Source organism: Urocitellus parryii, chromosome 9, assembly GCF_045843805.1.
Source record: "Urocitellus parryii isolate mUroPar1 chromosome 9, mUroPar1.hap1, whole genome shotgun sequence".
Lineage (NCBI taxonomy): Eukaryota > Metazoa > Chordata > Mammalia > Rodentia > Sciuridae > Urocitellus > Urocitellus parryii.
In genome coordinates, this window is record NC_135539.1 from 113,930,063 (window position 1) to 114,070,504 (window position 140,442).

The 140,442-nt window shown below is 51.3% G+C and overlaps 3 protein-coding genes across 3 annotated transcripts; all 3 read left to right on the plus strand.

Moving 5' to 3' along the window:
- The first annotated feature begins 3,658 nt into the window (after positions 1 to 3,658).
- On the plus strand, positions 3,659 to 103,578 carry Plekha6 (pleckstrin homology domain containing A6). The gene is made up of 27 exons (XM_077802416.1): positions 3,659 to 3,736; positions 57,144 to 57,224; positions 57,837 to 57,951; positions 63,434 to 63,538; positions 63,928 to 64,000; positions 66,676 to 66,776; positions 70,405 to 70,547; positions 72,032 to 72,514; positions 73,653 to 74,172; positions 74,572 to 74,658; positions 75,699 to 75,752; positions 79,175 to 79,255; positions 80,275 to 80,343; positions 81,544 to 81,624; positions 81,896 to 82,045; positions 82,839 to 82,934; positions 84,410 to 84,521; positions 85,079 to 85,218; positions 86,121 to 86,270; positions 87,572 to 87,701; positions 87,884 to 87,990; positions 91,870 to 92,046; positions 92,702 to 92,869; positions 92,937 to 93,070; positions 93,551 to 93,696; positions 98,801 to 98,924; positions 99,894 to 103,578. Exons 3-26 carry the CDS (start codon positions 57,850 to 57,852, stop codon positions 98,914 to 98,916), a joined length of 3,525 nt encoding a protein of 1,174 aa, XP_077658542.1. The 5' UTR covers positions 3,659 to 3,736; positions 57,144 to 57,224; positions 57,837 to 57,849; the 3' UTR covers positions 98,917 to 98,924; positions 99,894 to 103,578.
- A 5,352-nt stretch (positions 103,579 to 108,930) lies between these two features.
- Positions 108,931 to 119,746, plus strand: Golt1a (golgi transport 1A). The gene is made up of 5 exons (XM_026397217.2): positions 108,931 to 109,021; positions 117,000 to 117,091; positions 118,028 to 118,206; positions 118,867 to 118,930; positions 119,477 to 119,746. The coding sequence occupies exons 1-5, from the start codon at positions 108,997 to 108,999 to the stop codon at positions 119,513 to 119,515; spliced, it is 399 nt and encodes a 132-aa protein (XP_026253002.2). The 5' UTR covers positions 108,931 to 108,996; the 3' UTR covers positions 119,516 to 119,746.
- A 4,048-nt stretch (positions 119,747 to 123,794) lies between these two features.
- On the plus strand, positions 123,795 to 126,197 carry Kiss1 (KiSS-1 metastasis suppressor). Its single transcript, XM_026397121.2, has 2 exons — positions 123,795 to 123,897; positions 125,866 to 126,197. The coding sequence occupies exons 1-2, from the start codon at positions 123,795 to 123,797 to the stop codon at positions 126,195 to 126,197; spliced, it is 435 nt and encodes a 144-aa protein (XP_026252906.2).
- The last annotated feature ends 14,245 nt before the right edge of the window (positions 126,198 to 140,442 follow it).

Sequence of the window (140,442 nt, forward strand, 5' to 3'; positions counted from 1 at the left end):
CTGCCAGCTCTGGAGCTGGGGCCTGTGTGGTGTCCCGTAATGTCTTCTTGCTTTAACCGAGTCAAAGAGCAGAGAAGGAGACAGCTGCCGACTGCAACTTCAAGATGCCTCTGAGAGATGGGATTTGCCTTCGCATTCTAGCCCGGAAATACAGCCTCCTTCCTCCTTCCCTGCCCTGCCTCCCAGAGGGGCCTCCTCCAGAACCTGTCTGCACTGGGGAAGGAAGGGAGGAGCTTGGGCCGGTGGGCCCAGCGGGGTCTGTAGGGTGAGTGGAGCTGTCCGCAGTGCTGGGCTCAGACCAGGCTAAACGTCCGCTTGCCTGATGCCCATGCGTCCTGCTTCCCTAGCCTGACTTGGAATGGGGGCATCGGTGTCATGGAGGATGTCACTGGTGGTGAGCGCTTGGAAGGCCAAGGGGGAGGGACCCTCCCGCGGCAAGTGCCTTTGCCCATTTCCTAGAGGGCGGACCTCATCAGGACCAAGTCCTTGGGAAAGGTGGATGGGGAGAGAGGAGACGGCAGTCAGGCTGAGCAAGTTCTGGGGCCTTGCACAGCACAGAGACGACAGTTAATAGTGAGGTACTGTGTATTTCAAAACTGAGGACGAGAAGAGGGAATTTTAGTTTTTTGTTACTGGGGATTCAACCCAGAGGGGTTTTATCCCTAAGCCCTAAACCCAGCCCTTTTTATTTTGAGACAAGGTCTTGCTAAGTTGCTTAAGGCCTTGCTAAATTGCTGAGACTGACCTTGAACTCTCAATCCTCCTACTTCAGCCCCCTGAGCTGCTGGGATTATAGCCTGCCCACTTTCTCCCAAGGGCACTTTGTTTTTTTTTTTTTTTGTACTTCAAACTGGTACGGGCTCCATGGCTCCATGGCTCTCGCCTAGCACAAGAATAGTGGATTTAAAAGTTCTTGCTACAAAAAAATGTTAAGAATGAGAGGTGGTGGGTATGGTGATTAGCCTGATTTGCTCATTTTTCAGCACATACATGTATCAAAACATCACCTTGTACCCCATACATATATAATAAATAAATACATAATACATACATACATAAAACTGACAATTAGCATTTTGACAGTTTTATTTATTTATTTTTGGTACTGGGGATTGAACTCAGGGACCCTAAACTACTGAGCGACATCCCCAGCTCTACTTTGTATTTTAGTTGGAGACAGGGTCTCACTGAGTTGGCTTAAGTCCTCACTAAATTGCAGACACTGGCTTTGAACTCGCCATCCTTCTGCCTCAGCCTCCTGAGCTGCTGGGATTACAGACATGAGCCACCGTCCCTGGCTAGTGTTCCTCAGTTTTAAAAAACACTAAGCAAGTTTCAAATGGTCGGCCCAGGACCTGCCTCAATAGAGGTCTCATGGGGTGCTCAAGTGTATTCTGTAGGTAATTAGAAAATTTGGAGGGTCAGGATTCTCTCTTAGCATAAAGATTTAAGATTTAGCTGAGCAGGATGCAAAGAGGGCTTTGCTTCCACCTCGTTTTCTTGCCTCCCACCTGCCCCTCTGAGAATGGAGGGTTAGCTGTGCTGTCTGTCTAGTTCTCTTGCCCAGAACCATATTAGCTTCAGGATGTTGCTCAGTGGTTGAGTGTCCCTGAGTTCAATCCCCAGTAGCAGAACTTTTTTTATTCGGTACTGGGGATTGAACCCAGGGGTACTTAAACACTGAGTCCCATCCTCAGCCCTCTTTGTATTTTATTTAGAGACAGGTCTTGCTGAGGCTGGCTTCCTGCCTCAGCCTCCCCAGCTGCTGGGATTACAGGTGTGCACCACCACGCCTGGCTCAGTAGAACTTTCTTAGGCAGCTGAGCTGACATGTGACTAGTTCAGGCTGCAAGTTTACTCCACCCCATCCCAGATCCACTACCTAGGAGGCTCTTGAGGTGGGATTCTCCTCCTTGCCACCCTGCTACTGTATTGCTTTGGGTCTTTGTATTCGAGACATGGCCCATGATTGGATCTCTTCAGAACTGTCAACCTCAGAGGGATGTGCTGTTTAAAATGGGCTTTTTAAGAAGGCTTGTGAATGATCAGGAGGAAAATGATTGGACATTCCTAGATTTGTTTTGTTTTTTCTTCCTGCAGTGCCTGGAATCCCACCCAGGGTCTGGTGCATGCTAGGCAAGTGTTCCACCACGGAGCTACATTCCCAGCGCAATATTTCTTAGTTTTAAGGGAGTTTATTGCCCTCGAAACCCTGAGGCTCCAAACATGCCCAGTCCCAGGTGGATTGCCAACTCTGTGTAGCCCCTGTGATGAGGCTGTCCCCAGAGCAGCTGGAGAGCAGGGACATAGGAGGCCCCTCCAGAGGGCAAGCCAGGGCTCAGGTCTACCCCATCCTCTGCAGGCTGAGCCAGGTTCCCGGTGAGAAGTGACTTGGTTTCCCATTGTGACTTTGACTCTTCCTTAAGGATGTGTAACTTCAAATAACTCACTGTCCCCTCTGAGCCCCAACAATTCCTCTCTGCTGAGAAACAGGGATGATAACGTAGGCCTGCCTCCTCGGAGGGTTGTGTGAAGTTGCAGCGAAAAATAGTGTGTCTAAAAAGTGGGAGAGGTTCCTGTGAATATGGCTGTTGTTCTTAGGAGAGGCCGAGACTCCTGGAGTCCTGGATTTGAGCTCTGATTCTTAAGGGAAGTTCCTGCAGCCCTTGCTTCCCCCCTGGGGAGTGGAGGAGGAGCTGCTGGGTGTGAGCTTTGCTCCTCCTGGCCACCTGCTGGGGCCAAGCCCTGGGGGGTTAGAGACTCTGCAATCAGCCCACACAAATAGAAACCCCAGGCCAGACCTTCCCCTTCCCCCTCCTTATTCTCTTCACGTGGCCAGTTTTCAGTCACCTCCCCACAGAGCTGGGAGGCCCTGGCTGTCCTGGGTGCGGTGCCCAAGGCCTGGGGGCCTGGGTGTTCTCTGGCTGGGCCTGCCGTTCGCCTTCACCTTATTCAGTGGGGACATTACTGAGCCTGAAGGAAACCTCCCTAGGCCGGGCAGGAGCACTCATTTATGATAATGATACCCCGGGTTTACACAGCGTCCCTGCTGCTCAGAGCACAGAGTGCTTGTCCTGTGGTGTGCGCTCCCAGGATTTGGGAGGTGCGGGCTGAGGGAGAGGGTCACATGGCTTTGAGATGGAGGCTGTGTCCATGGACTCAGTTCCTGTTCCAGTGCCTCCCCTGAGGTCATGGAGCCAGCAAGTGGCAGAGCCCAGGTTTGAGTTTCAGAGTCAGAACTGCCCCTGGAACTAGTCGAGAGGTCCTTGGACTTGCTGGCCCACTTCCTCAGTGCCTGAGGAGTGGGGACCAAGCCTGCTCGCCCGGGCTTCATTGGAGGTGGATTCAGATGGAACACAGGGCCTTGTGGTTCCTCAGGATCACTGGGGAGGTGGGAGGGAGACGTGGCTCAGGGGCAGCTGTGCCCTGGTCATCTTGTGACTTGCCCAGCATGGGCATGAATATGGAACAGACACCTTGTTTGAATGCTCAGTTAACCCTCTGTCCCCTACAGCACCATGTCCCACAAGGGCGGGCTCCTGGCTGCTGCTTTGATTGGCCACTTGGTCTGGGGTGGAGCCTCTGCTGGTGTGGGAGAGGCTCCGCCCCTTAGGAAGCAGGTGGATTGGTACACTAGTCTCTCTTCCTGGACAGAACAGGCTGCTAAGAGGTAGGAGAGGGGCTGCTGGGAGCACGAGGTGTCTGCGCCCTGGCTCCTGCACACTCTTCTGGGCTGGTAAGGACAAGCTCCCTCAGAGCAAGCTGGGCTGGGAATGGAGGCGTGGGGCATGGGGACAGGGTGGCCAGTCCCCAACCTGACTGTGGACTCAGTTCATGTTCCAGGTGCCTCTCTAACCCTCCCCTGCATCTTTCTCCCCTCCCTCTTTTCTGTTGCTTTTATTCTCTCTTTCTCTCTCTCCCTCTCTTGTTTCTATATTTTTAGTGGTAGACAGGTACGAGACTTTTATTTTATTGATATGAGTTGCTGAGGATCGAGCCTAGTGTCCCACAGGTGCTAGGCAGGCACTCTGCCACTGAGCCACAACCCCAGCCCCTCTCATTTATCTTTTCTCCACCTTTTACTCAGCAAATTTGAGCTCCGGGATGTTCCAGGTAAGGTACTCTGTCCTGTGTCCTCCTTTCCAAAGGACCCCTCCAGATACCCCACACCCTTCCTTTTTAGTTTTCCGTCACCCTCCCTCTCAGTTCTCTGCCCCAAAAGGCTCTTCCCTCCTTGAGGGTAAGCTCTGTGATCAGCAGCTCCAGGAAGTGCTAAGGGTGGGAGAGCCCAGGCAGGGCCAGCTGTTTGCGCAAGGTGGGGTTGGCTCAGTCTGGCTGCCTGGGCCGGGCTGGAGCATGGACTTGGGCGCTTGGCTCTCGTGTTGTCCCACACCTTCTGTCTCCCCCTCCCCCATTTCCTACTTCTGGCCCCTGATGGAGACAGAGAGGGCACAAAGCCTATGATCCAACTTCTGCAAAAGCCACTGTGCTGGGATGCTAATTCTTTTCCAGACCCGAGGGATGGAGCACTGGACTCCATCCGGGGTGAGGGCTGCTCTCGGAGCCAGGGTGGTCCAGGGGAGTAGCAGTGTCGGATTACCTCTGAAGACAATGTGACTTCAACACAGTCTAGGACCTGGGAGGGTCTTTTCTTTCATGTGGCACCACTGACCTCTGTCAAATGTCCAAGTGGATGGAGTTGTGGCAGCCAAGTGTGACTTGTAGCAGTGACTCTGCTGTAAAGGGAAAAGCAGCCTTATCAAGAGTGGGAGTCCTGGGGGGCCAGAGCCACTGGCCTGGGTGGCTCTGAGGCGTTTATTGACCTCTGACCACACTGAAGAGCTCAGAGGGTCTGATTGATATTTTTTAAAAGTTTATCATAGAAAATTTCAAGCATATACGAGACTAGAGAGAATAAGGTCACAACCCTCATATGCCCAAGGCTCCATCATTTTGAAGAGGTCTTGTGGCCAACCTTATTTTAGGAATATTTTCTGTTCTTTCTACCCTCTGATTGTTTTAAATGAAATCCTAGAGAGCTTATCATTTCATCTTGAAAGATAAGGTCTCACGAGAAAAATACCAAAATGTCCTTGTCACACCATAACAAAGTTGACAGTCCCTCTATATAGAATCCAACTTTCTGTTAAGTGTTTCTGTTTCCTTAATGATCATGTAAATTTCCTCCTCATTTTCTTTTTAATTTGGATTCAGGTAAGGCCCAGGCATTGTGATTAGCTGTTGTCGCTCCTTGGTCCTTCCTAATCTATGGGTGGTTTCTCTCTTTCTTTTGCAACGTGTTGCTAAAGAAATAGGGTCACTTGTCCCATAGTTTTCAGATTCTGGGTCTGTCTGACCGCTCCCTCATCGTGCCGTTTAGCGTGTTCTGCAGTCCCCGTGTCTCCTGCACATGTCTTTAGATTTAAGGCTTGATCAAATTTAGGTCCCTTTAATTTATCTACTGGGGGAGTAGGGCAAGGATCTCGGGTGACAACCATCCGGAGACAGCTGGTATCTGGTTTTCATTCTTGTTATGGTGTTAGCTGCCTCGATGATCACGGCCCAGATCCATTAATTCATTACAGGCTAATTGCCTATTAATTACTCTCTCTAATTAGACGTTGCTTCTTTGATCTCATGGTAAGTGCTCTCGCTGTGAGAAGAGGCCTCCTTCTCTGGGAGGTGTCACTGTGGAGGCCAAGACCACATGGCACCCGGGTGGCCCATTCCCACCCACTCTGGCCTCTCTGGGTGGCAGAGGCTTCATAAGTGCCAGTTTGGGAGTCCTAAGGGAGTGCTTTGCTTTGCCATTTAGCCATATTTCAAATCTTGGTGCCGATGGAGGGAGCCAGAGCCTGAGACACTCTAAACAACTTTTGCAATTAGCTCTGCAATACAGTTCAGCCATACTTGATCAGATTAGTGCTCTGATACAAAGCTTCCCCGTATCCCCACCTCCTGGCCCTTTCCTCCTGGTAATAACTCTCTATATGTGCGTGATAGTTCCAGGTGACAGATCAGACACACACGAGAAACAGCCTAGTAGAGAGGCCGAGGGTGGAGCTTTGAGGTCAGCTTGCTCGGGGATGGATTATCTTCTACCACTTTCTGGTTGTTAGGCCTTCAACAAGTTGGGTACCTTCTCTTTGCCTCAGTTTCTCTATCTACTTTATATAGGGTTATTATGAATATGAAATGAGATTATGTAAATAAAGAGCTCGGCACAGCGCCTGGAATGTGTCTTAGGTCCTTGACACACATTAGCTATTTTGAATGATCCACTCCTAGTAACCCAGTGTCCAGCTGCAAGAGTCTACAGGTGTGTACGTCAAGGACAGGGTAATGACCGACAGTCGAAAGTTGCCTATGTGTGACAGCCGGAGGGCCACATGTTACTTGTTCCAATATCCACCAATAAGGAGGTCATTGAATATCAGTGACCCTGGCCAGGGCCATTAGAACATAGCCAGGGCCCCCACCCTAATTTTGAGGATGATGAACTTGTGCTAGAGAAGTCAGGGAACTTGCTCTCGGAACACAGTGAATCCAAGGATGTGCCTAAAATGGAAAAGGAAACCCAGGCACCTGACTCTCCTAGGAATGAGAGCAAGCAGGGAGGGAGCCAAGAGGACCCAGGCTTTGGCTTCCACCTGCTCTTGTATTTTTCCCTTTTGGAGGCCTGGGCTGTCTCCTGTCCTTGAGGAGGGCCCCCTGAGGCCTTGGGACTAGAGAGCCAGGTGGATGTGGCTCCTCCCAGGGAGCTTGTGGTCCCCTGGGCCCTGGCTCAGCTGCTTGCCCATCTGCTCATGCAGAGCAGAGATGGAGATCTGCAGTGAGACAATTAACACAGCAGCCTGGACATGGAAGGAAGCCTACCTATGAGGTGCCAATCAACCACGAGCTCCCTGCACTCTCTACATGGGCTAGAGACTCCAGGCCAAGAAGGGGCCCTGGGGGGTGGTTGGGCAACCAGGAAGCAGGAGCGCTGCTTTCTGGGCATCTCAGGAGGAAAAGCGTTTGCACTGAACAAAACACTGTATTTCGGTTTCACTGGGCTCTCGCCTGGTACATCCTTGAGCTGCTTCTTTTGCTGCAAGCTCGGCCTTGTGACTCAAGCATGTGAGCAGAGAGAGGGTGGCAGGGTTTCCATCCCAGGCGGAGGAGGGCGGAGGGAGAGACAGGGAGCTGCAGGAACCTAAGTAGCTGCTTTGTCCAAATTCATGCTGCAGAGGCTGCTGTGTGAAGCTGGCTGCTGTCCGCACCATTGCCTGCCCGAGCACAGAGCGCCAGGAGTTGAGCGATGAGCAGATTTGTGGCCCATTCGATCATATGACAAGGAGGGAGCCAGAACAGGGGGTGTCGAGGGGCATGGACACTGAGTGAGGACAGAGTGAACTTGTCTAAGCACTGTACCTAGCTCAGCATGGGCACCCAGAGGACCTTATGACAGGTGTATCGAATGAATGAATGAATGAATGAATGAATGAATGAATGAACGAAAAAATCAGTCAAGGTCACTGGGATCACAGGCATGCACCACCACATCTGGCTACATTTCTCCTTTAACCCTTTTAATTCTCTAGCTTGACCCTGAAGGTTTGGGCTGCAAAAGTTGTTTGTGAGAAATGTGTTCAAAGTTGAATTAAACCTCACTACTGCACGGAGCGCTGCCTTATGAATTCGGTGAGGCTTTGGCTCCTCTTCTTTCCTTTTGGTCTCCACATTTCTATGGCAGTGGGTGGTTGGGGACAGAGTGTGGCAGCCACGCACAGAACCACGAGAACGTGAGTTGGGAGCCCTGTGGGTTTCAGCACTCTGGGCTCGCCTGCCCCTCTTTGGGTTCTGAGTCTGGGTCTCCGTCTTCTCTTTCTTTCCCCGTGCTCTGCACATCATGGACACTGGTAGAACCTTCCATGAGAGAGAAGTCGCTCGGTTGGCCATGGCGGCTTAAGAGGCAAAGCTTTCTTCATTCACCTGATCTTTCAGGCCTCCTTTCAACTCCCGGGTCCTAGAATGGGTGGGACCTCCTCTAAGGGACAGAGGAGGTGAGAACCCACATTCATGCCCTCTTGTTTGCACAAACTCAAGGGCACAGTTGGAGCTGGGCTCTGTTTCAGCTGGCAGAAGTGGGCATGGAACTGGAACTGCCCTCGGCCTCGGAGAAAGTCGGCCACAGCAGGACTGGACACGTTGAGTGCTCAGAGCCCTCCTCACAAAGAAGCTTAGGAGAAAATTAAGTGGACTCCAGCCAGGGGGAGCCTGGCTCTCTGTGCTGGGCTCCTCAGGGAGGGTGCTGGGCAGGGCAGGGGCAGGTTCACGGTGGGCAGAGGGTCTGTCTGTGTGGTCACTGCAGCTCGGCTCTGCTTGGTGTTGATTGGCAGCCTAGAGATAGCTGGTACTGCTTTCCCCCAAGCCTGTCCGTCAAGTCCTGCTCAGCCAGGCCACTGAGAGCCTTGCAGGACCCGATGACCATGGGGACAGCCAGGGCAGAGTCTTGCTCCCCAGCTTCCTTCTGGGTTCTCTCTTGTCACTCCTCACAATCCCCAAAAAGGAACTCAATAGTTTCAGAAAACATTTGTCCTATAGTTGGAAGGCCACCCCATCCGTCCCCACCGGGAAGGGACTTGTGCATGGTGCTGCGTGTGCCCAGGGCTCACAGGGACGGGCAGCTGGGTGCTCGGCCTCCCAGTCCTGGGACCTGAGCTCCCGATAGCTCTGAGCATGAGGATGTCACGTGGTGCCCATTGATTCTTTTTCAAACTCGAGACTGATTTTTGTGTGAGTTCCTTGGTAGGGTGACTCATTTGTCCCACTGAGCCCAGGACTTTCTCGTTTTTTTTTTGGCACTAAATGTCATGCTTTCTTTCTTTTCTGGTACCGGCTACTGAACTCAGGGACACCCTGCCACTGAGCCCCATCCCCAGCCCTGTTTGGTATTTTATTTAGAGACAGGGTTTCCCTGAGTGGCTTAGGGCCTCACTTTTGCTGAGGCTGGCCTTGAACTTGCTTTGAACTCGTGACAGGGCCCAAAAGTAGCCAGAGATCCTCCTGTCTCAGCCTCCCGAGCTGCTGGGATTACAGGTGTGCGCCACCACGCTTGGCTGAAGGTCATACTTTCTGGGATCCCCTCAAGTCCCAGGAAAATGGAGGCCACCCTAGACTCTGCAGTCTCTTTTACCCTAAAAGAGTCCTAATGCTAAAGGATGAAGACACACATTGTAATACAGTATCTTTCTCGTCAATGGAGAAACTGAAGTCTGTGGAAAGTTAACCCACTGTTGGCCGCGGGAAACACCAGTATTGGAATCGACCTCCAATCAGCACTTGGAGACACAGACTCTCAGCTTTTGGGGTTTCTGGGGTAGTGTCCCCACTCCGGATGGTCTCTTCTAAACCTTCCCTTCCCAGTGAAGGTTTTGCCAGAAAAACTCAGGCTCAGAGAAGGTTCCCCAGTTCTTTCTGTGTGGCTCCTTACACTGGCTGTCTCAGCATCAGACCCCCCCAGGGCCAGGCCTGAGTGAATTTCCACCGCTCAGCCCCGCCCTTCCTATCCCACCCCATAAAGGGGCCATTCAGGAGGCCCTTGCTTCATCCTATTTACAAATCTCTTCAGTGTGTCCTTGTCCCTGTGACCAACACTCTTCTACCCTCCTCTGTCCTGTCTCCTCCTTTGGCTTTTAAGAGACTCACCATTTCCTTCCACCTCCTGCCCTTCAGGATCTGCAGCCCTAGGGCTGGGGGTGAGGCTCAGGGTCCAGCCCTGCTCTCCTGCCTGCGGGAGCGAGGCCCTGGGTTCCAGAAAGTCCACGGCCCTGACCCTTCCTGGGCCTGCCTGGCCACCACAGGCAGAGAGAGGGACTGTGCCTGGGGGGGACTGGCCCAGGGGTGGCACGGGGCTCTGGACCGTGGACCCTGAAGGACGTGGAAGTCTGTGCAACTGAAATGCGTCCCCAGGGGCTGGATCTTGATTCCACTCGTGCAGCTGGAGGTGACTCACGCAGCCTGGGGCCCACTCAGTGCTTGGAATTAAAATCCAGCCATGTCCCCAACTGCAGCGTCCTGTGGACTGTCCTTGGCTGCTGCCATCGGAGCGCCGCTCTGGAGGCAGGCTGCCCAGCGTCCCCCGGCGTCTTGCCCCTTGGTCTCCAGAGTGTCTAGCCCTGTTTTGTCCCAGTTTCGTCACTCAGAGGCCAAGATGACAGCTGTCCTGTTGTTAGGGTGAAGCGTCCTCAACCAGTCGCCGTCATTTCTGGGCAGCGTCCACCCTCGGCCATTGGTCCCTCTGATGAGTCCTTCGTCCTTTGACAAACACGGGCCCGGCCTGTTAGGTGCTAGGGATGCCCGAGAGCCGCGTGGGAGCCTTCTGGATGCCAGGCACTCGGCGCCCCTGCCTTCTGTGTTCACGTCAGCTGGCTTCCTCCTCAGGGTCGTCTTGGCAGAGATGGCGGGTGACAAGCGGGACGTCACGTGGGTCCTGTCTGTCTCCCTGTGGTCCTAATGTGCATGGCAAGGGGCACCAGCCACTGGCTTTGGGAGTCAGGGGACCTGAATCCTCTGGCTACAAGGCGGGTGCCCTTACACAGGTGGCTTCATTTTCCTGGGCCTCAGTGTTCCCATCCTCCAAATGGGATCACCTCCCGCCACCTGGCTTTCTAGGGGGCGATCAGGTAAAAGAGAGAACCATGCCAAAGCGCCTCGCCACAGTAAGCTTCAGGTAAACGTCAGGGCTGGGGGGAGCCAAGAAGACAGGGTTCCCAGGGGAATGCCCAGGTCTAAGGGCAGAGCTGGGCCTCCCCCAGGCCAGCTCTGAAGGTCCTTCACATGAGCACAAACTCCTTGAGGGCCTGAGCGTCCAGTGGCTAACACTGTGCTTGGTGCATAGTAGATGCCCAGAAAATGCCTGGCACCTAGGCGTGTGCCCTTAGTAAACTTTTTTTCAGTGAAGGAAAGGGTCCTAAGTGGCTCCATCCAAAACAAATGCAAGGAGAAGATTAAGCCCCAGGCAAATGCGAAGCAAAGTCAAGGTTGGGGTTGGGTGTGGCCCATGAGGGAGGGCTTCCGGGAGGAGGTGACTTGGATTTGGTGTGGGAAGAACTTGAGTCCCTGAAGCAATAGTCCACGGGCCAGAAGAGCATGTACAAAGACCCTGGGGTCTGCTGGCTTGTTTGGGGTGAAAGTAGGAAAGAAGAAAGTAAGGTCGGGGTTCACATGGCAGTAGCCACAGTTGGGTTTGAGGGCGAACGGTGCTCGAGGGGGGACACGGAAGACCTGTTGAGGAGTGTGGCTGTGGTGGCAGGGGAGGAGGCCTGGAGACTCCCGTGAAGGGAAGAAGCCCCGTAGTGGGTGGCTCTGCCCTGGAGTGACCGGCTGCAGTCACTTGCCTCTGTCAGGCACTAATGGCATTTGAAGTCACAAAAGCTGGATGGTGGCTGTGCGATGTGTCATCCTCCTGGCCCCCCAAGGCAGGGTGGGGAGCTGTCCTCGCTCAATGGAGTGCCGGGAACTCTCTTGGAGTGAGACAGGAAGGGACTGGAGAACTTCCAGAAGGATCCTGGGCAGCTGGGACTGAGGCCGTGCAAGTTAGAGCCTTGAAGTCCACAGATCATCAAATTATTCCCTCCTTTTAAGTAAGAAGTCCGGGCAATCGTGACTGGTAGTGCATTTAAACTGGACAACGCAACGGTAAGGGTGTCTAGACAGACCTGAAGTCCTGTGTAAGGTCCACCACGGGCTGTGTGACTTTGAGCAAGTTTCCTAACCTCTGTGGGCAGTCCCTTTTAAAAAAATCTATGAAATCAGAGTAACGAAGGCTTTTGCCAAGAAGTTAGTTTGAGGACTAACTAAAGTACTGAGAACAGTGCCCACCTAGCATACGGTAAAGTGCCCAGTGAGTGGGTGGTTTATGTTTTTAGTTCTTCTTCCCTATACTCTTTAGCTTTCTGCTAAAGGAGAGGGGACAGATCATGCCCTGCATAGCCCCCCAGGGCACCTGCTTTTCCTGAATGCTCTGGGTTGGGTCTGCTGGAGCCTGTGTGCCTGCGAGTCTGCCCTTTCTCCTCTGCACAAAAGAGGGCGAAAGCGAGTAGACACACTAAGCGCTTTGCAGAGTCCGGGAGGGAAGGTGGGGGTGGATGCAGCAGTGGCTGCCGGTGGTCTATCCCTGAGGGTGGGGTGGGGCCGTGCAGTTCAGATGGGGTGGGGGGGGGCCTTGGCTGGCAGAGGCCCAGGTGCCCGGGGCAGCCTGGGAGCTGTAACCAGATCAGCAGGGGTTGGAGGCAGAAAACTCATTGGAGGCTGGAAGGTGGACCAGCCTTGGAGAGCTTGACAGCCTTCCCCAGGAGTTTCGGTTTAACCCTTGGAAGGTTATGGCAGTTTGCTTCCCTCCTTTCCTTGCCCCCTTCCTTGTGGTCGCGTGCAGAGTTACCTGAGGACCAGAGAGGCTCCTGGCCTGCCTAAGGGCACACAGCACATTAGCTGTTGGGTCAGAGTGAGCGTTCAGAGCCCTTGGCTCCCAGGGAGTGGTGCCTGGAGAGCAGACTGTCTGTCAGTGTTGCCTGTCTCTGCTGTCCTCGGGGGCAGTCATGGCCTCTGGCTGACACCACCCCACATTCCGTCTTGCAGCAGCCCTGTCTGTTTAGAGTCCAGCGAGATTGAGCCTCCTCCTCCCCCTCACCAGTTCTTTGGCACCAGGGAGAAGCCACGAGATCCCCTGGAATAGGTTCCTTCTTCATTTCCAGGTGTGCCTGGATGCTTGGCATGTGCCAGATTTGGCTTGAGGACTTGTTTTTCATAAGAGATCAGCAGGACTTGCAGGAGGTAGTGGCATTTTTGTGGATTTTAGGAGTAGCAGGCCCCTTCATCTCCCATCCCCACATCTAACTCCCAGAGAGTACCCAGGGCCAGCCTGGCAGGCCCTGTGTGAGGTAGGTCACCACTGACCCACGTGGAGCCATGACTCAAGGGCCCTGGGGCTGGGTGTGGTGGCATGTGCTGTAATCCCAGCAACTCAGGAGGCTGAGGCTGGAGGATTGCAATTTTGAGGCCAGCCTCAGCAACTTAACAAGACCTTCAGCAACTTAGACCCTGTCTCAAAAAGAAAAATAAAAAGGACTGGGGATGTAGCCTAGGTTAGGCATCCTGGATTCAGCCCCCTTTACTGCAAAAAGACCTGGTATGTGTCATGGGCCGCGTGGGGAGAGGCGAGGGTCTGATACTGTCCAGAAAAGAGGAGCGGGGCCTCACGGGGTTCAGAACCACAGGCCAATGGAAAGGCTCCCGTGGCCTGATGCTTCTGGATGCTTCCCTGAGCCCTGCTGGGGCTGAGCAGCTGGAGCCCCTTCCTATAGCTGGTCCTCCCTCTGGCCTCCCTGTGTCCTCAGGGAGGCTGAGCTCATGTTGTGGTGGCTCCAGGTGCAGGAGTGTGGCTCCTGCTGGCACCAGCTCCTCACCCTAGAAGTGCCCCCCAAAGCTCCCCCACCCAGGTTGAAGTCGAGTGGAGGGGGCTCCTGGCCCACCGTTTTCTTAAGTTTGTTTCCATCATCCACAATGGAGTGGGATGGAGCCTCCACTGAATGGGTAGCTTGTGGGGTGGGGCAGAGGGGCAGAGGGGCGAGGCAGGACCCCCAGTGGGGAGGCAGCTGTTGTTTTGGTTTGGTTTTGGTTCTGGGGATGGAAGCTGGGGCACTCCACCACTGAGATACAGCCTCAGCCCTTTTTAATTGATAAGGGTCTCGCTAAGTTGCTGAGGCCGACTTTGAACCTGCAGTCCTCCTGCCTCAGCCTCCAGAGCTGCTGGGATTACAGGTGTGCACCACGGCGCCTGGATGGCAGCTCCCTCTTTGTTGCCTGAGGTGGGAGACCGAAGCCAGGAGGATGGGACTTGCCTGTGGCGGGCTGTCTGGCCCCTTGGTGGCTGGAAGGGGCTCTGTCACAGGGCTGGAGGAGGGCAGCCTGTGTCCACTCATCCTAGTTAGGTGGGCAGGAGGCCTTCGGTTTGAGGTTCGCTTTGTCTTCCCGGGGCCTGAGCACCCACCTCCTCCCTCCGCCTCCCTCCTCCTCCCTTCCTCCTCCTCTGCCTTCCACGCCTTTCCTCCCCAGACATTCACTGGGAACACTTACCCGCCAGATGCCAGGGAAGCAAAGATGACTAAGCCATGTCCTGTGGGCACTTGGAGAGCCTCGGGTGACAGTAGGTAAGCAAACGTTTGCAATACAGGTGACAGACTTGCTCCCAACTCCAGAGGAGCCTGGTCTTACTGGGACCCCGCTGCCACGCCTACATCAGTGGGTGACAACAGGAGCAGGGTCCCTTGACTTCCCCTGATCTCAGTTTCCCCATCTGTTTAAAAACAAATGCGTGAGTCTTGCTACAGAATGACTCATGTCCACAGCCGTCCTGGGTTTGCCCAGCAAGAGGGGGCGTTGGCAGCTCCGGGTTGAGAGCAGGTAAATGAGGACCCTGGGATTGGGGGGAAATGGCCCAGGAAGGCGATGGGATGGAATGCCTGCTCCTCCTCTTGTTCCCAGCGCTCTGATGGAGGGCGAACGGAGCGCCTGGTAGTGGGGGGACTTTGCAGGGATGTCAAGGCAGGCAGGAAGGAAGCCACAGCAGACTGGGGGGGGGGGTCAGGGACTCCCCAGGAGCCAGGAGAGGCCCCGAGTTCCACGCTCCTGGCCTCTTCTTGGAGCCCACACTCAGAGTGGCCTCTGGCAAGGTCTGGGCCTCCCGGGCTGTAAAACAGGAGATTCTCGCGCTGCGTGACATCTCTGGACCATGAAGAAGAAAAACGGACACGATCAGCAAGGCCCTGGGTCTTCTATAATGAAGGGTGTGGGAGAGACGCGTGCCCTCTGGTCCTGTGTATGCTGCTCAAATGAATAGAGCTCTTAACTCGCGCTGTGGGCATGAGCGACGATGACCAAGTTCATTATCTCCAGCCACTGAGCCCGGCTCTCCAGACTGTACCATGGGACCCTGGAGGTGTGTTTCCCAAATTGGAGCAATTAGAAGGTCACATTCCTTGCTTTTGAGGCGAGGGCATAAGTAGCTGTCCCCCTCACTGACAAGGCCACCCCCTTTGGGGTTCAGAGGAAAGGTGGCAGCAAGCGAAACAGAGACGGACGGAGCAGTGCCATGATGGCAAGTTCAAATCTTGGCCCTGCTGCTCCTTAGCTGTGCAGTAACTAACCTCTCTGTGTTACGGTTCCCTCCCTTGTGAAAAAGGGATGATACCTACCCCACTGGCTGGGTAGGAAGGAAGTGAGTGGATTTGAGAAGGGCTCAGCTGTGCTCCCGGGCTCCACCCACTTCATCCAGACGCTGTTCCTCGAATCACCTCCGCCGCGTTTTCTAAAGCCTGGTGGACAGACAGCTGTGAAGCCTTCTGAGTATTGGAAATTGACTGGATACATATGGAGACTTCTTAGCTTCTCCCACGCAATAGCTTTCCATTTTTCTCTCCACTCTATAGATATTGCCTTGTAAGTACTGATATGTGTACCTGAGTGTGCACAGATCCAAACATGCACTCTGTGTGTACAAACATCGGAAACCACACTTTTATATGGCACTCGAATCAAGAACTTTCCCAAATGCTCCGCGTCTACTAACTGATAGGATCCTCATGACCAGATTGAACCCAGGGGAACTCTACCACTGAGCTACATCCCTAGCCCTTTTTATTTTGAAACAGGGTCTCCCTAACTTGCTGAGGCTGGCCTTGAATTTGGCATCCTCCTGCCTCAGCCTCCTGAGTAGCTGGAATTACAGGCATGCACCACTACAGCTGGCTGTCCCTGCTTTAAAGGTGAAGAAACCGAGGCAAAGAGAGTACAAGTGGCTGGGTCACGGTTCTAATGTACTGTGTGGGCATTTTAGAAGCATCACAAAATAGCCAGGCACAGTGCTGCACACTTGTAATTCCAGCTACTACTGTAAGTTTGAGGCCAGCAACTTAATGGGCAACTTAGCAAGACCCTGTCTCAATCAGGTTTAGAAAACGGAAAAAAAAATCACAAAATAATATTTATTCTTATCGAGCACAGTATACACTGGTATTTTCTTTTTGGTATTGGAGATTGAACCCAGGGGTAACTACTGAGTTACATCCCTAGCCCGCCCTTCCTTCCTTCCTTCCTTCCTTCCTTCCTTCCTTCCTTCCTTCCTTCCTTCCTTCCTTCCTTCCTTCCTTCCTTCCTTCCTTTCTTTCGAGACAGGCTTTCTCTAATTTGCTTAGAGCCTTGGTAAGTTGCTGAGGCTGGTTTGAACTCACAATCCTCCTTCCTCAGCCTCCTGAGTTGCTGGGGTTACAGGTGTGCGTCACAGTGCCCAGCTAGGATTTTCTGTTCTGTTCATTAAACTAAAAAATACGCCAGTTATGATCTGCTAAACGGATTTCCCAGCCCACGGATAAGTCAAAAACCACAGCTTGAAAGGCACTGTCCTGCAGAGGCCACTCAGAAGGTGAGAGGGGAGAGTTGGGAGAGCCCCCAAGGAGACAGAAATGATGAGTTTCAGCGTGACCTGTTTTCGGCAGCAAGCAGAGATCTAGCCAAGAGGTTGTGGGGCTCAGAGGTGGGTGGGAAGGAGCCTGGTGGCCCCTGAGTAGAGGATTCTGAGGAGATGACCAGCTCCTTTGCGCTGCCTGAGGAGGTGAAGGCTGCAGGGCTCTTTCCCAAGAAGCCTGGCTGAGAGGGGGACATTGCGGGCCCTCATTTTACTCATCCCATTGGGGTCCCCTGCCTGGAGCTGAGGACCCGGGCAACAAGTTCCTGGGGCTTCTTAATGGTCAGATGGGTGTTCCAACACAGCACCCTAAGTTTTGCTTTTAGATTTTAACTTTTTTTTTTTTTTTTTAATCTGAAAAGGTCTTAAGGAAGGGAGGCAGCCGTGTTCAAGGATGTGGACACGGCTTGGGGGAGAGGGCGGCACAGGTCTTGTGGTTTCTGGTTCATGGCTGTGTCTGCTGCAGATCCCGTGGCTGACGATGACATTCCAGGAGGTGCTTAGGAGAGGGGACAAAGACGCTTGCCCTGTCTGGGTCATCACTTGGTGCCTCTGTGCTCACGCCCCGGGTGAGCCCTGGTGAGACATAGTAGAGGTTCCCTCCTGGGACACCTGGGTGAAGGAATGAGGGATGCATGGCCACTTCTGTCCACCCCGTGGTGCTGTCCTTCTGTAAGTCTGATGGCCATATTGACTTCCCTGGTGTCTGTATTGACTTCTCCAGTGGGAAATGCGTTTAAATCCCAGTCAACCCGATAAAGGTGAAACCAAGGATTGGGAGGCTAGAAAAGATGGACACCCAAGGAAGCTGTGACCCACCAGGAGGGGTCTGCATCCCTGTGGAATGAGTTAGCCACGTTGCTGCCCCTTCTAGAATGAGGAGGAAGGAAAGGATCGGCTCAGGAGGTTCCGCCAACTCTAGGTCATGGGAGGGAGCCCTGCACTGGCATCTGAAACCAGGGGCTGCCGGGGAGGTTGGGTACCCCAAGACGGACCCACAGGCATCCCTGTTCTGAGTGACCTGCAGCTGCCTTTCACGCAGCTGTCTCCCTGCGGCCAGCTTGGGTTTCCCGTGGGTCCGGGGAGAGCTCCCACACCCACCCGCTGCATCCTGTGTCAGGAAAGCCAGCTCTTCCCCATGCAGGGCCTCGCCCCCTCTCCCAGTCCTGTTGTTTCTTTTCCTAGTTTAAAAAGTTAGGAAAATATTTTTCAGAGCTGCATTTGCTCCTGAAGGATCGCAGCATCCTAACCCCCCCCCGCCCCGCCCCAGGGAGTGAGCCTTCCAAGATCACTTTATCTACTGATCCATGAGAAAATATTTACCGAGCAGGAGCCACTCTGTGCCGTGCGCCAGGGGTAGTGTGGATTGTGGGCCTCCATCAGGGGGCCCCTAGTACTCCTCCAGCCGCATTTCATCCTGAGGAGTAAAGGAGACCATAAATAGGAGCTTTTTCAACAGTGCACACAGTAAATGCACAAAAAGTGTGACTTTGTCGTTGTGGGTATTACTCTCCTTCCTTCCCTGGGGCCTCTTTGGGGGAAATAAGATGTTCAGTTCAGCTGGATCAGAAAACTCACCCAGAACAGTGGAGTATGGCATTTTGAAAGATGTGGGGGAGAGTCGTGGGTCTCAGATGCCAAGCCCGGAAGTAGGTGCTTATGTGGCAGGCCAGGGGGAGGAGCAAGGGGCAACGTGATGAAAGACCACTCCCTCCAGAAGAGAAATCTGCTTTATTTATTTATTTTTTTTAGGGGGGTGCTGGGGATTGAACTCTCAGGGGCACTTGACCACTGAGCCACACCCCCAGCCCTTGTTTGTATTTTATTTAGAGACAGGCTCTCACTGAGTTGCTTAGGACCTTGCTGTTGCTGAGGCTGGCCTTGAACTCGAGATCCTCCTGCTTTAGCCTCCTGAGCCGCTGGGATTACAGGCGGGTGTGCCATTATGCTTGGCTACTTTCTTTTCAAAGCTCAAGGGCAGTGTCCTAAACTTGCTGTGTCACCCATTTCACTTGCCTCTTGGTGTCTAGCCTAACTCTTTCCTGCAGTTCCCAGTCCCAGTTTGTCTCAATGGAGTTGGGAAGTAGTAGCGGGTATGGCCTGGTGATGATCAAGAGAAGTCATTGTCCCACTTCTGCTAGAAAGAACCCACACATCGTGGTGGAACAAGAGTGAGTGACAGGGGGCTGGGGATGTGGCTCAAGCGGTAGCGCGCTCGCCTGGCATGCGTGCGGCCCGGGTTCGATCCTCAGCACCACATACCAACAAAGATGTTGTGTCCACCAAAAACTAAAAAAAATAATAATAAATATTAAAAAAATTCTCTCTCTAAAAAAAAAAAAGAGTGACAGGTTCTGGGCCAAGCTGGCAGAGCTCCGGGGCTCCTGAGTTCTGTGCTGAGACCTCTAGGGGGTGGGTTGGGGTGATGGGAGCCCCTGTGGAATGCGAAGTCCTGGACTTGTCCCTGAGGCGCTGCTCCACCCACCCCCCACCCACCCCCGTTCTGGCACTTGTGCTGTCTCTTTGAAAAGTTGGCGGGCATCAGGACAGCCAGCCATCTCAGCCTCCCCTGCTCCACTGTGAGGCCGAGATGAAATGGGGGAAGCCCCCGAGATAGGACTGGGGGGGGGGGAAGACCAGGAAAGGGGCGCAGAGCAGGGGTGCAGAGGTTTTCCTGTGTCTCGCCGCAGTCTGCTCCGATGACTCTGGAGAGTGGGATCTCCCTGGAGCTACAGCGGTAGCAGCTGTCTTTTCCCTTCCAGTCTGCTGGGTTCGACTGTCCCAGGCTAGGGGGAGTGGTGACCAGGTAGAGAGCATCTTGTCCTCTCAGGGGCCTCCTCTGTGGTTTCCCTGGACCCTTCCTTCACTTGTCTCTCGCAGGAGGGTTGGTTGGAATTCCAGAGACCTTGGTCTCTAATAAAACAGAAAGCTTCCCTTGAGCAGGGAATCTCCCCCACCCCCGGCTCCCATGGCAAGTGGAACATTCCATTTAAAGGGTGAAGCTTGAACAGGTGAGCTCCGGTGCAGACAGAGGGCTGGGCCACACAGGTGGGGAGAGTGCCACCTCCCCCTCTCTCGTCTTGCCAGTATGCTTGAGGGCACCTCAATTCCAGTGCCCTGGCCTCCTCCAAATGCCAGGGTGGTGAGATAGGGCTCTGAGACACCTAAGGCGGCCAGGTAAGAGGACATCCTCTCAGAAGACTGTTCTTCTGAGAGTCTAGGGACCTTCCCTTGCTCACCCACCAGGGCTGCTGTGTCCCGTAATTCCGGGGGCACCATTTACAATGTGCTCTACGGGAATAGCACCCTCTGGGGTTGTAGAAGCCGGAAAGTCTGAGCTACCAGATGAGTAGGAGGGCAGAATGGTACACTTCTCTGTGTTCTAGACAAACAAAAGGGACCTTTCCAGGAAGCTTGGGGGAGGGAGTTGCCTGTAAGAGGATCCCCTGGGTGGACGCTCAGTGGGGTGGCTTGAACAGGTTTCTGCATTTGCTGCCAATTGCTTAATTAGACACCTACATGGTATTCTGTGCTAATGACCACACGTCTCCCAGGGAGATGACAGATAAAAGGGTAGATAGCTTCAGAGTGCCAGACGGAGGTCTCCAGGACAGGCCACTGGAGCACGAGGGGCATGGAGGTGAAGCATGGTGTGATTTCCTCGGGCCATGCAGACTGTGGACCATGAAGGAGGGTGAGAGGGTCATTCACCCCAGTGACCCAGAAGAGAAGCAGTGGGCCCAGGTCCTATTTCTGTCTCCAGCATTTAACTTGCTTTGTGAGCTCCAAACCCCTGGCTGTGGTTTGTCCTTTAGAGAAATGGGGACGTCATCTCCTGTGCCCAGGGATTCACTGAGCCAGGAGCCGGGCAATGCGTGTGCTTCTGGATATGGGCAGGCCCGGATGGAAGGAACCAGGAGTTTGTCCAGCTCCCTGCAAGTGAGGTTGGAAGGAGAGGGAGGCGGCGAGCTCGGGTAGTTGTGTGGAATGTGTCCCTGACATTCAGAACCCCAGGGCTGGGGCTGGGGTTCAGCCATGGCGCACTTGCCTGGCATGTGTGAGGCACTGGCTTCGATTCTCAGCACCACATATAAATAAATAAAATAAAGGTCCATCAAAAACTAAAAAAAATATTTTTTAAAAAATTCAGAACTCCAGCAGATGACAGTCAGGAGCCATTCTGAGTTTTGAAGAATAGACTGAAGGCCCTGCTGCAAATGTCCCAGAGTCCCCAGAGGCACATGGATGCCGGGCATACTCTGCTGTTGGCAGGGGAACTTGAGTTGGTGATTCTTTGTGCCAACGCCCAGCACTTTCTAGCCCATCATCCTCAGCTTTGGGCTCTTGGGATGTGGGGCAAAGTGTCCCCCATCATGCCTCCCTGGGCTTCTCCTGGCTTCTCCCAGCCAAATATTTACCCAAAGCAGGGCTGCCCAGAAAGGGTGCCAGAACCCAGGTAAATCTTGTGTTTGTGCTTCATGGGCCACAGCCCCACTGTGAGGCCCAGAGCAGGCTCTGCAAAGGCAGGCTGTGGGAAGACTCAGGGCGAGCACCACGCAGGAGCGAGGGAGAGGCCACGCTGCCCCTGGGTGTCTCTGGGACGCTGGCATCCTGACTTTGGATGGTTTCTGGTCTTACTCCTCCATCCCAGGAAGGTGTGAATGGCTCAGGAGGGTGGAATCTGGTGAGGCCCTGTAGGGCTGCTATCTGCTGTCTCTCTCTCCCCTGTGTTTCTGGCAGAATAGTATTTCTGCCCATGCCAGGGACAAGATAAGGTCGGTGGAAATGATCAACTGTCATAGAAGCACTGGATTGTGGCAAAAAAAGACTGAGTTTTTGAAGTTGGCTTTGAATTTTGGCTTTGCCACTTAGTATCATGGGATTTAGGACAAGTTAGCAAACTCCTTTGATTTGGAGTTTCTTGTGCTGTAAGTGGAACTCTTGCTGGGTGTGGGGGTGCATTACCTGTCATTCCAGAGACTCAGGAGGCTGAGGCAGGAGGATCGTAAGTTTGAAGCCAGCTTCATCACCTTAGAGACCCTGTTTCAAAAGGGCTTGGGGATGTGGTTCAGTGATAAAGTGCCCCTGAGTTCAATTAAAAAAAAGAAAAGGGCTGGGGTTGTGGCTCAGCAGTAGAGTGCTCGCCTAGCACATGCGAGGCCCTGGGTTCAATCCTCAGCACCATATAAAAATAAAGGTACTGTATCCAACTACAACTAAAAAATAAATATTAAAAAAAAAAAAAGAAAAGAAAGTGGGCCTCTTTCCACCTACCTAGAGTTTCTGTGAGATTTAAATAAGACCATATGCATAAAGGACCAGATGGTACCATCTTAAGGCCTATTTTAAGAAGTGAGAGTGGGGAATGGACTGGGACCAGAGGAAGCACTTTGGCTTTTTAGGGGTTCAGTTTAGATCTCAGGATGCATTTTAGAGATCCGTGCAGCCATGGAGGATCATGGAGTTTCCTCCCATAAAGAAATAAAATGATTCCCTTTACAGAGTGTAACCTGAGTGCTCTCATGTTGGGAAGCTGGAAAAGGAACTATATTCAGTTTCATTCAATAAACATTTTTGAGCAAAGGTATTTTCAGTTCTTCCCAAGAGTCAATGATTTTGTGTCTTTAAAAACCCTTTGAACATCTTGGAAAGAAGAAATATTTGAAAACTCTATTATATTTGGCAATTTTCAGTTATGCACTCAGGAAGTCTCATCTGTTTGGTTCCAAAAGTAGAAACAATGGGTGGAAGCAGAAAAGCTTTCCAACAATGGCAAGGGTCCCTTCCAAAACGTGAGCCTGCTGTCCCCACAGCAGTCCAAGGAGCACGTGGACGATCGTCTTTATCTTCCATAGTTTCCATGGAGGGTTTCCAGCACTGGATGGAGGAGCAGGCTGCTTACTGCTGGGGTCCCTCCCAAATGTATGAGCCTCTGTTTGGGGATCAACAAACCCCCAGCTGATACAGGAGGGGGAGATTCCCTACTCTGCAGGTTAAAGCACCAGGGATGGGAATTAGGGGGAAATTCCCCTGGGGTTTCCTGATTTCCCTTTCCAAACAGGCTCCTTTTCTTGGGATCCAATTCCCACCAGCATCTTTTTTTTTTTTTTTTTTTTTTTTTTTTTAGGTACTGGGGATCAAACTCAGGGTTGCTTAATCACTAAACCATATCCCCAGCACACACACCCCCCATGCTTTTTTTTTTTTTTTCTTTTTTGAGACAGGGACTCGCTAAATTGCTGAGGCTGGCCTCGAACTTGTGACCCTCCTTCCTCAGCCTCGGAGCTGCTGGATTACAGGTGTGCGCCACTGTACCCGGCTCCACTCTGATACCTTTCTTCTCCCTAAATGTGCTTTACTTCCACCTCTTCCAAAGGCTTTGAGCTTTTGTGCACTCTCAATCTGCTGCATGGTGCAGAACCAGCTTCTCTTCCAGGTGGATCTTTTCCTGTATTCCTGACCAGCTCCAGGAGGCTGGGAGGGTAGAATTGCTCAGGGTATACTGCATTCCTGCTAGGCACACATGTGGGAGCCAGCCAAGAGGGAAAGCAGGGAGTTGCCACAAAAAGCCCAGTCCTTGTAGAGCTCCAACCTGTTCCTTGGAATTTAGCTTTACTTACACAGCTGAGGGTGTGAGGCTGGGTGTCAACAACCACTGAGTGGCAAGGACAGCAGGAGTAGAGCGGGTGGTGGTAGATGCCCAGGAGTGGGCTAATGCATCTTGGTGAACTGGGCCAGTGGACTATGGATCTGATTCCTGTTGACGTGAGAGGCTGTAAAGGGAGAGAGTGAGAGCTAGCCTAGCAGATATGAACCCATCTGACTTAATATTAGCACTGATGGAAATAAGACCACTGAGGTGGGGAAGCCACTGATAATTGTGGTGTTTTTCTTTATTTATTTTGGTTTGATTTTGGCACTAGGGATTGAACCCAGTGCCAAAATTTTATTTTGTATTTTATTTAGAGACAGGTCTTGCTGAGTTGCTTGGAGCCTCACTAACTTTCTGAGGCTGGCTTTGAACTCATGATCCTCCTGCCTCAGCCTCCTGAGCTGCTGGGATTACAGGTGTGCACCACCTGCCCTCCTACTAATAATTGTTTTAACCTGCATAGGTTATATTATTCAAATGGTACAGAAAAGTCCTCTGCAAAGGTCTCCTTCCTGCCCATCTCTGATCTACCCCAACCCTCTACTTGGAGATGGTGGATGTCACCGGTGTCCACTGTGTCCTTCCTCTGAGATGCTTTAAGCCAAGGGTCAGCCAACTATGACCCATAGCCCAAATTGGGCCCACCACCTAATTTTGTATAATCCATGCACTAAGAATGGTGTTTACATTTTAAACAGTTGGAAAAAAATCAAAAGAAGATGGTTTCGTGTACGTGAAAATTAATATGACATTTGACTTTGGCTTTCATAGGTGGCGTTTTGGTGACAGTCACGCTTGTGCATTTATACTCAATGTCTCTGGCTGTTTTTGTTTTACAAAGGCAGAATTGAGTAGTTGCAAGAGTCTGTGGCCCATGAAGCTGGAAATGTATCATCTCATCCTTTACCTAGGTTTGTTGACTCTAGAAATAAAACAAATAAAATACAGGTAGTTATAAATTATTTTTGACATAAATGGTAGCATATTTAATGAATTCTACCTTCATTCACTTTGCCTTGGAGCCAGTACCATACCAACACTGTAATAAAATAAAATCTTTTTTTATTTTTATTTTTTTTTCTGGTACTGGGGATTGAACCCAGGGGTACTCTACTTCAGTCCTTTTGATTTATTTTGAGTTAGGGTCTCACTAAGTTGCCCAGACTTGCAATCCTCTGGCCTCAGTCTCCCCAATAGCTATGCACCACCGCCCCTGACTTAGAGTCAATTTGATTTTAGACATGCTGGGTTTAAGGCAAAGACTAGTTACCTTGTTAGATCCCTGGAAATAAATGCTCAGTAGGTGGATGGGTTCATGGTCTGGAGGCTTGGAGCCTAGGGGTGGAGATCTGAGGAACAATTGTGGGGAGGTCTTCAGTGTGGATATGCCTGTGACACTGCAGATCAAAGATGTCCCTGGACAGAAATGAAGTACTGTTCATAGTAAACTGTGAAGGTTAATAGGTTGACAGAAAGACAGTGAATGAGGGGCATTAAACTCACCCTGAAGGAACAGTAAATACTAAAGGCAATTGATAGTTCTCTTCTTGATTCAGAAATAAGCCAATAAGAGGAAGTGTTGAATTGTGAGCAGAGGAGAGCCATGGATATTTGTAGAGTGCCTACTGTGTGTCTCCTGCCGTACACATGGTCCTCACCACTATTTTTTTTCTTTTGTACCAGGGATTGAGCCCAGGGGTACTTAACCACTAAGCCACATCCCAGCCCGCCCCCCCCCCTGCTTTTTAAAAAATATTTTTTAGTTGGACACAATAGTTTTATTTAATTTATTTTTGTGTGTTGGTGAGGATCGAACCCAGGGCTTTGCATTCTATGGCTGAGCCACAACCCCAGCCCTCCCCAGCCATTTTTGTTTTTTATTTTGAGACAGGGTCTTGCCAAGTTGCTGAGGGCCTCACCAAGTTGTTGAGGCTGACTTTAAACTTGTGATCCTCCTGCCTCAGCCTCCGGAGTTGCCGGGATTACAGGCACTCACCACTGTGCCCAGCACACGATCCCTTATTTAACTGTTACTCTCTGAGGTTGTATCATTAACTCATTTTACAAATGAGGAGATTGAGGCTCAGGGAGGTTTTTCTCACATCAGTGAGTGATTCAAGTGAGTATCTATTTGCAATAAGGCCTCTTCTTTCCCTTGTATCAACTAAAGTACCACCTTGGGCTGGGAGCCCTCCTGGGCTTTGCCAACCCATTTCTGGTCCCAGCTCTCTCATATGCAAAAGAGACATTTGTCACCGTGCCGGCTGCAGTCTTTTCCTGTTCTCACCTAGCCTGGATCTATTATGGGTGAAAACATAAGGGAAAGAGATGGTCCTCTAAGAGTGAAATGCAGAAAACTAGAAGAGGAGAGGAAGGTAAGTTTAGCCCTTTGTATGTATCAGACCCAGCTCTCTGGCAGATCCTTAGAGGAGAATATTTTTATTTTTTTTTAAAGAGAGAGTTTTAATGTTTATTTTTTAGTTGTCGGCAGACATAACATCTTTGTTGGTATGTGGTGCTGAGGATCGAACCGGGGCCACACGCATGCCAGGCGAGCACGCTACTGCTTGAGCCACATCCCCAGCCCCATTAGAGGAGAATATTATTCCTTGATCTGGAGGAAGATTCTGCAATCTCTGTGCCTAGGCTGGGAACTTGCCTATCACCCTCATTCCACAGTCCCGAGCTCTGCTTAATTAAGTACCTGCACTTGAACTGCAGGAGGCGTTGGGGCTGGAGAGCAGTGGACAGTGCTGGGCAGGTCTCTGGGTGCCTGCACTGTGGCTCGCTTTCCGAGGAGCTGCAGCTAGGGGGCTGTCTGATGTTACCGAGGAACGGCGGGGTGGGAGCCAGGGGAAGGCGAGGGCGTGAGCCATCGGGTTCCAGGAGCCGGGGGTGTGAGTGTGTTTATGTAGGACCCGGCCAACCTGCAGTTTCAGATTTCAGAGCCAGCTTGCCGGGGAGACTTGCCCTCGGTTTTCAGTCAGTGCTGGAGCAGGGAGAGAGCCCACACCAGAGTCTTGCTGGGGAGCTGGGGAAATTCTCCCTCCTGGGGCTCTCTCCCTGTCTCCTCCCTTCTCACGCACAAGGGCTGCATCGGCCACCCTGGGCAGTGTTCTTGCAACCAGGAGTTTTGCTTCTTTGCTTCCTGGTCAGCGTCTGCCATCTCCTAGTTGGGTTCCGACTTTCAGCATGAAAGGTAAAATCAGGGTTCCTGGGAATCTCGGCTGGAAAGAACTGGGGCTACCCAAACCTGTGGGGAGGACCAGGGAGAAAGATGCATGTGCTGGACACAGAGGAGTATGTCCTAGCAAGGGATGAGACAGAGAAAGAGGGAGACTCTGTGTGTGTGTGTGTGTGTGTGTGTGTGTGTGTGTGTGTTGCATGCGTGTGCAGGTCTGGGGCATGCCCTTTCGTAGTTGGGATGCAAATCACCTTTTCCTCTTTCCTTTCATTCCTCTTTCTCTCCTTACAAATAAGAATATCCCAAAAATGGCCATCTTCCTGGGGTTTCCAACAAGAAGTTAGTGAACATTTTTAATTTTTGGAATAGAAGGTGAATATTTCCTCACTTGGCGTCAGGGGTTGCAGAGAGAATTTAGAGATGATGTTCACACTGGAGATGCATAACCTAGAGTCAGCCCTGGGTTTTTATTTATTTATTTATTTAAGTACCTGGGATTGAACTCAGGGGTGATCGACCACTGAGCCACATCCCCAGCCCTATTTTGTACTTTATTTAGAGACAGGGTCTCACTGAGTTGCTTAGTGCCCCACTGTTGCTGAGGCTGGCTTTGAACTTGTAATCCTCCTGCCTCAGCCTCCCAAGCTGCTGGGATCACAGGTGTGCACCACCATGCTAACTGTGACTGGTGTGATTCCAGCCTGGGCTCCATGTGCAGTTAGACTAAACCAGCCTAAGAATTCTGAGCTCCCAGACCAACGCCAGGAGCACTTTCTTCTGCCTCAGAATGGGACAGGAAGGAGGCCAATGCCTTGGATGGGTGGGGCTGGCATTCAGCCTGAAAACAAATTTGGGTGGGGAGGTGATTGGTGGGTGGTGGGTGAGGCTGGCTGAATGCGGCTCTGTCTTCTCTGTTCATTTCCTGTGTTATCAGTTGCAAGGAGCAGAGATCAGAGAACTACCTTATACAGGGGGTTGGTGGGCGGGCAGCCTGGCCTAGCTGCCAAGACCCATTTGAGCAGTGGCTGGCCCTGGGGCAGCACATGCTGTGGGGCTGGATCCAGCAAGAGAGGTGGGTGGGCCAGGATGAATGGGACTCAGCAAGAGGCTGGAGGTGGATTTTGTAAAGCAGATTGGGGTGGGGAGATATGCTTTGGTAGAGGAGAGAGCTGGAGGCAGAAACCTAGGGTGGTTATAAAGGAAATAAGAAGTGGGGGCTGGGGAGCCCTAAACTCTGATGCATTCCAGACTTGCAGCCCATCCAGAGATCTCAACTCTGCAGAGAGATAATCTGGGATAGGTGAGAAAACCAGGGTTCGCCTACTCACTTCTGAATCTAATGAGATGATGTGAACTGGGCACCATGCAGTAAAAACATATTTTGAACACATGAAATCAGACGGTGCAGTTGAATTTGGGAGGCAATCACATTGCTGTTTGTTAGACAATATAATTAATAGTTTGTACAGTTATTTTTGAAACTTTGGGTATTTAAGAAAATTTTTAGATTTATATCGTTAGCTACTTCCAGATAGAATCTGCAGCATTATTGTATGTTTGGTAGATGGTGCTGTGCGTGATTTTGAACAACAGATAGTCATAACCATCTTTTGTTTGATTGCATTGTTTCTTTTTTGCTCAAAAGCAGAGCGGTTTTGTATTTCCACTGTCAGTCAAGTACAAATCAGCAGGTGCCCCTGCGAAGTCCCAGGGAGCATTTGGAGCTGCTTCTGCCCCCTAGGATCGCCCAGACTAGCTGCAGTCCTGTAAGGAAGTCAGAGAGAAGTTTGTCCCTACAGTTCAGATAAGGAAACAGAAATCAAAAGCTGCTGCTGGGATTAGAGGTTGGATCTTAATTCTAACTCTTGCCAGAGAGTCAGTCAGCAGAAGGGCAAGGGTTAGAATTAAGATCCAATCCTAACCCAGTGTGCCACACTGTGTACCTGGAGTAGTTCCCCCTGCCCCATGACAGAGTCCTTCTTATATGTATGTCCCTGTACCTGTTCATCCACCATACTTTCCACAGCAGGGTAATGAGAAGGAAGCCATAATCTGTGAAAGGCAGAATGGAAAAACTGCTCCCTGGGATGGATTCTGTCTTCTCTGGGCTGTGAATTGTGCAATTAAATAACATCAGTGGTTTCATGCTTATGTTATATTGCTGGTTTGATGGTCTGTGCCACTCACCATAAATTGACTTTATTTCTTGGATTTTTCCCCCCCAGTGCTGGGGATAGAACCCAGGGCCTCATGTGTACTAGGCAGGCCTTTACCCCTGAGTTACATCCCTAGTCCTCCAATAATTCTTGGCTTGAGGCAAATTGCCTTCTTCTCTTTGAATTATGCATGCCTTCCTGCACAGGCCAAGGGGACGGTAAAATTCAGGGGCTCTCAGAAACTTGGGAGGTCCATTAGGGAGGAAGATGCTTGCCAAACACGAACACTTGATTTATACAATAATCAACATGCGTTCGTGCTTTATAATTGGCAGAGTGTCTTCACATAAGCAAAGATAGCATGCCTGTCCCCTCTCTTCCACGCATGTCCAATTGGGAAGGTCTAAGTCTCCAAGGATTAGGAGTTTTCTTTTAGTTCTTAGGCTCGAGCCAAAACTGACATAGAGTTCGTCTAGCCCACTGATTCCCAAATTATGGTCCATGGCAGAGTTTACCCCAGTCTGAGGCATTGTGAGAAAAGCAGAGGAAATGTACTCGATTTCTTTATTTATTTATTTTTCCAGAAAGCAAGATGTATTCAGTTAAAATGTGTTTCTGTGTGGATAGGAGATGAGCTAAAATATTTTGAGGTTACAGCGTTCTGATTCTTTTCATGAACCGATGGTGAGAATAGATGGTAGCTGGGCTTTTAAAATGTCCTTATTTGGCAAAATAAAAAGTTGGCAACCTTCTATTGGTTCCTTAAATTTCACTTTTTTTTTTTTTTGAAATTTTACTGGTCCATGAAATCCAAAAATTTTTGCCTCCAGGATCTTCTCCAAACAGACTCCCCGATAAGGCCTCTTTGGAGCAGATTCCTGAAAATTTGAAATCTGATCTTGCTACCACCACTCTTTCTCTGTGGGTCCTTTGAACATGATGAGTCTTGGCTCCTACATTCTGAATCTGTAAGAAGCTCCTATCTCTGGCACAAGGCCACCAGCAAAGGGATGTGCCCTGGCTTCCTCTTCCCCTGTGTTCTGAATGACAGGCAGCAGACCTTCCTTTCTCCGAGGGGCTGTGGACTGGGCCTTGCCAGTTCCTATTCCCACACTCATCTTCTAGAATTGTTGGAAGTCATCTTCCTTGTATCCTTGGAAAAGATAGAAGGGGATGTGTGGGCTGTGTTTTGGGAACAGCACAAGATATATTTCACATTTATTTGGGTCCTTTGTGTCTAGTGTCAATCATTCAGAAACAAGGTGGTCAAGAGACAAGGCCATTGAAAAAAAAATCTCAGTGTCAGGTTTTGAAGTTGTGGGTCTACTTGAGCTCTTGAGTCTAGACTGGAGCTTTTCCAACTCTGTACTCTTGGAGGCATTGGAGTGTCTGAGTGGTCTACCTTTGAGGAGTCAGGCCTGGAATTGTAACAGACACGAGGGATTCCCCAGGCAGATCCCCAGCTGCCAGGACCTGAGACACGGACTTGGTGTGCACATGTGTGCAGACTTGTATGCGTGAAAGCTCTCAGAGAAAAACTAGTTTCAAACCACCTTGGAAACTGAACTAGAGGCTCTTTTTTTTTTTTTTTTTTTTTTTTTTTTTTGAGGTTTATCCCAAGACCCTTTTTTAGAAAACACAGGAACTTCTTTGTGGGAGAGAATTTTCTAATTTTCCCACCCCATTTTTTTCATGTTCTGAAACATGAAAGCAGTCGATTTCCTAAATTAGGAAGGCTGTTAAATTTGGGGGATGGGGCGGGGCAGAGAGAAGTAGGATAAGCTAGTAAGGGGAACATCAGGTTCTAATCTGGGAGAACAAGCCAAGGTGCCTGAGATTTCTCCCTGCCACAAGGTTTCTGGTTGGTGCTGGGTCAACCCAGGGGCCTGGCGCTTAGAACCGTAGCACAGACAACCTCTGACAGATGATGGATGCCACAGACCTGTGCGTATGAACGGAGGGGGACCCAAATGAAAAAGGATCCAGGAAGTGCATGTTGAAGTTCTCTGCACTTTCCAGGCATGCTGGAATCCTACCACTATTGGGGGGTGTGGTGGTGGGGGGTGGGGGTGGTGGTGATGGGTGGCGGGGGGCGGGGGGCGCTGCAAGGTTTGAGGCAGGAAGAGAGCAAGGTAGAAGCTGGTTTTGGCAACTTAGGGAGACCCTGTCTCAAAATTTTAAAAAGACTGGATGTAGCTCAGTGGTAGAGCACTCACCTAATGTGTGCCAGCCCCTGGGTTCAATCTCAATTACTGAAAGAAAAAAAAAAAAAAAGCATCTTTTCTGAGATGCTCAAGCCAGGAGGGTAGAAGGTATTAACCGTCCAGCATGGCTTCTTCTGAATGCAAAGGTCAAGGACATGACATGGACCTTTTATTTGGTTTGGTTTGTTTAGGTACTGGTGATTGAACCTGGGGCCACTTAGCCACTGAGCCATATCTCCAGCCATTTTGTGTGTTTTTTTTTTTTTTGAGACAGGGTCTTTTTAAGTTACTGCGGCTGGCTTTGAACTCAGGATCGTCCTGCCTCAGCCTCCCGAGCTGCTGGGATTACAGGTGTGTGCCACCACGCCTGGCATGACTGGGACCTTTAAAGACATCCTGGGTTTATCATGGGTAGGCCATAGAAATCCATATCGCCACTCCTGGGCCACCTTTGTCTCTAACTTGCTTTGCGGTCTTGGGCAACTCCGTCCATATCTTCTGGCCTCAGATGCTTCGTCTGTGAGATGAGGGAATTGAATTGAATTGCCACCAGTCTGACGTTTAACTCTGCCTGCTTCAGTGCTCCACTTGACAGTGGGGACTCTCCAAGAATATCAGGTAGACTTGGCCATTCCGAGAGAAGAGCGTCCCCTACCTCAGCCAGCACTGCAAGTCTCCCGCAGTTCGATTGCTTAAGGTGGCACCTGGCTGGGTATCTGGCAGATCCAGGGTCAGAACTGAGAAGCCCACTTAGGTGACGGTGCCTCAGAGAAGGTTGAGTCATTCAGTGACCCACTAGTTCCTACCACGTCTGGCTAGAGCCGAGAGATCTGAGGAATGGAATTGCCCAAGGTTGTTCACGTTATTGACCAGAACTGGTTTCTCATTTTAAAAGCCTCCCGGGGCCATGAGATGGCATCAGGAGAAACATGCCCAACCTGTTCCACTGTATGTTGCATGTGTCTGTCCCCCCCCACCTTCGGAGTCCCATCTTCATCGTCACCCTCACACTCGGAAGCTTTTCCTTCCTTTCGTCCAGGTGCCTGCAAACCCAGATCCCCCTTCTCATGGGGTGTCCTTGGCTGGGTCACGTATGCCCCTAGGGGGCCTCTAGGGAATAGGTGACTCGGATGAGCTGTGGGGTGGTAGGGCAGAGAGGGCTGGAAGCCCAGTGAGGTGGGGAGTCGGGAGGCATGTTTGGAATCCCGAGGCATGTCTGTACCTGAAGTCCAACCAAATAATAACAACACACTGCCTCCACCAGTCTGCTCGGCGTAGAAGAGCAGCAGGGTTTTATGGGCCGGTCTTTGGATCATCTCCCCTGCCCCATACCAACTTGCGTTCCAGGGAGCCAGCTCCGGGCTGCAGGAACCCAGAGATCCTCTCCAGGTTGGAGGTGAGGCAAGGGGCTTTGAGTGGCTGTCATGAGTGTCAGGATCTTTAGCTTAAATCACTCTGGCGACTGTCCTGAAATCCCTGTCTTTGGGGACTAAGCCGTGGTTATAGAGCCCTACACTTCATTATTGGAATCTTGCAGGGCCTGTGGAGCTTAGCTCAGTACATGGTACATACTGTGTATTACATAAAGCCTCCAGCAGGCACTGAGCAGCTCCACCATCAGACATTTTAATAATGCTGCAGCGAGACTTATCTAAAGAGTCACGTAAGTGGGATACATAAAGAGTCTCATACCAGGTCGGGTCATGTTCTGCTGCGAGATAGGTTCAAGTCTGGTTGGGTTTTGCTACCAGTTGAGTTAGGAAAAACAAAACAAAACAAAACAAAAAACACTTTGTTTTTAGCTGTCTGTGGATTTTGGAATGCTATGAAAGCACTGTGGTTCCGTGTTGCCTCCTATAATCTTAAAAGGTTGAAATTATCTTCCCATTTTACAGATGAGGAAGCTGGGGCTCAGGGGATCAGGGACTTGCCTAATGCCCTTCAGCTGGCAAGTGGCCAAGCTGTGATTCCAGGTGTGTCTGTCTATAGACTTTTTCCTCAGGGTAGGGATCTTGCCCCCTTTGGAAGGAGCGAAGAAACATCCAGGGTGGGGCCGGGGAGCTCCACATCTGGCGTCTTCTCTGGTGGGAGGCACTTTCTGCACATTTGGAAGGGATCGTTTATTGACTCATTCTTATTTATACATTGACTGCTGGGACCTCAGTAGGCTAAAAAGCTCCAAAGAGAGGAAGCTAAAGTTCAGTCAACTTTGTGGCTTTACAAGAAGAATCCAGCTGGCTTTGTGGGGGCTGAGAGAGCCAAGAACAAATGGGGTCAAGTTGGGTTGAGTGAGGGAACCATCATCCACAGTGGAGAGGGCCCCTGTGCAGAGCTAATGGAATGCTCCGTGCTTCCTGCCTCCCCACCAGCTCCTGGCTGCACAAGTCTCATTCAGAGTACAGAGCATCTGGAGAGAGGGCCCAAGTGCTAGGACCATAATCCCCAGATAAGGATGAGAGTGATGTGCAGCTTGGGATAGGGAGAATTCAATTAGGGGTTCCACTGGTCTTCATTAGTGATGTGAAAAGACGTCAGAGGAAGTGCTAATTCAATCTGCCGAACATAACACTTCATTGGAAAGATGGACATGGGCCTGCTGCGTGGGCAATGGTCTAGATGACCTCCTTCTCCCACCTTCTGGATGCTGTCGGATAGCCACTGCCATCTCTGGCTCATGCCTAGGTCAGGTCAGATTTGGACCCTCCCTGGGCAGGCACACGAGTCCACGTGCTTCTCTGCAGAGAGGAGCCTGTTGTCAGTGAACTCTAAGCAGCAGAAGTGCCAGCTGGTCTGGAGGAGAGTGGCCTGTGCTGTGTCCTTCATTAGGAAGATACCCACTAGGAGGGATGGTAGCTTAGTTGCCATAGGAACAAGGAACATCTGCTCCAGCCAATTAGAGAACAGATGGGGGGTTGGGGCGGAAATCTTCTTAAAGGGACCATGGGTGCCAGGGACATAGACTTTCTTAAAGAACACTTGAGAGGCAGACTGGACACATTGGCCTGTGAGAATTGTGGGGTTCTAAAACAGCAGAGGACCCAGGTACTTTAGAAAGTACTGGAAAGAATGTACGACTTTCTTCTCAGTGATGGCTGTCCATCGTTGGGAATATGCTTCAAAGCTGGGTCCACTTGCTAGCCACCAGCTCGGCCTTCCCTGAGTCCTTCAGCCGGCAGCAGTCAATGACTTACTACACACACCTGGGGATCTTGGGCCAGCTCCCTCTCACTCGTGCACACCTGGAGCTTCTCATTGCTGTGGTAGTGAGCTTGCCTGCTCTCTCTCAACCCTTGCCCCCGCCCTGTCCTCCCAGATGGCTTGACCCATAGGGAAACCAAGGCCTCCCAGGACTCCTAGTCCTGTCCCTTCCTCCTCCCATTTGCCTCGTTTCCCCCTCATATCAACCGTGGATGGCAAGTTGAGGTGAGATGCTGGGTCCTCTAGAAGTCACCTGATCCCTTCCCTGGTATTAGTGGAGAGTCTTCTGGGTCCAAGTTAAGAAACCACTCAAAACAGCTCAAGTCCCAGTGGAGATTTAATATGAGGGTACTGGCGTGTTTCTCAGAGCTCAAGGTCGGAGACATGGCTGGACCACAGGAACGAATTGGAACCAAGAAGCTGTATGCCAAGGCGTGACCTTGGTTCCTCTTCGTGGGCTGGCTCCCTCCTTTTGCGGGTTGCAGAGAGGACTTTCAGCTTCCTGGTCGGCCCACAGGGTGGGAGAGATGGGAGGCTGTTTCCCTTGTGTCCAGGTTGACCAGTGGGGTCACCTGGAAAAGAACTGATCTCTCTTCTCTCTCAATCCTGGTTCTCATCTTGGGGGAGAGATTTTGGCTGAGCTGAGATCACAGGGTGTACCGGATAACCAAGAGAATGGCACAAGTGGTAACCAAGACAGTCCCGAGTTTTGGGAATGTGGCTATTTCCATGGTAACTGTGGATGTTGGGGTGGGGGCAGTTTCTAGAAAGGGGCATACATGAGTTTGGCTTGGAGAGTTTACACCCCTGGCCTCTCATGCTCAGCTCTTTTGCTGTCTGATGATGACCACCGACAAGGTCTAGTAGATAGCATGGCAGTGTGACTGTAGGAGCCAAGATATGGTTATGTCACTGCCATTCCCCATGGGCAGAGCCTGGACCAGTGGCCGTTCCACCTGTTACCCTATCCACTGGTAAAATGCTATTGTTTTATTTAAGTCCTTTGTAGCAGATTCAGACACCAGGGAGTCAACGTCCAATCACTTCACATTTGGAAAGCTCATCACCGATTCTAAATTCAGTCCTTCATAATGTAATTGAATCCATCTATGGTCTCTCATTCCATCTTGGGCTTAGAGGAGGATTGAGGCCCCCATCTTTTAGATGGACCAAATTAATGAAGATAGAATTATTTCTGTATGACGGGAGGCTGAGGCAGGAGCATCTCACTAAGCCTTGATACTTAGTGAGACTCTCAGCCACTTAGGCTGGGGATGTAGCTCAGTGGCAAAGCGGCCCTGGGTTAAATTAACTACCCCCCCCAAAAAAAGATATTATTTCTGCACGAGAAGACAAGAGTTTAGGTGTAGGGGATATGGAATTTGGCACCTTTCTGGATGGCCGCTACCTTTCATCCAAAGAAACCTCAGAGAAGAGAAAAGACAAGCCTCTGACTGCATACAGAAATGGCAGAGAGCGCTCTTCTAGATTTCTCTTTCCCATGCTCCACAAACCCAATCAAGTTTGGACCACAAGAAAGGTGTGGAGGTTCAGGGAGGTCAGGGGGCTGGGGAGATACGAGGTATAGGAAGAAGAAGACAGGGCCAAGGTGCCATCGTCCCTCCCTTACCTACACTAATGGAGCTTGGGGGGGGGCTGGGTAACCCAGATAGGCAAAGAGCCCCAAGTCCTTTTTGATCTTTGACAATGAACAGCTCACAATTAGCAATGTAGAGGGGGATGGATTTCACTTCCTATGTTTCTGGTGTCCCACAGCTTGGGAGACTGAGATGATGATGGCCATTAACTGTCACGGCATTGTTTCTGTGTGTACGAAGTCATTGAATTCTCACAACAAATCCCAAGAGGTACAAGGTTACAGCTAAGAAACTGAGGCCTAGAGAGTTTGAGTAAGTTGTCCAAAGCCCCAGTGCTCCCAAGGAGCTGAGCAGGATGCAAATTTAGGATGCAGATTCTTCCTCCTCTCCCTTCTGATGAGGAAGTCAAACAGTTCTATCCCAGGTGATGGAGCTTCTCCAGGGGAGGGCTCTTGTCCTCTGTAGCTGTGCTGAGCTCAAATGGCCGTAGTAGAATTTCTTGACCGAAAGAGGAAAGTTAGAGGTGGACGAGGATTAATCTTTATTCTGAGATTTTTGTCTTTCTTTTTTTTTTAATTTTTTTTTTTTAGTTATAGATGGACACCATACCTTTATTTTATTTATTTTTATGTGTTGCGAGGGATCACACCCAGTGCCTCATGCAGACTAGGCAAGCGCTCTGTCACTGAGCCACAACCCCCGTCCCTGAGATTTTTTCAACAAGAGAAAAACAATTCACATTTAGATGAAGCGTGTTTTCTGCTACCAGAAGTTTAAATGGCACATCACAGACAACTGTTGTTAGAGCCAGGAGATTTTTTTTTTTTTTTAGGAAGAAGGATGCATTAGTCAGTCGGTGACTTCCTCCATCGGAATCTATCTATATCTCTACCCTGCCGATTCTTTTCATTTCTCTCTCAGTGGAGCTGGTGGCTGGGAGGGAGGGATGTGGAGGTGTCTCTGTGGGTGGTGAGAACCATATGCCTACCCGACCCCACCTTCCTGGGTCACATAGGAGAAGCTCCCATGATGCTCTGCTTCTCTTGCTTCCTGGCCTCTTCCATATTCACTCCCTAAATCTCTCACCTCCATCTTCCACGTGTGCAGATGTGGAACAGCAGTCCCGGGGCTGGAGGAGCAGGCAGAAGGCAGGCCCCAGGCCCTGCTTGGCTGTGCTCCTAGGGCTGTGTGGGAGGGTGCCGCAGAGCTACCTTCCTCCCATCTCGCCTGACTTCCCTGGAGCCAGTGAGGTGGGGGAGTCTCTGCGCGGAGCAGCAGGAGGGCCTGGAGAGGCCCAGGAGCTGGACTATTTCTGTAACACAGACACATCTGCAGCCAGCCACAGAGAAGGTCAATCTCTGGGCACAGGGCTGGAATGCACGGGCCGGGCAGTGGGGAGAGCTGTGGTTTCCCCTTTCTGGCAGCCTGGAGGGCTTTGCTGTGTGTGCCCTTTGGGGAAGGTGGGGCTGATTGTAGCCAAACCGGTGGACCAGGGAGATGGCCCTGATGCAGTACACTGGAGAGGGTGGGATGGATACCCATGGCACCGAGGGGCACAGGAACTGAATTCCAAGGTGTGGGAGTTCTAGCTCATGCTCTGTGCCATTTATAAAAAATAATGATAATAATCAGGTCAGGCAGAGCACTGAGTGAGAGGAGAGAGAAATAGCTTTGGAAAGAGACAGGGAGGCTCACGGAGACACACGTGTGCGAGCGTGGGCCAGTGGTCACTCATGCACGCGGGGCAGGCTGTAAGTTGACGTGAAGTAACGTGGCTTCTCATTGAGGTCCCTCACCGGCACTGGCCCTTCAAGGTTCTGACACATAAATTCGTGTTTGTAGTCTCTTTCTTAATAAGGACCCCACATTGTGTAAGGGTTAGGCCTCACAACACCTGGCTCTGCTCCTGCATCCTTGGGCTCCCACAGACACGCAACCACCCCTCCCGGCCTCACGCTGCCTCCTCATAGCCCTGTCCCCTGCTCACATTCGTCCTGGAGTGACTACGCCTCCCTCTTGTCCCCACATGTGCACGCATGTGGTTTGGGGCTTCTTGAGTGTCTGTTTATGGTTAGGAAATCGCCCTGCTCCTCCTCTGCCTCTGTCACAGAGGGAACATTGGAGGGAAGTCTGACTGCTGCGCGACCTCTGGCCACCCTGCCCATCCCCTTCCGCCCTCTAGGCACACGATCCTCGAATTTACTCTCAGGCTGTGGGTCCTCCCAGCCCAATCTAACCCTCTCAGATAGGGAGCGGGTTTCAGGTGAGCAGTTGGCCTTTAGAGAGAGGCTTTTCCAGAAGAACTCAAAGCTCCCAGGCTTTGGGTCGCTTCTTTTGTGCTCTCACGTACTCTAGGGGCCACTCGATTCCCTCCCTTGTGTCTAGTGGGCCCCCAGGGAACAAGAACTTGTCCACATGATAGAGCTGCATAGGTCACAGCAAGAGCACTAGAACTTGAGATTCTTCGTGCCCAGTGGTGATGCTCCTAGAATTCACTTGTTTTTTAATTTCCAAGTAAGACATGACACAAGAAAAAGTCTACGTCCCAGTTCCAAAGGCATCAGGGCAGGCATGCATGCACACTCCTGAAATCCCAGCTGCGAGTGTGGGCCAGTGGTCACACATGCACACAGGGCAAGCTGTAAGTTGATGTGAAGGCCGGAGGCGAGAGGATTGCAAGTTCAAGGCCAGCCTCAATTTAGCAAGGCCCTAAGCAACTCAGCGAGACCCTGTCTCAAAATAGTAAAAAAGGGTTGGGGATGTGGCTCAGTGGTTAAGTGCTCTGGGTTCAAAACCTAGTACCAAAGAAAGAAAGAAAGAAAAAAGGCACTAGAGGCAGACCTCCCTCCTGTTTGAGATTCCCAGGTGCCGATTATTCTGTTCCTAGACTGCCTCTTTCCATCACTTGATCTGGGGTTTTAAAGGCTTCACAAACTAGATTTAGGAATCTCTGTGCCATCTTGATGGATGATTTCCTTAGGAACAATTACTAAACATCCATCTTTATGTGACAGTGTGGTGAAGGGTTTTATAATCTGAGGGCTTTATGGTCAAAATTAGGTCATTGTCTCCTAGAGGTGAACAGTTCAAGGCAGATGCAGGCAGACGATAATGATTACTGGCATTTATTGAACATTTATTAAGTGCCAGCAACTCCCTTGAATTCTCCACTGGTATAATCTCATTTAATCCTGTAATGAACCCATGAGGTGGGTCCTTCTATTGACTTCCTTTGACAGCTGGAGGAATGGAGCACAGAGAGAGGTAAGTCATTCACCCGAAGTCCCTTAGGTAGTAACTGCCGGAGCTGCGATTGGAACAAGGACAGTCTGACTCCACAGCCCAAAATCTCAAGACAAATGCAGAATTCAGTGCAGTGAAAATAAACGGAAGGATTAGTTGGTAGGATGATGCATGAGAAGGGAATTTCAAGTTGCACAACTAACATCAAGTGGGAAGAGAGCCCGCTTTGGACTGTGTCCTGGGCTCTAATCCCCGTCCTCTCTCACGTCCTAACCATGTAGCCTAAGGCTGGTTACCTGGCCTCTGGTTCCTCCTCAAAGAACAAGACAGCGGTACCTATCTCTGGAGGTTAGCAGAGAATTTGCTAGCATCCGGCTTGGTGAGGTGTTGATTTCCTTTCCTTTCTGTGCAAGTTGTCAAGTTTTCCTTGGGAGGGTGAGGAGTAATTTGGGATTTCAAGACTAATCCAGTTGTTTCTGGAGGAAAAATGTCCAACCAGCCCTGCAATCCCCTGCCTCCAAGAGACTTCTTGCCGCCACCATCTCCTCCTACTTCTCCTCCAGGCTTGCCTGCAGTTGGAGGAGTTGCGGGCTGCACATGGCGGAGTGTTTGGCTTCAGGCAGCTGTCAGACAGCTGTCACCCTTTTGGTCTCTCTTTCTTCATCATCATCCTTTTTTTTTTTTTTTCTTTTAAAAACAAGGACAGCCTCTTGCATAACCACAGTGCAATTACCAAATTCTGGAAATCTAGTACTGATACCGTTCTAACATACAGTTCATGTTTAAATTTTTCCAAGTGTCCTAATAATGTCATTTTAGAATCTAATTCAGGGTCGAGTCTCTTTGCTCTCTCTTAACCTGGACAAGTCCCTCGGCTTTTCTTCATTGTTCGTGGATGGACCTTTCTTTAAGAGCACACATCGTATCTGGGCCTTCCTGGTCTTGTTCGGTCTTTCTTTTTCCTCTCTCCCTCCCCCATCCTTGAGCAGGCCTGACTACTAGGGTGAGAGGCTTAGGGCACTCTCTGTGGACATGAAATTTAAGACAGAGTTTGCCAAAAAGCTGGGCAATCAAGATTAATAATACTTTAATGCATATTTTAAAATATCAGCCTAATGCAAGCATTTCATTCATTTTTTTTCCCTCCCATACTGGGGATTGAACCCAGGGCTTTGAGCATGCCAGGCAAACACTGACTATACCCCAGCCCTTTTTGATTTTTGATTTTGAGACAGGGTCTTGCTAAGTTGCCCAGGCTGGCCTCAAACTTGAGCTCCTCCTGCCTCAGCCTTCTGAGCACACCATGACTGACATTTTTATTACTGCATGGGCATATTTATTTATCTTTTTAAAGGCAAAATTGATTAAAAGTACCAGTTCAGGGAATGTGGCTCAGTATAGAGCCCTTGCCTGGCATGCATGAGGCCCTGGGTTTGATCTCCATTACTGCAAAAACAAACCAAAAGATTGCATCAAAAATAGTATAAATCATTCCCCCCACTCTCCCACCCCCCAGTTCTGGGGATTGAACTCAGGAACTCACGTATAGTAAGCAAGCTTTGTACCACTGAGACATATATCCCCAGGCCATCCCACCCTTTTTTTATTTTGAGACAGAGTCTATTGCCTAGGTTGGTCTCAAACTTGGGATCCTCCTGCCTCAATCTCCTGAGTAGCTGGAATTACAGGGGTGCACCACCCCTCCGGAGAATAGTATAAATCATGCTTGCTGAGTTTTTGGGTGCCCTTGTGCTTTGTGCCCCTGTGGTCTGCAGGATGGGTTCTCTCCTGCCCATCATGCCATTCTCAGAACAAGGAAGAAAGAGAGGTGGGGCCCAGCCAGCTGCTGTCCTTGTCCTGGGCCAGAAGGGAGGAGGAGGGAGGAGGAGGGAGGGTGGGGACAGGGAGAAGAGGAGGGAGAGGAATGGTACTAGGGCCTCTGGCTGGAAGCTAACAGCTTCCAGCTGCTTCCACACCCAGTAGACTTCCGCTGGGGGAGTGGTGATTGGTTGGTTTTTTCCTCTCTTCCCATCAGATGTGTGATCTAATTAGATCCGGGGACCCCTCACCCTACCAGTGCTCCCTGTCCTAACATCACCGTGGTTCCCTTAATTGATCCTGTTCTGAACCCAAGTCTGCTACTGTTCTTATGCATCCAAGGAGCCCTGAGGCTCTGTCCCTAGCATGCCCCTTGAACCCTTTGAACCGCGTGGGGGTGGGTGGGGGGTGGGGGGGTTGGGGGGGCTTTCACAGGATCTGTCCCCCAGCAAGGCTGTCATGCCAGCTAAGTCCCTCCACCCTCACCTGGCTCTGAGTCTAGTGGATGGGGGAGCAGCGTCAGGGTGCTCACCTGTCGAGGAGGAAGGCCCCAGGGTGGGCTGTCTTAGCAAAGCCCCTTAACCTCACTGAGCTTCAGAGGTGTGTAGTTTTGTGAGATGCAAGTGGTAGTACTTTTCTACCTGCCTCATAAGATCTGAAAGAATCAAATGAGATAATGAGAGAGTTCTGTGAACGGGTAAAGGGTTTGACTTGACATTCCCCTTTTGTAAACAAATAACGTCCTTAATTTTTATAAAGTCCATGTTCAGATCTGCCTCATTCATTGATCCAAACTCATGAGAGGGAGGAACACAGGGTGCTCACACTCCTGCTCATCTGCCTTCACGCAGCATTTCTATCAGAGGGAAGCAGGTGCCTGGGAAGCCTGGAGTCCTGCCCGCTCCTCCCTCTCCTGTGTTCCATCACCACCTAACACAGTGGGCTCCCCAGAAACAGTAGTGGTCTTTTTTTTTTTTTTAATACAAGGCTCATCTGAAGCTTTTGCTTATTATAACTTTATTGAGGTATAATTGATACATGACAGACGGCATGTATTCAAAGAGTAAAAACTTGATATGTTTTGTGAAACCATAACCACAATTAAGATAATGAATATAACTCCCCAGAGTTTCTTCCTGCGTTTTTGTAATCCCTCCCTCTACCCTGTCCCCAGGCAACCACTGATCTGCTTTGTGTCACTATAGATTAGTTTGCATTTTTTAGAGTTTTTTATAATAGAGTCATTCGGTATGTACTTTCCAAGAGGAGAAAGGACCTGTCTTCTTTCACTCCGAATAATTATTTTGAGATTGATTGTGTTTTTGGTAATTAATAATTTGTTTTCTTTCTTGTTGAGGGGTGTGCTTTTGTGTAGATGTGCCCCATGTCATGGACATTTGGGTGGTTTGCAGTTTGGGGCTATTACAGGAATATCGGTGTATAAGTCTATGTGTGTGTGGACATATGCTGGGATTTCTTTCAGGTGAATACCCAAGAGAAGACTCACTGGGTTGTAGGGATATATGCAGAGCTTTTGAGGAAACTAGTGTCTGTTTTACAGAGTGGCTGCACCATTTGTATCTCGCCAGCAGTCCATGAGAGTTCCAGTTCCTCCACGTTCTTGGCCATATGGTGGCCTTGAATTTTGGCTGTTCTATAGTGTGTGCGTAATGGTGGCTCACTGGAGTTTCAATTTGCATTCCCTGAATGACATGGAGCATCTTTCATAGACTTTAATTTACACTCCTGTCTTTTTCTTGGTGGTGTTTGCTATCTTAATCTCAAGTCACGAGAGTTCTTCATTTGTTGTACATATAAGTCCTGTGTCAGTTATATGTTGTAGAATGTCTTTATGGTTTTTCGTTTTCATTAACAATGTCTTGATGTTCATTTTATTGAGTTTTCTTTTATAGTTGGTGCATTTTGTGTCATCTTTGCCAAACCTGAAGTCACTAAGGTGTTTCTCCCATATTTTCCTCTAGAAATCTTACAGTTTGGGCTCTTAACATTCAGGTCTGTGATCCATTTTGAGTTACTTTTTAAATGGTAGAGTCAAGATCTGTTTGGTTTTTGCGGTTTGTTTGTTTGGCATATGGATCTCCAGTTTTTCTAGCACCATGTAGTGAAAAGGCTGTCATTTACCAACCCCTTACCCCACCCCCATTGAAATTGGCCTTATACCTTTGTTGAAAACTTGTTGACTGCCAGGCATGGTGGCACATGCCTGTCATCTCAGTGGCTCTAGAGACTGAAGCAGGAGAATCATGAGTTCAAAGCCAGCCTCAGCAACTTAGTGAGATTCTGTCTCAAAATAAAATATAAAAAGGACTGGGGATATAAAATAAAATATAAATTAAAACATTAAAAGTTGCTCAGTGGTTAAGCACCCCTGGGTTTAATCCCTAGTACCAAAAAAAAAAAAATGTAGGTTTATTCCTAGGCTCTATTTTTTTCTGTTTATATATACACATATCTTTACACCAATACCACACTGTCTTGACTACTGAGGCTTTATAGTAAGTCTCAAAGTCAGGGAGTGTACATCTTCCAACTTTATTCCTCTTTTAAAATGTTTTTTGATTAGAATTAGCTTGTCTTTTTTTTTGCAGAGATCCTGTTGGGATATTGATTGGGATTGTATTGCATCTATAGAAAAATATGGGTAAATTAGATAACTCAACAATATTGAGTCTTCTATTGAAATAGTATCATTTTCCCTTTATTTAGATTTTATTTAATTTCAGCAGTGTTTTATAGTGTTCATCTTATACATTTTTTTTGCCAAATTTATTCCTAAGTGTTTAATATTTGTTACACAAATTGGGGTTTTAAAAATTTTAATTTTTCATTACAATTTTAATTTTTCATTACAATTTTAATTTTTCAGTACATAGGAATACAGGTGATTTTTCTACGTTGACCTTGTATCCTGAACCTCTTCCTCCCCTACTTCAAAAGTCAACTGAGCAGGAACCTGGAAATACTGAGGTGCAGGGTGTTTGTGTGCAAACATTGGCATCTTTCAAGTCTTAGTTCATCTGGGTAGCAGCCCTGTAGTAAAGGGTGGAGAAGAGGATGGTGTGGTGAACTCTGACCTGCACAGGAAGAAAACCCCCAGACCTCGGGGGTATTCTTGAGGGCAAACAGAGTAGGTTAGGAATGCGAATATGATGCAGCCTCTTTAAGAAACCGTGGCCAGCAGCCATCAGGCCATTGGGAATGCAGCCCAGGAGATAAGATAAGGCCCCCTGGCTGGTTTAAACCAGGGTCCTGAGCCACAGTGGCTGGCCTGCTGATAGGCAGACAGGAACCAGGGGCGATAAGGAAGATGCCAGCTACTAAAGACAGGCTGGCAAGAGGCGAAGCAGCCTAATCACGCATCTGGGGCTGGAGGGGGAAGAGGGTATTGATGTGGGTGTGTAGAGGGGGGCCCTTGTATTCTTGTGCACATCCTATCATATTTATGATCATGGTTTAAAAAATAAACTCAACTAGGCTATACTTAAATGCCCTCAGCTTCCTTTATAGTAAATGTTCAATAAATACATGCTTATTGAATTCTTTTGCCTCTAGTGAGATGCTCTGATATAGGGATTGGAGATTTTCCTCAAACTAGGAAAATCCTGGCAGGGACTTACTCTGACAAGCCTGGAGCTGCTCATTTGCACATATCTGCATAGATTTGCATGCATCCTACACGGAGATACTTTTCGTGCTGGATTTAGATTTCCCCAAATCGTTTTCCTATTTTTAAAGGGATCAAGAAAGAATTTGTCTCTACTCATCCCTGCCTACCTTTCCTCTGCATGGTCCAAAGATGCAAAAGTGATCTCTGCAACTTCAGAACTGTAAAGAATACCTGTGGTTGCAGTTGATGCAGATGCAAGCAATTCCTTCCCTGTCAATCCATTTCTTCTCTTCCTTTCTCTTGAGACTCCCTGTTCCACTCTCAAAACTCAAGAATGGGGCAGGGAGATATTAAGGCACAGAAGCCCTCTAGCTGAACAGCCAGGAGCTCAAATTGCTTAGAAACCTTCCAGGATTCTGCATCAGGATAGAGAAATGGAAGGCAGTCCCGTGGATCTGAAGATGGTCCTGCCACGGCTTCCTGTCCCGGGACTGGGGATGCCATGACTACCTTTGTCTGCTCTTCCTCCTCCAGGAATAAATAAAAATATCATCCCTCCCCCAGATCCTGGTTTCTCTATTGGCCTGCCAGGCAAATATTTCATAATGTGGGCTCATCCAATTGGGCATTATGCCAGAGCCCAGCGCCTCAGGTTGGGAGTGTGCTCCAATCAGGCAGGGCGGCCTGGGTGGGACTAAAGGGTGCTCCCTCCTCACATGGGAGGCAGCAGCATTACTCAGGTGAATGGCATCAAGGTGGGAGTCGCTACTTTTTTTTCGGAGCTGGGCAAAGGGGACAGGGTGGTCCACCAGCCAATGTGACGCAACCTGGCACTGAAGGGGTTAAGGCCGGGCGGCATGTGTGGCTGTTAATGATTGCTCCCCACCAGGGACCTGGTGAGCATTAAAGGAAAACCTTTCCCCTGCTCCTGAGCGTGGAAGGAGGCAGGGCTAGGGACAGCAGAGGGGGGACGCAAAGAAGAGCCGGTGAGTAAGTGGTTATCTGTCTTCTGTCTGTCTGTCCGGGTTACTCTGAAGCAGGTGAGGAAGCACTAGACAGACCCATTCCACCAGCAAGAGCTGGCCTTTGTCACTTCCAGATGCAGAGTCTCAGTGCGGGGTGGGATTTTAGAATCACTCTTATTTATTTGAAGAAAATTTTCAGGATCATGTTTTGTCCCAGGGTTGAACTCCTCAGCCCTGAAGCTGGAGATGCAAACGGGCATTGTCCTGCGACAGAGACAATGGTTTCCTATGGCCACCCTGCACACAAAGCTGGAGCCCGGCTCTTCCCTCGCCTCTGAGCCATTGTCTCCAGAGAGGGGCTTGGGAGCTCTGGGCAGAGGCTGATTTCCTGGGACCCTGCCACGGCCGGCTAGGACAGTGTGCTATGGCCAAGGCCACAGTCCACTGTGGAGAGGGGCATGGTGGGACAGAACGGGGTGACTGCAGAGAGCAGGGGGTGAACTCTTCAGTCATTAGGAAGACAAGACAAAGTTGTCATTGGGGAGCCGGATTGAAACCCGGGAAGATAGAGAAGCGATCTTTGGAGTTTAGATTTCTGTCGTCCCCATTCCCTCCACTTCCCTGAGCGACCCTTATCTCCTCACTTTCCACAGTAGTTGTGCTCTGTGACCCGGGCACCTTCCCGTGTCGTGTCAGGCTTGGGTAAGGAGTGTGGGCAGGGGTCCCTCGGCTCTGCGGGAGGAGCGAGGAGGGGGACGCGCTGGCTTTCCTCAGCTGATGGGATGGCGCGGGTCTCTACTCAACGTGTGCTCAAATGAGAACAAGAATGAGACCCTGTTTGTCATCAAAGGAGAAATGTTGACCTTACCCCCTCCTTTGCTGGGGGCCCTTTTGTTGTCCTTCTTGGGAGGAGAAAGATTGGATGACATCTTGGTGATGTTAGGCTGGACCTCAACAGGGACTCTGGCCCTAAGGGGCCTGTTGTTCAGGAACTCTCTGCTCCCTGGGCCAGTCTTGAAGACACATTTGAGAGAGTCATCCTAACCCTGCTGGTGGCTGTCACTTGGTGCTTCCTGTGGTTGGGCTGCCGGATAGGCAAACAGAAACTAGGCACAATCAGGGGGAGGTGCTAGCCCCTGGGCTCGGCAGGGCAAGGCAGGAGCAGGAGCAGCCAAGTTTCTGGGCATCTGAGGCCAAGCAAGAGAGGGAAGTAGAGTACAGGAGAGGAACGGGCACACTGTCCCATAGGCCTGGTATTAAGAGTCAGCCATAAATATGACTAGCCGGCCTCCAAGGCACTTGCAGAAGTAGAGAGGACTGACTGTCCCCAGGTGGGTGGGCTTCATGGGGGCCATCTGTGCACCGGCTCCCTTGCTCAGAGGCCCCTCGGTTGGCTTAACACTCTACTGTTGTCATCCTGAAATTCTTAAGTTGTGCAGAAGGAACCCTGGGATTTTCTTTTGCACTGGGCCCTGTAACTTGTGCAGCCGTTCCTGTTCCCAGGCCCAGCAGAAGTTGCAACAGCTGGATGGTTGGTCCAACAGGTGTAGGCAGACTCACCTGTTACTCAGGTGTCACTTAGCAAAGCTGGCTTCTGTCCTGGCTGGGGCCTGCACAGTGTCCTATCCCCTTTGCTTCTCTCTCTTCACTCCCCCTCCCCCACCCCAAGGTGCTTTAAGTCTTCCTTAAAGGCTACTGTGTGGCAGGGGACAGAGAGGAGGCAGCACGTCCCTTATCTCATTCTGTCCCTCCCTCCCTCCCTCCCTCAGGCCCCCTCTTTCCCTTATGTGGATGTGACTGGTGACGGCTCTGGGCCTGATACAGGCCTGGGAGCAATTCTTCCATTCCTCTCAGCTTCCCTTTCCTCCCTGCAGTAAGCTGTGGTTATCCATGGCACCTGCTTCCTGCGCCGTCTGTTCCAGAACAGGTTGCTTCCTGGGATTACCTGGTGTCGGCAGGCTCCAGATCTGGGTGGGTGCAGGGAAGGAGGAATCCTCAGCCAGCCAGTTGTGGTGGCAGCTGGCCTGTCTGACCTCCCTGCAGGCCAGCTCCTCCTGCTCTGGAGTAAAGGCCCTAAAGGAGGCCTCCCTTCCTCCCTCTTGGTCTCCCCTCCAGCCTAGACCAGAGGTTGGCCAGTTCCAGAAGGAAAATGCGACTGGAAGGAGGAACAAGTCCCCACTGTCTCTGTCCTCCACTGCAGCTCTTTTCTCTGTCCAGTTCTCTTCCCTTAGGCTGCTTTAGGGACCTTTTCCAGTTTGCGCCCAATAGGATGACAGTGCTTTCAGACTCCCCCAAAGGAGTCTTAACGCAGAAGATTTAAAAAACCAATGTAGTATCTAGATTTGTTTTGATTGGACTTTGGAACATGTCACTTGGTTTTTAATTTTTAACTTTTTGTTGTGGTTGGCAGCAGATTTTCCTTTCTTTTTTGGAATTGCGTCGGACCATGAGGGACCTTGTATTTCCTGAGGGCTCTGGGCACATATCGGCTGCTGGAAGGATAAACTTGTTTGGAATTAAGTGTCTCATAGAATCCAAAAGTGTTACAGCTGGAAGTTGGTTTAGAGAAAAATCTAGCTCAAGCCACTGTCCAATAGAATGTTCTACAATGATGGAATGTTCTGTGGCTGTTCTGTTCAGTGTGATTGACGTCAGCCAGCATGGGGACTGAGCCTCTGTGAAAGGTGGCTAGTATAACTGAAGAACTGAAACCTTAATTTTATTTAATTTTAATTAAAATTTGAATAGCCACACATCACTAATGACTATCAAATTAGATGATATGGATTTGGGGTAGCATTATTTATTTTATTAATCACTGTAACATCAGCCACTTACCGAGCAACAATTACGTGCCAAGCTTTAAATATGTGATCTCGTTTTATCCTCCAAGCCACCTTGGGTGCTGTTCCCCATTACAGACGGGGAAGCTGAACCCCCCCAGAGAGGTAAAGTGACTCCAGATTGCTGATCTTACCCTGTTCCTTAAGAAGAATCCAAAGTGTCCATGACCCTTTGCTGGTCACAAGTTCTCCAAGTCTCTTCCAGATCTCACTTTTCCTCTCCGGGATGTCAGGGGAATGGATGAAGGATTGTCACATAGGGGAAAGACAGCAGCAACTGTCCTGGACAGTTATTTTCTGGCTCGTTCCGTGGGCGACCCTTGTTCCCAAGCTCCCTTTGGAGCCTCCCTAAGGCAGACAGTGATCCAGGGAGATTCCTCTGCTCTCGGAGCCCTTGGCAAGCTCCCCAGGTACATGGGAAATTCCGGGCTCCTCACTCCCGGCAAAAAGAGGTGTTCAGATTTCCCACCGTGCATCTGTGAGCCAGCTTGCTGCGTTACTCCTGGTCTCAGACAGAAGGCCAGCCCGAGCCCTCCCGGGGCCAGCGCAGACTGGCACTCCCTGGGCTAGTGAGGAGCGATGCTACCATCCCACCTGCCTGGCCACTCTCTTCCCGGGCAGCCCCCCAGGTGGGAGGCTCTTCCTGCAGAAGCAGTGTCCCGGCTCCTGCTTGCCTTCTCTGGGTGATTTATTGCTTTCCTGTTCCCCAGACAAAGCCCCCACCCCCACCCCCCCCCACCCCCACCCCCCCCCACCCCCGCTGTGGAGACTCTCATCAGTCCAGCTGGCCAGTGAGGGGAGGGGTCGGGAGACAGATGGAAGTCACCCAGCCATCCGATCCCCAGGGCAGGGCGAGGGTTTGAGGCTGACTCTCCTGTCTCCTCCAGAGCGGCACGGCCCTGCTCCCCTAGCTCCTCGTCAGCTCTGCGTGGGAGCTGGGGGGTGGGCATAGCCAGGAAGAAGGCCCGGGCAGTGGGCAGTCTGTATGTGGCCGCCCTCTCAGACCTCCACACCCACGCACCTCTTGCCAGACTCTACCCCACATCACACATGGTCCCCTGATCTGTCGCCCACAGGCATTACCAGTGAAAGGGTTTGTGGCTTTTGTTGCTATGTTCTTGGAGCGGCGCTGGGAAGCCAGTGTCTCCCGGTGACTCATGAAGCCGTCTCTCCTTCCTGGAGATGAGGAACTGAGATGGGTGATCAGCAGGGATGGGGGGACCCTGGGAGATGTGAACTCTGCCTTATCACTCCCATCGCTGTGGCCAGGGCCGTAAACCTCAGCCTCCCTGACTCCGCCGTGGGCCTTCCTTCTTCCCCTCCCAGCGTGAGAACCAGAGACTACATGAGTTTTATTTCCCTTTGTTCCAAATCCCTTCAGAGCTCTGTAACCTTTCATCCTCGGCTGTCTAGCCTGGTGGCCAGTTGGTGTTGTGTGCTGAAGACAGCATCCCTTAGTACCATTGTTTTATTGTTAAAATGAGAAAACAGCTTGGCTGTCTCAGATTGCTGGATCAGGAACCCAGAAGCCTTGGTGGCTGTGGAGGGTGTGGAGCGGGAGGGAGAGCCCAGCTCCATCACTCCCCTCGCACGCACTCTGTAAAATTCTTTTCCATGGGGTGGGGTGGGTGGGGTCACTGCTCTCCGTGGGGCTCCAGGACCAGATCTGCTGAGTTAGGAATGAAGAGAGATGGTTCCAGTGACCTTCTGTAGACCCCGAAGTGGATCGTGGGGCCGCCTCAGCCTCTGAAGGGCAGGGGTTTGGAACTGGACTCAGCTGGGGACGAGGCGTAATTAATTCTTGGCCTGCCCTGTCACCCCTGGGGATCTTTTCCATACTGCTGACTGGCAGGAGAAGGGACCGTGGAGGCCGGGCCAGGGGAGCCTTGGTTTGCCTGCCTGTCTGGGTTAGCCACCTGGGGAGGTTGGAGGAAGGAAGCGGTGGAGCCCGGCTGTCGTGAGCATCGTCTCCTTTTCCCTTGGCAGGAGCAGAACAAGAGCACCCAGCAAACAGACTGTGGGGAGCTTGGGCAGGTGGCTTGCCCCAGTTCTCTAAGCGGGGCCATCGCAAGCGGGAGATGCCTTCCATTCTGCTCTGACAGCTTCTGGGTCTTAGAACCAGAGTTCTGACCCACTGGATAGGATGTCAGTGTGCAGGCCGTTAAGGGAAGGCCACCCACTGGAAGGGTCTTCAGTCATTTTTTTCAGCCAGAAAGGACACTGGCCTGGCGTCCTGGCAGGCCCTGTGGCCCAGGTTTAACGCCTTAGTCTCTGGGTCACAGAGAGGCAACCAGGTCCCAGGCACTGGTCAGGGAGGTGGGGCAGGGGCACTGGGAAGGCTGTTCACCAGCCAACCTGGAGGAGTTTCAGGGTGTCAGTAACTGGCATGGCTGTGCGGACACTCCACCCTGGTTATCGTTGTTTTTCAGAAGGCAAATGGAATTCCATAAAGTAAAATAATCAGTTTAAAGATAAGATAGTTCAACAAGGGTAGAAGATTGCTTGAAGTTCTCCAGCATGGTATCTATTCTTGCTTTTCCTTCTCTCTCTCTCTCTCTCTCTCTCTCTCTCTCTCTCTCTCTTTCACACACACACACACACACACACACACACACACACACACACGCTGCCTTAGACTTTCCTGGCTTCTAGTGTAAGAATAAAGAGAACTTGGGCTGGGGCTGGGGCTCAGTGGTGGAGCATTTGCCTAGCAGGCGTGAGGCACTGAGTTCGATTCTCAGCACCACATATAAATAAATAAAGTTCGTTGACAACTAAGAAAATATATATATTTTTAAAAGAGACCTTGGAGGTCTCAGGCAGAGGCTCAGAGGCAATCCAGTAAGAGACAGGAAAGCGGTGATGCCTGAGCTGGAAGGGGGCCCCCCTGATCTGTGGTGCCCCATCTTGTCCATGGACCCAGCTCTTTTTTTTCTGTCTGAGGTAGGGCTGAGCTCAGGTGGAATTCCCCTGGCATTCCATCCCTGGCCATAGCAGGTAAGGATGATATGTTCGTCCCTTTGGGTTGGGAGGAGGATCCCTGAGGATGGACAGAGCTAAGCAGCCTGGGTCTCATCTCCTGAATCCTCAGCCCAGTGGTCTTAGCATTTACAGTGGTCTCAACTTGGGAGAGGGCACTGTATTGCCATTTTCTAAATAATTGTGGCATTCAAGGGAGGGCCAGGGCCAGGGCAGAGAAGAAAAGAGAGGACAAGTACTTTGCCAGGTGAGAGCCCCTGGCAGCTGGTCCCCGGCACCTGTGGATCTGCAGGTGCGTGTGGAAACCAGACAGTGTTGTTGAGTGGTCTCCTCCTGCCCGCAGAACCTTGAGGTGCTGCCAGGCCCCACCCCCTTTTGACCTCATCTTTATGCTGCAGCAAGTGGAAGGAAAACAGGAGGACCGCGGTGGGAAAAAGTTAGCTAGGAAAGTGTATTTTTCTCCCACAAATGACTGGAGAAGCTTCCGGAATCTGGCCCATCAAGATGGTTGTAAATGTAAACGGAGCTGGTTTTTAATTGGGACTGAATGCTGGGGCAGATAAGGCTCCCAGACAATGAAGATGAGATCCAGAAGGGCGGGAGGCAGAGAGCAGGAGCCGAGCTCTCCCCACCTTCCCTGAGTGTGGACAGCCTTGGCTCAGAGAAAGCTGGGAGAAAGAAGGAAGTGGGAGGGATGGGCCCCGGTAGCCCCGCTTCCCACTCACGCCACAGTCCTCTCTCCTGCCTCATGAGCTCTATTGCCAGAAGCTAGGGTGTCCTTGGGATGGGGAAGCTGGGCCAGGACTAATTCTCTGTCAGCAAATTTTCAGGAGCTATGGAATGAAGCAACTTGGTACAGGCAGATCACCAAGAGGGTCCCCCAGGGTGGAAAGAGAGGAGTGTGTTTCTCTAGTTGTTCAATATTTATCTCACAGTGGGGGCCCTGGGCATCCAGCCTGGGTGCCTGAGTGTGTGTATGTGCTCATGTGCACGCCAGCAAAGGGTCAGGAAGACAGGTTAATGTTGTGGCTTATAAATATGAAGGGCCAGGGCCACGCCACGCAGATGCTGAGGAGAGGTCTTAAAGCATAGAGAAGTCCTAACAAGGAGGAGAGACGGCGGCCTCGAGAGTGGAGAAGACTCGTGTCTTGTCTTTGTAATTGACTGGTCTTGGCACTTCGGAATGCTTGCCCCAGGATTTGTGCTTCTGCAGAACGATCCTAGCTATTAATGTCTTATGCATAAAACATTTCACATTTTGAAAGTCTGCGGCTATTCTTTCAGAGAATTAGAAGGTATTTCATTTGCACATGAGAAAACTAAGGGCCCAAGAAGTGACGGACGTCACACTGCTAATTCATGCTAGATCCCGCGTGGAAGCCCTGTCCTGCCAAGTACTCTTTTCACCGGTGGCACTGCTGTTGGGGTCACCTCTTGGGACCAGTGAATCGGTGACCACTGACTGGCAACCCGGAGGGTAGAGTGCTTCGGCCTCTGACATCAGATGCCCCTTACTGGGTTTCCCCCGCTTTTCTTGGGTGCACTTCAAGAGGACCACTCAGGTCTGTATTCATCACCATTTGCCCTTGCGCCATGGAAGCCTCTTGACATCCCAAAAGGAAGGAGAGAGGAGTGAGGAAACTGATTACCTATTCTCCTTTCCCCCTTTAATGTTCTCTTGGGAAGTTCTTGCCGTTTAACCTAAAATGAAAATCTGTCGCACCGTGCAGTTTAGTGATAAAGGGAAAGAGCCCCAGCTGGGCCCTCCATGTGCCGGCTCAACCCTGAGGATTTCGGAGCTCTCAGCAAGCAGGGAAGCCCTGGAGCCTCTCTCCTTCCTCTTTCCCTGGCTCGTCACTGGGCAGGAGAGAAGTTAATTTAACTTGCCACTTAAGCACAGGCTGTGGGAGGCCCCCGAGTTCAGCTTGAGGAGAAAGGGGCTATTTTTGCCTCCTCTAGAGGAAGAAAACTCATTTTCCCAATGCACCCCACCCCCCTCCTCCTCCTGTGCAGATGAGCTTAATTTTCTTTCCTTCCTAATGAAGATGGATCCAAGCCAAACTATATATTCTGGGGGGAGCCAGGCAGGGAAGCCGAATGAGGGGGCGAGGGGGCAGAAACAGAGCTTCTCTTCAGAGAGGAAGTAATTAATTTTAAGAGAGAGCTAAGATAGGGAAGCCCTTGGTAATATAATGTCAACTCCAAATGCAAGTGACTGAAAAACTGAATCAGAGCCCAGAGAGTTTCTTTCATTCATTCATTTACTCATTCAACAAATGTTTATGGAGCACCTACTATGCACAGGCAGGGTCCTCAAAACAGGCCTCAGAAGAGAGCTCAGCACAGCACAACCACAGCAGGGCTCCATTAACTGGATCAGCTGCAGGAAGAGGGCATGATCTGAAAACTTAGGCCTCCTGTCACCAGGATGAATCATTTGCAAAAGTCCCACTAAATGGCTGAATATATTGATCTTTTGGATTTAGGATTAGCTGTTTAAACATCAGCAGCTGTTGACCCCAGTTATATCCCAACCAGCTTGACTCTTCATGGGTTAAATAATAATGTTGTCCATTTGCTTTTCCATTCACTGATGGCATTGTTCCCTGACCAAGTTCTATCCTCCATCAAAATTAGATTAGCCCCTCCTTTTCAGTGTCTGTTGTGATATCACAGAATTACCATAGCAACAGACTATGATGTCAACACAATGCCTGGTCTTGCTAAAAACGAGCCGTATTGGTTTGAAAGGAACCTGTCATGTGAAAACAAAATGGAATAATATAGAAAACCAGAGGAACTGGAATTTGATATCAAAAAGAACATCTTGGCAGGGTAAGGTAACTGGGTGGGCCTGGGTGTCCTTTGCTAGAACCCTTTGCAAACCACCAAGGTGCTTTCATTGAGATGAGCATTGATTAGTGAGCCTGCTTGCCTGGAGACAGGGGTGGGAGGAGGTGACCTTCAAGAAGTCCTCAGAAGACCAAGGATCCCAAGACAAGGAAGACATTAGGAAAGGGGGAGATTTGACCAGCTTTGGCTTCTGGGGAATTCAGGGGAATTAACATCAGTGCAAAACCTCCTTGCTCATGAGTTGATCTGACAGGCACCAGCTGGAATTTATCATCTTGCATCTGGGAAGATTTGCAGCAGTAAACACACAGTGACCCCTTCTCAAGCCCCATTTGCTGCCCTCTTCCTCACAAGCCTTGGGAGGAAGCTTTCCTTTCATTTCGCCAGAGCAGAGAAGCCCAGTTCCTTGCCATCAGCTCTGGCTCCCCGACATCCACGCCCATCCACACTCTGGATCCACAAGTCCCGTCCCTCCCAGCTGGACTACGGCTCCCAGAGGGCAGAAGAGCTGCTGGGTCTGAGGGCAGCTGGGCAGAGGCCAGTGGCTTCTGTCTGTACAGCAGGCCGGGTAGGCAGAGGAGAAGAGAAAGGAGACTTTCTCAATTAATCTCAGCCTCTCAGCAGCGGCAGCAGTAACAGGGAATGAACCTGGAGCTTCCCTTAACCCTGTACCCTCAGGCTCTGAAGGGTGTCTGAGAAGCCAGCTGATTTTCAGCTCCAGAGCCTGTGTCTGGGCTGGGAGCTGGGAAGCAGGAGCACCGTCTCCCTGCAGGTCGAGCTGGCATGAGTTTCTGCCGTGCAGATGGGAATGCAGCCCCATGCTCCTCCGCCCGCCCAGCCACTCTGTGTCCTTAGCTCAGTGAGGTCGCACTACCTGGAGGTGGTTCACCTGCTCCGTGCACGCCCCAACTCTCCGTGGCTGCATTTTCTCCTTGGGAACCTGAACGAGGAGGATGCCGTCCCCTCCTCGCTTATCCAGTCTCCAGTCCTCTGACCGGTGGTAGTCCAGCCGGATACTAGGAAGCTGCAGGTCCGCTGGGACACCTGGGTGACCCCTACCATCACACAGGGAGAGCCCCCTCCCTGTTCTCTAATGCCAGAGCCGGGAAGAGGGGCAACCAGCAGACAGCCTGCCACCACTTGCGCTGTTCCTGTGCCATTACGGGGTTGGACCCGAGGACTTACTTCTCAGAGGGATGATAGCAGCAGGGTGGCTGGCGGGTCCTCCGAGGCTGCCCAACTGGGGACTGAGCTGCCAAAAAGATGCTGAAGTTTCGGGCTGACCGACGAGCCAGGTAGGGATCTCGTCCACAGACCGTGAGCCTGGTGAACTCGGAGCCGGCGGCGCTGGCACTCACCCTGTTCCTGTCTGGGGGCTTGGCGGTGAGGGGTCTGCTGGCGATGACCTGGGAGGAGAGCGCCGTTAGGTCAATGGTTGCTGCATTGCAGTGCCCTTGAAGGGGAAGCTATTTTGAAATTGGTAGCGTGGGGATGGAGAGAGCACGTCATCTGTAGGGGTTGCTGGGTAGGAGACTCTGGGGCAGGGAGAAATGTGCCGTACCCTGGGAGACTCCAGACGGCTGACAGCTGACTGCCTGCCTGCTTCTGTGTGTCTGTCTGTACCAGAGCCTGCAGGAAGCTCCCTGGAGCTTACCATCGGGAACACACAGAGCATCAGGGGCCTGGAGGGGCAGAGGGTGGGAGGGAACAAGTGCCCCACGCCACTGGGTGAAAGCAGAGAAGTTGTCACCTCAAGGACCTTCACTGTCACCACTGCCTTTGCACCAGACTTCTAAAGGGGCAGAGCCAGGAACAAGGTTAACTGCAGGCAGGTATCTTTCCTTGCAAAGACCCCCTGTGATTAAGTTGAGAGCATCGTCTTTGGAACCTTGGAACCGCCGTTTGGGAAGTGGGGAGTGGATTCCCAGTGTTCTAGAGTCAGAAGCCAGGAGGACACTGGTCAGGTTTGGGGTCCTGGCTGCACAGCCAGACTTTCCCATTGGCCGTGGCCACTACCTGCTGTGCTGCTGTCTCCTGTGTGCCTTTGGCTTACATCTGAACACGACCAGTTTGGAAGCTGGAAAAAACACACTTTGATATTATCTTTAGCTTCAGCAGGCAGCGCAAGGGTGAGATGTGTCCTGGGCTAAAAGAGGTGCCAACAAGGTTATTTTCCTTCCCTGAAGCAGCTGAAGCGACTGAGCTCTTTCCCCACCGCTGACCTGCGGGGGGCTGAACAGAGCACTGGGTCTTTGCCATGAGGTCTGAAGCGGCCCCACCTCAGTCCCTATGCTGTCTCTTAGAGTCTGCTAGAGTCTGCGCTCTCTGGACTCTAACAGTATTTTTCGAGGGGTGGGAGAAGTGCTCCTTAAAGCTCCCTTAGCCCCCACAGGCTGGGTGCTCAAATGTCTGCTACTACCTTCCTGCCAGGTGGTCACTGCTAAAGGAATACAACCCAGAGAGGCCACTGCCCCAGCCCCTCTTGAAGTCTGTCTGCTGTCTTCCTCCTTATGCCCCCTGAGAGGCCACTGGGAAGCTGGCCTGACATCCAGCTAGCCAGCAGAGACACAGGCTGCCTCCATGTACCGTTCCCCATCTGCCTCGCCTGCACCCCGCCCCTGGTTCGTGCTTTCTGGCAGGCTGTCCTCATAGCACACCACCCCACTCCCAGCCACAGTGTCCCTTAATTAGATCTGACTGTTCAGCCAGCACTGACCTTGATGCCCTACAGCTCGCAATGTCTCTGTGACATCCAGGAGCCCTTAGATGGAGGACCCTGGGCTCAGAGCAGGAGCGAGTCCCGGCCCAAGCTCAAGAATGGAGTTTCTGAGTCTCCTGTTTCCTTTCAAGAAAGAGATGGAGCATAAAGCAGGAGAGAACTAGTCCAAGGTCACAGGAGAGTTCTTTCAGCAAATAATGAGGGAGCGTGTTTTATGCAGAACACTGGCAGGCAGCTTCCCTGCTTGGGAACCTGCCACGCATGAAATCTTGACTGTGTTGGACAGACAGTTCAAGCACCGCGCCCCCCACGCATGCCTGAGATAGTTAAGTGTGGCTGGTGTCCAGCCTGGGGAGCTCTAGTAAGTGGCTGACAGTGACTAGTGATTGGTGACCAGGCTTCTTTTCTCTTCCCTCACCCCACCCCTCCCCACCCCAGCAGCAGCTTCTGCCACTCAAGCCTTGTTCTCCTTCTGGCCCCCTTTGGGGGTGCTTTCATGGTCACCTGTCCCCGTCACTGCCCAGGGTCTGTTCTCCCTTTGGCTGGTGTGTCTGTCCTCCGCATTTTAATCACAGTTTCTCCCACTGTTGCCTCTACAGCCACAATGACAGACGGAACACATTTCGTCACCCAGTGACTGGCAAAGTCCCAGAGGAGAACAAGAAGTTCGACTTGAAAACGTAAGTTTTGCCTTCTATTCACTGTGTGGCCTTTTTATCTTGTGTCACCACCATCCCATGGCCACCTTGCCCTGGGGTGGGGAGGATGATGGGGGGGGGGGAGGAAAAGAAGGGATTTGGAGTCCCTCAGTTCTGAGACTGGAAGCTTCTGGGACCCATCTCCTGACATCCCCATCCCTTTCCCTGGTGCACCTCACAGGTTGAATCGAAAGAGTCGAAGCCAGGTCTGAGGTTGGCATAGCACCCAGGGGCCTTGGCAGGAGGCAGAGAGAGAATCTGGTATAACCTTGAGGGCGGAACATGAATTTGGCCTCCGCTGGATTCTGCATCTCTGAATGAAAGGGAAAAAAAGGAAAGGATAATTAATTGACTCCTAGGCCACCAAGCCATTGTACCTTTAAGATTAGAAGGGAAGGAGTTCTGGAGTCTGAGAATCTAGATTTTTAAAATAAAAAAAAAAAAGAGAAGAGAGAGAATATGTGGGATGACCAGCATATAATCCCAGAAGAACTGAGGAGAAACTCTGAATGATCTCTTGATGGGTGGGGAAGTTCTTCCCCCATTGCTTCTTGGCTCTGACTAGTCTCTTTCTTTTGTTCCATTTGAAATCAGATCGGCCTTGGACATGTCCAATAAAACAGGTGGGAAACGCCCTGCTACCACCAACAGTGACATATCCAACCACAACATGGTGTCCGAGGTCCCTCCAGAGCGGCCCAACATTCGGGTGAGTTCAGTCCCTCAAAGCAGGCAGGAGATGTCTTCAGTGCATGTTTATTGGGATCTCAGGGATCCTAGGAAAGTCTCACCTACCCAGCTCATTCTGTACGCCAACGGACAGGTGAGGTGGCCCAGGGAGACAGTGGGAAGGGAAGAGGGCTCAGACCAGAATCTCTCAGAGGACCAACATCTAGACCTGGGATTCTCAGCCTCAGGCCTGTTAGCCTCCGGGCTTGACAGTTCTCATTGGTGTGGGAGTGCCTTGTGCACTGAAGGATGTTGACCTGCATCTCTGGCCCCTGCCCCGTTGATGCCAGTAGGACCTCCCTCCAATTATGGGTGGTGGGAATCAGAGTGAGATGAAAGTAAGGGACCCCCAGGAAGAAGAAGTGTCTCAGGGAAGAACGTTGCAAAGGGGCCCTGCCAGATCAGGGCTGCTGACTTGTGCCTTGTTTGGTGACAGGGTGGTAACTAGAGGTGTGATGAGGGCAGAAGACAAGGCGGAGAGGGTTAAAGAGGAGATGGGAGAGGAGAGGTAGACACGTGGAAGGGTAACAGTTCTAAGATGATGATAAATTCATACAATGGAGTATTCTCCAAAACTTAAAATGAACTTGCTCTGTGTGTACTAACAGGGATTCTTCTTGAAAACATGATTCTGCAAATTGCAGAATATGGAAAATATAACACTTATGTAAAATGCACAAATATGAAAAGCGGCACTACATATTTATAGGAACAGCTGCAGTCCAAGTATATAACCATGAACAGGAAGGCTCGTTTTGGGTCAGTGGTTACCTCCAGGGAAGAAAAAGGTAATGGGATTGGCCCGGTGCTTCCCAGGGAGAGTTAGCTCTGACAACACAAAGGGATGATTGCATATTGTTCTTACTTCCCTGAAATGCTTGGAATATTTCAAAAAGGTATTTTTAAAAAGAACTTTTTATTTTTACTTTTCGATGAGCATATATTCGTCGTGCATATGAATGAGGTTCCATGTGGTGGTTGAGCTCACACATGCAGCATGCCCTGATCCAATCAGGCTCATGAGCATTTCCCTGTCCTTACCATTTCTTTATGTTTGGAGGCTTTGCGCTCTTTCTTCCAGAGCTTCATAAAATATATAACAGGTGGTTGTGAACTATAGTCAGATGGAAGGAAAAGGTGGAGTGGGGATTGGAAACCAGAGGGAAGGAGGCGAAGGGGATTTGTTGGTTAGGCAGAGGCCTGAGGGGAAGGATTAGTCTCCGTAGACAGGTTCAGAGGAGGATGGTTGGCAAGTCGTGTTTTCATGGTGTCAGGGTGCCTGCATGTTAGCCTGGGTTGGGGAAGCGCACATCTTCCTGAGATGCACAAAAATAAAGGTATGTGAAGCTGAGAGTGGGTGTCTAGGAAATTAAAGATGTCCCCACCTGACTGCCTCCACTTTTGCAGGAAGGAAGGAAGCAGGGTGCTTTGTAGAGAGGAGAAGCGCGTGGGAATGTGTCAGGTCAGGTGCCTGAGAACATGCAGCGCACGTTTGGGTAACAGGAATGGTGCTCAGCCAGGGACACACGGAACATGCTGCTGGGTAACTGAAGGATCACCTGAGGTTGAAGACTAAGAATCTGTGTGCCTGATCCACAGGCTGGTGTGGTTTTCCTTCAGCAGTGCTCAGAGCCCAGCTGTGAGGGCGAGGCAGGCAGAGTGTTGGATTGACCCCTGGCTGCCGGGAAGCTGGGCACAGGCACCAGGTGGCTAATGTGTTGAGGGGTGGCCCCGGGAATGTCTAGAAAGGCAATCTATGGGAAGCCACTGCTCTGGTGGCAGACAGAAGGGGGAAGGATTTAGGGATTTGCATATCCTTAAGTAGGCATACAACTTCTTTAAATGACGTTTCTTGGCCCTTATCTGTGAATTTTCACTAGTAATGTCCAGAAAATAACTTTGTTTCCTACTTGTGGAGGTACTTTATAATAAAGCCTAATCTCTTCTTTCCTTCTGTCTCTGCAAGTATATTCTAAGTGTTTGTTATGGCTGGCACCTTGCTGGCTCTGGTGATATAGGAATGAACAAAACCAAAGTCCTTTTTGCAAAAAGCTCAGTCGCCTGGTAGAGGAGACAGAAAGCCAGCAGCTCCATTGCTGAGCAATGTGACAAGTTTTACACTCTACAGATGTCCAGAGTTGCTAACTGTTGTGGGGGTGGGTGGTTAGAGAGGTCTCATGGAGAGTCTATGCTGGATTTTAAAGAGTGGGCTGGGAATCGTGGGTGCTGAGGGAGGATGTCCTCCCTTTGTGAGGGAGCCCAGGTGAGTACAGGTTCAGGAGGAAGAGATAGCAGAGGTGGGGCTTGGGTGCCAGAGGGGCAGAAGCCGGGCTGTAGACCCTATCGGATCTCATGGATTCCCGCTTCTGTGCTGTGCTCAGGTATCTGAGCTCTCTCCTAAGCGATGAGGACTAGTAAGAAATTTGAAGCAAGAGAATCACACGATTCTATGTGTTTTAGAAAAAATCACCTCAATTCATTGCCCAGGATGGATAGCAAGAAGAAATGAGGACCTGCAAGATGACAGCAGCAGAATTTCAGAGGGAAAAGAGATGTGAGGCTCTGTTAAGGAGACAGACTCAGGCTGAGGGTGTGGCTTGGGGATAGAGGGCATGCCTAGTCACACCACGCTCTGGGCTCCTTCCCCGGCACTGATAACACACAACATCAAAGCAGATCTTTCAACCCACATCAAGGTGGTAGGAAGGAGTAGAGGAAGCAGGAAAGCAGGGACTCCGAGTTCTGATGTGGGTGGCTGAGGGGGTTGCAGCGTTGTCCACCAAATGAGGAATACAGAATAGCAGGTTTGGGTAGAAAGAATGAATCTGGCTTCGCTCTTACTTAATCCTGGTCAGACAACGAGTTATAAAATGGACTGGCGCTAGGAGATACAGATCAGGGAACCTTGATCCTGTTGCTGGTACTTGAAGCAGTGGGTAGAGATGAGCTTGCACAAGCTCCAGTAAAGCTCCAGGGCTGGGGCGTGGCCGGGTGTAGAGTGCTTACCTAGCACAGGAGAGGCACGGAGCTCAACCCCAGCACCACCAAAACAAAAACAAAAACAAAACCCTCAAATAAAATAATAAAAGTTTGGTTGTGGCTCAGCAACACTTGGAATAGAGGAAGGGGAGGTATTGAAAGAACTGAAAGATCCCAGGAAGGACAGAAAGTTAATGGGGCTTTGATTTCCAAATGAGGTGGAGGAAGGTTGGGGATCTTGGGAGGAGAGGAAAGTGGACTCTTCCCAGTGGCCCAGCCCTGAAGAGAAAGGGAGAATGGATTCTGCCTTACAGTGGGCAGGGGTTGTTTTAGTTAGGTTTTTTTTTTTTTGCTACTGTGACTAAAAGACCTGGCCAGAACCATTTTAGAGGAGGAAATTTTTATTTGGAGGCTGGGCTCACAGCTTCAGAGGTCTCACTCCATAAGCATCTGGCTCCATTCCTCGGGGCTTGAGATGAGGCAGGACCTCATGGTGGAAGAGTGTGGTGGAGGGAAGTTGCTCACGTGATGATCAGGAAGCCGAGAGAGACTCCACTTGCAAGATACAAAATATATACCCCAAAGGCACACCCCCAGTGCCCACCTCCTCCAGCCGCACCCTACCCACTTCAGCCACCACCCAGTTAATCCCATCAGGGGATTAATCCACTGATTGAGTTAGGGCTCTCGGAACCCAGTCATTTCTCCTCTAAATCTTCTTGCATTGCCTCACACTTGAGCTTTTAGGAGGGGACACCTCTCATCTAAACCATATTAGGGGATGAGGGGTGGAGGGGGAGTTTGGGGGTGTGTGAGAGGATGAGAGAGAGGTGCCATCAGATGGAGAGACTGGGGCTTGCTGGCCAGGAGAAGCAGCCAGCAGGGAAGGGCACGTTGAAGTCAGGCTTGAGAGGAGATGTCAACAGGGCAAAGTCTCAGGGGAGATGGCGGGCTAGAAGGGTCAGCTGTGGAAGGGCAGGTGATACCTCTCCTGTTGACAATGGAGGAAAAAAGACAGTGAAGAGGGCAGTAATTTTCTAGGAAAAAGGGTATGGCATTGAGGAAGTGCATGTATGGCTGTGGAGGAGGGGCCAGGTCCAGGGTGGGGACGGCCGAGGTGGGAGGTTGGGGGACTTGGGAGGACAGTGTGGGGCTCTTGCTGTGGGGCTCTGCCCAGCTGGGGCTGGGAACCCTGGGTCTGCAGTGACCTCATCTGCTCTGCAGTATGATTTTAAATTTTTTCTTCCTCTAGCAGCACCATAATCTGGCTGTGAGTACAGGGAGGGAGGATAATTTGATTAATTTGGAATATTGAGTTTCAGAGAAGATGAAGCAGAAAAATAATGGATGGGTTTTTTTTGAGTCCAGCTTTGGAAGGATATAATGAAAACCAGGAAGCAGCAGATGAATCCAGAGAAAAGGAAATGGGATCTCAGGGGAATAGAAAAGCTGGGGGTAGTTAAGTAATGGGGGAAGAAGGCCAAAGGGTGGAATATAGTGACCAGCAAGTGGGAATTCCAGAATTGAAGGTGTTAATGGACGGTGGCTTGGGGTGCTGACAGTCGAAGGTGAGGTGTAGTCTGGACATCAGCACCTGGAACAGAGGATGGGGAGTTTTGGAGTTGAGGAGGTCAAGGGCATTGGATGGGTAAGGGGATGTCTCCTATCAGAATCCTTAGACTCAAGCCAGGCATAGTGGTGCACACTCGTAATGGTAGCTCCTGGGGAGGCTGAGGCAGGAGGATCACAAGTTCGAGGCCAGCCTAGGCAACTTAGCAAGACCCCCATCTCAAAATAAAAATTAAAAAGGGCTGGGGAGGAAGCACAGTGATTGAACCACCCTTGGGTTCAATCCCAAGTACCAAAACAAAAATTAAAAATAAATAAAAATAAAAACCCTTTATAGAGTCCAAAAGAAGGATCTAGAAGCTGATGGTGAAGGGTTAACTCGTGGGAGGCCAGAAAGTGGGGCTTCAGGAAGACAGACTGTTGCCAGAAAATGGGAGAATGACAGTGTCCACACAGTGAGGAGCTAGGAGAGCACCCACCCCTCGGTCTCCCCAGCTCTGTGGGGTGCTGTGGTTGAGACAAGGAGCAGGAGTTGAGCAGGAGTTGACATGGGACACTAACTGAGAGTTGAGTGGATTCCAGAAAGCACTGCAAAGAGATGGGGAGTCAGGAGGGCAGGGGAAGAGGGTCAGGCCAGGAGTGGATGGAGAAATCTTTCCTCCAAAGGAAAAAAAAACAAAGCTATGAGACAGCTAGGACTCCTCTTTTGAGACCCATTTTAGAGATTGAAAAAACAAGCTAAAGAGGGTCAGGTCCTGGAGTTAGTACCAGATCCCAGAGTCTCATCTGGGTCTCAGCAGGAGGGCACCCAGGAGTGAGCTGGAGAGAGCTTGCTCCTCAGGGGGCAGCGCCCTTGCAGATGGAGCAGAGGGAAGGACAGGAAGCAGCGCCGGGGTCTTTCCCTGTTTCCCCAGGCGACGCGTACATCCCGCAAAGCCATCGCCTTTGGCAAGCGTTCACACTCCATGAAGCGGAACCCCACGGCGCCGGTCACCAAGGCAGGCTGGCTCTTCAAGCAGGTGAGGCGCCCTGCGCTCTGCCCACCATAGCCACCTCTGACAGCACCCTGACTCCTCTGTGCTGATGGCAGTCCCTCTTGCCGTGGTTGGGGGGGACAGGTGTCCACTGACTGGCCTGGCCTCATCCCTGCCTTTCCTTCTGCTCACTCATTCTGTCTCATTTCTTGCCCTTTTTATCTTCCCCCTGACGAGGTGGCACGGAGCCTCAGAATGACAGAGCTGGAATGTCACAGGCAGTAATCTAATGTCCCTTCCCTGCCTCTGTGACCTCGGGGCGTTGCTGCCACACGTTAGATCTGAGCCCGGAGTCCTTGTCAGCTGTGCTGTGCCCTGTCCCCTCGGTGCCCAGCCCACAGCCCCTCACATCCGACTCTCCCCGTGTGCCGCAGGCCAGCTCCGGGGTGAAGCAGTGGAACAAGCGCTGGTTTGTCCTGGTGGACCGTTGCCTCTTCTACTACAAAGGTGAGCCTGCCCCTGGGGTGTGATTGGCAGAGCCTTGGCAGGACAGGTCTCCCCGCTTGAGTGCTTGGCGCCAGAGGGGTGTGACATGGGACGGTGGCTTGTGTCAGCTTACCCATGTTCATTCAATTCAGCAACATTTCTGGACTGCCTGCTAGGTTTCAGGCAGTGTTCTGAGTCCTGGTTGGTGACCCAGTGGGTGACAAGGTAGTTATATGGATGGTGAAGTCTGGAAGGGGTAGGAGAGAGGAAGAAGATGACGAGGTTCCTAGTGAGCACCTGTAGGTCACCACGTCCTGGAGGCTTGTGCCTTGGTCTTGTTTGTGTTCCACCGGAATGGACAGTCTGGTCAGTGAGGGCAGGAATTTCTGCCAATTTTGTTCACTCCTGAGTCCACAGCATCTAAACTTTGCACTGCACACAGTTGGTATTTAGTGGATAGTGCTTAAATGAGTGGCCCCCAGCTCTACCCTCTGTCACCCCCCGCATTCACCCCTAGCCTGCTCCCTGATCAAAAATAAATAAATAAACAAAATAAAGGAGAGCAAAGCTCTGGGAACTTTGATGCAACCTTCTCTAGGAGGTTATTTAAAGATATTCAGAGCCACATGTGTCACCATGGGCACAGAGGGCACCAGGGCTGGCTGATGACAGCGATGGTGGCATCGTCAGGCTGCTGTGGTGGCAGGAGGAAGCAGACCCAGGGGATAAGACAGTGATGTGAGCTCGGAGGAGCTGTTCTTGGTGCTTGCCCGGCCTCCTTGCCTCAGGATGGCTGAGCCCTGGTCTCCCAAGGCCTCCTGGGAGCAATCTGATGAATCATTAACCTGGGCAAACAAAGGTTGTACCCAGTGACCCTTTCGCCCCAGGGTGCCACTGTCCCTGCGCACTGAGCTAAAGCCAATTGAACTCTTAAGGAAGAGGGATCAGAGGGGCTGCGGATTCTGGGGCCAGGCGCAGAGAAAGGCCCAAACTTGCAGAAGACTGTGCCCAGGCCTGGCCCCTGGGTGCTGAGCCCTGGAGCAGAGAAGGACTGGCCTGGGAGGAGGGCCAGTGTCTGTGCAGAGGAGGGGCTAAGGTCCTGAAAAGGGGTCACAGCCACAGAGGGGTGGTCTCAGGACAGCCCTGGGCTTAGCCTGTTTTCCGTGGCTGGGTCATTCACCGTGAGGGGAGGTTTATTGTGGCCCACGGTTCTGGAGGCTGGAAGGTGCAAGAGCACAGTGGTTTCTGGGGAGGGCCTCGTGCTGCTTCAACTCACGGCAGAAGGTAGAGAGGGGACGCACAGATGACACAAAACAGGAGGGCCGCCTGGCCTCCAAGGCCCCGCTGGGGAGGGGGAGCTCTGTGTGGGAAGAGCACCCCTCCCTCTGTGACCCCACCACCTCTCAGCACCTTTGCATTAGAATCAGATTCCCACGAGAGCTTGAGCTCATCCAAACCAGAGCGGCCCCTAAACGCTGGCCTGCCCTCTGCCAGGCAGGGCCCGTCTCCTTGGCAGGTGGGCAGCCTCAGTCTTCCCAAAGACAGCTTTGGAGTCCAGCCTCAAGTCCTTCCTGCTCCTTCATTTGACCCCTCCCTCTGGCACCAGGCTGTGGGCTAAACAGAATCGCGGACCAAGTATCTTGTGGGTCTGTGGATGTGACAAGAGGGGAGGTAGAGCTCCGGGAGTCGTAGCCCAGCAGAGGTTTCTTCTGGACTCTGACTGAAGGTTTTTCAGCGTCCCCAACCCCAGGAATACACAGCAGACCCAGCAGAGGAGAGGGTCTTGCCATGGCCGCCTAGTTGTCCCCCACCGTCCCACAGAGGGCTCCTGCCCTTTCTGGCCTCCTGCTGACAGCTGGGCGCCCGATTAGCTAATCCATCAGGCTCCTCCAGATCCGGGATGAATTATGTAACAGCCCCATTGTTAGTGATTGTTAGCCTGATCCTGAGAGGACAGGGCCCTGGGCTGCACGCAGGAGCTATAAAGGGGGTCTGCAGCAGGAAAAAGGCAAAGCAGGCTGCTGGGGGCTGGGAGCACCCTGGAGAGAGCTACCCAGAGCTCCCGAGAGCAGGAGGAGAAGTGGTGCACATGACCCTGCTCCGTCCTGTCCCCTGCTATATGCACCACTACTGGAATTGTCCTGTTCAGAGAGGCATGACAGATGGGATAGGGGTCGGCAAGGCCAGCTTTGGCGTCAGGCTTCTTGGGTGGAAAGACCAAGCCCACTATTTACTTTTTAAGGAAACTTAGACAAACTCCTTGGCCTCTGGGTCTCAGCTTCCCATCAAATGGGGGGGGTGATATGGGTACCTCTTTGCGGGATAGTTTGAAGGGTTCAATCCAGTAAGGCATTTAACTTGGAACGCTCCTAATAATGAGGCGAACACTCCAGAAACACCAGCTCTTCTTTAATAACTGGTTTGGGCATTAGAATGTGAACGCCCCGAGGGTGGGCACTACTTTTCTCTTATTCTCTTCTGTAGTCCAGTGTCTGAACAGCGTCCGCCAGCCCCTCTGCCCCCCACCCCCACCCCCAGCTCCAGGGAGTGCCTCTTGGAGTGTGTGTGGTGGCCCCCCGAGTGTCTGGCAAGTAGTAGGTGGGCATCAGGTGTTCACAGAGCAGGGCCAGCGTGCTCCTGGCTCCCCCTGCCCACGTGAGCACACACACCCCCTTGTGCCTCTGTTTCTCTGGCAGATGAAAAGGAGGAGAGCATCCTGGGCAGCATCCCCCTGTTGAGCTTCCGGGTTGCAGCAGTGCAGCCCTCGGATAACATCAGCCGGAAGCACACCTTTAAGGTCGGTTGGCTTTCCTCTCCCAGGTCTGGGGGAGGGAGGCCTGTTCTTCTAGAGCATATGGAGATAGAGAAGGGTCAAGGACATCTCCCTGAGGAATCCAGGTGGTGATGGAGGAGGAAGGGAGCAGTGGCCTCTGGACTCAGATGGGTTACTGGGAGGCCAAGGTGAGGCTGTGCTGGGACAGCCCTCTTCTTCACAGGGGTCACGTGGGTAATTCCCCTTAGGTGGACCGATAGGGGTGTGCCTCAGTGGTACCACAGTTTTTACTGGGAGAGAAAATTATGTCCTGGGCCCTTGGCCTTTCTGCTCCTGGGAAATCCCTCTGGACAGAGGCAGAGCTGTGCCTGGTGGAATTCTTGAGATCTTTTCTGGAAAGCCTTGGGTCCAGGGAAGGGGATCCCTCCTCCAGCCAAATTAACTGAAATCGCAATCTTTAGAGGAAATGAGGAGTTGAGTTCTGCTCCAATCCAGAACTGCAAATGTCTGTAGACAACAGTTTTGAGAGAACAAGGGCCAGGAAAATGGGACTCGGCTGCCTCTCCGTGTCACTCCCTCAGAACCCCCCAGGGATCCACCCATCAAAGACACTGCTCGCTCACAGCTGGCTCTTCCTAGGCCAGTGTTTTTCCACATTTAAAAATTCATGACCCATTAAAAACTATAAAAATCTCATGCCCTTTTTGTACTTTGTGATGCAAAAAAAAAAAAAAACCCCTTAGGTTTCTTTTCATTTTCCAAATGTAAAATTATAAGCTAAACTGTGCATTTCCATAGGACAAAGCCCTCTGTCCCCCAGGAGAGAATTGCCATCTCAAACCCTGAAAACCCAAAACTGAGGTGTTAGATGATAGGACCTATGGGTCTCACCAGGCCACTGTCTGAGCCCCTAGGGCCCTTTCTGTCCCGTGGATTTTGGTCACCTGGTGATAGGATAGAGGTGGGCAGCACGTGTAGGTTCTGCCCTGAGGAACAAGGAGGGACTTATTTGGAACATAATTAGTTTCCAGCCTCCCAGGGTCCTGGGTGCCAGAGGTATGGGCGGAATAAACAATTAATGAAACTGTGACTCTAGAGAGCCGGGTCCTGCTGGGGAAATAGAAGTAGGCTGTCTAACCAACAATACACAGCCCTGGCTCGCGCTCTCTCTCTCTCTCACACACACACACACACACACACACACCCATGCACCATCAGCCAGCCTGCCCACCTGCAGGCATCAGATAACACCTCAGAATGGCTAGCACGAACCCCAACCACAAAGCCCCAAGATCACGCCTGGGCCCACCAGCCCCTTGCCCGCTCCACCTTCACTAGGAGTGCACTGCCTCTTTAAGACCTGGCTCTGAGAGCTGTGCTTAGTGGCCCACAAAGGGTTCCAATTGTGGCTATTCAGTGGCCCTTCCCCAGGGAAGGGAGGGGAGCGGAGACAGACAGGAGGCTTATCCTGCTGTGGCCACCCAGCCAAACTCTTGGATGGCAAATAATGAGAAGCCAGGAACTGCGCCTGCCCGGCTGCCACTGAATGCTTTACCTCTTCCTCACCGGCCGGCCCCTCGGAGGGTTTCGCCTGCTGGGACACCTCCCTCACTTCTCTGGCCCCTTTCATAGTCCCAGCCCAGGCCCCTCCCCACTCCCCATCAATAGCCCCGTCAGGCCCTCTGCCTTCCCCTGTCTCCAGCACTTGCTCCTGGGCCTGTGTTGGCTCCCTGTCTCCTGTGGCATGTTTGGTTGCCAATATGACTGTGAGCTCAAGTGCAAGAGCAAGCCCCTGCCTTCCTTGTGACTGGTGCCCTGCACGAGCTGAACTCACAGGCTGCTCACTAGGTGCTTGCACTCCCACCCGCCCCAGGACACACCACCAGTCCTGTGTCCCCTCTCCTCTACAGCCACCTGTGTTCTCCACCCAGAGGGCTCGCTTGGTCTTCAGCTCTCAACTCCTGTGCAGTTTCAAGTCCCAGAGGCCTCCTTCCAGCCCCACAGGCTGTCCCTCAGCCTCTCCTGCCCTCTCTACACCGGGCTGTCTGCTAGAGGGTAGGGGATGCAGAGGAAGGAGCCCCATCCATGCCCCTTGCTAGGTAATGGCTCCTATTAGAAAGAATTCCAGGGCTGAGCCTGGCACGGTGGCTCACACCTATAATGCCAGTGGCTCAGGAAGCTGGGGCAGGAGGATCACAAGTTCAAAGCCAACCTCAACTACTTAGCGAGGACCTCAGCAACTTAGCAAGACCCTGTCTCTAAACAAAACAAAACAAAACAAAACAGGGATGGAGATGTGACGCAGTGGTTAAGCACCCTGGGTTGAATCCCTGGTTACCCCCTTCAATAAAGAGTTCCAATGTTAGGGAGAGGTAGAGCGGGGTGGGACCAGCTGCAGTCAAGAAAGCCTGGGGAAGCTTGGTCCAAAAGGTATCACACGAGTTGGGCTTGATGCTGCTGCTCAGCAGAGCCCAGAGGCTCAGTCAGTGGTTCCTTTCTCCTCCCCTAAACCCCAGCAACCCAGGAAGGAGCATCCAAAGAGTCAGGCTGCCAGGAGGCTCACCTCTGAGATTCAGTCACAATTGGACACCTCCCCCCCCCCAATTAAGTAAGATAGATTGCTCCCTGCTTTTTGGAGGGATTGAGGGTCACCCAGCAAGTATATTAAGGTCCCCGAAAGTTCTAGTCCTGTGGCCCCTCTCTTTGTGGCCTTGAGTTTCACCAGGCAGACCCTTCCCCATGAGGTTGACCTGAGCAGGACAGCAGCTGGTCTGCCTTGGCAGGGCTGGTGAGGTGCAGAGCGGGGTCAGCCCCAGGGTTCCTGGCTCCCCATTCCAAACCCAGCCTGATTCCCAGAGTGCACACTCTCCACGCCCTGCCCCTTGGTGACCTGAAGCGGGCACTGCTGGGTGCTGTCCTTCCCAGTAGTGACACTGAGTAAAAAGGGACAGTCTGACTCCCCCCCTTCCCCCCCCTCCCCGCTCCTCACTGTCTCTTGCCTCCTCGTCTGTCTCTCCCTCTGGTGTTGGTTGACCTGCTCTCTGCTTCTCCTTCTGATGCCTGAGGACCCCTTCTCGACAGGAGCTCTCTTCTGGGTTCCCGCCCACTGTGCCTGCTCACAGCCGCCAACTAGGTAGTGTGCTCCATCTGTATGCCAGAGCCTGCCCTTGCATGCCTGTGGATAGGGGCCTGGCTGTCTCCCCTCGAGGAAGAGGCAGGGCGAGAGCTTCTCCCTAGGAAGCTGGGGCTGAAATTAGCATGTGCTCAGGGGCCCACCTCCCCCAGCTCTTGGGTAATTGCCTTTCAACTCCCCCAGCCCTTGGGTAATTGGAGGGCAGTGGGTGTGGTAATCGTCCCTCCTGCTGACAAATCACCTCAGGTGGGACAGGTAGGCTTACCTGCCTACAGGGCTGCCTGGTAGCACTTGGAGACCTGGCCCAGGCAGATATCTGGTTGCCAGTTGGAGCACGTGGGCCAGCCATGGGCCAGCGTCCTCACCTGGCTCCTGAGTTGTACCTGGGGGAGGAGCCGCAGGCCCAGGAATAGCTGACTGACTGTCTCTCCTGGGGGTGTTGGTGTCCTCTCCCTACAGGTGACTGTGTGCTGGGTGGATGAGGCCGGGGCCAGTTCCACGCACTGCCTCTCCCCACAGGCCGAGCATGCTGGCGTCCGCACCTACTTCTTCAGTGCTGAGAGCCCGGAGGAGCAGGAGGCCTGGATCCAGGCCATGGGGGAGGCTGCCCGGGTACAGATCCCTCCAGCCCAGAAGTCGGCGCCCCAACCTGTACGCCACAGGTGAGTGCCAGGGTACCTGGCATGGGAGTGAGGAAGGGGCAGAAGCAGCAGAAAAGACGTGCCCGGCCCTGTGCCGCTGTGGAGCCCAGCACACCGGTTGGGCCCCTAGAGGACGTGTGAGCCATCTCCTGGCGTCCATGCAGGTCTGGCTAAATGATGACAGAACCCCAAATCCTTCCCTGGTCCCACTTCTCCTCTTCTCTCTAAGCTGGGGAAAGCCACATTGAAGCCAGGTTCCATCATGACCTGCCCAGAAGCCAAAGGTGAGGGGATTTGCTTCTTTTTCTTGGCTGTGTATTAAACACGCAGCCTTTGGAGGAAGGCAGGTCACAGCTCGGCCGCCTGGTCACAGCGTGACCTTAGTGTAAGTGACTTGACCTCTGAGAATTTGAGTTTCCTCCCCTGAAAACTAGCAGTTATAATCCCCCCACCTGGGGTGGTTGTGAAGACGACATGGTGTGTGAAAAATGCTTGACATGTAGCAGACACTCAGCAGATGGCTGCTCTCGGCTGCCGTCATCACCCGCGGTCTTGGTGCCTGTCTCTTCTGTAACTGGGTGTGGAGCCCTGAGTTAGGTGTTAATAGGGATCCAGAGAAGGGGGCTCACAGTGTTGACTCCAAGTCTAGTGTGTGTCTTAGAAATGTTTACCCAGCGACGTTTCAGCAAGGCGGCTTGACTCTGCCAGGCTTGGAGGAAATTCTTGCCTGTTTCCATCTTTGTCTTTCCAGAAGTTCATTTATTCATTTCACAAATATTTACTGTGAACATAAATGTGATAGGCCCTATGCCAGGTGTGCTAGGAGCACCCGGGAGGAAAGTCTGCCATGTTCCTGCCCTGGTGGAGCCTACCTTCTCGTGGGAAGTCAGTCCTGGGAGGATCGTGATTTGGAGAAGGGAACGAGCATGTCTGCATGCCCATGAACTTGGAGGCAGGAGCTCTTATCTCTGCCATGTTTTATCTCATAGCAGTCCTCTGAGGAGAGAGGGGGTTATGCTCGTCCTGTCAGTGGGGAGCCCAAGACTCATGGAAGTCAAGTAGCTTTCTGGAGAGGAGAGAGTGGACCTGTAGCAAGCCTCTGTGGCCAAGGTCACAGTTACTGCTGTGAAACTTCAGTATCGGGCCCATGAAGTTTGAGGGGCTGGATCAGGGACAGGTGACAGAGGAGACCAAGACTGTTGGGTTGGTCTTGGCCATAGCTGAAGGCTGGGCTCAACACAGGCAGCAGATGGGAGTGGACAGTGACCTGGGAAGAAGATCCAGAGGGCAGGACCAGCCTGGCATGCTTTGGCAGGAATTGTTATACATTGCCTAACAGTTGCTCGGGCTGGAGCAAGAAGATGAGGCCTGGGGTTTAGGAAGCAGATCGGAGGTCACTGCACTGGCTCCCTGGCTGCCTTCCTGCCTGTTCCTCTCCACACCTTTTCTCCCCCCCAGTCATGACTGGAGTCTCTTACTGCATCATCTCCCTTGGCCTCCTGCAGCCACGAGAAGCCAGACTCAGAGAACATCCCTCCCAGCAAACACCACCAGCAGCCAGCCCACAACAGCCTGCCCAGGCCTGAGCCTGAGGCCAAGACTCGAGGGGAGGGCGACGGCCGAGGCTGTGAGAAGCCAGAGCAGAGGCCCGAGAGGCCCGAAGTCAAGAAAGAGTCTCTGGTGAAAGCCAATGGCCTCCCAGCTGGATCTGAGCCGGCCTCAGAGCCCGGCAGCCCTTACCCCGAGGGCCCGAGGGTGCCAGGGGGTGGGGAGCAGCCTGCCCAGCCCAATGGCTGGCAGTACAGCTCCCCCAGCCGGCCAGGGAGCACCGCTTTCCCACCTCAGGACGGGGAGAATGGGGGGCACCGGCGGAGCTTTCCTCCACGCACCCACCCTGACAAAATCGCCCAGCGCAAGAGCTCCATGAATCAGCTTCAGCAGTGGGTGAACCTGCGCCGGGGTGTGCAGCCCCCCGAAGACCTCCGGAGGTGAGGCTCTGCGGGGCCGGGGCGGGCTGGCGTGGCGGAACGTGGTGGTACGTGGTGGTATGGCTGGGTAGACACCTGCTTCTGGAAGCCAGGCTAACCTGGGATGCTAAGACCAGGGTCTGCTTCCCAGCTCAACCACCTCCTCTCCTGTGCCACCGGGATTGCCATCCCTCGTTCCTGCTTCCTCTGTCAGCTTCCTTCAGGAAGAAGGACAGAGCACCCCAGTGCTGCTTCACATGGTACTGGGTGGCCCAAGAGTCAGGGAGGCCCAGGCAGAGGACTTGAAGTGTTCTGGTCAGACACCCGTCCCTGCCGTGGATCCTACATCTTCAACCCCAGTGCAACCCCAGTCTAGCCACCAAACCAACTCACTGTCTCAAATAGCTGTGTTTGAAAGTTCATTATAGGAAGTTTACTTTTTGAAAGGGAAAAAAAAAAAAAAAGATGCCAATGATCCTAATACCGTCCTCAGTGACCAAAGACGGGCTTTCAGATATTTGGGAACATCAATTGGAACTCAATGTTCGTCAAAGCAAGTCAGCTGGCTAACTTCTTCCCTGGGGATAGGGACAACTCCAGGGACTGCAGGTGGTGGCCTCCGAGGGCTTCTGGGCCCTTGAGAAACGCGCCCTCTAGCTGTGAGCTGCAGCTCACTGCTGGTGGTCCTGCACCTGGCCCACTCCCGGGAACCTGCTGGTTCTATGTTGATGCGATCTAACAGGAAGCTGCCCTTTCCTCCCAGCTCTGCTCCCTCCTTCAGTGCCTGGTACAGCCAGGTTCTCTCTTCTCCCGCCTCCCTTGGGAAGGATCTGATAAATTGGTTCGCACAGACGGGGATGGTGAAGAAGGGGCATTTCATTTTAAAGAGACAAAAGCAGAAGCTCTGAACGCTGCAGTCTGCAGCCCCCACGAGTTGGTTGAGAAAGCGCTTTCCCTCACCTCAGGAGTAAATCCCAGCCTGTGCCTCAGCAGTGACCTCCTCTTTGTGTCCATAAGGCCAGGGCACCTCTCCATGGGCACCTTTCACCTGTCCAGGCAGCTCCTCGGGGCTGGAGGACACAGACGTGGGGCTGGAAGTGAATGGGGTGGAGACCTGCCTATTTTGTCTGCTTTCCTTACAGTGTCCTCTGTGTCCTAGTCCCTCTAGGTTCTACCCTGTGTCTCGCCGAGTCCCTGAGTATTATGGCCCCTACTCGTCCCAGTACCCAGATGATTACCAGTACTACCCGCCCGGGGTGCGGCCAGACAGCATCTGCTCCATGCCCGCCTACGATCGGATCAGCCCACCCTGGGCCCTGGAGGACAAGCGCCATTCCTTCCGCAATGGGGGTGGACCACCCGCCTACCAGCTGCGCGAGTGGAAGGAGCCGGCTGGCTATGGCAGACAGGATGGCACCGTCTGGGTCCCCAGCCCTTCTCGACAGCCAGTCTATTATGACGAGCTGGATGCCACCTCCGGCTCCCTGCGCCGACTGTCCTTGCAACCCCGTTCCCACTCCGTGCCCCGCTCGCCCAGCCAGGGCTCCTACAGCCGCGCCCGCATTTATTCCCCTGTCCGCTCGCCCAGTGCCCGCTTTGAGCGGCTGCCACCTCGCAGCGAGGACATCTATGCCGACCCTGCCGCCTATGTGATGAGACGATCCATCAGCTCCCCCAAGGTGAGCCCCGGCCTGCCCCTCTCTCCTCTTTCCTAAGACCATCTTCTGAGAAGAGGTAGACGGTGGACCCCTGGGCTGTGTCACAGGACCAGGCACCTGCCTGGGGAGATGCTGGCCTATGGTTCTGTCCCTAGGAGTGCCGCCTTGGGGGATTGCTTTGCTCCCTAAATGGAAACAGTACTCTCTATGCCGGTCGGTCCCCAGGTTGTCCCAGGAATCGTTCTGTGTAAGAGGGCAGAGTGCGTCTTTTCTACTCTTGAGGACTTGGACAGATCATTGCCAGGGGAGCTGTTATCCTTTTTAGTTTGATGCAGACATCCCTAACCTTGAATTTCAGTTGGTGGGGAAGTCCATGTCCAACCAGACTCTCTCACCTCTACAATCCCCTTTCTCTTCCAGTATGATTACCTGGGAGACAGGCGGCCAGTCCCTGCAGGACTGTTCCCCTACAACTACCCACCATCCCCCACGGTCCACGATAAGATGGTACGTCCTCTTCTCCCCGCCACTCCACCTCTGGACTTCCCTGCCTCCACCCAAGGTGGAGTCAAACTGGGGCAGGCGCCAGGGGTGCTGTGTGCCTAGTGCCTGGCCTATGTGTTTTTAGCGCCTCTGGATGCCTCCTCCCTCCTGGCTAGGACTCTAGCTCCAACAGAGTTCAGTGCCAGTTACCCTCTCTCTGTGACACAGGGCAGAGGAGTAGGACAAGATCAGAGAGCATGTGCTATCTGGATCCCCTAGAGCCCAGCGCAGCCCTCCTCTCCAGCATGCAGAGGAGGCCAGGGCAGGGGGCTCGTATTATGAGCTGGGACAGAAGGTCAGGCTAGGCCTCCTAGCAACAGGCAAGAGCATCTAGACTTTTTCTCCCTACATGTATTTGCTTCAAGTTTGCTTTTTGCCTGAAATGCCACCTGTGGGAAAGAGTCAAAAGGTGACAGAGGAAGAAAAAAAAATGTTCCATATTGCGCCTACTTCCCCTTTTCTCTCCTTTTTTCTACTTGCATAGAAAAATGTGTTCCTTTGAGAATTTCTGCCTCCACCTGGAGGACTAGATGCAGTTGATCTACTTGGGCGGGTTGGGGAGAACCACAGGGTCCAATAGGCATGACCTCCTGTACCAGGAGGCCGGGTGGTGGAGCTTGGCCGTTCTTACTCCACTATCCAAACTCTATAGCCTTGACCCACCGCAGGCATCCCCCTCCAGAAACAATCAGTTTTTCCAGAAAACCCAGAAGCTGTTGCTAAGAAGTGCTGATTAGGTGGCTTTAGTGGTGCTTCACTGTCCCAGGGAAGGCAAGACAGACACAGGAGAGATGGTGGAGCCTGGGCCAGGAGCGTGTCCCTCCTGTGCCTGCTTGCAACCTCAGCTCCTCCCCAGAACTCCTCCAGGGCCAAGAGAGAGAGGATTTCCCTTGTCCTTGCCCAGCTAACTCTTAACAGCTTTGCTTCTTTTTTTATTGTTTTCTTTCGTGTGTTCCTGTTTGTTTGTGTTGCTGACTGGCCCTTTGGCCTCGGGCTCCGGGTAGGATGAACTTTTAGACCTTCAGTTGCAAAGAAACCTAGAGTATTTGGACCAGCAGGTAGGCAGAGCTGGTGCCCCTTACCATTCCACTGTCCTCTTGTCCTGTCTCCCCACTCCTCCCCCCTCCTCACCCTCCCGCCATTTGACAACCTTTGTTGGTGCAACCAGGACACAACAAAGTGGCTTATATTTTAGTTTGTTCCTTCACACCCCTCCTCCTCAAAGCCCCGTAGGACACCTGGGGGTTTCTGGTGGAAAGAAGCATAATAATAAATGGGCACATGAATAATTAATGCCACCTCATATTTCTCCAACCAGCCCAGATGGAACTGCCTCCCAGGAGGCAGGTTGGGAATTTGCATTTCTGCTGGAGAGAAGAGGGAGTCACAGAGATAGGATGCGGCTCTGGGTATGGGCCTGAGATGCTAATAATTTAAACCGAGGCCTATAGACCTGCCTTAGAATAACTTAGAAAATCATATCCATTCAGTACATCTGCAATTTTTTTCGGCATCGCTCTTTTGCATACACAGCCCACGGTTGTGAGAATTCAGGCTGTAGACACTGAGGCAATATAATCAACTCAGTTTGACAAGTGAGCAAGCTGAACAGCTAATAAGTGTCCCCACGAGACCCAGGCAGTTGACTGCCTGGGCTCCCAGCTCCTGGCTCTCACCCTTGGCTGCATTGCCCATTGAGGCCAAGAGGGCTGATGTTCCCTCAGGGCAAGTAGACTCCAGGTGAACACGCTGGCATTTCTGTGAGCACATGCTCTATGTTCAGATCTGTGCTACCCACCACGGGAACTGCACACCATTGTCCTGTGGAGGCATCCTGGGGTGGAATGATAACAGGGATAATAATGATGGCAGCAGTCACCATCATGGAAGGCCTCCTCTGTGTCTTACTGTTCTAAGCAAATAGATCCCAACCCACTGACTCTTTATGATAATCCTACAAGATGAGTACTGTTATTTATCCCCATTTTGCAGCCAGGGCGATGAGGCACAGAGAGGTTAAATAATGTGCCAAAGACACACTTCAGAGCTTGAATATGGCTCTGAGGTTTTAACCCAGTTTATAGCTGAGGTAACATCTAACTTAAAAAAAAAAAAAAAAAAAAAAAAACGCTGGAGACATATCTCATCAGAAGAATTTTAAGCTCTTAGAGTTGCAGAAAGAACAATAAACTTGAAATCAGAGCTGTATGTTCTTCTAGTCACAAGCCCTGTCACCCACCATCTCACAGGGCCTCCACGTCATGATGTGGTGATCTTCTATCCTAGAAGAGCTTTTCACTGGGAAGCACTGATAGCCATAATTTGGTCAGCAGGACCTGATCCTGGCCCCCAAGGACCTTGAGTTCTTGTTCGATAAGCAGTATGCAGTGCTTGCACCGTGAGCGTTCCTGTCCATGTGGGAACTGGTCTCATGTTGTCCCTAAGAGCAGGGCTGGGAAGCATGGAATCCTCCCAGTGGAAAGTGTCCGTCTGGTTGGCTCACTAGCCCATCCACAGGCCTGGCTGTCCACACACTCAGTGCAGAATCAGGGTCCCCTCCTGGAGGCTTTAGCCCTTGAAAAGAGGGTCTGGACTATTGGGCTATAAATAACCTTCGAAGAGGACCCCTTCCTGGATAGAGGGTAATATTCCCGAGAGGCATCTTGTGGGATAAGGAGAGTCCACATGTAACCAAATGCTGCCACTCTAGTCCCAGGTCTGCCATTTACAAGCTTTTTTCTTTAAACCTTAGAAATGTCACTTAGTCTCTCTGGGTTCTTATTCTCTTAATCATTAAATGCTGCTCTTATTTCATGTTCTACCAAAATGCAGCACTAACTCTGCATTGGGCACAGGGTCTGTTGCTTTCTCATAAAATCTCTCCAACATTGTACACAGAGTTAGCCCATGGGATCCTCCTAGAGGAGAGGCCCTCGTGAGCTCAAAGATTCCCAAATCCACAGCACCAGGGGGAGCAGGCCACCAGGAGGACCTTCTGCTTCTTGCCACCAATGCTTTAGACCCACTTTTGGGGAAGGACTGAGGTCGGTGAGTGCCCAGGAAGAGCCTTGGCCTCCCTTGGCCTCTGAACCTGACACATTGGTAGATCCACTGTGTGCACACCTCTGGGTCTTCAGGAAGAGAGGGATAGACTAGAGTTTGGATCTTTTTAGAGAAGATGTGGTTGACCTCCTGTCGACTTTTAACTCTTGCAAGGACTCAACCTTATATTCCAAGTCTTTTAAGTCACACTTGATGCCACAGAGAAAATTTCCAACTGGGCTAAAGGGGCAGAAAAACTAGACCTATAAAAGGGCTGAAGTGACTACAGCCTCTGCAGTTCAGTTGAGCAGCGGGTGCCTTCCACCTGTAGGGTGCAGAGGTGAGGCTGTGTTTCAGCTCTCGCTTAAAAGGGTAAGAGGAAGAGAAGACGGTAGGTCTCACCAAGATTGGGGAGGCCGTAGAGAAAACCTGGGACCCCAGAAGATCTTTCCTACTGTGGCTGTCCTCCTCATTCACTTTCTCTCCCCAAAAGCTTTTCTTGCTCATTTCCCTTTGTCTCCTCCCATCTCTGCTACGGAACAGCAGAGTTAAAGGGACACAGCCAAGGACATTCCCTGACCGGCTCATTTTTGATCTTCTCACGCTGGAACCAGTGGGGAGATGATGGCATCTCTGATTGATGTGGTTGGCCCGTCCTCCCTTCTTCCCTCCCTTCTCCTTCCCTTCCTTCCTCCTCCCCACTCTGTCTCTCTCTTTTTCATTTGGCAATCAATGCCCCACCCCAAAGTTCCTTATGATCCTTGAACTGTGAAAGATGATGTGGTGGAAAGCAGCGTTCTGGTTCCTGGTGTCCCTTTAACATGGCTCGCTTGTCTCGGCCTCCTTAGTTGCTCCCAATGCCATCCCAGCTCCTCTTGGATGCTGCCAGCCCAGCTCTGGAAACCGTGTTGAGCAGTCCTTCCATGCTAGAGCCCGGGAGGGGAGGGGGCAGGGGACCCTGGCCCATGCGTTGGCGAAGGCCACTCAGCAGGGTGCGTTCCACCGTGTGTCTGTCTTAGTTTGTGTGGTTTAGTGCAGACCTGGGGAGGTCAGCCTTTCCAACCGTGTGATGTTTGTGCAAAGCAGTGTGAGAATTGGGAAGGAGACCATAGCCTGGGCCAGTGTGGATGGGACCCACAGCAGTCAGGCATCCCAGGGCAGAGTCTCTGGGCCCGGGCGTATTCTGTGCTGCAAGCGAAGGCCCAGTGGTTTCCCAGCACCCCCCCCCCCGCCCCCCGCCGTGGCCTCTCCTCGGGGCAGCCTTGGTGCTGGCTCTGACACGGAGTTCGCAGGGTCGAGTGGTGCCGAGGCCAAGCGCAGGTCCTGGAGGCCCGAGAGCAGCTTTCCTTCCCTTTCCTGAAACTCGTGCAGGGGACGCGGGGAGCTACCTCCGCGGGTCTGAGTGTGAACCGTCCGTCCATTCCTTCCTCTGCTGCAGATGAGTGAGAGCGAGACTCTCATCAGTATGGTGAACCGCATGGTGGAGAACTCCTCCCCCAGGGCCCAACTCTTCATGCAAGTAAGACCTCTGCCTGGCAGCATGGTCCCTGTCAATGCCATCTCAGCTGCTTGTGCATGGTCCGGTCGCCCCACCTGGGATGAGGCTCACTCTGCCCAGACTGCTCATCTGCCGGGCCTCATCCCCCCCTCCCCGGAGACAGGCTCAGCCTGCTCTTCCTCCTTAGCTGCACTGTGTCACCTCCATTCTTCACGTTCATGGGTGAACCCAAGCCCATTTCCCAAACCATCCGATTAGCCAGCACTGACATCCCATGCCATGCTGGGGACTGCAAGCCTGCTTTTCAGTATCCATGACTCCCGATTCATGTTTACTGTCTTCCTGACAGATGTTGTTGGGGTTCAGGGTGTGAGGGGCATAACTTGGGACCATCCGATACCAGAGATGCATGGACTGTGCTGTAGTCACCCGCCATGTCATCAAGGCTGAGCAGTATTAGCTGAATCCAGAGAGGCTTCTAGATTCTTGCCAGTCAAGGCCTGTGATTAGTGTTCAGTACTAGGGTAACAATTCTTATTTTATTTTATTTTATTATTATTATTTTTTGTGTGTGGTGCTGGGGATCAAACCCAGGGCCTTGTGCATGTGAGGCACGCACTCTACCAACTGAGCTCTATCCCCAGCCCTGGGGTAACTGTTCTAAAGTGTTCCCAGTGTTCATTCCCACCATGCTGCCTGTCCTGTCGCCACACACAGCGGAGGGTTGTTACTAGCCAGCTACTGGGAGCCCTGTCGCACCCGCGGCAGCGAATCCCAGAGCTGAGGGCAGAGGAGTCGCAGAGTCTGAGTCCAGCAGATGTCTGGTCTCTCCAGAGTCAGCCAAGGACAAACTGGGATGAGTCTAGACTGCGCCATCACAGGCTCCCCAGCCAGGGGACAGAGAATTAGCTCAGAGCCCCAGAACGGAAGCCACCCGAGGTGACGGACCACAGTGTGTGGCAGGAACGGAGCAGGATTGTGGTGTCAGCCTGTGCGCCTTCAGCCAACCCTGCTGCAGTAACCACCTTGTGTTCCTGCAGGTCCCTCCATACCCAGAAGTGTTCCGGGACGGCCTCCACACCTTCAAGTTAAACGAGCAAGACACGGATGTAAGGGCAGCTCTCCCTGCTCCCTCTGTCCACTGCAGCCACCTCCTGCTCTCGTCCTCATCCTCCTTCCTCTCTGGGGCTTTTTCTCCGTCCATCTCTTGCTCCTCCTGGTGGCTCTTCATACATTTGACTCATGTCCTCCCTCGCTACAAACACAGCGTTCGACCTGCCTCCTCATCCCCCTTCTCTTCTAGATCTTACCACTGACTCCCCCTTCCCTCCCATGCGGGCGCCATGCCTTTCCCCGCTGAGCTTCAGGCCCGCTGGTCTGCAGCAGTGGGACCTGCTGGGAGCAGGCCAGCAGGCCTTGTTGAGAGTTATGTCAGTCAGTCTGCTCTGGGCCCAGCAAGGCGCTAGCCCCGACAGGTAACTAGAAAGAAGACACCTGCTCTGGCCCTCAGGGGGCTTCAGGCGGTTGGAGACACCAGGCCGCAGGAGGTGGCAATCGGGATTCAGTGACTGAAAGGACCAATGAGAGTTTCCTCAGAGATGGGGATGTGAGGCCATCTGAGGTGGTAGGTCAGGGCACGACAGGTAGCTGGGAGCTGGGCCTGGAAGCTCAAAGGCCCAGAGGGCAAGATTTGGCTCAGAGGAAGGGATCCGAGGAGTGGCCTAAGTGGATGTGGAGAGCACAGTCTTTCCAGAGGAGGGATTTAGCCCAACTTGTCTCTACGCTGCTGGCCCTGCTCAGGCAGGGGATCTGAGCGGCGGACCCAGGAGAGGTTCCAGTCAGGCAAGGGTCAGAGCTCACAGGGGCCCCAGGGTCTCAGGATGAGAGAGCAGGGGCTTCCCGAGGGACTGAGGGGCCAGGTGACACGGCACTGCTTTCTCTCAGACTGCTTACGCCCACACCTGCCTGCCCTTCCCATCCTGCTGGGGAGGTGAAGCCACGGTCTTCTCTGAATTGCTCTCCTGCAGGAAAATGGGGGTGTGGGCATCTAAAATGGGGCTCTCGGGCCTCCCAGCCCCCTGCAACCTGACCCTCTCCCTCAGAGAATAAGTACATCTCCCCTTCCAACACGGAGGCCCTCCTCTTCCTGGAAGCCTTCGAGGTTGAGGCCAAGGCTCAGGGTTCCTCAGCAGGGGAAAGGAGGCGGTATCCAGAGGCCAGGCCCTGCCAGCCCAGTTCCCAGGTCCCCATCAAATCGTGTCCTTCATCCCCTTCTTTCTCCCTCCCCTCCCCCTACTCTGGGCCCCCAGAAGCTGCTGGGCAAGTTGTGTGAGCAGAACAAGGTGGTGAGGGAGCAGGACCGGCTGGTGCAGCAGCTCCGAGCGGAAAAGGTAAGAGCCCGGGTGGCCTAGAGGGGACGGCGGGCAGGAACTTTGGTTTGCTGTCTCCATCCTTACTGAGCTGGTGAAGCTTTGTCCTTCTTTACACTCCTGTCCCACTCATTCCCAGAACCACTGAGGGTCTCCTCCTAGGGACCATACCCAGGGGGAAGGCAACCTCTGCTAAGCTGCCTGGTTGAGTGGCCAGGGCTTAGGCCTCTGCTGTTCAAACCCCAGAAAGGAGCTATCGGGGTAGCTGATGTCACTCTCCCACCTTCTTCAGGAGAGCCTGGAAAGTGCCTTGATGGGGACCCACCAGGAGCTGGAGATGTTTGGGAGCCAGCCCGCCTATCCCGAGAAGCTACTGCACAAGAAGGAATCGCTGCAGAACCAGCTGATCAACATCCGGGTGGATCTGTCTCAGGCGACCACGGTAACCTGGGAGTGGAGTCTGGGTGCCCCTCACCATCCATCTGTGCTACCCTAATCCTTGGAGGGCAAAATTCAATTACTCCCACCCAAGAGGGGCATTAGCAATGACCCTGACTCTGCCTTGCAACAAGTATACCAGTCCATTCATTCCATAGTTTCCACCCAGAAAAGGAATTTATTTCCCATCAGCCGTAGCCATACCCGAATTCCTTCAGGACAACCTCAGGTGGAGGGTTGATCATTTCCTTGGTTGCTCCAATGCCTCTGCTGCCTACTTCTGTTCTCTGGCTTGGAGAAGCAGCACTGGAGGATTAGCTGTGGTCCTGTCCTCTCCCAGTGTGTACAGGGTAGAGCCTCCAGCACAGGCTGTTTGGATAATGATGACTTTGAGAAGCAGCAGCAAAGGCCCCAGGCAAACGCGGCCCAGAAAAGAGGAGTGTGTCGAAGTTCCAGGGAACTGACACCCTCTCCCAGGCCCTTTCCTCTTTGCCCACCACTCCTAGTCCCCCAACGGGGGGAGAAGAGGAGAGTGCAGAAGTGATCAGCCCCTCTCTGCCTGGCCACATGCCTAGAAGGATCAGCTTTGTTTCTTTCCACAATGGGATGTGCCCCTGTCCCTCTTGTAAGGCTAGTGTTGGCTGTCATCAAAATGTCTCTGCCTTGTGCCCCTCGCCTTCTGTTCCTCTGTGTCCCTCTACCCAGGCCTCAGACTTCAGGTACCCTGGTCCCGTCACAGGGCAAGGAGGGAGGCCTTGACGGAGGCTGTTTTTCAGCCCACCCCCTCTGTCTTACAGGCGCTGGCCAACAGCACCGTGGAGTACGAGAACCTCGAGTCCGAGGTCTCCGCCCTGCACGATGACCTCTGGGAGCAGCTCAACCTGGACATCCAGGTGAAGAAGGGCCCCCGAGCAGACAGGGCTGGGATGCGCGCTAGGTCTTCCGTGGTCCTTTTGGGCAGAAGAGACCAAAGCTGTCTCCTTTCTCTCTTCAGTGACTTCAGAGACTTAAGAAGCTGGTCCTGAAACTAAAGACCACTTGTAACAGACTCTTGAGTTTCGGGGTGAACATAATGTGGGTTTCTTCTTTATTCCCACCAACTCACAGGGAAAGGAGCTAATGCCAAAGCATGGAGACCTAGGTCAGATCTAGAGTCTTCTATGACAAAGGATTTAAAACACAGACATAGAAATGTCTCCCATGCTGTCGGAAGAGTGGCCAGAAGCCAGGCTCAGTGGCGCACACCTGTAATCCCAGCGATTTGGGAGGCTAAGGAAGAAGGATCTTGAGATCAAAGCCAGACTCAGCAACTTTGTGAGAGACTGTTTTAAAATAAAATGTAAAAAGAGAGAGAGAGAAGAAGAAGAAGAGTGGGCAGAACAGGAGTGACCTATGCAGGAGTTTACGTAGGAATGAGGCTTTCCTGCCTGGCCTGGTTGGAAACAGCCAACCTGCAGGCAGAAGGACAGACAAGTGACCTTGAGGAGTTCTTGTTCTCTGCTTCCTGTCTTTTTTCTGTCCAGGCCCTGCCTCTTCTCCGGCTAGTTTTACCAGCCCTGTTCCCCTGATGTAGTTAACACTCTGGTTCCCCCCATTATCCTTCTGGTAACAAAACTCACCTCTCCTGCCCTCCCACTGACTGGGCAGGGTGGTGGGAAGAGCCAGGTCCTCCCACATCCTGTGGGCAAGCCACACTCTGAACACGCACGTTTTAGGAAATGGAGCAGGGTTGCAGTCAGCTTCTGATCAAGTGGATCCACATGCAAATGGTGGGCATGTCACTTACACTCCACATGGTCCTGGGCGCGAGGCCCCTCATCTCTGAAATGGTGCAATGCCGCCCTCACCATGTAGAGCTGTTGTGCCACCAGAATGAGCTGGTACGTGCAAAGCCCTGGGCGTGGCGCCTGGTACTAGGTGATGCGGCATGAGGGGTGCTGTCGTCTTCTGCAGTACAACCTGCGCTGAGGGTGCTCCATGGCTGTAGGGTGCGTTAGGTGAGGGTGTTACAAAAGGACTGTTCGGAGGTGAAGAAAAACACACAGAAAACAGGCTACCACATATGGGGGCATCGTCCTCAGTCTACCCTGATGCGCCATGGAGGAGCCCAGAAGGGTCGATTGTCACTCTTGGTTCTGAGGCTCTGGCAATTCTGGGGACACAGTTTCACGCAAGCCAAAGAATCAAAGGCTCCCCATGAGAAGGAGGCCCATGCGGGAGAGGCTGTGTGTACATGCCCATTGCAGGCAGGGCCGCTGCCTCCTGTGAGTCCAGAGAGGTGCTGGTCCAGGGCTCTGGGCTGGGGATGAGGGCAGGGACAGACACCCCTTAGAGCTATGTCCTTTGACCCACTCTGCAATTGTTTCAGAATGAGGTGCTCAACCGGCAAATCCAGAAGGAGATCTGGAGGATCCAGGATGTGATGGAGGGGCTGCGGAAGAATAACCCTTCCCGGGGCACGGATACCGCCAAACACAGAGGTGGGAGCCTCCTGGGCCTCATGCTTCTCTAGAAGTGCTCCAGCGATTCTGGCCTCCATCTCACACCTGCCAGCTCACTCTGTGCTCAGAGCCAGTGGGGACCTTCTCAGGGTTCCAGAATCTTCCCCTGAATCCTAGGGTGGTAGGCTGGGCTCCCTTATCCCCCAGGTAGACCACTCAGAGGCCCTGCTGACCCAGATGCCCTACAATCCTCCCCAGGAAAGGTCAAAGCACCCCTGAGCCTCCTGACCACACCTGGGCCCACTGGTGACCTCTCCCCTAGTGCTTTCTTTGAGCCCTGGGCCCTCAGGCTGGCTTTTTTGACACCTTGGAGGCCACAGTGACAGCTCCATCTACCACCCCCTTGCTCAGGGCCCCTCTTGACAGCCAGCCTGTGACCCCAGCCACCTCTAGTGAGTCTCTTGCAGCAGGGCTGGATGGTCCTCCCTCTCACATCTCAGCCTCGGGTCTCCCTCCTCCTCCTGCATCCCCCATGTGCACAGCGGGCCCCGCCTCTGCTCCATGCCTCACCTCTCTCCCCTTCCGTTTCCCCCCAGGAGGACTCGGCCCTTCAGCCACCTACAGCTCCAACAGCCCAGCCAGCCCTCTCAGTTCCGCCAGCCTCACCAGCCCCCTGAGCCCCTTTTCACTGGTGTCTGGCTCTCAGGGGTCCCCCACCAAGCCGGGGTCCAATGAGGTAAGCTGAAGAGACGGAGCACAGGTAGGCGGGGAGGGAGGGGCACATCCTCATCTCCCCAAAGTCGCCCGAAGTCGGTGCCCGTCTCTCCCGCAGAGGCTCCAGTCCCAGTGCTTTGGCCCTTCTCTCAGGGGGTCCCTCTCACAGCTGGTCCTGTGAGGCCTCCCTCTGCATCTGCTCTCATTTCCTCCTCAGCCCCCTTTCGGCTTCCTGAGCACCAGGATAGTTAGCAACCATCCCCTGCCCTTGACCAGCAGGCAAACCTGGGAGTGTTCTGGGGGTGGCCGGGTGCAGGTTCCGTGTGGGAAGCGGTTTCCTGGTCAGTCAGCAGGTGCTCCTGAGAGCTCTGGGCAGCAGGGGTGGGATCAGGCCCTCTCGGGAAGACACTCATGATGACCCAGGTTCCCTCACTTCACTTGGGGAGCCCAGCATCCAGCAGGGACAGACACTCAGTTAGCAAACAGGGCGGTGTGGTCTTGAGCCCTGGGGTTCAGACCGTAAATGCCCTGAATACTCCAAAGGAAGGGAGGGAACCAAAGGCAGGTGGAACGTCACTGGGCCAGTGAGTGTTTGGAAAGGTAGAGGGACAAGGAAGAGGTGTTGTGGCAGGAGAGATGGCGGAAGCAAAGGGAGGGGAGTGAGGGGAGAGCTCTGGAGAAAAAGTGGGAGTCAGGGGAGTGGCGGGTGGGTGGGGGCTCGGTTGAGGAGGGCCTAGAAGGCCAGGTGGAGCTTCCGCTGTGGAGCTGGCGCTCTCTCTAGGCCCCGGGGAGGGATTCCCCATGTCCTGGGCCCATCCTGCATTTCCTGTAATGATTAATGTCTGGCTCTTGCTAATGCTCTTCTTTCCTGCTCTCACAGTGGCTGCTCTTGCTCCTCCTAATGCTCTGGCTTCTCTGACACAGGAACCTGGCCCACCTCGGCCTCCCCTCCCCAAAGCCTACGTTCCCCTGGAGTCTCCTCCCACCGTCCCTCCACTCCCTAGCGAGAGCCGCTTCTGGCCATACCCCAACTCCCCTTCCTGGCACCGAAGTGGCGAGACAGCCAGGGGTCAGGTACCCAGCACCCTTGGGTTCTGGAGGGGTGGGGACAGGGGAGAACAGGGCAAAGGGCCAAGGCCAGGGGTCAATGCAAGGCCCTGGGGTTGTTTTCCTCACTCATTTTTCCAAAGCTCAATTACCACTAGGCCCTACCCCATTGGACTCTGGGATAAAGAAAAGATCTTGAGAGTCACAGGTGACCTTTCCCTTTTTTGTTCTCTGTGGACGGTGGGGAAATGAGGTGCTGCCCCACTCTGACCCCAGGCTCACAGGCAACAAAGGTTGTCAGCGCTGATGTCATCATGCCCCACTCCCTACCAACACGACCCCCCAAAGGAAATTGAGCAACACTCACCCCCAGTGCCATCTCAGTCCCTGTCCACTCAGAGCCAGCCTTTTGTGTTTCCTTTCTGCCTCTGTCACGTCTTGTCTTCTTTGGGTCTGAGCTCCTAGATGGGCCCTCTTCTCCCCTGTTTGGGCCTCTTCTCTCACCTGGATTCCTAGCCAAGATCCAGGAGATGGGCATTAGGCTTGGAAGAGGTCATGTGGTAAGACATCTGTGCCTAAAATTGGAAATCCATGTGCTCATCTAAGCTCAGCTCCGCGTAATTTGTGTAACTCTTGAGAGTTCACAGTGAGGTGCACAAAGCAGGTAATGTTACCTGTATCTGACGGGCAAAGAAAGGGGATGGATCTTACCCATGCCCTCCAGTTGGGCTAGAGCTGAGGTCTCTGACTCTTAGCCTGGTCTTTCCAAATTCTACTCACTGAGACTTGGATTATTCACTGAACAATGGGAGGAGGTGGCTCAGATGATATCCGAGGTCCCTTCTAGCCTCATGATTCTGTGAGCCCATAACGAATGCCCCTTTCCTTCCCCCAGAATCCCAGTACCCAGGCCCACTGGGTTCTGGTTGCCACAGTCTTAAGTGGAATCTTCAGATTCCTCAGAGACCCTAGGCTTTGCAGCCCCCTCCTCTGGCCATTCCTTGACCCTGGCTCACAGCAAGTCTGTGCTGCGTAGAACTTGTCATGACAACTGGTCAGTTTGAGGGCCTCTCTATGCACCCTAATAAGCCCTTTTGGAGGCCCTAAGTGCTTATTCCCCAAGGTGGCCCCAGGTTTATCAGCCTGAAATGCACGGGGAGGAATCTCCGGTGCGTCATGGCCACTCCCCTACTGGCACACATATCTCCCTGTTCCCTGTGTCTTTAAGAGTTTGAGCTCCAGTAATTGCAAAATAAAGAAGCGTCACGGGGGGCCAAATTCCCAGCAGCCACTCTGTTATCAACCACCTTCTCGTTCTTCCTCCCCAGCCCAAGGCAGGCTATGAGCAGAGCAAGAAAGACCCTCACCAAACGTCACCCCTGGACACCCCCAGAGATCTCAGCCTTGTGCCCACCAGACAAGAGGTGGAGGCAGAGAAGCAGGCAGCTCTCAACAAAGGTACTTTCTGGGACATCTTCCCCCAGAGGTAAGGCTAAGGGTGGGAGAGGAGCCCTGGAGACTCATTTAGACCTGAGGAGAGCGCTGACCCAGCTGGGCCTGTAGCCTGCTTCGAGTGAGACTGAGCCTCCCTGCCTTCCTGCTCGGCACGAGGCCCACGGGCTGCTCTTGCCTCCCTGCAGTTGGCATTGTACCCCCTCGGACAAAGTCACCTGCAGATGAAGAGGCGGCCCCATCAGCGGTGGTGAGGAGAACAGCCAATGGACTCGCCAATGGACTGTCCTCCAGGGTGAGTCCATGACCTGACTCTGAGCTGGTGTGGGTCTGTGCTGGTCTCTGAGCCCCGGGCTGTGAGCGTCCACCATCTTCCACTACTGTTCCAAAAATCTAGGGCTAGGGGAGAAAGGTGTAGAGCAAGATTCCCTTTAGGAATTCATGTCAAGGGACAGGGAAGATGGACATCATAAATATAATTCCTAATGAAATTATCACATGCCATTGGTGAAATAAAATAGAGGAAAAGTGGCAAAAACCAGAGGTCACAGTCAAATGTGCTGACCCAAGGCAGGGCATTTGTTCCCTGGGGCTCCGGGGAATTTGAAAACCGCACGTGAGGTGGTGTAAGACAAGTGTATTCTCTCAGTTTGGAGGCCAGAGTCTCCAGTCCAGGTGTCAGTACCTTGGACACTCTAAGGAAAAGCCCATTCCACACCCTTCCTTTAGTTTGTGGGGGCTCCTGGCAATCCTTCGTTTCCTTCTCTTGTGGACACATTAGTCCAGCCTCTGTCTCCATGTCACTTTCTCCTCTGGGTGTCTCTTTTTCTATATCTTAGAAGGATATCTACCATTGGATTTAAGGTTCACCCTAATTTATAATGATCTCATCTTCAGATTCTTAATTATGTCTGCAGAGATCTATTTCCAAATAAGGTTGTAGGAGGATCGTGAGTTCAAAGCCAGCCTCAGCAACTTAGCAAGACCCTAAGCAACTCAGTGAGACCCTGGCTCTAAATAAAATAGTTTAAAAAAGGATGAAGATGTGGACTCAGTGGTTAAGCCCCTCCGAGTTCAATCCCCCGGTACCACAACAACAACAAACAAATAAGATCGTAGTCACCCATTGAGGGTTAATGCTTAGGCATGTTTTAGGAAGGCTACTATTCAACAACTGTACTCCCAAGTTTTATGCCATTCCACTTGCAAAATCCATCCATTCCATTCCTATATCCCCAAAAATATCTACTCATGGCATCAACTCTAAGTCTAGAATCTCATCTAAATATCATTAGCTCAGAAGTCCCAATTTCATCATCTAAGTCATCTTGATTATCAAGTATGTGTGAAACACAATAATATGATCAATCTTGGGGCAAAATTCCTGTCTTCTTGTGAAACTAGAAATAAGCTAATCAGCTTCCAAAACACAATAAATAATGGGACAGGTAAAAGGTAGTCATTCCTGTCCCCAAAAGGAGAAATTAAAAGGAATAAAGGAATTACTAGTCCCAAGGAAGTCTGAAATCCAACAAGGAAAATTCCAGTAGGTATGTATGTAAGTGTGCATGTATTTTTCAGTGCTAGGGATCAAAGTCAGGGCCTTGTGCATGCTAGGCCCCCCCTCTGTCATCAAGCTACACTCCCTGCCCTTGTTAGGTTTTAAGACCTGAGAATGATCTGTGGCTCGCTAGCCTTCCCTCTGTATTGATGAGGGTTCTGTCCACCCTGGCTGCTAGGACTGCCCCTCTGGTTTGCTTTTAGAGTCAGTCTTCCTGTGTGTGTGTATGTGTGTGTGAGAGAGAGAGAGAGAGAGAGAGAGAGACAGAGAGAGAGAGAGAGAGAGAGAGAGAGAGAGAGAGAGAGAGAGAGACAGAGACAGAGAGACAGAGATATCTAGGGATTAAACCCAGAGTGCTCTACCACTATCTGCATCCTAGCCCTACTTATTTTTATTTTGAGACAGTATTTTGCTAAGTTGCCTAGTCTGGCTCAAACTTTGCAATCCTCCTGCCTTAGCCTCCCAAGGTGCTGGGATCACAGGGCCTGGGCCACACCTGGCTCCTTCTTCCTTTTTCTTGGCACAAGTTTGTGGCCAAGGAACTCTATTAGCCTATTTCCTACCTGTAGGATCCCAGAGATCTGACCTCCCCCCACACCTTTTCTCTCTCTTTTATTACACACTAGCAAGTATGTTTGCTGATACAACATTCTCAAAAGCACAGGTAGGTTCCTGGGTATTTCAAGGGGATCCATGCCGCTAGAAGATTCTACAGAGCCTTTCTGGATAATCCCATCTCTGATTCTGGTTTCTGAGATGGTGGATTGGATTCATGAGTCCCACACCTAATCTATTCAGCTAAGTCTTGTCCAACCACATCTTTGATTGCCAGCCTGCCTTCCTTCCTTCCTTCCTTCCTTCCTTCCTTCCTTCCTTCCTTCCTTCCTTTCTTCCTTTCTTTCTTTTTTCTTATTTTTTAGTTACACCTGGACACAGTATCTTTATTTTTATGCGATGCTGAGGATCGAACCCAGTGCCTCACATGTGCAAGGCAGGCATTTTGCCACTGAGCCACAACCCCAGCCCCTGATTGCCTTGGCAATACTTTTCCAAAAGGGAATTTCCCCAATTTAAGTGAGAACCTCCCAAATAATAAAGTGCAGGTTTATTTTGGCCTAACCTCTTCTCCTTCAATTAATCTCTTTCTTCTCTCATCACAAGTGCAAAGAGAATCAGGCCACAACCTCACCACTTTACTGGGGATCGCTTCTAAGTTCTGCTCTCCACTCAACAACAGGACACAAGTCAGCAGAGTGCCTGCCACTTTGTCACAAAGATGTCCTGTCCTCTACTTTCCAGTAATTTGTTCCTCATTTCCTTGCTAGACTTCTCCAGAAGCACCTTCAACCTCCATTTTCTATCAACTTTCTGTTCACGATGAAACTTGTATTCTCTAAAGACAACAGAAGCTTTCTCTTCTCTTCGTTTCTTCTACACCCTCACCAGAATCTTCATCAAAGTCCCTATTTGCACCAGTCATCTCTTTAAGGAAACTAGGCTTTTTCTATCATTCACCTCAAAATTTGTTCAGCCGCTACCCATTATCCCGTTTCTAAGTTTCTTCCACATTTTTATTATTTTGTTGTTGTTTTTGTTTTGTTTTTACAATAGCATCCATTTCCTAGCACCTAAAATCTGTGCTAATTTGCTAGGGCTCCAGGAGCAAACTACCACTTACTGGGTGACTTAAAACCGTGGAGGGTCTGGGGCTGGGGCTCAGTGGCAGAGCACTTACCCAGCACATGTGAGGCACTGGGTTCGATCCTCAGCACCACATAAAAAATAAATAAATAAAGGTATTGGGTTCATCTACAAATAAAAAAACATTAAAAAAAGAGAGAAAAAAAAACCATAGAAATTTAACTCTACATCATGGACAACCAGACGAACGAGAAGTTGTACTCCGTTTATGTATGACGTGTCAGAATGCAGTCTGTCATGTACAACTAATTAGAACACATGAAAAAATACAAAATATTTTACAAACTTTAAAAAGATAGAAATTTATTCTCTCATTTATGTGAAGTCCAACATCAAGTGTTGGCAGGACTGGTTAGGACTGGTTCCTTCTGGAGGCTCCCAGAGAGAATCTGCTCTGGGCCTCTCTCCGGGCCTGTGGGTATTGCTGACAGTGCCTGGCATTTCTGATCTCTGCCTCCATCTTCCCATCTTCTCCTCTGCGTCATCTTCTTTCCTGTCTCTTATGAGGACACCTGTTACTGGACGTGGGGCTGCTCTGATTCACAATGATTTATACTTCAAGTAAAGTTATATTCACGTATCAGGAGTTAGGACTTTTTCCTGTCTTTTTTTTTTTGGTACTAGGAATTGAACTCAGGGGCACTCCACCACCGAGCCACATCCCCAGCCCTATTTTGTATTTTATTTAGAGACAGGGGCTCACTGAGTCTCTGAGTGCCTCAACAAGTGGCTGAGGCTAGCTTTGAACTTACCAGTCTCCCAAGCCATGGGGATTACAGGTGTGTGCCACCGTGCCCGGCTTGGCCTGTCTTTTGGGGACCACTGTTTAACCCACTGTAGTCAGGCTTCCCATAGAAGGGAAACCCGGGCAGGAGGTGAAGCACCGGTCCCAGCCTTATTTCCCCACTGCAGCAGGAGCGCCCCAAGAGTGCCGTGTTCCCAGGTGAGGGCAAGGTCAAGATGAGCGTGGAGGAGCAGATCGACCGCATGCGGAGACACCAGAGTGGCTCCATGAAGGAGAAGCGGAGAAGCCTGCAGCTCCCAGCCAGCCCTGCCCCTGAGCCCAGCACCCGACCTGCCTACAAAGTGGTACTGTGCTCCCTGCCCCCACAGGCCCAAGCCTGGCAGCTACCCACACTGCCAGCTCTCAGGCCACGGCCAGCCTGTGCCAGGAAGGTTAGGGAGAGGGGAAGCTGGGAGAACCCAAGCCAGGCTCCTGGGATAACTGGGGGGAGGCTTCTCACCACAGGGCAGAATGTTTCCTGTTTACCTTTAAAGAAAAATAATGCACAAAAATGATTATTTTTGTTGAAATAAATTATGCAAAGTTCAGCTAGTGGAGAATCCACCACTAGGGCACCACTAGGGCACATTTCTGGAGACTCCTCTATGTGCTTAGCATGGAGCTGGGCATCCTGAAGACGGGCACCATAGCAATGCAGTTCACAGATCAAGTCGTTTCATTCAAAGCCTTTTAACACATTGGGTGCAGCATGTGAGGACAGGAGACAGCAGGGTTGGGAGTGGCTAGTATTGACAAGAGATATGGATGAGACCTTGCAGGTGGGCAGGCTTTGGGAAAACAGAAGGGAAGGGAGAGGGCTCTGCAGTGGAGGACGGTGGGAGCCATGGGGTGGCAGTCAGACCAAATGTACACTGGTCAAGGACAGTGAGGATCTAGGTGTGGTTAGAGCTGCCTGGAGGCATAAGTAGCAGTGGTGGTCACCACAGGGCTGTCCCCTAGGTGCGCCGTCACCGCAGCATCCACGAGGTGGACATCTCCAACCTGGAGGCAGCCCTGCGGGCAGAGGAGCCTGGTGGCCAGGCCTATGAGACGCCCCGGGAGGAAATTGCCCGGCTTCGGAAAATGGAGCTGGAGCCCCAGCACTACGATGTGGACATCAATAAGGAGGTGGGTGGAGCCCCCAGCGGGGAGACTCTGGGAGCAGATCAAAGGGGTGACCCCAGCGTCTCCACAGCTCTCCACCCCAGACAAAGTCCTCATCCCCGAACGGTACATTGACCTGGAACCCGACACTCCCCTGAGCCCCGAGGAGTTGAAGGAGAAGCAGAAGAAGGTGGAAAGGATCAAGACGCTCATTGCCAAATCCAGGTAAGCAGGTCTGGGTGGAGCTCCACTGCCTCTGCCCTCCCTGGCACCGAGAACACCTGGGGCACTAGATGTCACGGGGGCACTGAGCCTCCCAGGGTAGAGCAAATGGAAGCGTGGCTCGAGGCAGCGGGCCGGACTCAGAAATCTCACAGGGGCCAGGACGCTGCTGTGGGGCCCTCGAAAGGCCCGCGGGGCTCACACACATACCATGAAGGGTTGCCCTCTGCTGACCTCTCTTCCCCTTCAAGGCTGCCCTAAGTGTTCACTTGAACCTTTGAATTCAGTTGAAAACATCGAGGCAGGGGTCCCAACTGTTTTGCCAGGGTCCTACTCACTCACTCCTAGGGACAGCCTTGCTGGGCACCGGATATATCCTGGAAGGTCCCTGGCCCTGCCCGCCAACCTCAGCCTGCAGGCCACCCCAAGCCAACTGGACCATGCTGTCCCTCCCTCCATGTCTGTGTGTCTGTGCCTCTTCAGTATGCAGAACGTGGTGCCCGTCGGCGAGGGGGACTCTGTGGACGTGCCCCAGGACTCAGAGAGCCAGCTGCAGGAGCAGGAGAAGCGGATTGAAATCTCCTGCGCCCTGGCGACCGAGGCCTCCCGCAGGGGCCGCATGCTGTCTGGTGAGAGGGGCTGGGCCTCGCTCGCTCCACCAGGGAGACCAGCTGACCAGGTGTAGGGGAGGAAGTGCTGAGCCGCAAGGGGGGCAGGGACAGAGGTAGGAGGCTAAGGAGATGTTCCCCAAGGTCAGGGTGAGCATTTATTGAGCACCAGGTACTGTGCTAGGCCCAGGGGAGTGGAAAGGGGCTGGCGATGCTGATGATCCTCTGAGCCAGTTCATGGAGGAGTGGTCAGAGGCCAGCAGGAGCACAGGGGCCATTCTGTCTGGGCAGGTCAGGTCAAGGCACAGAGAAGAGTGATAATGCAGCTTGATGGGAGAGGTATTTGCCAGTAGGGGGAAAAAAGCGTCATATCCTTTCCCTGCCTGTTCTTGCTAAATGCAAATAGGAAGAATAAAACAGAAGAATTTTTACACAGAGAAGCAGTCAAGGAGTGGAAAGTCATATAATCACCTCCTTGGCTGCTGACCAAACCCAGTTTCCTGCCAAGAAAAGGTGAGGATGAGGAAGTGACTTCACACCCTTACAAAGGTCCCAGCTAGACGTGATAGGGGCGAAGTCACCAGGATTAGCTTTTGGTTAGCTGCAGACAGTGTCCCAGAACAGATGAGGGTGTGATCAGGCTTTGAAGAAGGAAGTCAGTCCTGTATGAATGGGAGAGTAGCAAGTCACGTAGACTGGAGATTGTCCCCTTCCAGACAAAGCGAACCTTGAAGGCCCCAGTCAGGAGGGAGCTGTGGCTTGAGGTGACTGGTATAGGAGAGTGGGACTGCAGTGCAGGCTGGGCAGGACACAGGAAATAAGCGGATGAGAATCGTGGCAAGGGACACGGAGGCATGGAGGGAGGTTCCGGTTGGTGATTAAGAAGGGCTCCAATTCTGGTGCTCCGAGGCTGTTTCCTCATCTGTGAAACCCAAATCAAAATGCCTACCTCAGTTCAGGCCGCATGAGGGTCAGAAGCGAGGTGTGCCAGGCTCCTAGCACTCAATAAATGCCAGCCAGCGGTCGTCGCCGTGATAGTGGTAGTGGTGTTAGTGACACTGGTGGGAGTAGTTGAAACTAGCAATCACTGGCGTCAAAATGGGAACCACCTGTTGGTTTTCTAATTATTTTAAATATGGCTATTTTCAGAAATCAGAGGGTTTCAGGCCACAACAAAAGGTATTTAAATAAGCCTTAAGGAAGAATCTGCCTGTCAGGTTTGGATGAGCCAGGTGTGGTGGCACATGCCCGTAATCCCAGCAGCTCAGGAGGCTGAGGCAGGAGGGTCACAAGTTCAAAGTCAACCTCAGCAACTTAGCAAGGCTGTAAGCAATCTAGTGAGAACCTATATCTAAAATTTTTTTTAAGGGCCGGGGGAGTGGGGGGCGCTGGGGATATGGCTCAGTGATTAAGTGCCCTTGGGTTCAATCCCCAGTACTCCACCCCCCAAAAAAGAGAGAAGTTTAGTCTGGGTAGCCAGGGAAGGCCCCCAGGTACTTCAGGGACAGGCTGTCTGCTGGGCTAGAGCTGAGGGGAGGAGAAGGATGGCTTTGGAGCGCCTTCCTGCAGCCAAAAGGCAGCAGAACCAGTTTGTCTGCAAGCAGGGAGGCCTCTGTTGAACCTTCCTGTAGTTTAGCTGCAAAATGAACTTGACCCAAGATCAAATTCCACATGCTCTGGGCAAAAGGCAACTTCCTGTTTCCAGAGGGCAGAGCACACAATGCTGTTGAAAACCCCACTCTGCCCTGTCTCAGCCCTGGCTCTCTCTGCTGCAGCTCCCCAGCCCAGGGTTCCGTGAAAACAAACCCGCCCAGCCTATCCGATTTCCCCCTCCACACACTCGGGCTTACATTTCAGGGTCTGTGTGCTGAAAGCAAATGGTCAACTTGCTTTTGCCGAAACCCCAACTATGTGAAAAATGGCTGTGGTAGGGCCAGACCTCAGACCTAGCTCACTGTCCCCACCAATCCTGGCCTGCGGCCCAGATCCCCCAGAGCAAGGGCTGGTCCTGGGCACATGCAGCGTGGGCATTAGGTTCATGACCAGGACACAGTGGCGGGAGTGGAGAACTGGGTACAGGTTGCTAGGACAGTGAGCAGCAGACACCTGTGCCTGATTGTGGGTGTGCAGCACAGGTAGTGTCTTCGGTGATGAGTGTGGTCATGTTTGTAGCTCCTCCCAGTACACAGAGTCAGGTGTGTGCTACGTGAGAAGGTGTGGTATTTCAGAGTTTGTGTGGTATTTTCAGAGTTTGTACGTGTGGCCCATCGTGTGCAGCGTCTGTGTCTGGAATGTTTATGGACGTGTGTATTTGTGTGTATTCAGAATGTGCAGCCTGTGGGTGGAGAGAAGGTTTGAGTGAATAGAGAAGTATGTATGTGTGTGAATATGTGTGTGCAAAACGTCCCTAGGTGTTGGGTGGAGGATTGTTTTTTACAAGTGGTGGTTGCACGTGAGTGTACCATATACAGGTGGAGGTCGTAGTTTGCGAGTGCATGTATTTATGTGTGATTGGATTTTTGTGCAGCACAGTGATGAAGCCTGTTGGTGTATACGCTGTGTACTGTACAAGATTGTGATCGTGTGTCTATGCAAGATGAGAGCCAGCCAGTCTCCTGGATGTGATGCAACTAGTCTTCTCTGTTTGGATATGGAACTTAGGACTACACACATTGTACTATTCCATCTGTCCAGTACATATTGGCCACACAGAGGAATTTTAACTATTTTGATATATATGTATTTCTAGTACAGATTTAGCATTTTTCTGCCTTCTTAAAAAGGTTATATTTACACCATTAACTTTTCTTCTTCATTTCATATCATTGTAAATATCCTTATTTTCCTTATTCCTCTATTAACGGAATGCTCTTAGGGGCTGCTCTAAATCTATTTGTAGCCATGCAAAGTGTTCTCCTGTTACATTTTTAAAGTTATTATGTCTACTTTTTACAAAAGAGTTTCACTCTTCAGTTGTACCTTCTTGCAGATTCCATGAGGCTCTCAACTGTTCTCTCTCTCTCTCTCTCTCTCTCTCTCTCTCTCTCTCTTTCTCTTTCTCTTCCAATTTCTGGTTCTAATCTTCAAGCCAAAACCCCAGCAAGACAACACCTACTGGAATTGTGTATAAATAAGACTAACTGGTCCGGTGTGGTGGCACACGGCTGTAATCCCAGGAGCTCGGGAGGCTGAGGCAGGAGGATTACAAGTTCAAAGCCAGCCTCAGCAAAAGCAAGATGCTAAGCAACTCAGTGAAACCCTGTCTATAAATGAAATACAGAATAAGGCTGGGGATGTGGCTCAGTGGTCTGGTGCCCCTGGATTCAATCCCTGGTAGCCCCCCCCCCAACTCCATCAAAAAAAAAAAAAAACAAAAAAACCTGGACTCTGCCAGGCTCTCCCAGGAGTCAATTATAAGAACCCCATTTGCATGTACATGGTAACATCTTCTTGGTTCCCTTGAGATACTCCTTGCCGGCTGGGTGTGGTGGTGCACACCTATAATCCCAGCAACTCAGGAGGCTGAGACAGGAGGATTGCAAATTTGAGGTCAGTGTCTGCAATTTAGTAAGATCCTCAACAAGTTAGCAAGACCCTGTCTCAAAAGAAAAAACAGAAAGGGCTGGGAATATAGCTCAGTGGTAAAGCACTCCTGGGTTCAATCTCCAGTAACAAAAAAGTTAAAAGAAAAAGAAAAAGATTCCTGGGCTGGGGTTGTGGCTCAGTGGTAGAGCGCTCACCTCGCACGTGCGAGACCCTGGGTTCGATCCTCAGCACCACGTAAAAATAAATAAGTGAAATAAAGGTATTGTGTCCAACTACAACTAAAAAATAAAATTTAAAAAACGAAAAGAGATTCCTTGCTTAGTTGTTTAGGTTTTGGCTGTCAGAGTTGAGATAACTTACCACGTTATCTCAGTGATGTGAATATGTGCGCAAATGGATGTTTGGAAGCATTTGTGAATGCATTTGTACATGGCGTTACAACTGTGTGTTGGGTCACATGGAAGGACAGGGGCTTGGACGTGCACAGACATTCCCATATCTGAGTTGTGTGCAAGGAGTGTAACTGTATGGTGTTGCCAAGTCCCAGACCCAAGCTGTGGATAGCATGTAGGCACAAACTCCCTGTGAGAGCTACGTTGGGTCATGTACACACGTGGCTAAGGGCAGCTCTGCAGTAGCGAGAGCTACAATGGCGATGAGGTCCAGGCCGGGGTGGGGAGCAAGGGACTGGGTTCCATTCAGCATTGCATCCCTCTTGGTGGAAATGCAGTGTGACCCTGGCTGAGGTCTGGTTCTTCTCTGAGCCCAAGCGGGGACATGTTCTCTGCCATCCTCCTACACTGAGGATGCGTGAGGTTCCGGTGACTGCATAGAGCTTGTCCCCAGGGATATGACTCTCCTTTTCATTGTCTTTCCACTTTGTTGTTCTCAACATGGAGTGATAATGATAATAGAGTAGAATCTCATTAATCCAAACGTCACCATTTCCAAGTTTGCGACTTATTCAAGGGTGGACTGCAGTTCGCCTTCACCTGTTGATGCAGTGAGGGTCTCAGGTGGTTGCGGGGGAGTGCATTTCTGAGCCTCCCACCATGTCTAGGCAGACCTGGCTTTCAGCCTATCAATCAGAAAATGTCAGGTTCATGGAACTGATTGTCATGGTGGTCCTTTCTCTTCTATATCTGCTCTGACTGTTTGGATTATTGTGATTTTACTGCACTATGAATCATTATCTTTAGTGATGCCACCATATATATAAAGCTCCACATCACATCCTCTTTCTCACTGCACAATGGTGGAGAGGTATGTGACCCTCCCACTGTGTGGATGGGAAGGGAGCCTTTGGCCCAGAGAGGGCCCAGCCTCACCCATAGTCACACTGGTTCTTAGCAGAGCCTGGATTTGGCCAGGTCTCCTCTAGGGCCTCACTCTGCTCCTTGGCACCCTGAGAACAAGGACAGCTTTGCCTCAGCTTGAGCAAGCTCCCAAGCTCGGCTCTTCTCTCTGCTTGCGGCCCGCCTTGCTCCCTGCCCGAGGAAGGGCCTCGCTTGCTCTGGGTCCCCAGCCTCGCCCCCACCCCATCGCCCCTATTCACTCCCCTGTTCATTTCTGTTTCCAGTGCAATGTGCCACCCCAAGCCCTCCCACCTCCCCTGCCTCCCCGACTCCACCAGCCAACCCCCTGTCGTCTGAATGCCCGCGGGGCGCCGACAGCAGCCTTACCATGCGGGTCTGAGCTCTGACGTAAGCACTTTTCTACTGTCCTTCGCCCCCACCCCCAGGGAATGGGTAGGCCCCTCCCATCACCCCACGGAGCCCCCTCCCCCTCCCATCCCACCCCGCATTGCTTCTCCCCATCCCAGAGCCCCATGTGCATCATCCCTCCCTCCATCTGCTTGCGCCACCTGCGTGGCGACCCGGGCAGTGCTGGCTGCAGGCTGCTGGCGAGGCTGCTTCTTGGAGGTGGTGATGCCCGTGGGCTTCGCTTCCCCAGAAGCAGAAGGGACGGCGCTGAGACCTCGCCCATCTGCTGTGGGGGAAGGCACTTCCCTGGCACCCCATCCCTGTACCTCTACCTGTTTCCCTGACCCTGTGCCCCCACCTTATACCCCCACCCATGTTCCCCCAACCCATCACCCTCACCTCTATCCTCCTGCCCCTAACCTCCCACCCCTATTCCCCACCCCACACCTCTCACCTCTATTTCTGCCCCCCGCCGTGTCCCACCTTGTACCTCCCACCCCTGATTCCTCTTCCCTGCTCCCTCACCTCTTCTCTCCCTGCCCTTACACCCCCACTCCTGTGTCCCTACTCCATACCCCTGCCCCTGTGCCCCCACCCCGTGGCCCTCTCCTGTCCCACCACCCTCCTCCCACCAGCCAGCCAGCCTTCCATCTGCTGAGATCCATGGCCGTCCTGCCACAGAACCCTCACAAGCCCCCCGAAGCTGTCCCGTGTCTCCATGTCCCAGTCTTACTGTGAATGAAAATGCCCCTGGTAGCCACAGCCCAGGGCTGGTGCCCTTCCCTGCCCCTAGCACGGCCACTCACATCAGGCAAGTGGAAGAGAGCCCCTCTCCAGAGCGCCCTCCCGGGGCTGCGGGTGGGCAGGCTCCAGCAGTGTCAGTGCCAGGGCTTCTTGCTGCCCGAGGAGGTTGGCTGGAGGCGCCGCCGCCCTGCGTTTCTCTTCTCACCCCGTTTCTCTCTTCTCTAGTGCAAGCCCTGGCCGAGGCCAATGCTGTGAAGCTCCACAGGGCCACCTTCTGAAGCGTCCTCTGCCCATGGAGGCCCTGGCTCCCCACTCTGGTCCCCGGACCCCCATGGGAATGCCACCGGGAGCCAGAACGGGGTCAGGGCTGCTGCCACGAGGAGCGCGGATGCCTGGGTCTCGCACCTGCGGCGCCTCGCCCTGAGACCCTAGCCACTCGTGCCGAGGTCACGCGGGGCCTGGACAGCGCTGTGGAAGTGCATCCTCTCTGACGCCCAAATGGCAGGGAGCCCCAGCCTGGCCCTGGCTGACATCATGGTGGCCCTCCTGGCACATTCCCTGATGGAGAGTGCACTCCGGTGGAGTGTGGACCCTTAGCCATCTTAGGTGAAGACCAGAGGTGAAGAGGAGGTGGACCCTCTGCCTCTTGGAGCCCCGCTGAGCACCCAGGACGGCAGCTGCCATCATCCCCCTCCCCGCCTGCCCCAGCTGGGCACAAGGCTTTGACACATCTCCGCTGATGGGACTTCCTGGGGTTTGGTGGAGACCAGTCACCCTGTTTGAGCCAAAGACAAGAGGAGGAGAGATGGGGAGAGGCCCCTGGGCTCCCAGAGGGGACAGTGCTGGCTGTGAGAGAGAACGGCAGGTGTGCGCATGTCTGAGAGCAGGTTGGGAAGGAGGGCAGCGAGGAAGGGAGAGATCCTCAGAGGACGGGGAAGGGGAGGAGGAGGTATTCACAGGGGGACAGAGGAAAATGGGAAGGTGAGTCAGGATTGGCTTCTCCACAGCGGAGGCTCCTCTTAGTGCCGAGTGTAGGGCCAGACGGTCATCTCTGCACCTCCACCTCCTCCCCAGGAGGACCCACCAACAGGACACGTCTGGTGCCTCAGCTGGGGTGCTTGTGTGGGATCAGGGCTGGTGGGGAAGGGGAGTCAGGGAGTGGCAGCCTGAGAGATGACGCTTCCCGGGTCAGGATCTGCTGTCTGCCTCTCCCTCCTGGGATTGGGCAGAGGGAAGAACCTGTGTGTGTCGGGTGTGGTCAGCCTTGGGGTCTTAGCTAGCTAGTTTCTTGTCCCATCCCGCCTAGAAAGTTCTATGGCCCAGCTGAGTGTTTTCCCCAGGGAGAAGGAATGAGGGGACCCTACTTCTCGTCCCAGGTGTCCCAGAGGAGGGTCAGCGGAGGCTGGACTCTTACAATCCACCTACCAGTGAGGCGGTTGGGGATTGGCAGAAGCAAAGCATTCTTCTTCTGCTCCACCCACCTTGAGATGAATGTAGCCAGGGAGGAGGGAGAGAGGGCAAGCGGAAGTCACCTGCCCTTGAGCCTTCTCTGCCAGAGCTGCTGCCCAGAGACTTCAGCCTGACCTGCAGCAGCCCCACGAACGACTCCTTCATCTCCACCAATTCCTCTCCACTCCTTCATGGCTGGGACAGTTACTGGTTCATATGCAAGTAAAGATGACCATTCATTCAACAAATATTGATCGAGCACCTTTTATGTACTGTTTAGGCACTGTTCTAGGTGCTTAGAAAATTCTTGGGCTTCTGAGGGTCGACAGATTGGGAGGATCCTCCCCCAGCTTTACTTCTAGCAGGCTTTTTGAATAGGCTCCTTGGCTACGTTCCTATCTTTGCAGATCAAGCACTCCAGATCTGTCCTTTCTCTCTTACAGTCTGGCAGGTGGGATTAGCTTCCAGATCACCCTCTTGGCCCACATTCTCCTCCTTCTGTAAGAAACAGATTTTTCAGGCCTTCCCTCCATGCCTTCCCCTCTGTCTCCTATATTTTTTTTAAAGAAATACAAGGAAGATACCAAGAAATGACATCGCAACTCTGCCACCTCTTTTCCCATTATTTCACAAAGCTGGCTCTTTATGTTGCTTTACATGCCTTAATATATGTTTGATGGAGATGATACATGTTGGAGGTATCTATGTGACATGTTTGTTTAGATGTCAGTCCTTTCCTTGGCTCCTGCCTAGGCCCATTTTCTCTCCGCACCATTTCCTAGCATGTCAGGGCTAACCCCCCTTGCCTTTTTGATCCAAAGAAGGGGAGAGAAAAGACTTATTTTAAGACAGATCTATTTTATGCTTTTGTTTAAAAAGCCAATCTATTTTCAAAATGTGCAATGTCTGAATGGGTTTGCCGGTGATGTGAGGGGACTGCCCTAGGTCCCAATCGAATGCCCTTCCCTCTTCCCCTGACGGCTCCCTTCTTTCCCATCCCCCAGTCGGCAAAGGGCTGGCCCCCACAGCTCCCTGGAGAGCACCTTGCCAGAGCAGGGCATTCCCTTTGGATGTCCTGTCTCAAGGATGACACTGTCAACTCTCCATGGCGCACCAAGGGTCGTCGGGTGTGTGAATCCTCTTGAAGGAAATGTTTACAGTTGTATGCACAAATGGACTCCCACGCAGGTGCACCCTCCTCGGCTGGGCTCCTGGACCATCTCCCTCCCCTCCATGCTCTGCTGGAAAGGGCAAGCAGTTTTGTGGCAGCCTGTGCTAAATGGCACTAAAGAGGTCATCGATGGACCCATGCTATGTGCAAAGCCCAGAGGAGGTGGCTCTGTGCCATTCCTGGCTCTTTATTGCAGACACATTCAAGTTCCTTGAACCTCCTACACTTTGGTCCCTCCCTGTCCTGGGTCACGTCTGTGGCATCTGTCTCCCTCTGTGATCTTTCTCCCTGGAGGCTGTTCTTAGGGGTGACACCTCGGTCTGGCATCCAGGCTGTGAAATCACCTTCCTTGCTGGGGAGGGTCCAGCGGACCATGGGACATCTCAGCCTTACCCAAGAAACCCCCTGGGCTCTAGCAGGCTGCTGCTGAGACCCTGAACTCTGCCAGCTCAGCCTTCCAAACTGCTTGGTGACTGTCAAAATGAGCAAGGAGGCTTTTGCCTTGGAAGGATTTGGGCAGGATGGGAGTTTTTGTCCAGATCTAAAAAACGAGAGTTTTGGAATTTTGCACAGAGCTCTTGGCCAGCATTGAAGCCCAACCTCCAACTGTGGCACTTGCTGGCACTCTGTGCCCAGCTCAGAGCATCTTGCTATGAACGAACAGAGCCCAGATGGAGACCCAGGGCTAAGTGACCATCCTGGAGAAGCTCTGGTTACGCATCTAGGGCCTTCCCAATTAGCACATTACCTCCCTGATCAATAACCAAGAGGCTGCACTCGAATACTGCTACTGTCACTTTAAAGAATTTTCTGAGGTTGCAAAGCTGTGCAGGAGCTCTTCTGCCTTTGCAAGAGGCATGTTCTTGGGGCAGGGCTGACTACAGCAAGATGGAACGACTTCCTTACCCCTTAGGCACCCTCCACCTGGCAGCTCTTAAAACTAAGGAAAAATATAATATATAAATATATATACATACACATATATCTATTTATGCACATATTGGGGCCAATTTGATTTGCCTAGTATTAGACAATAAACCATGCAAGGAAATTTATGATCTCAGTGTCTTTATTTAGTATTAAAGTGACCTTAGATGAAGAGTTAAGGTTAGATAAACAGAGGGCATCTCTGTCGGGACCAAACAGCTGTAGTACCCCCTTAGCGTCTGGCTAGCTGAAATAGCATCTGTCTATTTCGCCCTGACTGACTGAAATAGGTGAGAGCTTGTTCCCTCTTTTCAGCAGAATTCTTAATAGATTTAGGCACTGGAGAATACCTGTGAGTTTTGCATTTGTATCTTGCAAGTTTGTATAAACAACAGGAAATAAAATGAATGGTTTGTACACATGGTGTGCGTGTTCACTCCCTATCAGTGCGGGCTTCAGTGTCTAGGAAAGGGGGGCAGAGCTGAGGGGCTGGGAGGGACTGGAAGCCTGTTGTCCACCCTCCTCCCCAGGCTTCCGTCTGCGCTCCTCAACCTACCTCACAGGCAGAATCCCAGAGTTCTGGAACAGCGTCCTCTCCCCTCAAGCGGGGGAATAGTGGTCTGTACTGACATCAGTGTCATCGTTTCAAATCAGGTGCCTCTAGATCGGGGCTTGTGCTGAGGTGCTGTGTAACAGAAGCATCAGATGCTTCGGGCTCAGGTGCCTTCCTTGATTTGTCTCTGAGTCAAGGTAGGAAGGTCGGAGAGGAAAGTGAATTGCTAGCCTTCCTCAGTCTATACGGTGCCTCCAACAGCTGCTTTGGGGTGGGGGTGGTGTACAATTTGGGGGAATACCAGAAGATCACCCCGGTTTTTACCAGGCCTCCATCCCTTGCAGGTGTTCAGTGGTTTCTCAGTGTGAACTCTACAGAATGAGTCAAGAAGCCTGGTAAATTCTATGTGGTGGACGGTGGAGAGGAGAAGGAGCCCCGGGTAGTGGCAGGCCTAGGCCAGATGTCTAAAAATAGAGTTGCAAGGCAAACTTCCCCTGTCCTGATTTTGGTTGGTTTGGCTTTGACAGCTGACGCTGAGTTCTGGACACCTGTTGTCACCCTAAAGCCCCAGCAGAGTGGGCGTTCATATTGTGGGTTTCTCAGCATCCCCAGGGGAGCTGTAAACCCTGATGATTCCTTTGTGAATCAGGGACCAGGTGTAGACTCCAGATAGACACCTTGGAGGACTTGGCACTTTATGGGGGTCCAGGCCTCTATCTGCAGTCCCCACCTGGTAGAGCCAGCAGCAGGGGCTTGCACAGGAGGTCACTGAGCCCCATGAACATCACTGTGTCCCCAGCCAGCAGCTCTCTTCTCCTGGATCAGATGAGATTGTGCCAGCAGCAGGTCCTGCCAGTTCCACCTTCTGTCCCCGATCCCCATAAGCCAGACTGAGGTTTCTAATAGGGGTCGACAGTCAGGAAATGCAAATGAAAGAGCAGCTACCAACAGGCCCTTTAAGGAGTGGTGTCCAGAACACTATGACCATGATCCTGAGGGTCAAGCAGGCCACCAGGGGCAGCCCCGCCCTGCCCCTCCTTGCCAGCTACCCTGTGGAATGGGCGAGCTGCCGGGTGAGGTGACCTGAGAAGGCGTGTGGTGTTCTGCTCCTGGTCCTGCTGCTCTTCAGTTTCCCAGAAGAGAAAGATATCAGCCACCATCCTGAAGAGCCCTCAAGAATGTCAAATGAGGAAACAGTTGGAAAACACGTTGAAAGCTCAAATCCACTTACGATCGTGAGGGAGCAGCGGTGGTGGTGTGGGAAGGCCCGAGCCACCGTCGGGGGCAAATGTTTTCCAAGTCCACCTTCACGGGAAGAAGACTTCCTCAGAGCTGGCTGGGAGTCCTCTGAAGTGTCCTTTCCCTGCTGGGCCCTGTACCCCGAGCCCCAGGGAGCTACCCCAGCCCTCCCCAGGACTGGTATACTCCTTCCTGAAGAGGTGGGCTGTGGGTAAGGCCCTCTGGGCTCAGCTCCAGGGCCCAGAGAACCGAGAGGTCCAGTTCTCCTGGGTTCATAGGTGGGCCCATGGCTGGGAGTAGAGGCTGGAGGCTTCCTAGACGCTGCTCTCTACCTCTGTGGGGACACCGAGAACCCTAACTTGAGAAGAGAGAGGTCTTTCATGGCACAGTGTATTAATGGTGAATTAATAAGCAGCAATAGTAATTATAATAGTAATAACAATGGCTTATTAAGTGTCTCCCACTTGCCAGGTATCAGCTCTATGTGCCTCACATGTAGGTACCCACCAGTCCTCCCATTTCTCTATGTCATTGGTGCTATTCTTGCCCCAGGGACTGAGGCTTGGAAAGGGTAAATAGAATGCCCCAGGCCTCACGGAGTTGGGATGGAGCCCAGGTGCTTTGACCTTAGAGCCCAACCTCTCCACTTACCAGGGGTTTCAGTCCGAGTCAGACCGCCCCCTAGGGGGCATTTTGGCCATTTGCAAGAGAGCCTTAGGTATCTCAACAACAAGAGGGCAAAACTCTGCCAGGCCTTTGGTGACAGCAACACACAGATTTCCAAAAGAATCATCCCACATCCTGCACAGCTTTAGAATGTACGACTGGAATCACATATACCTGGACAACTGGAGAAGTCAGTCCTGCTTTATAATACTACTAAAACATTTTTAGAAGCTTTTGAGTTTTTAAAAGTAGTTTGTGAGGTAGGTATTTTAGTATGTGCCTATAATCCCAGTGGCTCAGAAGGCTGAGGCAGGAGAATCACAAGTTCAAAGCCAGCCTCAGCAACTTGGTGAGACCCCCAAAATAAAATACAGCCGAATACGGCAGTGCAGCCCTGTGATCGCAGTGGCTCAGGAGGATCTTGAGTTCAAAATTAGCTTCAGCAAAAGCAAGATGCTAAACAATTCAGTGAGACCCTGTCTCTACATAAAATACAAAATAGGGCTGGGGCTGGGGCTCAGTGGTTGAGTGCCCCTGGGTCCAATCCCTGGGACCATAAATAAATAGAACTAAAAGGGTTGGGATGTAGTTCAATGGTAGAACATCCCTGGGTTCAATCGCCAGTACCCTTCCACCAATAGTAGTTCATGAATGACTCAGGAAATTAGGGAAAAAGAGAAAAAAAGAAATTAAGAGAAATAAAGACTTCATCTTAAAATTATTAAATAATCTTCCCCATGCATTGGCCACACTTCGACTGTTATATGTTTGGTTGAACATATTCCTGTGCAGTAGGGCGTTGCAGAAGGGGCAGGGACTGGCTGAAATACTTAAGAGTGGAGAGAAAAAGTCACAGAATTGAAATGTGGGAGATCTCACTGGATCTCCTTAATAAAAGTTTTTAGAAATTATTTCATATTCTCACCATCCTTTATGCGGTGAAAGTTTCTGTTGCCTGAGGACAAACACCTATGTTGTAACAATCACATGCGGAAATGTCTGGGGGAGGATTTGTCTGTTTGTCTCGAGGGTGGTCGGAATGCAATTGCTCTAAGCTACCTTATCACCCTGCCCTTCACGTCTGTCCTCTATTCCTGATCGTCCTTTGGAAATATATGATTGCCAAGGTCCTGGAGATTGAATTACACCTCTGCACGTGATGGCATTTCAAGACAGATGTGTGCATCTGTGATCATCTGTCAGGACCCGCCTTAAGGTCACAGCACAGGAAGCTATTCTGACAACACACCGTGTAAGACTCGGCTCCTCTGCACGTGCCTCGTACTTCTCCCTCATCTCCACTTTGCCATCTCTGTCTTGCCTTGCTTTGCCACACCTACTTCACTTAAGGTGAAGCACATTTGGTCTGTTATCACCCTCCTCACAGGGTAATAACATTTATATTCTAGTGTTTGCAAACTACTGCTTCATTTTATGTGTGTGATTTTGTTTTGTTTTTGCATAGAATGGCTTAAGTCTTCTATTTTTATTAATCAAACCCAAGACCTCTGAGCTGGGGTTGTGTGGTAGAGAGCTTGCTCGCATGCATGAGGCCCTGGGTTCAATCCTCGGCACCACATAAAAATAAATAGATAAAATAAAGATATTGTGTCCATCTACAACTAAAAAAAATATTAAAAAAAGAACTGAATGTTCTCTCTGATATATGGATAACACATAATAATAATAATAATAATAATAATAATAATATGGGGGAGGAATAGAAATTCATTGTATTAGACAAAGGGGAATGAATGGAAGGGGGGATGATAGGAAAGACCGTGGAATGAATAGGACATAACTTTCCTGTGTTCATATATGAATACACGACCAGTGTAACCCCACACCATGTACAACCTCAAGAATGGGATCTTCATTAGAATAAGTTATTCTTCGGGGGCTGGGGATGTGGCTCAAGCGGTAGCGCGCCCGCCTGGCATGCGTGCGACCCGGGTTCGATCCTCAGCACCACATACTAACAAAGATGTTGTGTCTGCCGAGAACTAAAAAATAAATATTAAAAATTCTCTCTCTAAAAAAAAAAAAAAAAAAAAAAAAAAAAAAAGAATAAGTTATTCTTCATGCACGTATGTCAAAATACATCTACCACTGAGCACCTCCACCCCTTCGGTTTCCTTTAAGTTCTAACTTATTTATTTATTATGTGTAGGTACAAGCAATGTGTCTATTTCATTGGTGTCTTCTGATAAGTCTTGCCTGAGCATTTATATATTAAGAGATATTATATTTCATATAAGACATTATATTCATTATAAGATATTATATTTCATTATCTGTATGTTCCATCTTTAAGTATAATTAGCTTTATTTTGACTTTTAAATGATGTATGGAGATGAGTTGTATCACCCATGAACTTCATTTCTGGGTAAAGGGCACATTTCAAAGAAGATGTGGAGAACCGCTGCTCTAAATTGGGAGAAAGGATGTGAGGAACCTTCTGTGCCTTCCTTTCTCAGGCCCACAGAGCAGGAGTGGATGTACCCCTGTCTGCACAGCTGGAAAGCAGACTAGAACCAGGCCTCCTGAATTAATGGCACAGCCCTACCCTAAGCCAAATGCAGGGCTTTGTCTTCCCTAGCTCAACCTCTCATTCCAAAGCTGAACACTGCTGGGGGAAAGGAGGTCACAGCCCTTGACATCTGGCTGCCTTGTAGCACGTTTGTCCTGATTGACCCAGGTCTGGCCTTGCCATGGGGCCTGCAGCGTTTTACTCGAGTGCTTGTCGCCCCCTAGCGTCTCTCATGTGAATAGCACAAAACAACGTTCAAGATGAATTTTTTTTTTATTGGTTGTTCAAAACACTACAAAGCTCTTAACATATCATATTTCATACATTAGATTCAAGTGGGTTATGAACTCCCATTTTTACCCCAAATACAGATTGCAGAATCACAGTTCCCAGAGACCTGCGGATTTCAATTCTTCCCACACCCTCCACCAAACCAGTCAGGGATCCCCTCAGGCCCCAGTTCTTCCATATACAATCCAAATTTCCTAGAGGAGATAGAGATGGGAATGATGAATTCAGCCTCGGGGCATGGAGTGGAGGTAGAAAGGGTGAGGTAGGTGTTGTCGTCTCTGGAAGCCTGAGTCTTTTCGCAGCTGCATGTCTGTAGGGGTGTGTGTGTGTGTGTGTGTGTGTGTGTGTGTGTGTGTGTAGTGGGTGGTGGCAGCGGGAGTTAATGATTCACCAGAGGCCTCTTTACAATTACCAAGGGTCAACTCTGTGAGCATGCACGAGCTCAGCCCTCTGGCTCTCACCACTAGCCAGTGACCAGAAGCCCCCCAGGTGGACCGCAGCATGATCTCCATCACCGAGTGGCAGAGTGAGTGCAGTCATCAGGGGGAGGGGGCGGGCTGGAATGGGGGTCTTGGCTAGGGTGGGCTGGAGAGGGGCTCCTCCCAGCCTCGCTCTGTCTGAGGAACTTACCAAATGTGACCTCTGGAGCCGGTGGCTGGGAGCCGCTGTGTTGGCACCCTGGGACCGTGGGTTCAAGGCAGGCGTGGCCCTCCTTGGGCCTCACAGGAGATGGGGGGGTGCTCAGGACCCACAAACCCTCAGGTCCCCCGTGGGCCTTGTCAGAAAACAAACCACCCACACCATTGTGGGGTCCCTCCCAAACACCCCTCCCTTGCCTTTGGGGGAGGGGGCAGGGAGATGGCCCACGAGAGAGGGGCCAGGGAGAGGGCGGGGGGGGGCAGGCTGTGGCTCAGTGGGTTTTGTGGGTGAGTTACTTAGGGCCTCCTCAGCCTCGCTCTCACTGAGGGCATCTGTCTCTACTGTGTGCCACCCAAGGTGCTGGACGGACAGCAGAGAACTGAGAATGAGACAGACTGCCAGAGGGGAAAGGCAGTAGGTAGAGGGCAGTGAGTCTCCAGACAAATCCAGAACAGGGTAAGGAGGCTGGGGCGGTTTGAAGTAGGAAGAGTCGCTGTATTATAGAGCGGTCAGGGGAGGCTGTGATGAGAAGGGAGCCTTCACCCAGAGCCTTGTAGGAAGTGAGGGAGCAGCCATCAGCTACCTGGAAGGAAAACGTTCCAAGAGGAAGGGACAGCCAGTGCCAAGGCCCTGAGGCATGGTCGTGCTAGATGGGTCTGAAGACCAACAAGGAGGCTGGTATGACTGGAGCAAAAGAATACAGGGGAGAGTTGAGGTCAGGGAGGTCACCTAGAGGCCAGACCAGGAGGACTTGCAGACCAGGGTCAGGATCTTGCTTCTGTCTACCTAAGATGGGAAAGCGCTGGAGGGGTGGTGCAGAGAAGTGATCTGATCCATTTATATTTCTAAAAGATGGCTCTGGGTACCGGGCCAAGAATAGACTGCAGAGGGTGAGAGAAGGTGGTGAGAGAAGGTGGAGGGGCCCAGGGAGTTGGCAATGAAGTGGTAGAAAGTGGTCCACGCTGGATCTGTTTTGAGAAATTTGCTGGTGGATTGATGTGGGGTGTGAGAGAAAGAAGGGTCGGGAGTGCATCCGGGTTTTTTTTTTTTTTTTAACCTGGGCAGTTGAGTGGGAGAGAGAGCTGGAGGTGGGCTCCAGGTGCAATGAGTTTCTTTGTGCTGCTAGACATCCAGATGAGATGTCTAGTGCGCAGTTGGGTGTGTGAGCCCGGAGCTCGAGAGGGAGAAATCTGGGAGTTGCCACCATCTAGACAGATTCTGTTTAAAATCATAACAGTCCACGAGCTCACAGAGAGCACAATTTCCCAGCCTCCCCACTACTGACCCTTGGAGACAGGAGCCTCTGTTGTGGGGCTGTCTCATGCATTGTGAGATTTTAGCAGTACCCTGGGCCTCTACCCTCCAGCTGCCATTAGCAAACCCTCTCTGCCCATGGCAGCAATCAGAATGGCCCCAAACACTGCCAGATGCTCTCCAGAGAACAAAATTGCCTCCCCGTGTATTTCTACCTTGCCCAGTTGAGAATCGACAACCTACAGAATAAATGTACAGAGAGGAGCGCAGAGCCCACCCAGGGGCAGCGTGCCAATGTCCTAGTAAGCCAATTAGCCTATGAGTAAATGCACCCTTACCAAATGCCACAAGTCCGAAGAAGAATGTATGAGCCCTATGAGAAGGAGGAGTGGAGGCACCAGATTCAGGTCAAGGAACAAAGTGGACCAGGTTTCTCTGAGGAAATGACATGAGTTGAGACAGAAAGGGTGAGGAGGGTTGTTCTGGGCAAGGAAACCACACATACAAAGGCCCTGAGGCAGAAGCTCATCCAGGAAACAATGAAGATCAGGGGGCTGGGCCTGCAGGCCATGGTATGGATGAACTGTGTCTTCATTCTAAGCTGTGCCTGAATGTGATTGGTGATATGTTCCAGCATCCTTGAGCATGGTGTGGAGAAGGACCAGGAGTATGGCAGGAATGAAGCAGGAGACTAAACAAGGGCTACTGCAAGAGTCCAGGAAAGAGATGAGGAAGGCTGGGAGTTAAGTGATGGAGAGAAGAGGGCAGCTTCCAGGATACGTACTGGAGGACACATCCAAGAAATTTAGCTGTGGCTGGGTGCGGTGGCACACACCTGCAATCCCAGCGGCTCAAGAGGCTGAGGCAGGAGGATCGCAAGTTCAAAGCTAGCCTCAGTAAAAGTGAGGCCCTAAGCAACTCAGTGAGACCCTGTCTCTAAATAAAGTACAAAATAGGGCTGGGGATGGGGCTCAGTGGTGGAGTGTCCCTGAGTTCCATCCCTGGTATCAAAAACACAAAAATAAAAAACCAAAGCTTAGCTGGGCTTGAGCAGGGAAGGGTGGTGTGCATGGCAAGGGTGGCTCTTGGGCTCTGCCACTCAGGCTGGCTGGGCGGTAGAGACCCTTTTACACTTTTGTGAAAACCCAAGGAGGTGCAAGCTGAAGGAGGGAAGATGAATCGCTCAGTGTGGGACCGGGGGTTCAGACTGCCTGAGAGAAGGCCATGTCCATGTGCCTGACCAACAGTAGAATGTGTCCCGGGCTTGAAGGGGGCTTGGGCTAGAAGGACGTGTCATCAGCACACAGGCGGTGTCTAAGAACACAGGAAGCTGTGTGCAGACAGAACGGGAAGAGAAGGGAGCTCAGGCCCAAGCCCTGGGCAAGTCAGATTCCAAGAGGGAGGGAGAAGTGAGAACCGCAGAGGAGACAAAGAAGGGTTAGACGTCAGGAGGAAAATCACAACGTGGTGTCAGGGAAGCCAAGAGAAAGGATGTTTCAACCCATGAGTGGCCACCCCCTCGCCGCCAAGGACGGACCCATCCATTGGATTTGGTGACATGGAGGTCATTTGTGCCCAAAGCAAGAGCAATTCCTGCAGAAGGGGACTGGACCACCTTAGTCAAGGACACTTTTCAGAGCCAGACACCTGGATTCGAAGGTGGGTTCTGCCAGCTGCTGGCTGTGCACCCCTGGGCAAGGGGGGTAGCCTCTCAGTTTTAGTTTTGTTTGTGAATCGGGACTCACAGCAGCACCTACCTCATAGGTGGCTGCGGAAATAAATAAGTGTCCAAAGTGCTTAGACTGAGCGGGCGCAGAGGAAGCATTGCTGTCAATCACTTCTGTTAACTGTGAGAATGAATGAAGCGTGCTCTCCTTTCCCTTCTCTCCTTTGCTTCCAGAACAATTCAATCTTAAAACCCCTCAGTGGAACACAAAGAGGGGGGTCCCCAGAGTTGAGGTGTCCAAGCCCCAGTGTGTGAGAAGAGGGCTCACTGGGGTGGCCTTGCGAGGAGTCACAGCCAAGGCATGGTGGGGAGGGCATCCCGCAAGGTGGGTGAGAGTGTCTTCATGGTACAGAGGCCCGCAGACACTGCCTTACGATTAAGGACCCGCCTTCAGTAGTGGGTCAGGTTGGAAGCATGTGTCACCTAGGAGGAACACAGCTTCACATCCAGGCTGTTTCTGCCAGAACCTAGTCACCAGGAAGAATCCAATGAACCTATATGTATAGACGGCTCCAAAACAGTTTGCCTGCATCTTCAAAAGGGGGCGCTCACATCAAGGGAAAACTGAGAAACTGTTCCCAACATGAGACTAAGGGAGATGACAATCAAATGCCCCATGTGATGGAACACTCATTTCCTGGAAGTAATATTCTTGGGGCCACTTGAGTGGGGTCTGAGGACTTGTTCATTTCCCAATTTCCCGGCGGTACCTTGGCTATCCAGGAGAATGAAGGGAAACTTCACCAAAGCATTCGGGAACAGACGAGATCCAGGTGGCAACTACTCTCCAATGTGTTAGGAAAATAGTGTTTTTTATAATGCACATGCAACTTTTCTGTGCATTTTGTGATTATTAAAAGGAGGAAAAGAGAAAAGGTCAAGGGCTCCTGACTGAGGCTTGGACCTGAGGGACCCACGGACCTGCTGCAGGAGATATTACTTTCCTGGGAGCGATCGCTGCTTTCTGGAGGAAGACAGACATTGAACCCGGCTTCTGCTAATGCAAGCTATGAAGTGGGGTTCTGGCTGCAGGCTGCAGGCTCTCCTTGGCAGTCGGTTGGGAGCTGGGGAGCAGGGGTCTAATCAACAGGTAGACTAAAGCTGGCCAGCCTCCTAAGTGTGGGGAGGCGGCCCAGAAGAGAGCTTAGCCTCTGCACTTTCGGCTCCCTATGACTACCCCAGTCGCCTCCAGAAGGGGGCGGGCTTCCCCCACTGTCAGACCATGGGACTGTAGATTGCTGCTCCTGTCTCTCCAGGGAGCATCTGCCCCATCCACTGCTCTCTCTGCCATCGTTGCTGCCATAGTTCAGGAGCACCCCCCAGCTAAAATCGCCAAGCTAGTCCAGAGGCAAGAGTTGGGAGGAAGGTCTGAAGCTTGACCTTTTCTTCAACTGAGTTTTGGGCTCACTGAACACTGGAAACGGTAGTATGGCCCTCAAAGGGGACTGGCCCCATGAAGGAAAATTCTGGAATTGCACCAGCCCTTGAAGAATAGTGTGGAACAAGTTGGGAGAGTGATAAGTAAGCAAGCCACTGTTGCAAAGAAGAAAGTATAATATAGAGAAGAAGATATAGTATGTGGATTTTTTAAACAACTGATAAACAGTTTATTAAAATAGCTGACTTAGACATGTGTCATGGTGACTTCAACCTCCACATCTGGCCTGGTACCCAGAGGGATAATCTGCTCACCAGTCTCACTGTGTGAGTCAGGGAGCCGCTTGCGGAGTCCCATCTGCATTCTGGTGGGGATGCATCCTGGATTCTGGTGAGTCTTAGAACCTCCACCACCAGGAGTCTTTCTCAGAGTGACTCTCAGAATCTGGGTAGGAATCTGAGATGGTCACATCAGTGCACATCTTCACCAGGGGTTTCTCTTGTGGCTGGCTAGAGTCATTGTAATTGAGTGAATCTGCCACCTCGGATTTCCACAGGTGTCTTTCCAGTGTGTTTAAAAGCTGCGGTCGGGCTGGGCATGAGGGTGCATGCCTGTAATCCCAGGCACTGGGGAGGCCAAGTCAGGAGGAGCACAATCCAAAGCCAGCCTTAGCAACTTAGTGAAGCCCTGAGCAAATTAGGAAGACTCTGTCTCCAAATAAAAAGGACTGGGGATGCGGCTCAGTGGTCAAGCACCTCTGGGTTCCATCCTCAGTGCCAAAAAAAAAAAAAAAAAAAAAAAAATTGGCAATAGATTTTAAAGGATTAACTCAAGAAAGATAATCTTTCAGTTGTAACTATAATTTAGCCAGCAAATCTAGTCTTATTTTGTTTTTGCAGTCCTCTCTCTAAACAACCAGAATAATGATTCTCACTTAACAGCTGTATGTAAAATGGTAATGCTACCAGTTTCATAGAGGTTGTGGGGACCAACTCTAAGCTGTTAGTTAACCAGTCCAGGGACATGCTCTACAGGGGTATCAAGACCATTCAATGGGAGAAGGAACAGTCTTCAACAAATGCTTCTGGGAAAACTGGATATCCACATACAAAAGAACGAAGTTGGGCCCTTATCTTATACCATATGCAAAAATTAATTCAAAATGGATCAAAGACCTAAACATGAGAGCCACAACTATAAAATTCTTAGAAGAAAGCATAAGGGAAAGCTTCGTGACATAGGCTTTGGCAATGATTTCTTGGATGTGACATCAAAAGCACAGACAACAAAAGAAAAAATAGATCAATCCAACTACATGGAAACGAGAACTTCTGTGAATCAAAGATACAATCAACAGAGTGAAAAGGCAACTTAAAGAAAGAGAGAAAATATTTGTATATGGTATGCATGATGGGGGGTCAATATCCAGAGTATATAAAGAACTCCTGGAAAACCCAACTAGAACAACCTGATTAAAAAACAAGCAAAGGACCTGAATAGACCCTTCTCCAAGGAAGATATACAAATGGCCAATGAGTCCATGCAAAGATGCTCCCCACGGCCAAACAGGAGGAAAATGCAAATCAAAGCCACAATGTGAGGTCACCTCATATCCATTAGCATGGCTGCTACCAATAAAAAACTAAAACTAAACAAAAAAAAAAAAAACAGGAAATGAAGTGTTGGTGAGGATGGGGAGGAAACTGGAACCCTTGTGCACTGCTGATGGGAATGTAAAATGGGCAGCCACTTTTGGAAAATAGCATGGCAGTTTTTTAAAAAAATGATCCAGCAATTCCACTTGTGGGTAATACTGCTGAGTATTAAAGCAGGGTCTTGAAGAGTTATTTTTTATGCCTGTATTTGTGGCAGCATGATTCACGAAGGCCAAAAGGTGGAAATAACCCAGATGTTCATCAACAGATGAATGGATCAATAAAATGTGGTATTTTCACACATGGAATATTATTCAGCCTTTTAAAAAGGAAGGAAATTCTGACACATGGCACAACAGGAAGGAGGCTTGAGAATATTATAATAAATGCAATAACTAGTCCCAAGAGGACAAATGTTGAATGAGACCACCTCGATGAGGTTGCTAGGGCAGTCAAATTCATAGACACCAGCAGCTCGGGAGACTGAGGCAGGAGGCTCACGAGTTAAAATCCAGCCTCAGCAACTTAGCAAGACCCTGTCTCTAAAGAAAATAGAAAAAATGGGGGGCTGGGGATGTGGCTCAGTAGTTAAGTGTCCCTGGGTTCAATCCCTGGTACAGAGAGAGAGAGAGAGAGAGAGAGAGATAGAGATATTCATAGAGACCAAGTAGAACTGTAGTTGGAAGTGAGGAAGAACAGGGAGTTGGTAGATTTAATGAGTACAGAGATTCAGTTTTGCAAGATAAAGAGTCCCGGAGGTGGATGGTGGCGATGGGTTACTCAATACCACAAAACTGTGCACTGAAAAATGGTTAAGATGGTAGATTTTACACTACGTGTGCTTTCCCACAATTTAGAATTTAAACTTTTAATTTAATTTTAAAAACGAAACAACACAGCGAATGGTCACTTGTTGACTATCACAGTGGCAAAGATGAGCACAAGTTTGTTCGATGGAGAGAGTTTAAGGCAAAAGATCCTGTGACTGGCACATCTCTTCTGGAAGGGAGTGATCTAAAATCTGTGTCAATGTCCAGAGCGACCCAACAGGGTGCCTGCTCTCTGGCTCTGAGCCAACTCCTGAGCTTCAGAGGCTGCCCCGAGGCACACTGCCAACAGGTGGGCGTGGGGGTGGGGGACCCTGCTGGCCAGAGCTGCCCCACTCCACTAGACTGACATCCAAGGTGGGCTCGCCCGGTGCTACTGTGGCAGCTGGAGGAGAGCAAAGCAGGGGCTTGAACATAGGTTCCCAGGTAGGAAAATCAGCCCATTCCTGGCTGATGACTTCTGTTTTCCCAGCTGGGTGAGAGGCCAACACCTGAGAGCAGGGTCTGGGGTGTTTTGAGGAGAAAGGAGACTGTGTGTTGTGGGGAGAGATGGTGTCAGCCTCTTGGGAAACCCAGCTGGACAGTTTGGAGGCTCTGGGGCTGGTGGTCATGAGCTTACTGTGGCACACTCCTGCCCCCTAGGGGTGGCTCCAGGTCTTGGCTGCTTGGGCACAGGAACAGTAGGCAGATGTTTGTGTTCAGCAGGTACCTGATCCTGAAAATGATCTGCTTATGTTAGCATCGGAGGACAGGAGGAAGCTGAGACTTCAAAGTAGTGCAGGTGGCACGGGCTTCCTCATGACCATGGTGTGAGGAGGTGACTGGCACAGTTCCCATGAAACACAGTTCATGCCCATCTTCCTTCCCCTGCCCACCCTTCCCTCCCCAGACCCCACGGAAGCTGAGATTCCTGGGTGGAAATGGAGCCGCCCCTAGCGGGCACCTGTTCCATGGTGATGGGAAAGTGTCAGGGTCTCACCTGATCCCCAAAGTCCAATCCTCCACCACCTCCTTGCCCGTTGCAGAGATTGGCGTGGGCATCACCGGCTTCGGCATCTTCTTCATCCTCTTTGGAATACTCCTGTACTTTGATTCAGTGCTCCTGGCTTTTGGAAATGTGAGTCCCCCGGTCCTCTGTACCTCTCCTTCCCCAGCCCCCTGAGGTCTCTGTCATCAGGAAGGTCAACCCTAAGTTCATTCATGTCACGCCCCATACAGGGTTCAGATATCATCCAACTGGGACAGATGAGGGTCCCTGGGGATGGATAGCCGGGCTTGCCAGGCCCAGAGAAACTGAGGACCTGGATTCTTATGCCAAGCTCTGGGTGAGGTCTTAGGGGTTCTACAATGAACCCCAGCATCTAGGAATAGGGATTATAATGTGTACCTTCGTGGCTGGGGAGGACAGCCATGGCAGAGGAGAAGCCACCTGAAGATGAACACATTTACTGGGAAACAAGAGGCTTGCAGAAAGAGGAGGAGGAAGGGACTTGGGAGAGGAAATGGGTGTGTGGGGGGGATGGAACAGCAAGAGAAAAGGTGGCGAAGGGGAGGGAAGGCACAGAATATATAGAAGAAAGCCAGAGGGTTAAATCTGGTGGGGGCCTCAGCACCCACAAGGGACCTGTAGACAGTGTCTGGACCTGGCATATATTTTGTAGACACTGGACTCCAGAAGGTTCCAGGTGACTTTGGGTAGGATTCCCTAACCTATTTAGGACTCAGTCTTCAGCTCTGTAAAGAGGATCCCACTAAGCATCCCATCTTCTCTGGGAGGCACAATGAGAAGTGATGTCACATATGAGGAGGTATTTGGAACCCGAGGACGTGGCTGGGAACTGGAGATCTCTGGGGTCCTCCTTGTCCATCCCTTGCTTCTCTGGGCAGTTCTATTCCTAACTGGCTGGAGTTACTCCAGGGTCTGGGATTCTGCCACACCACTGCCCTATGGTCCTGAGAGTTAGCAAGTCCTGTTCTGCCTGAGTGGCTCCAGGTTCCAGCCCTGAACCCTCCTGGGCTTGTCCTCAGGCTCCCCCCTCTTCCTGCCCCACAGCTGCTGTTCCTGAGCGGCCTCTCCTTCATCATCGGGCTGAGGAGGACGTTTTCCTTCTTCTTCCAGCGGCACAAGCTCAAGGGGACCAGCTTCTTCCTGGGGGGTGTGGTCATTGTGCTCCTGCGCTGGCCCCTGCTGGGCATGTTCCTGGAATCCTACGGCTTCTTTAGCCTCTTCAAGTGAGTGCCGATCCTCGATCCTCGTCACCCTCCGCAAGCTGAGACCCAATGCACAGTGGCTGTCAGAAGTCAAATCTCTAATCTCCTCCCCCAGCCAGACTCACTGCCCTGGGAAGGGTCACACGTATATTGTACATCCCAGGTCAGACCTGGGACACCAAGGGTAAAGGTGGCACTGTGCAGGGGGATGTGGAGGCCCAAGGCAGTGGCAATGGAAGCACAGCCTCCAATGACGCAGTGTCCAGATGCCAGCAAACCTGGTGCAGGTGCCCCACACCCGATCCAGGGAAGAGGGGAAGGCATCAGGCTAGAGTAATAATAAGGAGAGTAAATAACATAAATAGGGCTTTGTTCGCTGTTCTAACCCCATGTAACAGATGGAAACAGGTTCGGAGAGGCGAAGGAGGTGCCCAAGTGTAGGCAGAAGGGCCAAGATTTGAACATGAGGAGTCTGGCCCCAGGGACCTCGTTCTTAACACTTTGCTCTCTCAAAAAAAGGGGGTGAATGAACCAAGGAATGAACCAAGCCTGCCCCCAGGGTCCAGGGGCCTGCTTTCCTGGGAGCCAGAGCTAGAGCCTTCCTAGTGGGTGGACCTCAGCCTCACTACCTCCCGGCCCCCTCCTGGGCCATTACTGACTGCCCCTCCCCCCCACTTCTAGGAGCTTTTTCCCCATGGCGTTTGGCTTTCTGGGCACCACCTTCGACATCCCCTTCTTGAGTGCGGTAAGTGGATTGCCCCTGGGGCTTGGCACACCAAGCTAGTGGAGTTGGTCAAACCATGGCCCCAGGTGCAGCGGATTCGCCCCCATCAGACCCCACCCCAGATTCTCCAGTCTCCAGTCCTCGTCCCCTCCCTCCCGCTCCCTCTCCATTTGACAAAAGTGAAGGAGGTGACAGCTATCAGCCACTCCCCACTCAAGTAGAAGAAATGCAGACTCAGACAGTCTAGCTTAGCTAGAAAGTGCCTGGCGCTTCTGCAGAGCTGATTAGGCCAGGGCCCAGACATGGAGAAGCTGTGTGACAGCCAGTGAGAGCAGGTGGCAGACCCAGTCCCAGTCCCCAGCCCCTGAACCACAGCCCCTGTCTCTCATGAACCCCTGAGAGGTCCAGGGAAGCCCCATGGCCAGCACCCTGGACACATCCCCCGCAGCCCTTCTCCGGCTCTGTGCGTGACACCGCTCCCGGCCCCCAAGGCCAGCTCTGTAATAGGCTGCGTATGGAGTCTGCTGCCCACTCTTTGTCTGGAGTAATGATTCTTGGCTCCCACAGCTGTTCCGGAGGCTTCAAGGGACCAGCTCAATGGTCTGAACCACAGAGATGAGCTCTTTGCAATTGGATCGCTCATTGAGGGGGCTGGAAGGGAGACGGGGGCCGCCTCTCAGGCCCCCACCCAGCACTGACTCACTCTCTGTTATACGGGGCCTCTTCACATCCACAAGGAAGGACGGAACTGAGTGACTGACCTCAATCCCCAAGCCGACTCAAGAGGCTGCCAGACTCTTGGGAGCAGAGATCTCGGCCCCATGGAGACTGGACTGGGGCTGGCATCCCAGCCTCACCCTGTATTTAAAAGTGAAGATTAAATCCTCTAGCTCTGAGTGAGTCTGAGATTCAGAGTGCGTGCGTCCAGCCCTGTCTGTCCATCCTGGGTTCTTGGGGGCTGGCAGGGGTCGGGGGTCGGGGCTGAAACCACACACACACCCCATTCCTCGTCGGGCGGATTTGGCTTCAGTGGGTCAGGTCTGCTCTGCTCACTCTAATTTCCATCCTGGTGTTTAATAATCCTAATGAGTCAAATAGCATGTTTATAAGTTCCTGCCCGCAGTCAGCCTTCGACAAGCCATGGGTACTAACCCTAGGTACTGTCAGAAAGTGCTTCTCCACCATGACCTGACTGTTCTGCACAGCACACCTACCAGGTAAAGCTTGTGCTGGGACAGCTTCCTGTCTGGGGGCAGAGACACGCACACCAGCCCCTGCCTTCAGAGGGCCCAGTCTGACAAAGGAAGAGTCCCTGTCCTGGGAGGCCCTTTGTCCAAGGTAAAGAGAGTTCTTGCAGCCTCCGGAAAAAGAAAAGGGTCCCTTGGAAAGTATGAATTTTTATTTATTAAGGGTCCTCGCAGTACGTAAGTATCATAAGCAATTACAAAAATGTCACGACGGTGGGTGCCACCGGAGGAGAGGCAGGGTCTCTGCGGGTGTGGTGCAGTCTGGAAGTCCCTTCTCTGCCTCCCCTACCATTTCCCAGGTTCATCCACCACCTAGGCCACCATTTTATGGGCCTTTCTTATAGCCAGCTGCCGACTTCACTGCCTCCCAGGTCTGGGTCTGACAGTGCTGAGCCCTGGGCACAGTGATTGAGAGGAGGAAGGTAAGAAGAACAAAGAAGAGACGCTCCCCCACCCCCCAGGTGCAGAGAGTAGCCCAGGAGGGTTTGCCTCTGGCCGGGCCCAAGCTGACCTGGCTTCCTGAGACCTGGCAGCATGTGGGCAGCGGGCAGCTCCTGGGTCAGGCTGTGCCCTCCCTTCCTCCTCCTCCTCCTTCGCTGCATTCACTTCAGACTGGGTGTGTCTGAGGCTCTCCTGGGAGAGGGAACAAGACATTTCACATGCACACACACACACCCTCCTCCAACAGTCCTCTCCTCATTGTTTGGGACGAATGGGTCCCCAGCTGAGGGGGCCAGGGCAGGAAGAGGTGGAGGACAAGAAGAACTCGTGAGAATTAGAGTCCAACCTTGGAGGGCTTCTGTGGGGGCGGAAGAGGCTGACTCCAGGCCTGAGAGCCAGGGGGAGGCCGCCAGCAGGGAGCTGAGCTCTCTGAAGAGGGTCTGGGGAGGGGGTGAGGAGGCAGAGGTGGGCTGATGTCTGAAGACGTCACCTGGGCTTTATAAAAGGGGACCGACTGAGGAGCTGGTGAGAGGCAGCTAAGGAGCCCAGCTCCCCTCCCGCCGGTGCTCGCCCACCCAGGCAGCCTCCTCTCAGCTCCTCTCCTCAGAGACCCAGTGGATCTCGCCTGGGCCAGGAAGAGCCAAGGTAGGTGCCCTGTGCGTCACACTAGGGGAGGCTCTGGAGCGGGCAGGGGTTAGTTCCCAGACGGTAGGACAGGGGTGGTGTGTGTGCCTCTGCCCTCAGACAGGTAGATGAAAGGATGGGGAACACTGATCTTTCCCGATGGCCAACTTGGCCAGACTATTCTGAAATGCCTGGGTGAAGACATTGACTTGTATTTTGACCCTGGGGATCCCAAGAGTTCTTTCTTGCTGCACATGAGATATAATGAAGAAACCATCTGTGGCTGGGATTTGAGGTTGCAGAAGCTTCTAGAGGGAGCTGGGGGAACCCTTGAGGGCTCATGGGCTCAATGGGGCTCCTCAGAGCAGTTCCCCCCAATACAAACTGGTATATATGTGTGTGTGAGGTGTTCGTGATATGTGGGTCTGTGAATGTGGTGTGGGACGTGTGTGCGTGGTGTGTGGGGAGCATATGTGATGTGTGCGGTACGTGTGTGTATGTGATGAATAGCATACACATACCGTGGTACGGGGGAGAGTGGAATATGCATAGGTGTGCATATGTAGGGTAGTGCTGTGTGTATGTTGGTGTGGTGTGCGTGTGTCTGTGTGTGTTGGTGCGGGCAGAGTTCCTCCATGGTGCACATGGTAAATGCTGTCCACAATGAATGGGGCACTCCAGTGGGAGGGGACAAAGCAGGTCACCACCCTCCAACCACCCAGCCTGCCCACCTGCCCTCCGTCGCTCACCATCCTGCTTCTGCACAGTGTCCGGATGTTCCATCTGCAGCGCACATCAGCACACACTCCTGCCTGACTCCGACCCTCTAGAATGAAACCTGCAGGGTTCTTTCTCCCCGGGAGCTCTTCCTCTTGTCCTCCCGGAGAACCCACAGTGCGCTCCGCACACAGACCCGCCTATCACTCCAGTGCCCCCAGCACCATCGCCCCCGCAGCGCCTGCAGGGATTGCCTTCTGCAGACCTCCTTTCTTCTGGTTGACTAGGCACCATCATTAAAGCCTGTCTGGACCCTCCAAGTTAGGCTTCCCCAGCTCCTGTAGCCCCCCCACCCCGCCGGGTACTCACATGCGCCCAGCGTGTCATTCACAGTGTTATTTTGAAATGATCTGCTCAGGAGTCAATTTCCCGTGCTGGACTTGAGATCTTGGGGGCAGGCAGCAACCCTGCGTCAGCCCGTCTGTGCAACCCCAGCACCTAGCACAGCACCAGCTCCTCAGTGGTGCTCCAGGAAGCCTTCCAAACCAACCAGGACCCTGCATGTCCAAGGTCTGACCCACTTCTACAGCATTCTCTCTAGTGCTTCTATTTCACATCCCACCCCAGGCCTTAAGGCAGGTGCAGAAAGCTCCAGTCTGAGTTTCAAGGGGTCACAGAATCAAAGCCTGCAAGGACCAATAACCATCTCTGTGGGTATCTGTGAGCAGTCTGATCCAATGCCCCCATTTTACAGATTGACTGATGAGGCCTGGTAGGGGGTGACTTGTTCAGGGCTTGTGAAGCAAGGGCAGAGCTGAGGCCAGGTTGGAGTAGTGTTCCCATCGCAGGATTCTTACCCTGCACACCATGCCTGAGTCCTGCATCAGGGAGGAGACAGGAAGTGGCAATTGCAAGGGAGGCATGAGCTGGGTAGACATTAGGAGATGATGGTCACAAATGATCCCCTGCCTTCCCCACGGACAGAGGCGCTAGTCTTTAGGTCTGTGCACAGTGGCCCCTGCCTCCTCAGAGGTTTGTCTTTAATCCTGTTTATTGAATACCACCAAAGTGCCTGATGACTTTTTCAAAGAGGAACTGGACTTGGGGCTGGAGTAGTCGGGGGGGGGGGGGCAGCAGGCAGAGCAAGATGGCGGGGGAGGGAAGAGGGGTGAAGGAGGGTCAGGATGCACATCTCCCTTCTCAGCAGCCAAAATGATGAGGCCAATCCAATCCATATCCTCTCAGAGCCCACAGAGAATAGACTGTGGAGACAATTGACCTGATAAATCAGAGGAAGGCTTTTCTCATCCCTGAATTACAGGCAATAAGAATTTAATGATGGTCTTCCAGACTGTGAAGGGCTCTGAGAGAGAGCAAGATGACTCCCCCTTCTCTCGCCTCTTCCTTCCTTTTTTCCTAGAAATGATAAAGAATTGGGTTTCTACTAAAGCAGGACGGAACAGGGTCAGACTGAAGAAGATACATGCTAAGGGGAGAGTGGAACTCAGGCGGGGCTGGATTTGTGCAGAGCCGACATGCTCTGGGTTCCAGAGAGAATGCTTTAAAGACTTTGCCCCACTTCCTTTCCCTGCCAGCTCCCACGATGCGTCTCTCCCCTCCCCTCTCCAGCATTCCTCTCAAGCAAACCTGACCTTCAGAATCCTAGCCATTCTCCAACCCGAGAAATCCTGCCCCTTCCACCAAACGGAATCCTTCCTTCCTCTCTACCCATCCTCCTCCAGGAAGCGCCCCCTCTGCTCCCAGCACTAGCCCAGATTCTGCACCTGACCTAGTCCTTGTTCCCTCTCTCTGTCTCAGCCTCAGCGCGCTTCCAGGACCTGCCTCTTCTCATCAGGATGAACGCACTGATTTCTTGGCCATTACTGCTTTTCCTCTGTGCCACCTCCTTCGGGGACCCACTGGCAAAGGTGGCACCTGTGGATGATCCTAGACCCATAGGTATGCATTGTCTGGGGAAAGGCAGGTCATGAAGAAATTAGGTTGGCTGTATTTTTCCAATTTTAGCCAGTCGACTGATAGGAGTTTAACACTGCATTTGATGGACCTCTAAGATGGCCATGTGTGCATCGCATGGAGAAGAGGGACAGTTTATCACCGTAACCGGCATCAGGAGGCTCACCTAGGCTCATTAGACACCAAGCTCCTTCACGGTTTTCTCAAAGTGTTCTCTGCTTACACAGACTACTTCTCTGGGTGGATGTTAGGAAGGAACTTAATATTCAAGCTTCTCTTATCAGTGAATCCAGATCCTTTATAAGGGGATTTGAAAAAAAAAGAGTCTAAATACAAGACAGACCCTTAATACCTGTCAATCTTGTGAGTTCACCAGGGAACTGATGAGTTGGGGAAACTGAGGCCCAAAGAGGGAAGAGATTTCCCCACCTACAGAAGCACTAGGTGCCAGCACACCCAAGAGCGTGTCTGCTAAGTGGCGTGAGCTATCACGGTGCTAGTCCCCAAGGCAGGTGCATGAGATTGAACACTTCTTGGTTGTCAGTTTTCTGGGCAAAGTTGCCACTTAGCCTCTCCGGTTCCCAGCTATGGAACTCGGGACAGACTGCACATTTTATATCATAACCCCACCACTGCCTACGGATGATGGGCTTTGGCTGTTTCTGGCAGAGGGCTTTAGGGGAGGCCACACACACAGTGGCCCGAGCAGTGGTCCTCCTGCTGGCTTAGAGGCTATAACTGAGATCCCCTCTCCCATCTTTGTCTAACCCTCAGCCAGGAGGGAGGGACCTCCTAGACAGATGGTTATTAACTCTGGACCATGTCCAGACTCCTCCAAAGTGTGCCAGGGCATTGAGGAGCCCGGCACAAAGCCAACCCCCACCCCAACACACACTCGCTGGCAGAGGAGGCCTCCTTTCCACTAATCTCTTAGCACAATTGGCTGACTTATTGTCTATTCAGAGCTGGCCGCCCTATTTTACTGCCAAAAAGTATAGTGAACTTAATGAGCCTTGCATGTGAAGTGCCCTCCAAATGAGCCTTTTTAACCCTCAGTGTGAAGGGGAGAAATGACTGCTGGGTGGGGGAGGTGAGCCAGTTAAGGTGACCTAGGTCATTTCTGGCCTTCATCAGTCCTGATATAGCTTAATAGAGGGTCACTAATATTTTTATCAGAGATCAGGGTTGGATCACAGGTGTGTGGAGGCACAATGGCCTTGGCTTCACTTTCTTAATTTGTTTTTATATATATCTGGGGGGTGGGGGGATACTGGGGATTGAACTCAAGGGCACCCGCCCACTGAGCCGCATTCCCCAGCCCTATTTTGAATTTTATTTAGAGACAGGGTCTCACTGAGTTGCTTAGCACCTTGCTATTGCTGAGGTTGGCTTTGAACTCTTGATCCTCCTGCCTTAGCCTCCGGAGCAGCTAGGATTACAGGCATGTGCCCAGCAGCTTTTATATATTTAACAAGGATTTATTGAGGACCTATTATGTGTAAGGCACTGTTTTGAGCATTCGCAGAAGGTGGGGGTGATAGGTGGATGAACTTGGCTGCCACCCACCCCAAAGGGGAGCCAGATATGGAAACAACCCAGAAGTCAGGCAGAGCCAGAAGAGGGGCAGAGCTGAATGTCCCCCAAATACTTTGACTTTCTTAATTTCCAAACGCAACCCAGTTTCCTAAAAGAAAGTAAATTCATACAAAAGTTATTTAAGATAATCTAGGAAACACTGGAAATCAAAGCCGTGTTGAAGGAGAGAAGGGCAAATGGTCTAACCACCTTAGCTGATAGGTTGGTGTGCGGTTCTGCGCTGCGATTAGCACTGAGCTTCCTGGCGGTCAAGGGACCAAGAGTAAGCATGAGATGGAGATTTAAGGGGACGTTCCAAAGCCATATTTCCGGGTCCCTGGCCTTACTTCCCTGTCTTCCCTGTACTATCTGTCCTAGGCCAGAGACTGGGACCTCTGACGGCCCTGGACCCCTGGGAGCAGGACCTGCGGTGCACCGAGAGGAAGCCTGTCCCAGTCGGGCCGAGCCCTCGGGGGGCCTCGCTGTGTCCCCCTGGCGAGAGCCCTGCGGGGCCCCAGGTGATGGGTCCATGCTCCCCGCGCAGTCGCCTGATCCCCGCGCCCCGGGGCGCGGTGCTGGTGCAGCGGGAGAAGGACCTGTCCTCCTACAACTGGAACTCTTTCGGTCTGCGCTATGGCAAGCGGCAGGCAGCGCCTGGAAGCCGCCGCGGAGGCGCTGAACCTGGCCCAGGGAGCAGGTGCGGGCAGTGAACTTCAAACCCCGACTAGAGGCCGAGCTTGCAGAGGGTGGGGGTGGGGGTGGGGGTGCGCTAGACAAAGCGGGCGGGGGCGGGGGGACTTGAGCTTCTGCTTGAGGCAATAAAAGTAATGCTGCCAACTCAGGAGCTGTGATTAGCCACTGATTTGTGCAGGCAGCGCTGATGAGGTTGTTCTCAATAGCATCTTGGGCTGGTTTTAAGATGTCTCTGGTGTCGTCAAGGTCAGTGCTTCTCAAACTAGATGTGATGAAATACCAGTTTGCTGGTTCCCCGGTCCTTTTCAGACAACACATAAATAAATAAATAGATAGATAGATAGATAGATAGATAGAACCACTGGGAACCTGAACAATTTTTAAACAACTAAAGAGAAGCCCAAATTGAATGCTGCTTGCATGTTTCAGCAATATCCAATTTCTACCCAGCATTCTAAAGCCATTCTCATAATTCCTAGGTTCACCCCCCTGCAGATGGGTAGCACTGGGTAGCATTTTGCAGAGGGACGGGGCCAAGAACCATGCACTGAGTAGGAGGCGTAGACCAGTTAAATACGTTTCTCTTTCCTCAGCCAGTCCAACCGCTTGATCTGGAAAATAGCGCCAACCACTGCCTGTTCCCCAAGGGTTAAATATCACTTGAGCCCCACAGTCAAGCCTCTGAGGGGGTGCTTGGCCACGCAAGGAGCACCAACAGTGGACACAGCCATCCACCCTCCCCCAGGAAAGCCAGCCTGGATCCCATGTTACACTGTCACTTCTCTTCATCCTCATAAACCACCCAGGGAGAGAGGCATGTATTAGTTCATCCTTACATGCAGAACCCTAAAATCCATAAAAATAAGTCACACACTCAAGGCACACAGCCAGCAAGTGGCAAGCCTAATAGCTCTCCTGACACCAGACTCTGTGCACTGCCGTGCCTCTCTGAGATGGTGGTCCAGATCAAGAAACGGTATTCAACCCCCTGGGACATCCTGGGGGCCCAATAGCTAGGGAGGAGAAATTTCAGTAGGAAAGAGTAGACCTTGTCATTAGGAAAACCCCAGGAAATCTGCCCTCACACCCACAAGACAGCTCCTAGGGTCCCCCTATCCTGCTTGGTCTGAGATGGAAATATTCTTTCCCAGAGGGATTATGGGCCCCGCCCCCCATACCGTGAAGCACCACAGTTTTCTACCCATTACAGAAACCAGGACTCCACAGGATGGAGGCAGAGCCGTGTTGCTATGGCAACAAGATAGGCTGCTAAGGGAACGTGACAACCTGCCCCACCCCCATCTTTACCCTTGAAACCGCCCTCCAGGATCTCTCAAACTACCCATGCTGCTGCGAGCTCACGTCGGAGCATGTCGTGACAGTGTGTCACTGTTGATATTCAGAAGGATATTTCAACCCCAACAGCCGGGGATGTGTCTCTCTGTACCTTCTGAAGAAAAATCATAAACTCAGCACCTATAGGGGAGTTCTCCTAGCCCCCTGGAACCGAGCCTTGGGTAGGTGGAGGCTGATGGGTCTCCACAATTTGCTCTTAGTCTGTTTTACAAAAGTCTCTATGACCCCCTTCTACTCCTTCCTCATAGCCTTCAATTTAGGAAGATGGCGGCCTTGGAGGCAGGACAGGCAAGCGAGTCCTCAAGCAGCCCCGTCTGTGTGTGAGAGGGGTAAACATCAGACGCTGTGCATGTTTCCATGCGTGCGCCTGCGTGTCCTTGCGTGTGGTGTGGGCCCCTCCAAACACATTCCAGGCCTGTCAGCTCTCACCACAGCCCAGGTCTCTGTTCTGGCTGACCCAGAGGCCCTGCTTCCACAGACAGCTAGCAGGGAGCTGGTGGCCTGTCCCTTGCTTCCTGCCCCAGAACTGCTACTGGTGAGACTCTGACTTTACAGTTCTTGACCCCATATCTTGGTGGCGATCTCTGTGGGATTTATCCCCCCCAAAAGGGATCTTTGGTTTTATGTGGCTCCAGTCTAACCCTGAACCTGCTCTTCAGATTGGAGGGAAAGTGGAGAGAAGATTGGGGGCCTCCAAAAGGCACATGCCTTGACCCACAGGGGTTTCCAGCTACCCTCTGAGCTGCCAGATAGGCTCAGAGCTGGAACACTGGAACCCAAAGACCTGGAAGCAGAGCTTGGTAGGGGCACTCAAATCTACTTCTTTTCGAGATCTCTGAACAGAGCCCAAGGGGTGAGAAATCAGGTAGGCAAGGGCATCTTTTGTCAAGGGAAGCTAAAAGGTCTCTTCCCTGGCTTTACCCCTTTTGGTAAGTCTTTCATAATAGTAGTGGGCTGTTCTCCCATCCTGTAGAAAGAAATATGGAGGACAGAGGTGAGGGGTGCAGGGAGATTTCTGTCTTTAGTAACACTCTTTTTTTTTTTTTAAAGAGAGAGGGGGACAGAAAGAGAGAATTTTAATATTTATTTATTTTTTCTTAGTTCTCGGCAGACACAACATCTTCGTATGTATGTCCATTTTAATCTTTACAAATATTCCTTCAACTTGTAACCTCACAAGATGGTAAGTCCCATTCTTGACACATTTGTGCCTTCTCCCTAATCCCTGAAATAAGAAATAAGAGCAATATAGACCCTCCAGGACAGAGAAGGGAGAGGAGACCACAGCAGGTGGGAAATGAAGCAAGAGGTTAAAGATGGTAATTCCACTGAGGGTCTGGCCGAGTGATGGAACCTGCCAGGGGCCCCTGAGGGACACTGCTGACTGTCACCCAGGACCTCCCCTCTGGACACGGAGGTGTCTGGTAGGAATGAAGCCCGAACTGAAAACTGGGGGACTGGCTGAAATTCTGCATGTGGGGTTAGACTTTCTGAGCCCAACACAGCCACAGTCTCCCACTCCCACACTGGGAAGAGGCTGGGGGCTGCCTCTATGGAGGACTACAGTGCAGATGCTCCTATTTGGGGACAACAAGCACAGTGAGGACCAAGACAGAGACCCTTGAAGAGAGGGACTATGCATGCTTGCTTGGTGAGTCCCCAGCCCCTTCACTCTCTGCTCCAGGAATGCAGGCAGCAGCTACGTGCCTCCTGACAGGAGATGACAGATAAAAGTCCAAACATAGAGGAAGGAGCCCCAGGAAAAAGCCAGCTCAGAGTTGCATCTATGGTGAGGTGCTCCAGCCTTTGAGGCTTGCCTGGGTATGCTGAGTTTCCAGGAAGTGGAGATCAAAACCAACAAATACAGGGCAGACAGACAATGCAGAAAGCAGATTGATAATTTTCTGTGTGTGGTTAAAAAAAATTCATAAAATTCTCCATCTTAACTTTTTTTTTTGTACTGGAAATTGAACCTGGGGTGCTTAAACACTGAGCCACACCCCAGCCCTTTCTAATATATATATTTTTTAGAGTCAGGATCTCACTAAATTACTTAGGACCTCACTAAGTGGCTGAGGCTGACTTTGAACTTGGGATCCTCCTGCCTCAGCCTCCCAAACCGCTGGGATTACAGGTGGGTGCCACTGCGCCCCACCCAATTGCTGGCCCATTTTAACATTTTTTCAGTGTACAGTTCATTAGTGTTAATTATATTCACACTGTTGTGTAATGGATCTCCAGAAACTTTTCATCTCAGAGATAACATTTTTTAAAAATTAGTCTGTGATTATTATCCTCTGGGGGAAGAGGAGAGAAAATTTTGCTTCCATAAAAAAGCAATAGAAGCAATAAAAACAGGAAGAAGCCGATCAGAAAGGACCTTTGAAAGTTAAGAACAGGAGAGCAAATTTAAAAAAAAAAAGAAATAAAAGGGTTGGAATGTATACTTAAGGAAATCTATACGCTATACGAGGTAGGACAAAAAGAAATCAGGAGGTGAAATATTAAAAACTTGGGAAAACAAAAAGAATGTTGGCACATCCTACTACCATGAGTTCTAGAAGAGAGAAAAGAAGAAGGGAAGGGTAAAAGTGACCCAAGAATTCATGCAAGACACTGAATTGCACGGAACAGAGGGCATGGGTTTTCAGATTAAAGGGGGAGCTCATGGAGCATCCAGGTCATGAATAGGAAAGACCCAGACTTTCCCCAGCTGTCCCCTACCCCCCCTGTGGGAAGCCATTCTCACACGTGATCGGGTGCCTCCCGTTGAGGGTCTGAGGCACTTTGGCAAATGTCGAAGTTTTTCCCGTCCCTCTCCTGATGAGAGAGCCCATCCGTGTGGGGGTGTGCCTGACCACTGACCCCGGGGACCCAATCGCTGACCCTGACCTTGGAGTGCAGCCCCCCCTCAACCTTCATTGGATGGAATTCTCCCCTGAATCTCTGGTTCCCTAATAAAAGGCTACTCCCCGGCGTGCTCGCTCTCTCTCTCCTGCTAGCCCTGAGTAATCCTTGCTGCCCTGCTGGGCGGCTAGAGGAGCGAACCAGAGAGGGGAGCCGTCTCGGACCTAGCAATAGAATTAAGGTAATTGAGTCTTGTGTTTTTATTTCGATCTCGTCTAACTAACTTTATGCCTAGAACCTCATTAATGAAACCACTGCGCAGGCCGCGTGGTAGATTTGGCGCCCAACGTGGGGCATTCTAGATTAGTTAGATTGAGTGGGAGCGCGCTATAAAGATAAGGAAAAAAGATATAAGGATAAGGAAAAAGGAAATAAAGAAATAAAGGAAAAAGATAAAGATAAAGGAAGAGGTGACATTGGGTCACAAAAGTACCTGGAGTTATTGAAGGAAAGAGACGTTAAATTAATTAAAATGGGAAATTCAACTTCTTCTGATAAGGAAATGTACCTGACTATTTTAGACAGTATAATTAATCAGAAAGGGAAACAGATTAAGAAAACTCAGTTATTACAATTTTTAAAGATTGTAGGTGAATATTGTCCTTGGTTTTGTGAACAGGAATCTCCAAATTTACTTACTTGGGAGAAATTAGGAAGGAAGTTACAGAGAGTTTGTATTTCTAATGAATTACCTGGAGGCATTGAAAATATACAGAAAACATGGACAGCTCTAGAAGTTTGTCTTTTTGAATATATGGGCCAGAGTTCGTGGCCCCCTGAGGACCTTTTAAAAGGCATTCAAGGAGCTGTTAGGTCTATTCAAATGGAGAATCAGCCTGAGGCTAAGTTAATTCCCTTTCCCTTAAGCCCTTTAAAAACAAAGGCACTAAGGGCCAAGCCAAAGGTTCAAAATGTGAACTTAAACTTGCAGCCCCATGTGGAGGATTCAGATGGCGCGGATGAGCCCGCCTTCTCGCCGCCATCATTCCCTCCTAGCGGGAGCCGAGCAACAATACGGGGAATTCCGGGGAAGGTCGCACAGTATGACGTCACTGGCGCCGACCAGAACAGTCCGCGATTTTTACCGGGACAGGGACAGAAATCACAGACAGTTTTCTTAGGACCTTCAAGGACAGTTGAATTAAATCCTGAAACGGGGCCGAAACAAATTCCTACTGGGATTTTCGGGCCGCTTCCTGATAATACTGTAGGTTTAATTTTGGGACGAAATAATTTGAAGGGAGCCATTGAGGTAATACCTGGTGTGATAGATTCAGGATTTAAAGAACAGCTATATGTTACTGTAAAAGCCAATTATCCCCTAAGACTCACCCCAAAGGATACTTTTGCCCAATTAATATTATTGCCTTGTGTCTCTGAAAGGCACCTGCCGGCAGATTCAGTTTCTAAGCAGCCGGACAGAGTATATTGGTCACAGTTAGTAAGACAAGAACGCCCTTTATTAAAACTTAGAATTAATAATAAAAATTTTCTAGGAATAATCGACACAGGAGCCGATATTTCGGTATTGTCTAGTCGGTTTTGGCCTAGAAACTGGCCTTTGCATGTAGCACCAGCTAACCTAGAGGGAATAGGACAGGTTTCACAGCCTGCTCAAAGTGCCAACTATCTCCGTTGGGAAGATTCTGACGGGAACAGTGGAGTATTTAAGCCTTATGTGTTAGAGTCTTTACCAGCTAACCTATGGGGAAGAGATATTTTAACCAAAATGGAATTATTATTAGTTACTCCAAATTCTATAAGGTCAGTTCAGGAAGTTAATCAGAGGTATTTTCCTAGAGATGATAGGGAGACCTTTCAGGAAGAGTATCTGTTTACAAGCCAGTCTCCACGACAAAGATTAGTAAATGCTCCAAACCAAAATTTTTACTAGGGGCCCTGAGTACTTCCCCGATCCCTAAGACAGCTGAAAAAATCACGTGGCTCACAGAGGAGCCTATATGGATTTCTCAGTGGCCCATCTCAGGGGAAAAACTTAAAATAATTCATAGATTAGTTGAGGAACAATTTCAGGCTGGTCATATTGAACCAACGCTTAGTCCTTGGAACACACCTATTTTTGTTATTAGGAAAAAGTCAGGAAATTGGAGATTACTACAGGATTTAAGGGCAATAAATCATGCAATTCAGCCTATGGGATCATTACAGCCAGGACTTCCCTCCCCCACAGCCATTCCCTTAGATTATAGCTTGATGGTAATAGATTTAAAAGACTGCTTTTTCTCTATAAGGTTGCATCCTGAAGATTGTGAAAGGTTTGCTTTCACTGTCCCAGCAATTAATTTTAAGGAACCTGTTAAGAGATATTGCTGGAAGGTTCTTCCTCAGGGAATGCGTAATAGTCCTACACTGTGTCAAAAATACGTTGATCAGGCAATAGATCCCATAAGGAATAGCTTTCCTGATGCATATATTATTCATTTTATGGATGATATATTATTGGCTCATGCTAATCCAGAGACACTTTCAGAAATTTTTACTCAGTTAGAGGCTTCACTTACAGCAATGGGTTTATGTATAGCTCCTCAAAAAATTCAAAAGGTGTCTCCTTTTCAATATTTAGGCCAGATAATTCAAGGACGTACAATCCGTCCTCAAAATCTTCAGATAAGAGTTAAGGAGTTACGTACCCTTAATGATTTTCAAAAATTATTAGGAGATATTAATTGGCTAAGGCCATCCTTAAAACTAACTACTTCTGAGTTAAGTCCTTTATTTCAGATATTACAAGGGAATCCTTCTCCAACCTCTCCACGTCAGCTAACTTTGGAAGCTAAGGCAGCCTTAAGGAAAGTTGAAGTTGCAATTAAAAATGCACAGCTTACTAGAATAGATCCTAAAGAAATAGTGTATTTATTAATATTTCCAACTGAGCATACCCCAACAGGAGCCATATGGCAAAGATTAGGAGTTATTGAGTGGATTTATTTATCCCACTCTCCTCAAAAAACATTAATTCCTTTTCATGATTCTATAGCTCAATTAGTAATTAAAGGTAGAACTAGGATTTTACAATTAATTGGATCTGAGCCTGATATCATAATTATTCCATTTTCTGCTCAACAAACTAACTGGCTTTTTCAAACTTCTAACTATTGGCAGATAGCTTTTGCTGATTTCCCTGGACAGATAGATAGCCATTATCCTCGTGATAAGATTGTACAATTTGCATCATTAACATCACTAATTTTTCCAAAAATTGTACGAGCTTATCCAATAGAGGGAGCTTTATCGGTGTTCACAGATGGTTCCAACTCCGGTAAGGCAGGTTTTTTCAGCCGTGTTCACACAGAGGTGATACAAACTTCTTATACTTCTGCCCAAAGAGCAGAGCTTCAAGCTCTGATCTGTGCCTTAGATTACTTTTCAAATGAGCCTATTAATATTTATTCTGACAGCTTATATGCAGTCGGAGTTACCAAAAATATTGAAACTTCAATGATTGGGTTTACTTCATCACAGGAGTTATTTAAATTATTTCATAATTTACAAAAGACAGTGCTAATGCAAAAGTACCCATGTTTCATAGGACACATTCGAGCCCATACTAATCTTCCTGGACCTCTAGTTTCAGGTAATGACAAAATTGATAAGTTAGTAGCTTTTTGTCAACAGATGTCTTCATATGACTGTACACTAGCTTCCCATTCCTTGCACCATCAAAATGCTTCTAGCTTACGTAAAAAATTTAGTATTACCAGAGAACAAGCTCGTCAGATTGTAAGCCAATGCCCAAAGTGTGTTATTCACACTCCATCTCTGCCATCAGGGGTAAATCCCCGTGGATTAAAACCAAATCAGATATGACAAATGGATGTAACTCATATTCCTCAATTTGGTAAACAATGTTATGTGCATGTCATAGTGGACACTTATTCTAGATTTATTTTTGCCACAGCACATACTAAGGAAAATGCTCAACATGTAATTTCTCATTGCTTAGCAGCTTTTTCCGTTTTAGGGTGCCCTATACAGATTAAAACAGATAATGCTCCAGCTTACGTAAGCTCTTCTTTTCAACAATTCTGTCAAGAGTTTAAAATTAATCATAAAACAGGAATTCCTTATAACCCCCAAGGTCAAGCCATTGTGGAACGAGCTCATTTATCTATTAAGCTTCAATTACAAAAATTAAAAGGGGGGAATAGGATTGTGACTCCCCAAAATAGCCTTAATCATGCCTTGTTTGTTTTAAATTTTTTAAACTGTGATGCAGAAGGTCACACTGCTGCTGAGAGGCAAATGTCTCCTTCAGTAACAGGCCCCTTAGGCAGAGTTCTGTGGAAAGACTTACAGACTGGTCAGTGGAAGGGTCCAGATCCGGTAATAATGTGGGGAAAAGGCCATGCTTGTATCTTCCCAGAAGGCTCTTTCCGTCCTATTTGGGTGCCTGAACGTTCTATCAGACATGGAGGAGATAAAACCCAGATTCAAGCGACTGAGGATCGACCCAGAGGAGCCAATACCCAGAAGGAGGAGATTTCGGAAAAGGATGAAGAAAGACCAGATTGAACCAGTCGAAAAGCTGATTTCGTGGAAAGACATAAAGAAGCTAACAACCCAGGCTTCCCAAATACTTCGACGCCTAGGAAAGAACAGGACCCCAGTCTTGATGGTAGCGACAGTAATTGCCCTACTGGGCTGTCAGGTAAAAGGGAATCAAATAGACACTTATTGGACATATTTCCCAGATCCACCCCTGGTACACTCAGCTGTGTGGACTGGAGAATCTATTCCAGTATTTACTAATGACTCATTCATGATGGGAGGATTTACAGATACTCATATTACTCCCAATCATGTGACTAGATTTAATTACTCTGGCTGCAGTGCCCAATTACCCTTGTGTTGGTCACATGATAAACATGCTGGCTGTCTGAAAGTATCATTTGAAGAAAAGACAGCGATTGGTAAACCTAGATTGACAAATAATTCTATTTATGGGGACTTAAAACCTAATACTAGATCAGTAATTAAAATGGGACTTTCCCATAACAAGCCAGTCATTTCTGCAAAACCTCCACAGATATCCCACTGTCCAAATAGTTCTATAATTGAGATCGGCACCTTTCCTAAATGGATGGATTGTGTAAATGCCTTTCCTGTACAACATAAGGTGTCTAAAGATAGTGGGTATATTTTAGACTGGTCTCCAAAGATTGATAAAAGACAATTACGAAGAAATTCTGCTATGACACCTGCAGGATTTGTCAGTAATATTTTGACTTATAGTGAAGGAGGTATTCAAAAAGATATTTGGCGTTTAATTGCTGCCTCAGAGTATTTACATTTTACAGATAAGCCTTTACCAAAATTTGTCGGCAAGAACTGTAAAGAGGGATCTTGCTATGGCTTAAGAGCTTGTGTCCAATCTCCTTATGTTTCAATTATTGGAAATGTAAAAGTTAAATGGATGGATGACAGATATGTTATTGCTTGTTATAAGTGCAACCTAACCAATTGTATTACTAGGTATAATGGAGGAAAAGGAGTGCTGATACTTCATCAGCCCTCTTTTGTTTTATTACCTGCTAATATTTCAGAGCCATGGTATGCTGATGCTGGTTTACAAGTCTTGCAGCAAATTCATGCTCAGCTAACAAGACCTAAACATGCTATTGGAGTCATAATTGTTGGTGTCTTAGCACTGGTCTCATTTATTGCCTCAACTGTCTCTGCGTCTCTGACGTTGTCTCAAAATATTCAGCATGCAAAATTTCTTAATAATTTAGCTCAAAATACTTCCAAGGCTCTGCGTAATCAAGTAAATATTGATGAAAGGATTGAAACTAAATTAAATGCCTTAGAGGCAACTGTTATAGACATAGGTAATGAACTTTCAGCCTTAAAATTTAAGGAGAGGCTTAAATGCCATGCCAATTATAAGTATGTATGTGTTACAGCTGCCAAGTACAATGCTTCTCTCTGGGATTGGGAGAAAGTTAAAAACCATTTATTAGGTATTTGGCAAAATAGTAATAATAGCTTGGATATTCTGGAACTTCATCACCATATCCAAGACATTCAAAATAATAGAGCTGATTTTTCAGATCCTTCTTCTTTGGCTAATCACATATTAAAGGAGTTGAATGGATTCAACCCTGGAAATATTCTTAAACACTCCGCTTGGTACATTATTGGATTATTCTCTTTGCTGTTAATTCTCTTTTGTATTGTAACTATAGGATGGCGAGTCTTTCAATCAAGAATCCAGGAACTCCAGAGAATGAATCGCCGCCTCATTTTTAAGACAAAAAAGGGGGAATATGTGGGAAGCCATTCTCACACGTGATCGGGTGCCTCCCGTTGAGGGTCTGAGGCACTTTGGCAAATGTCGAAGTTTTTCCCGTCCCTCTCCTGATGAGAGAGCCCATCCGTGTGGGGGTGTGCCTGACCACTGACCCCGGGGACCCAATCGCTGACCCTGACCTTGGAGTGCAGCCCCCCCTCAACCTTCATTGGATGGAATTCTCCCCTGAATCTCTGGTTCCCTAATAAAAGGCTACTCCCCGGCGTGCTCGCGCTCTCTCTCTCCTGCTAGCCCTGAGTAATCCTTGCTGCCCTGCTGGGCGGCTAGAGGAGCGAACCAGAGAGGGGAGCCGTCTCGGACCTAGCAATAGAATTAAGGTAATTGAGTCTTGTGTTTTTATTTCGATCTCGTCTAACTAACTTTATGCCTAGAACCTCATTAATGAAACCACTGCGCAGGCCGCGTGGTAGACCCCCCCCCAGCTATGCTTTTTCTGGGACACTCAGCTCACAGTGTCCCCCATCCCTCCAAAAGAACCACTCCCCCCCTGCACTCAGCCCAACCCCCACCCACACTCCATGAGCTGCTCTCTGCCACAGTCTTCTCTGGCAAAGACACCCTCCAGGTTTTTTGACACCAGACCTCCAGGGCCAGTTGGGAAAAAGCAGTTTCTGCTGTCTCTAGCCCGGTCCTGGATGCACCTTGTGTCCCCAGGGCTGCCCTGTGACCAGGCTCTCCCGCCAAGCCCCAACTCCTCTTGCCAAACCTCTCCTCCATCCAGGCCTCTGCAGCTCCCAAGACCCGGATGGCCTCCCTTTGGTTTCCCTGGGTCACTGCTTGAGCAGGCCTCAGGTTAGGATCACCCCAACCCTGTGGCTGAATTCCCGCCCCTCCAAGGTCCCCACAATAAACAGCTAAGGACGTCTGGTCCTCTCCTCCCAACTCCAGCCCGGCTCCAAGGTTCTCCTGTCCAGCTCCAACGCCTGCCTTCCTGGGAGCTCTGAGTCACCCTTCCGTCCATCCGTCCTCCCACACGAGGCCGCCCTGGATGCTCATTAAGCCCCACTCGGGGCCTTTCTTTCCCTCTCAAGGTCCCAGCTGCTCAGCTCTGCTGAGCTTGGGGCTCCCCACTGATTGAAAAATTCCTCCGAGGAGCCAGCTGGGGTCCTCCAGGGACAGACGTGGAGCAAAGCGTGATATGAGGAGGACAGGTAGAACACAGACGCCACAGCGGGCATTCTTCTTCTCTCTCCTGCTTCCCCATTTTCTTTTTTAGAAACAGAAGCACGATGAGCCCAGAGATGCCCAGCTCCCAGCACTGAACACACGGAATCCAATTTCTATATCGCTCTATTTTTTGTGGGGGAGGGAGTTTAAATTCCAGCAGCGCTTTACCACTGGGCCACATCCCCAGCCCTTTCTATTTTTTATTTGGGGACCAGGTCTCATTCAGTTGCTGAGGGGTTTGCTAAACTGCTGAGGCTAGCCTTGAACTTGTGGTCCTCCTGCCTCAGCCTCCAGAGTCGCTGGAATTACAGGCATGAGCCAGTGAGCCCGGCATCAATCTCTAACTCTTCCTACCTTTTTCTGAGCAGAGGCCATGGTAAGAGTTTCCCACTAAATACTGATGGCCAGGAAGAAATCCAGGCCTGGGCCAGGCTTGGTGACACCCGCCTGTAATCCCAGCAGCTCAGGAAGTTGAGGCAGAAGGAACATGAGTTCAAAGCCAGCCTCAGCAAAAGCGAGGTGCTAAGCGACTCAGTGAGACCCTGTCTCTAAATAAAATACAAAATAGGGCTGGGGATGTGGCTCAGTGGTCGAGTGCCCCTGAGTTCAATCCCTGGTACCCAGATAAATAAATAAATAAATCCAGGCCTGTTTCAAATTGGACATAAATTGGACTTTATGTTACCTAACCTTTCCTCCCTCTACTCTTGACCTCCCAAGGTTACCCCCAACACCCCAATTCCCTTGGAGTCATTTATCGTAGAGGAGGGTGGGAGTTGGGGTCCCGGTTAGAGCACCCCTCAGCACCACTCATCTCCTGAGATTCCCGATTCCACTCTTGGCGCTGGCTGTGAAATCCAAGCAAGATGTGAGGATCTGGCTCCGACTGGATTTATGCTTCCTCCGACTGGTTCTCATGAACTGCTCTGCCCCTCTGGCAGAGGGCAGGAGCCATAAAACCGTCTCCTCTGCCCCTACTCGCTCCAATCCCTGACCTTGACCTCCAGGTGACGCAGCCTGGGCCCAGAGAGGGCATCCTGGGGACAATTCTGTGAGAATAACCGGACCCCTGGGCCAAGAGAGCCTGGGAGATGACCTGATAGGGGACCTGCACACTTTCCTTTCTGTCCCACGATGCAGGACACCGGAAGGCGGAAGTCAGAGGGAAGGAGAACCTTCTGGACTATCTCACCCCACCCCAGCAGAAATGGCAGAGGAACAGAGCGGGCGGCCGGGCAGAGAGGGAACCCCCAGAGCTGGGGGGCCCTGGGGCAGCCGGCCCTCTTCCCTGCCACCGGGAGTTCCCTGGCAGCTGAGTGCCAGCCTCAGCGTGACTGTCCAGGGTCTCGGGCACACACATGCTGGGCAGCTGACAGCACTTCCTTAGAAGGGAACTGAAGCCAAGTGTTCCTCCCGCCACAGCCCCAGGACGCAGTTCTGCATCTGGCTCTGCTCCTCTTAGAAAGTCCTTCACGGGCTTCAGATCACCCTGGGCCTTCTCTCCTCCAGAGTCCTCGACTCACCTTCAGTTCTCCCCCTCCCTGCTCACTGCCTCCAGACCCCGGGCAGTGCTTCTTGATGGGGGTGCCCATGTCAGTGCTGAGCTGGGGTTGAGCCCAGGAGAAGCTGTGGGCCTCTTGCTTCTTAGACATGGATTCCTGGCCTGTCCTGCTCCCTGCAGCTCCACCGTCCACCCAGCCTCTATGTGAGGGGGCAGAGTTACTGTTTCTCACCTCTGTCTCCTGGCAAGGTCACTCACACTTCTCATTCACACCTGTGTGCACTTCTGGGGGTGGGGGGTAAGTGTGCTGATCCTGGTGGAGGAAGGGGATGATGAAGGTGTGAATCTGTCGGGTCCACATCCCTTCCCCTGTCCTGGCCCCAGCTCAGCGCCCCTCTCTTTGGAATCCCACACTCTTCCAGCCACCCCTGATGCTCACGGCCACAGAGAGAGGGTTTCAAGGTGAAGCCATCAGCTGGTTCTTCCCCAGTCCCTCTGTAGCCTCAGCGTTCTCATCTTAAATTGGGGACTAGCCCTGGCCACTTCATGGGGTTGCTAAGGGACCCATAGGCATCAATATTCAAAGTGCACAGCACATTGTAGGTGCTCAATAAAGGAGGCTGGTGGGACTGGTGTCCTGAGCAGTCCTGGGGCTGACCCCAGCTCCCCAGGGCCCTTCCCTGCTTATTTGTTCCCTCCTGGCCCCTATTCCCTGTCCTCTAGGGCTTGGGAGAGGAGAGAAAGAAAGAGGGAGGGTGGGTAGTCAGTCACCCTCACTAGTCACAACCACGATGGAAAGATGGCCTCAGTCTTTTTTGGGGGGAGGGGATGGGGGAGCCTCTCTCTTAAGCCACTCTCCTGAGCTTCTTGACAGACCCTCCACCAGCAGGGAGTCTCACGGTGGGACCGGGGAGAGCCAGGAGCAGGACACAGGCATCAGGGATGGAGGCACCCATGAGGATATGGTGCGGGAGCTGCGGGCCTCACCCTGCCACTGACT

What these genes read in the sequence shown, in the direction of transcription:
- Plekha6 (XM_077802416.1), top strand. Translation starts at nt 57,850, where the DNA reads ATGTCCAATAAAACAGGTGGGAAACGCCCTGCTACCACCAACAGTGAC. An exon ending in ATCTGTCTCAGGCGACCACG is followed by an intron (nt 82,046 to 82,838) that starts GTAACCTGGGAG and finishes TCTGTCTTACAG; the next exon opens with GCGCTGGCCAACAGCACCGT. An exon ending in ACGCTCATTGCCAAATCCAG is followed by an intron (nt 93,071 to 93,550) that starts GTAAGCAGGTCT and finishes GTGCCTCTTCAG; the next exon opens with TATGCAGAACGTGGTGCCCG.
- Golt1a (XM_026397217.2), top strand. Translation starts at nt 108,997, where the DNA reads ATGATCTCCATCACCGAGTGGCAGA. An exon ending in TGCTCCTGGCTTTTGGAAAT is followed by an intron (nt 117,092 to 118,027) that starts GTGAGTCCCCCG and finishes CCTGCCCCACAG; the next exon opens with CTGCTGTTCCTGAGCGGCCT. An exon ending in GGCTTCTTTAGCCTCTTCAA is followed by an intron (nt 118,207 to 118,866) that starts GTGAGTGCCGAT and finishes CCCCACTTCTAG; the next exon opens with GAGCTTTTTCCCCATGGCGT.
- Kiss1 (XM_026397121.2), top strand. Translation starts at nt 123,795, where the DNA reads ATGAACGCACTGATTTCTTGGCCATTACTGCTTTTCCTCTGTGCCACC. An exon ending in GGATGATCCTAGACCCATAG is followed by an intron (nt 123,898 to 125,865) that starts GTATGCATTGTC and finishes TATCTGTCCTAG; the next exon opens with GCCAGAGACTGGGACCTCTG.